This window comes from Zingiber officinale, chromosome 9A (genome assembly GCF_018446385.1).
Source record: "Zingiber officinale cultivar Zhangliang chromosome 9A, Zo_v1.1, whole genome shotgun sequence".
Classification (NCBI taxonomy): domain Eukaryota; kingdom Viridiplantae; phylum Streptophyta; class Magnoliopsida; order Zingiberales; family Zingiberaceae; genus Zingiber; species Zingiber officinale.
In genome coordinates, this window is record NC_056002.1 from 25,851,919 (window position 1) to 25,996,097 (window position 144,179).

At 37.6% G+C, this 144,179-nt stretch overlaps 5 protein-coding genes, 1 long non-coding RNA gene and 1 pseudogene across 8 annotated transcripts; 3 read left to right on the top strand and 4 right to left on the bottom strand.

The window, feature by feature from the left end:
* Nucleotides 1-33,511: 33,511 nt before the first annotated feature.
* LOC122020682 (DNA-(apurinic or apyrimidinic site) endonuclease) lies at nucleotides 33,512-62,124 on the top strand. Its single transcript, XM_042578691.1, has 9 exons — nucleotides 33,512-33,885; nucleotides 44,118-44,210; nucleotides 46,573-46,717; nucleotides 48,749-48,947; nucleotides 50,163-50,241; nucleotides 52,742-52,803; nucleotides 60,412-60,498; nucleotides 61,209-61,312; nucleotides 61,906-62,124. The coding sequence occupies exons 1-9, from the start codon at nucleotides 33,637-33,639 to the stop codon at nucleotides 61,968-61,970; spliced, it is 1,083 nt and encodes a 360-aa protein (XP_042434625.1). The 5' UTR covers nucleotides 33,512-33,636; the 3' UTR covers nucleotides 61,971-62,124.
* A 671-nt stretch (nucleotides 62,125-62,795) lies between these two features.
* On the top strand, nucleotides 62,796-84,784 carry LOC122018932 (telomere length regulation protein TEL2 homolog). Of its 2 annotated transcripts, none has more exons than XM_042576407.1 (13): nucleotides 62,796-63,265; nucleotides 63,394-63,419; nucleotides 66,076-66,178; nucleotides 66,482-66,638; nucleotides 70,068-70,262; nucleotides 70,515-70,675; nucleotides 76,144-76,420; nucleotides 81,275-81,489; nucleotides 81,564-81,662; nucleotides 82,286-82,794; nucleotides 82,913-83,673; nucleotides 83,768-83,966; nucleotides 84,568-84,784. In XM_042576407.1, the coding sequence occupies exons 1-13, from the start codon at nucleotides 63,103-63,105 to the stop codon at nucleotides 84,709-84,711; spliced, it is 3,009 nt and encodes a 1,002-aa protein (XP_042432341.1). In that variant the 5' UTR covers nucleotides 62,796-63,102; the 3' UTR covers nucleotides 84,712-84,784. The 2 variants fall into 2 exon arrangements, with proteins under 2 accessions (XP_042432341.1, XP_042432342.1); XM_042576408.1 differs by lacking the exons at nucleotides 62,796-63,265; nucleotides 63,394-63,419 and adding exons at nucleotides 65,623-65,704; nucleotides 65,771-65,879.
* Nucleotides 84,785-87,326: 2,542 nt separating this feature from the next.
* Nucleotides 87,327-89,822, bottom strand: LOC122018544 (ycf20-like protein). Of its 2 annotated transcripts, none has more exons than XR_006121812.1 (2): nucleotides 89,547-89,820; nucleotides 87,327-87,996 (listed from the first exon to the last, which is right to left on the bottom strand). XR_006121812.1 is itself a non-coding variant. In XM_042575890.1 (2 exons), the coding sequence occupies exons 1-2, from the start codon at nucleotides 89,790-89,792 to the stop codon at nucleotides 87,527-87,529; spliced, it is 618 nt and encodes a 205-aa protein (XP_042431824.1). In that variant the 5' UTR covers nucleotides 89,793-89,822; the 3' UTR covers nucleotides 87,327-87,526. The 2 variants fall into 2 exon arrangements, 1 of the variants encoding a protein (XP_042431824.1); XM_042575890.1 differs by having other exon boundaries at nucleotides 89,645-89,822.
* Nucleotides 89,823-110,154: 20,332 nt separating this feature from the next.
* On the bottom strand, nucleotides 110,155-116,552 carry LOC122019828 (inositol transporter 1-like). Its single transcript, XM_042577374.1, has 6 exons — nucleotides 115,959-116,552; nucleotides 115,580-115,650; nucleotides 115,172-115,507; nucleotides 114,594-114,701; nucleotides 114,326-114,508; nucleotides 110,155-111,147 (listed from the first exon to the last, which is right to left on the bottom strand). The coding sequence occupies exons 1-6, from the start codon at nucleotides 116,098-116,100 to the stop codon at nucleotides 110,473-110,475; spliced, it is 1,515 nt and encodes a 504-aa protein (XP_042433308.1). The 5' UTR covers nucleotides 116,101-116,552; the 3' UTR covers nucleotides 110,155-110,472.
* Nucleotides 116,553-121,388: 4,836 nt separating this feature from the next.
* On the top strand, nucleotides 121,389-121,985 carry LOC122021901. The gene is made up of 3 exons (XR_006122687.1): nucleotides 121,389-121,400; nucleotides 121,606-121,800; nucleotides 121,944-121,985. It is a non-coding gene; the product is annotated as an uncharacterized LOC122021901 (long non-coding RNA).
* A 6,245-nt stretch (nucleotides 121,986-128,230) lies between these two features.
* LOC122021872 lies at nucleotides 128,231-129,055 on the bottom strand. Its single transcript, XM_042580046.1, has 3 exons — nucleotides 128,882-129,055; nucleotides 128,688-128,777; nucleotides 128,231-128,595 (listed from the first exon to the last, which is right to left on the bottom strand). Exons 1-3 carry the CDS (start codon nucleotides 128,972-128,974, stop codon nucleotides 128,305-128,307), a joined length of 474 nt encoding a protein of 157 aa, XP_042435980.1. The 5' UTR covers nucleotides 128,975-129,055; the 3' UTR covers nucleotides 128,231-128,304.
* A 1,933-nt stretch (nucleotides 129,056-130,988) lies between these two features.
* On the bottom strand, nucleotides 130,989-131,979 carry LOC122019098 (annotated as a pseudogene).
* Between the last annotated feature and the right edge of the window lie 12,200 nt (nucleotides 131,980-144,179).

The following is a 144,179-nucleotide window of genomic DNA, read 5'->3' on the forward strand; positions in this document are numbered from 1 at the left end:
CTAATCTGACCTGAAACAACTGTCGAGGCATTTGCTACATCCTCTCTGGTGAGTGAGTAGATCTTCGCATTGGTCGTAGCTGGAGGGGCTTCTAATCTGCCCTGGCTGATGTGTGGACCATCTAAAGTGGCCTGCATTTGATGTAACTGAGCTGGCTGGCCTCCGTACTGAATCGACTGGGGTTGAGGAAGACTAATCTTGTTTGGGCACTGCTTAGCCATATGCCCTTCCTGTCCACATTCAAAGTATCCTCGTGTTCCCTTGTGACAAACTCCTGGGTGAAATTTCCCACAAGTAGCACATTTGGGATAACTAGGCTGTTTGCTAGCTGGTCCTCCTTTTGGGTAACTCCCTGGTTTGCGCTTGTTGCTGGAGTTCCCTTTCTAGTTAGAGCTGTGGCCCTATTGTTTCCGAGTACCTGAGCTTCCTTGCCCTTTGGACTCTGAGAGGACTTGCTTCTGCTGCTTGATATTGTTCTGGTAGTGCTCGGTGGTCAGAGCACTGCTGACTAGTTCTTCGATGGTTTGCGGCCTATGAACGCCGCCAGCCACGTTCATTGCTATTTCCGGCCTCAGCATCTTGAGCATCAACCGGACTCGTTCTTTTTCTGTGCTGACTAGTTCAGGGCATAGACGAGCCAATCTATTGAATTTCTTCATGGCTTCCTCAACTGATAGGTTGCCCTGACGAAACTCCGTGAACTCCTCGTAGTGGCGGTTTGTGACCCGCATGTGAAAGAACTCCTCAAAGAATTCCTTCTCGAAGTCAGCCCATGTCATCTGGTTCACTGGGCGCTTCGTTCTAATTCTCTCCCACCACATATGTGCATCTCCTATCAAGCAGAAGGAGGCGCACTTCACCTTTTCATGCTCTGGCCAGTCCAGAAGCTCCATCGTGCTCTCCAGTGTTTTGAACCAGGCTTGAGCATCCCATGGTTCACTGGTGCTTGAGAAGTTCTCGGGCTTCACTCTCTACCACTAGATCAGATAGGCTTCTCTCTTTGCCTCTGCTGCTGGGGCTACTAGTGCTATAGGTTGGACTGGTGGAACCTCTAAGACGACTGGCGTTGCTAAGTTTGGTTCCGGGGTGACTGTGGGAGTATTCTGCTGATTAGCCTTTAAGGTGGCTATCTCCTGTTGTTGTTCAGCTAGCTGCTACTGTAACTGAGCCACTAATGTTGTAAGGTCTGGAGGAGGCACTGAACTGCCTGCCTCATGCTGGGGCTCAGTAGCTGGTGCTCTTCTAGCTGGGCGTCCTCGTGCCATTTCTAAAGGAACAAAGGACATACATAACTAAATTATCACGTTCACATAGCTAATACTATCATGTTAGTTACTATCACAGATAAGCATACTTTGGTTATCTACAAACATGAAAGCAATAACATACAAAGTGAGAGGTATTCTTACTTGGAAGCTACAGGTTCAATGCTGATGTGTGTGAAGGAAGTATGGAAACTTTTGCTCTGATACCACTCTCGAACGACCCGCCTTCTACTAACTAAGCTGTAAGGCCGGACCGTCACATTATGCTGTGCTAAACTATTCCATGACCATTACTAAATCTAGGTGCGGAAGCTGTACTAATTAAAATTTTGCTAAACTATTATCATTTCTTTCTTCTATATGTGCTAAGGGGTGTAATCTAAAGTATACCTAGCATATACTACATCCCCTATAGTCAAGGAACTGAAATAAACGTTTTCCAGCTGTTATCAGACCTCCCAATCGATCCACAGATCGATTGGAATGGTCTAATCGATCCAAAGATCGATTCAGCATGCTACTGCGCCCGGGGGTCCCGTCGGATCGATCCACCGATCGATCCAGCACGCTACTGTGTTCGGGGCAATATTCTGGATCGATCGGCTGATCGATCCAGACTAACCAATCGATCCAGTGATCGATTCAGGAGCTCTCTGTTCGCGATGAAACTAGGCTGGATCGATCGCCTGATCGATCCAGACGCAGTCTGTTCGCGGAACAAGCTGCCAATCGATCCATTGATCGATTGAGGACCCCCAATCGATCCATTGATCGATTGAGGACCCCCAATCGATCCATTGATCGATTGAGGACCCCCAATCGATCCACTGATCGATTGGGGTTTCTGATTTTGCAGCTAAGCTCTGATTTCAGCACTTGTTCGTGCCAAAATTTCTTATAACAGTTCTGAACTAAATGCAAAACATTCTAACATCACACAAATAGTGTTCTAAGCATGATAGGGTGCATGATTAACTAATTCATAGCAATTAACAAACTAAGGTGCAAAATAATAAAATGCAAAAAGGTTTTAGTGCTTAAAACAAGCTTGCTGAGATTTCCTAAGATCTTTATTTCAAATTCCATCCACACACATCTTCATCACATTGCCCTCCAGCCTCCGCTAGTCCATCTTTCCTTTACCTTTATCTGCAGTATAAGGAAAAAGTATTTGTAAGCTCGAGAGCTTAGTAAGAAACCATCTACCTCACAAAACATGCATTCGATGCAATATGCTTTTCAAACATGCTATTTGAATATGTACTGATTAAACTAAAACATGGCATGCTATCATACAATACATGGAAACCAAAAGCTAGTCATGGCATACTATCATCTAAAGCATGTGTAACAAAAGCTGAACATAGAGCTATCATACATAATCATAAGAGTGAACTGAACTGAAGCATGAACTGAGCTAATTCTAGCAAATGCTAAAGCTATACTGATTTCACCTGACTATTTTTTGAGAGTTTAAAACTACATATATAATAGATGAAAATACTAATCATGCTGCTGTTTGGGCCCGACAACTGTACATGCTATGCGCGCATCCCTAACTAGACCTGGGTTTGCAAGTCCCGAATTTAGTAGGGTTACTAGGTTATCTTAACCTAGGGACGACTGTGGGAGCCCAACCCAATGGATATCTAATCCAGTACAGTGCCACTGAGAAAGTAAAATACTGAACATAAGCTAATAAATTCTTGTCTTGCTTTTACTAGGTTGTCTAAACCCAGAACTAGGTTATCTAAACCTAGAGGCGACTGAGGGAGCCCACCCATTGGACATCTAGTCCTGTAAAAGCTGTAGCAAGACTATATGAGCTGTGAAATGCTTCTATTGCATTTAACTAAGCTATTAAAATGCCTACGTTGCATTTTAACTGTGCTGGTAATTTAATCGAACACTTGGTATGCGCTAATTCGCATCCTTTGTACCGAAAAGCTATATACTACTAACTAAAACATGGAATTCACACGAAAGCTACTTATACTGCAGGTGAGGGGTTTCTTACCTCCTGTTCGGATTTTCTTACGATTCTAATCGCTAGATTTCCGGAGGAGACGATCCTTTCGACGATCTTCTCGCATCTATGCGTTCCTCTCGCGGAGGGGAGCGTCCTCATGTCGGAGTCGTCGCCGGAAAGTACCCCTATGGCCCTAGGGACGGAACCCTAGGTGTGTTTGTGGTTGGCGCCGAGAGAAGAAGAGGAGAGGGAGGGGGCGGCGTGAGGTTAGGGTGAGGAGGAGAAGAGTCACGATCAAAATAACTCTTCACTAAATTATTTCCCTATTTATATTAAGGAATTAATTCACCCAATTCTAACTTAAATAAAATTGTTTCCCATTCCTTTCAGCACGACCCTGCTGGGTTCTCCTGGTTACTAGAGTTCACCTTTAAGTCGTAGGACCCAATAGGTCTCGGGTTCAATTCCCGCGTAGGCTATTTTCGTTTTCTATTTATTTTTGCTACTCCCGCTATTCTAAAAATTCCATAAAAATATCCTAAAATTCCAGAAAAATACTAGGATATTTCTAATAATTATTTTGAGAATTTTCGGGCGTTACAATCCCGCTATTTTTGTTTTGATCTCACTTGGTTACTAGGATTCATAATCTCTAATACTTAAGCCTGGAGGTTTAGAGTTCGAATCTTGGGGGAGGCAAAAATCCACTGACCAGGGGTGGAAAGTCCTAGTGAGTAACGGCATGGCCAAGGGTCGTTGGTCGACGACATTAGAGGTCGCCAAATGGGCCGACGACATAAGGGCCGACGGTCGACGACATGAGAGGTCGCCAAATGGGCCGCCAAATAGGTCGGGTCGTTACAATAAAAGACGCCTTTTTATTGTAACGACCCGGCCCTTTGGCCTCTTGGGCGACCCTTGTGGCGGCCTAGTGGATTTTTGCCTCCCCCAGGATTCGAACTCTAAACCTCCAGGCTTAAGTATTAGAATTTATGAATCCTGGTAACCAAGTGAGATGATAAATCCTGGTAACCAAGTGAGATCATCTCACTTGGTTACCAGGATTCATAAATTCTAATACTTAAGCCTGGAGGTTTAGAGTTCGAATCCTGGGGGAGGCAAAAATCCACTGCCAGGGGTGGAAAGTCCTAGTGAGTAACGGCACGGCCAAGGGTCGTCGGTCGACGACATGAGAGGTCGCCAAATGGGCCAACGACATAAGGGCCGCCACAAGGGTCGCCCAAGAGGCCAAAGGGCCGGGTCGTTACACAGACGGTCCTGCTCAATACACACATAGTGTACTAGTGTAATTTTATAGTCAAGATAGACTAATACCAAATTACACTGCAACCATTCCAATGGTTTGTCCAAATCCATCTTGGTTGTGAGCTAGTATTTATAACTTATAAGGAACCGATTACATGATCTTTTGTGTGGCACCACACACCATGTTATCTATAATATAAATTAAATGGACAACTACATTGACATATATAGAAATATAAAATGCAGACATTTGACCAAAGTGATTCTCATTTCAAAATATTTCAAAACAGATGTTCATACAAAAGCTAGGCTTATAATATACATCCCAACAGAGGTACTACTCAGTTCGTTGTGACCATCAGTGATTGGTGGGATCATAGTTTACCATTGTATCCTGGGAAACCGATGACCCAAGAAAGCCTCGAAGCACAGTCGGAGGTGGGTCGAATATGTTTTAAGGAAACTACGTTCATCGTAGGTCTCGGTTAACTCAGTTCACTCGTCAGGTCGCTTTCTAGGCTTCGCCCGGCAGATCACTTCACTCTTATGCTTGCTCGCCCGGTCACTTGGCAGCAACTCGCTCAACAGAAATCTTCGATTCGCTCAGTCGGTGCTATTTCGCTCGGTCGGTAGCTAATTCGCTCGGTCGGCAGCCAATTCGCTCGGCAGCTAGCTCACTCGGTTAGTTATTCTACTCGGTCTGACTTACCTCCAGAGTCCGCTCTGCCTCTTCACTCAGTCGACCTTAAGCTTCACTCGGTCGGCCTAAGCCTATACTTTCGATTGGATTTAGCCTCTTCGCTCGGTCAGCTATAGCCTTCCCTTTTGATCGGCCACTATGAAACCTGCGTTCGGCACTTAGTAGACACCAGCTCCTGCTAGCAGCTTGAGATTATTAGCTCATCTCATTTCAACAGATAAGTGAATTTAAATTCTGTGTCATTTTAAATTCTACGTCCCCAAAAATCTCTGGCAATAGATTGTTTTTGTCTAATAATCTTGAAACAAATTCAATTCTATTGAGGTGGCCACAGAACAGAATGTTGAGGTGCAACATACTCAACATGTGTAGGCTCCCTCTGCCCCAATTGGAACTGTGCCAATCAACCATGGGAAAAAGCCAGAGAAGTTCAGTGGACTGAACTTCAAGAGGTGGCAGCAGAAGATGCTCTTCAACCCGACCACACATAATCTGGCTCGGTTCTTGATCGAAGACCCTCACAAGTGTGATGAGGATGCAGATGCACAAACCATCAATGCAGTAGAGGCATAGACTCATTCTGAGTTCCTTTGTCGAAACTATGTCCTCAACTGCCTTACCGACTCGCTGTACGCTGTGTATAGCATGAAGAGAACGACTAAGGAGCTGTGGGAGTCCCTGGACAAGAAATACAAGACGGAGGATGCAGGGGCCAAGAAGTTCATCGTGGGTGAATTCCTAGACTACAATATGGTTGACTCCAAGACGGTGATCAACCAAGTCCAGGAGCTTCAGGTGATCTTGAATGAGATTCACTCAGAAGGGATGGTTCTGAGTGAGACCTTCCAGGTGGCTGCTATCATTGAGAAGTTGCCTCCAGCCTGGAAGGACTTCAAAAACTACCTGAAGTACATGTGGAAGGAGATGAATGTGGAGGAACTCATTGTTAGACTTCGCATCGAAGAAGACAACAAGAGTTCAGAGAGAAAGTTGTTCTCTTAGGCTACTATGAAAGCCAACGTGGTCGAGCACGGTCAAAGTTCGAACCGAAAGAACTCCAAGATTTTCAAAATGGACCTAAAGGAGACATCGACAAAAAGAAATTCTCTGGGAAGTGCTTCAATTATGACCGAGTGGGTCACAAATCTTCGGAGTGTAGAAAGCTGAAGAAGAAGAAGCAAGAGGCTAACTTGAATGAGGGACCAAAAATGGACAACTTCTGCATTGTGGTTTCTGAGTTGAACTTGGTGGGTTCAAACTCGCGACAATGGTGGAACGATACTAGAGCCACTAGACATGTGTGCTGAAACAAGGAGCTGCTCCACAACTTCGAAGAAGTCACTTGAGACAAGCTGTTCATGGGGAACTCAGCAACCTCGGACATTATGGGCCAAGGAAAAGTGGTGTTGAAGATGACCTCGGGCAAGGACCTTACTCTAAACAATGTGTTGTATGTTCTGAAGATTCGAAAGAATCTAGTACCCGAATCATTGTTAAGGAAGCATGACTTTCACATTATTTTTGATTCGGACAATGTTATATTGTCTAAAACTAGAATGTTTGTAGAAAGGGGTTATGTATCTGATGAGCTGTTTAAGCTCAATGTAATGACAATTAGGCCTAAGATAAATAAAAATGAAAGCTCTTCTACTTATATGCTTGAGTCTTAGTGTTTATGTTATGGTAGACTAGGACATATTAAATACGATGTGTTGCGTAGATTAATAAATATGCAAAGTATACCTACATTCCACCTTGACCCAAAACACAAGTGTGAGATTTGTGTTGAAGTAAAAATGACAATGTCATCCTTTCAACATGTTGAAAGAAGCAATGAACCACTCGGGCTAATCGACACTAACGTGTGTGACCTTAAAGGTACACCAACACATTGTGGGAATAAATACTTCATCACTTTTGTAGCTGATAACACAAAATACTGTTATGTGTATCTTCTCAAAAGTAAGGATAAAGATATGGAGAAATTTGCTCTCTATAAGAATGAGGTTGAAAACCAACTTAATAAAAAGATTAATGTGGTTCGAAGTGACCGAGGCGGTAAATACGTATCACCATTTGCTGAGTTGTGTGCTGAACATGGGATCAAATATGAGACATCAGCTCCTTATACTCAGCAAAATAGAGTTGCTGAGTGAAAGAATCAAACTCTAAAGGATATGATGGATGCTCTTCTATTGAGCTTTGGATTGCCAAAGTCTATGTGGGGGAAAACTGTGTTAACAACTAATTACCTTTAAAATAAGGTGCCCCGGAAGAAAATAGATAAGAACCCTTATGAGTTGTGGAATGGAAGACAATTGTCCTACAAATATTTATGAATGTGGAGGTGTCTTGCCAAAGTTTTGGTACTTGATCCGAAAAGGATTAAGATAGGATCAAAGACTGTTGATTGCATATTCATTGGATATGCACAGAACAACAATACATATCGATTTGTTGTGTATTAATCATAAATATCAGAGATACATAAGAACTCGATAATTATGGCTGTAAATGAACCAAGCGTTCATGAACAAGCTTGATGTTCAGCTTGGTAAGAGTTTGTTTATGTTCGTTCAATATATACAAGATTAGTTAAATAAACAAGCTTGAACAACTCCTTAAACTAAACAAACAAGCTTGAACACATATGTGCTCAGCTCGTTAACGTTCGTGAACAATGTTCACGAACCATATTCATTAATAAAACTCTTTTCAATATTCTAAATAAATAATAAAATAAAATAAACAAATAATTTTAAAATATCAAGCTCAATAATCAATCAAACAATTAAAGTTTTCAAACAATCAAACAAGCTTGAATTGAGAGCTCGATAACATCTAAACAAACCAAAATTGAACCAAGCTCAAGCCAAGCTCGAACCAAGCTTAAGCTAAGCTTGAATTGAGAGCTCGATAACATCTAAACAAGTCAAGCTCAAGCCAAGCTTCAAACAAGCTCAATCTCATAAAAAATAAACCAAGCCAAGCTTGAACAATCATTTCAAAAGCTTGGTTCATTTTAAGGTCGGCTTGGCTTGGCTCAGTTACCTTATCAAACAAGTTTGAACATCCCAAAACTTAGCTCGGCTCAGCTCGTTTATAGCCCTATCGATAATCAAGAAATGTCTCGTTATTTGAGCATGTATTTCCGTATAAGACCTGAGAGGATGCTAGCTCCTCAAAGAAGACATATGAAACACAAGGTGAAAAAAATGATGATGAACCAGTCGAGGTTGAGCTTAGATGGAGCAAAAGAGCTCGGGTAGAAAAATCCTACGGTTCAGATTTTATCACTTTTATTTTGGAAAGTGAGCTCCGAAACTACTCAGAAGCAGTAAGCTCTTCTAATGGTCCTCACTAAAGAGAGACAATTACATCTGAGATAGACTCTATCTTGCAAAATCACACTTTGCAAACGAGCGCTATTCACCCCCCCTCTAACGCATCTTGATTCTACAATTAGTATCAGAGTGAGGCCGCTTTGAATTGGTGAAACCACTAATTGAGCAGAGGGGGTTCTTTTTGAAAGAAAATTATATATCATTTTTATTTTAAAAATATTCTTACATCTTTCATTTTTTTCCTCCAAAACTATTTTTGAAAAATTCATTTTCATTTTTCACTAGTGGCCAGTGCTGACAAAATATTGCGTTGAACAAAACTAATAACAATTTTTTTTCTAATATTTTATTAATATTTTTTTTCTAAAAATTAGTGAATTACTATTTTTATTTTTCTTCCACACTACTAATCCAAGACCAAGTCTTGGAACATTGATTTTTATTTTTTTTTGTGCCAGATTTCTGTTTAGCAATGGTCCACCAAGGAGGCTATAGCACAACAAGTCCACCTCTTTTCTCCGGCGAGGATTTTGGTTACTAGAAGGGGAGAATGGAATACCACCTCAAGACACAAATCGAGATGTGGATGATCATTCAAACCGACCTCGCACCCCCACTTGACGACGTCGGAAAACCAGTATCATGAGAGAACTTGGACGCAAGCTTGATGAAGAAGATCGAAGTCGACACCAAAGCAACATGCACTCTTTAATGCGGCTTAACCAAAGAAGAATTGAACTGAGTCGGCCCATTCTCAAGCGCTAAAGATCTGTGGGAAAAGCTAATCGAGCTGCACAAAGGGATCTTCGATACTAAGGTAAGCAAAAATGATTTAATTTTAAATAAACTATATAACATAAAAATTTAGGATGGAGAATCGACAAGCCAGCTTCATGCTCGGATCCAGGACCTTCTCAACGGTCTTCACGCAATCGGTCAAAAGGTGGAGAATCACGACATCATCAAGTATGCACTAAATGTATTTCCAAGAAACACTTTGTGGGCATCCATGGTAGATGCTTACAAAGTCTCTAGGAACCTTTCCTCAATTAGGCTTGATGAATTATTTTCAGAATTTGAATTACATGAACAGATTAATACACCTTTGATCGAGAAAAGTATTGCTCTTATTGTAGGTACAAACAAGACAACGGAACCAAAAGTCAAGCGTCGAACCGAACTTGAGCCCGAAGACGAATCAGACTCAGAGGACAACGACGAGATCACCGCTGAACTCATCAACCTTGTACGAAAGCTATGCAAGAAAAAGAAGGGTTTCACAAAATGGGAGATAAAAAAGGTGATCCAACCAAGCCCAAGCTTTAAAGCAAAGGTTGAAGTCACCTGCTATGGCTGCAATAAAAAAGGACACATCAAGGCGAATTGTCCAAATAAGAAGGAAGTGAAGAAGCACCGAAGAAAGAAAGTGCTACAAGCAACATGGGATGAATCATCATCGGAGGACTCCGATGAAGACCAAGAGCAAACAAGTTTCTTCACACTTCCGGCCTGAGAGCAAGTCGTCGAATTCGAGTCTAAGATAGAATTGGTAGCTGAGTCTGAGCCAAGCCACGGATCCGTATCCAGTTCAGAAGGTTCCCAAACCAATGTAAGTATCTCTTTAATTAGATTGCATAACTTGATTTCTTACCTGTCAAGAAAGTTAGCCAAGTCCAACCTTCGGGTCAAGTCGCTCCAAGAGGAGGTCAAAGCCCTCGAGGAAGTGACTATCCCAAGCTTCTTGATAGAATCAATTCAGACTGGAACTTCAACTCAAGTCCAAAAACTTGAGGAAGAAAATTCCAATATGAAAAGTCAAGTCAAGGAACTGAAGGATACATTGGAACAGTTCACTATGAGTTCCAAGAATCTTGATTTAATTCTTGGAAAATAAAGAGTTGTATACAATCAATCCGGACTCGGACACAAGGCTAAGAAAAAAATTTAAATCATATTTATCACTTGTAAATAGAACAAATAGAAAAATAGTCTAAGCATGGGTCCCCGAGTCTTACTTGATTAATCAAGTTGGAGTTGGTCAATATTGGATCCCCAAGGATTAAATCCATTACCTTGATAGGCCCTATCGAGGCTATGATCCAGGGGGAGCCAATAGAAAAACCATATTCGTTAGATAAACTTGCTTGATGTATGTCTTTACTACTTTCTATTATTCATACTTAGATTAGGGTAGATAATAACTTAGGCTTGATTCACACTTGACTAGTTAGACCTAGGATTTTCAAAAAGGAAATTAAATATTTAATTTCTTTAAAAGACTTTGTCTAGAAGTGGTGGATGATCTCATACCCAAGAAGGTCTAGTGCCTCGCCACAGCCTGGAAGTCAATTATTAAAATGGATATTTAATTACCTAACTGTTAACTCTTAGTCTAACTCAAATGTGAATAAATCCTTAGATTTTAATCTAAAGTAAAGATAAATTAACCATCTCATAAAACAAATAAAGTTTCCTAATTGATAATTTAGAAAAAAAAAAGGTGAGATGGATCTAGATTTAAACTAGTTGACAACTTAATTTAAACTTAATTAATCTTACTTAAAATTAAACCAAACTAAACTTAATTAAATTAAACATAAATTAAACACACTTAAACCAAATTAAACTTAATTAAATTAAACAAACTTAAACCAAATTAAACCTAATTAAACAAACTTAAACCAAATTAAACTTAATTAAATTAAACCAAATTAAACTTAAATTAAACAAACTTAAACCAAATTAAACTTAATTAAAATGAAACCAAATTAAACTTAAATTAAACAAACTTAAACCAAATTAAACTTAATTAAATTAAACAAACTTAAACTAAATTAAACCTAATTAAACAAACTTAAACCAAATTAAACTTAATTAAATTAAACCAAATTAAACTTAAATTAAACAAACTTAAACCAAATTAAACTTAATTAAACAAACTTAAATCAAATTAAACTTAATTACATTAAATAAACTTAAACCAAATTAAACTTAAATTAAACAAACTTAAACCAAATTAAACTTAATTAAATTAAACAAACTTAAACCAAACTTAATTAAATTAAACAAACTTAAACTAAATTAAACTTAATTAAAACTTACTTAAACTTAATTAAACAAACTCTTACTAAATTAAAATTAAACCTAAATTCAAATCAAATCAAACCATCTCACAATCACCTATAGGTATACCATATTTTACAATCTAGACTGGGTGAGATGGAAAGTTAAGGTATTGAACTCAATCAAACTATCTTTTAATTCATCAAATTAGATCCAAATCAAATACTTTATGTGTAGGAACATAATAATTTGGATCAATGGATGTTGGATAGTGGATGTTCTAGACATATGACTCGAGACATATTGAACTTCACTAAGCTGAAACTCAGGAACTTAGGGTCAGTTGCGTTCGACAACGACGAAAAACTTAAGGTAATCAGAACAGGTAATATCGAACTGAGTTCCGATTTTATTATTCGAAAAGTACTATTAGTTGATAAATTTAATTTTAACCTACTTAGCATAAGTCAACTATGTGACTCTGGTTATTTAGTTACATTTTCCAATTCTGAGTGTATAATTAAAAATGTTGAATATCCTGATATTACACTTAAGGGAATTAGGAAAAATAATATTTACACAATTGACTTACCAACCTCCTCACTAAAGTTACTCCTGACATAACAAAAGGAAACTAAGTTGTGGCACAGAAGACTAGGTCACAGTCACATAAGACTCATTTAAAAAATAAGTCAAAATGGTCTAGTTAGAGGTTTACCCAAATTAGAAAATTTAGAAAATACAATTTGTAATGCTTACCAACAAAGTAAATAAACTAAGTCAACACACAAATTAACAAACCTAAATCGAACCGACTCAATATTTGAGCTCCTATATTTAGACCTATTTGATTCACATAGAGCCAAGTCACTAAGCAGAAACCATTACTGCTTAATTATAATTAATGATTACTCAAGATTTACTTGGGTAAATTTCTAAAAACTAAAGATGAAACTTTTAAAATCTTTAAGAATTTTTATAAATTAATAGAAAATGAAAAATATACCAAAATTAAAAGAATTAGAAGTAATCATAGAGGGGAATTTGAAAATCATAAATTTACTGAATTTTATAAAATTAATGGATATAATCATGAGTTTTCATGCCTTAGAACTCCCCAACAAAATGGTCTAGTAGAACTAAAGAATAGAACATTACAAGAAGTTGTTAGAACTATATTGAACGAATATAATCTTAATAGTTAATTTTAGCTGAAGCAATAAATACAGCAAGTTATATCTAAAATAAAATATTAATAAATAAATTTTACAACAAAACCCCTTATGAAATGTATTACAATAAAATACCCAGCCTGATTTACCTAAAAGTTTTTGGATGCAAAGTACACATTAAATACTAAAGACTATTTAGGCTAATTTATATCAAAATATACAACTGACATATTTTTAGGGTACTTCACAACCAGTAGGGCCTATAGAGTCTTTAACAAAAATACTCAAAAAATTGAAGAGACAACTAATATAATTTTTGATGAAGAAAATAACTTACCTAGTTTAATCAATGAAAATAATTATCGAAATATAAGAAAATAGATGATGAAGAAGATAATCAACTTAGACCTAAAACTAGTTAATCAGAAGAACCAAGTCTTGACCCTATCACAAGACAATATAGGATAAGATCCAACCACCCATCTAAACAAATTTTGGGTGACCCAACCCTAAGAATACGAACTAGATCATCCTATAGAAATCTAAGTCAAATAGCTCTAATTTCTAAAATAGAACACAAAGTAATAGAAGAAGCCTTATCTGACCCAAATTGGATAATCGTAATGCAAGAGGAATTAGCACAATTTGAAAGAAATCAGGTCTGGGAACTTGTACCTAAACCCACAAATAAATCTATAATTGACACTAAGTGGGTATTCAGAAATAAACTAGATGATAAAGGTGAAATAGTAAGGAATAAGGCTAGACTAGTAGCTAAAGGGTTCAGTTAAATAGAAGAATTAAATTATGATGAAACCTATGCACCTGTGACTAGACTTGAATCCATCAGGATGCTGCTAGCCTATGCAGCACATAAAGGATTCAAATTATACCAAATGGATGTAAAATCTGTATTCCTAAATAGGTTCATTAAAGCAGAAGTTTATGTAAATCAACTCCCAGGATTTGAAGACTTAGACCACCCAAATCATGTCTTTAGGTTAAAGAAAGCCTTATATGGATTAAAACAAGCACCTCGGGCATGGTATGAGCGACTTTCAATATACCTAATATCTAAGGGATTTAACCAAGGCCAAATAGACCAAACTCTATTTGTTAAAACCTTAGAAAAAGATATCTTTATAGCTCAAATTTATGTAGATGACATCATCTTTGGCTCAACAAATACAAAATTTTTAAAAGAATTTACTAAAGTTATGGAAAATGAATTTGAAATGAGCTTAGTAGGAGAACTTAATTTTTTCTTAGTTTTACAGATAAAACAAACAAAAGAAGGAATTCATATTTTTCAAACTAAATATGCTAAGAAATTAATTAAAAAGTTTGGAATGGAAAACTCTAAAAATATAAATACCTCAATGACAACTAATATTAAAATTGACTCTGACTTAGAAGGAAAACCTGTAGATTTGAAATATTATAGGAGTGCAATAGGAAGTCTATTATACCTAACTGCAAGTTGACCTAATATTTTATCTGCAGTAGGTATATGTGTTAGGTACCAATCATGTGCAATAGAATCATACTTAACCAATATAAAAAGAATACTAAGATACATTAAGGGAACTCTAAATGTAGGACTTTGATACCCTAGGACTAGTAGGTTTGACCTAGTTAGGTATTTTGACTCAGACTATGCTGGGTACAAACTAGATAGAAAAAGTACAAGTGGTAGCTACCAACTTCTAGGTCAGTGACTAGTAAGTTGGTCTAGCAGAAAGCAACACTGTGTTGCCTTCTCCACCACTGAAGCAGAATACATAGCCATGGGTGAATGTGCATCTCAACTATTATGGATGATGCATACCTTAAAAGATTATCAACGAGAATATAAAAATCTCAATTAATAACATAAGTTCAATAAACTTAATAAAAAATTCAATACACCACTCAAGGACTAAACACATAGAAGTTAAGCATCACTTTGTAAGGGATCATGTAGCTAGGGGTGATATTTTGCTTGACTATGTTGAGTCCAAATCAAAGTTAATAGATATTTTCACAAAACCCTTACCTGAACTTGAGTTCAGCACATTTAGAAGACAATTAGGTATGTGCACAGTAGAATAGATTTTTAAGTTTTTCAAAATTACTCCTTTTATTAAGTTTTTTTAAATCATGTTTTAAAATTCAAGGAAAATTATTTTCAAAATTCTCAGTTTTACTAGTATTTTCAAAGTTTGGAAATAGTTTAAGACTTTTCCCCTAGAAAACATGTACTCTCAGGTTTCAACCAGAGCATCTCACAAGCACACTAGGATTACCTTGCTTGTGTATGAAAAACACTTAGAATGATGTGAAATGAATAGGGTACTGCCTGGACTTTAGAATACTTATGTTTGTGTATCGACATAAGTCTGAGCAATAAATACTAAAATTAAATTAATCAACTTAAGTTATCCATTTTAGTCAAACTAACTGGAACACTTGCTTAATTTGACTAACCAAATGGAAGCTACTACCTCATAGTAAACAACTATTAGCTAAAGGTTAGATATTTATTTAAAGAAAAGAAGATGTTTATGTTGAAGTTTTTTTTAACACTCATGCTTGGACTCTAGGACACTAAAATTTTTCGGCATTAATCCAGGGAAGAGAAAATTTAAATTTTTTATGTTAAAACTCTTTTCTTTGAAAAGTTAAAGTTTTTTTTTAAAGTTAAAGTTTTTTCAAGTTAAAGTTTTTTTAAGGTTAAGAGTTTTTTAAATTTTCAAAATTCAAACTCCTAATTGAAAATTGAAATCTTTTCTCTTTGGAAAGTTCAAATTAAAACTCTTTTTTAAAAGTTAAGTCTTTTCTCTTTGAAAAGTTAAAAAGTTAAACTCCTTTTTTTTAAAAAAATAAAGTTCTTTCATCTAAGCTTCTCCATCTTTTTAAAGCTAAGTACTTAACTAAGCTTTTATCAAATTTTTTTTAAGCTAAGTGTTATAAAGCTTAATATAGACTAAGTGTTTTATTCTTCACAACTCAGTGTTTTTCAAAACTTTCAAAACCTTAGTCTATTTAAAAGTATTTTCAAACTTTCTTGAAAGTATTTTTGATATATGTCAAAGGGGGAGAGAAGCTAAAGTTTAAAAAAAAAAGAGAAAATTTAGGGGGAGCTAAGAGCAAATTAAGGAGAAACTTAAGGGGAGCTAACAAATAAGCAAATTAAATAGCTCTTAACTTGTTCCATATGTTGCATCTCCTTATTATTAACTTGTTCCATATGTTGCATCTCCTTATTATTTCATTTTCACTTATAATTATTGTTATATGTTTTACTTAACTTTGAATTTTGTTGTCATAATCAAAAAGGGGGAGATTGTTGGTGTGGGCAACATCAGACAATCGAACATGTTTTTGATAATAACAAAGGTTCAAAGTTAAGGTTATTTGTTGTCTAACAAGTCTGAATGAGCTTATAGGTAAGTGTTAAGTGTTCTTAGGCAAAAGTCCTAGCTGCATATAGGTAGATGGAAACCCCTAGGGGGAGGTAACCCTAGTTGGAAAGTCTTGGCGGGTCGAGCACTTTGGGTGAAACCCTAGAGTCTGAGACTCTAGGTGAAAATCCTGGTGGTCGCAAACTAGGTGGAAGACTGGATGGGTAGGGGATCGGACGTCCAACCGAAAAGTGTTGAAGACTCGGATGTTGAGCAAAAGTCTAGTCGGTCTGCAGGACTGGTTTGACAACAGGTAAACTCTCCTGAGAGAAGTAGGTGAGGACACGTTCCTCGAAAAGGGAACAGTAGGCGTCGATTCGACCTAGAGTTTCAGCAAAACTCAAAGTCAGAATCGGACAGTCTGGAGATTGCCAAAATAATTTATTATTTTATATTTTATTGTGCTAACTCTATTTACAAGATATGTTTGGTATTTTGGATTAACGTATCTTGCAGGGAGCAAAAAAGGACTTAAAAGGCTCGGATGAACAGTGTCCGAGTTGTTTTCGGAGCTGTTGGAGGCAGCTCAGGTGCCTTAGTCAAAGGCTTTACGCAGCAAGGCGTGAAGGTGCCTTTAAGGAGCTTGAAGGCGCCTTGGATGTTGGATGGAAGGCGCCTTCCATGAAGCTTGAAGGCGCCTTCGAATGGATAAACAGCGCAGGCCATGGAAGCCATCGACTCCGACGCGGAAGGGATAAGTATCCTTGTTGGAGGCACCTTCCAATGGTGTTGAAGGTGCCTTCAACAGGCTATATAAGGTGGTATCAGCCAAAAGGTGGACAACAACATTCCAAGCAATTTTCTCTTCTTCGTGTTGCTGTAAAAACTTTTCCTCGATGCTCAAAATCTGTCCTAATGACCACCGTGCTGAAGATCTTTATTTCCGAGTCGTTGGTATTCTTTATGTCTTATAATTACTTGTAATCAATTATTGTACTTGTACTTGTACTTCTTGCCATTGGTTAGTGAGTATCCATCGAAAGTACTGTCATGTGCGGGCCTTGGAGTAGGAGTCATCACAGGATTCGAACCAAGTAACTCTTAATGTTTGCAATTGTTTTGCTATGTCTTTATTCCATTGTCTATCTCTGAGTTTAGTTATAAAATGAGCGTTATTCCCCCCCCCCCCCCCCCTCTAGCACATCTCGATCCTACACTATCTCCATTCATATGGGAGATTGTTGAATATGTGTGGATGAAGAAGAGGTGGAAGAGGATAGGAGCTCCATTGTGAATGAGACTTTAGTCCCACATTAGGAGTTTCTTGGCATATTGATTGGTTTATATTGATTCAAAAGCATTGAGGATGTGAACAAATACATGGGGAGGTGCTCTCTCTCACGCGTGGGTGCGTAGGGAGGGGGGGTGTAAATCCAGGGCCTGGATTGTACTGAACTATGTTGACTAGTGTGCGAGCACGACCTGCGCATGTCGAATGTCAGACCGATCGGGACAAAATTCGCCCAAGCGGACCAACCAACATTTTTCCACGTAAACTTTTTGCTGCTTGTGTAAAGGATGCATTAAAGTAAGATTAATGTAGTCGAGTGAAACGTTGGTGTTACACAGTTGGCAAATAATGATCATTAACGCTGCCCATTGGTCTGAGCTCCTATACAAGGAGGTTGTGACCACAAGCAAAAAGTTATACACACGAAAGGCTGAATCTCCGCCTACGTTCCCCTTCTCCTCTATCGTGCATTTCTTGCTCAGTGGAATGTTCGTGATAGCAGTCGGGTACCTCTTAGTTCGTCGTGACCATCAATGCTTGGTAAGAATCATGGTTCACTGTTGTATTTTGGGAAATAGATGACCCAAGAAAGCCTCAAAGCACAGCCAGAGGTGGGGTGAATCTGTTTCAAGGAAACTACGTTCATCACAGGCCTCGGTTCACTCAGTTCACTCATCCTGCCACTTTCTAGGCTTCACCCTACCGATCATATCGCTCTACTGTTCGTCCACCCGGTCACTCGACAACAACTCGTTCGGTAGAAGCTTTCGATTCGCACCGCAGCTATTTCGCTCAATCGACGCTATTTCACTCGATCGACAGCTAATTCGCTCGGCAGCTAATTTGCTCGATCGACAGCTATTTCGTTCGATTGGTAGCCAATTTGCTCGGCAGCTAGCTTGCTCGGTCAGCTATTCTGCTTGGTCTGACTTGCGTCCAGAGCTTGCTCGACCTCTTAGCTTGGTCGGCCATAAGCTTCGCTCGATCGACCTTAAGCTTCACTCGGTCAGCCTCTTTGCTCGGTCAATTTTAAGCTTCACTCGGTCGGCCTAAGCCTATACTTTCAGTCGACCTTAGCCTCTTCGCTCAGTTGGCCATAGCCTTCCCTTTCGGTCGGCCACTGTGAAACTTGCGTTCAGCACTTGGCAGACACCAGTCCTTGTTGGCAGCTTGAGATTATTAGCTCAGGTCATTTCAATAGATAAGTGAATTTAAATTCTGTGTAATTTTAAATTCGAAGTCCCCAAAAATCTCCAATAATAGATTGTTTTTGTCTAATAATCTTTAAATAGATTCAATTTTATTAAGATGACCACAGAACAGAATATTGAGGTGCAATATACTCAACATGTGCAGGTTCCCTCCGCCTCGATTAGAACCGTGTCAATCAACCATGGGGAAAAACCAAAGAAGTTCAGTGGACTGAACTTCAAGAGGTGGCAGCAGAAGATGCTCTTCTACTTGACCACACTCAATCTGGCTCAATTCTTGACCGAGGACCCTCCTAGGCGTGATGAGGATACTGATGTGCAGAACATTAGTGCAGTAGAGGCATAGACTCATTCTGAGTTCTTTTGTTGAAACTACATCCTCAACTATCTTGCCGACTCACTGTACATTGTGTATAGCATGAAGAGAACGACTAAGGAGTTATGGGAGTCCTTGGACAAGAAATACAAGACGGAGGATGCAGGGGCCAAGAAGTTCATCATGGGCTGATTCCTAGACTACAAGATGGTTGACTCCAAGGCAGTGATTAGCCAAGTCCAGGAGCTTTAGGTGATCTTGCACAAGATCCACTCAAAAGGGATGGTTCTGAGTGAGACCTTCCAGGTGGCTGCTATCATTGAGAAGTTGCCTCCAGTCTGGAAGGACTTCAAAAACTACCTGAAGCACAAGCGAAAGGAGATGAATGTGGAAGAACTCATTGTTAGACTTTGCATCGAAGAAGACAACAAGAGTTCAGAAAGAAAGTTGTTCTCTCATGCTACTGTGAAAGCCAACGTGGTCAAGCACGGTCAAAGCTCGAACTAGAATAACTCTAAGTCTTTCAAAATGGGACCTAGAGGAGACATCGACAAAAAGAAATTCTCTGGGAAGTACTTCAACTGTGACCGAATGGGTCACAAATCTTCAGAGTGTAGAAAGCTGAAGAAGAAGAAGCAAGAGGCTAACTTGAATGAGGGACCAGAAATGGACAACTTCTGCATTGTGGTTTTTGAGTTGAACTTGGTGGGTTCAAACTCGCGACAATGGTGGAACGATACTAGAGCCACTAGACATGTGTGCTGAAACAAGGAGCTGCTCCACAACTTCGAAGAAGTCACTTGAGACAAGCTGTTCATGGGGAACTCAGCAACCTCGGACATTATGGGTCAAGGAAAAGTGGTGTTGAAGATGACCTCGGGCAAGAACCTTACTCTGAACAATGTGTTGTATGTTCTGAAGATTTGAAAGAATCTAGTGCCTAGATCATTGTTAAGGAAGCATGACTTTCGCATTATTTTTGAGTTGGACAGAGTTATATTGTCTAAAACTAGAATGTTTGTAGAAAGGGGTTAGATATCTGATGAGTTGTTTAAGCTCAATATAATGACAATTAGGCCTAAGATAAATAAAAATGAAAGCTCTTCTACTTATATGCTTGAGTCTTCGTGTTTATGACATGATAGACTAGGACATATTAAATACTATGTGTTGCATAGATTAATAAACATGCAAAGTATACCTACATTCCACCTTGACCCAAAACACAAGTGTGAGATTTGTGTTGAAGTGAAAATGACAAGATCATCCTTTCAACATATTAAAAAAAGCAATGAACCACTCGGGCTAATCCAATTGACGTGTGCAACCTTAAAGGTACATCAACACGTGATGAGAATAAATACTTCATCATTTTTGTAGATGATAACATAAAATACTTATTGGTGCAATCGACCTCCAAGGTTTTAATGTCAGTATGTTTAAGTATGGAGCTTGATCTAGGGAAGTCCTAGTTGTAGGCTAGGCAAAGGAAGTCCTAGTTGGAGGCTAGGCAAGGGAAGTCCTAGTTGGAGACTAGGCAAAGAGAGAAATCTCGGTATATCGTGGAAGCCAGGTGGATAGGTCTGGAGGACTTGATCCCTCGGTAGCCGAATACTGAGATCAAGAACAGTTCTACTGTTCTTTTATTACTCATTCATTATTATGTTGTGTGCTAACATATATGTTATAGGAAGTTTTTGTTCTAACACTGTGCTGTAGGTCAGACTGGATCGGTCGACCGAACCAGCAGTTCAGTCGATCGAACAAAGCATAAAAGATAAAATCAGAAAGCAAACAGCTCAGACCAGATCAAAGTCAAAGTCCGATCAAAGCTTGATCGGTCGACCGAACAGTAAGATCGGTCGATCGATCCCTGGTGACTCAGCACAGACCAAGTTAACAAACATCGATCAGCAGAAAAGGGAAAAGGCTGATCGGTCGACCTAACCGGATGACCGGTCGACCGATCCAAACAAAATTAATTGCAGCATTAATTAGGATCTCGGCATATTTCAACGAATAGGGAACTAGATTGTTCGATCGACCGAAAAATGGGTTCGGTCAACCGAACCATTCATGAGCATTTACTGCGAATGATCGAGCCAGTTGCAATCTTCAGCGAGGAAGGAATGGAGTTGGTTCGGTTGACCGAAAAGAGGGATCGGTCGACTGAACCTCCAGTACTCTTATAAATTGAGGCTCGAAGTCAGAGGCAAAAAAAAAGAGAACTTTCTAATCAATTCTAGTGCTCTTCTGCAAGTTGCTCACGCCTACGATTCCAGCAAGCAACTTCATTCGTGCTGACCAAGCTTCGTCTTTCAAATCTTATTGTTGCTATACTTATTTTATATTGCACTTAATTTACATAAGATAGTAGGTGTGTTACTATCTTAACATTCTTGTATCTGTACGATTCGCTTCTTTTCGAGGATTTCGGAAAGAAGGATTTTAATGCTTTGCCCATCGGTGCGGTCAAGGACTGCGGGCCGTCGAGTAGGAGTCGAGCTAGACTCCGAACAAAGTAAAATACTTTGTCTCCTTTTTATTTCCACTGCACGACTTTGATTTGAAAGAAAAGAATAGTTTTAAAAAGCACGATATTCACCTCCCCCCTCTATCGCTCCAAACGATCTATCAATACTGTTATATATATCTTCTTAAAAGTAAGGATGTAGCTATAGAGAAATTTGCTCTCTATAAGAATGAGGTTGAAAACTAACTTAATAAAAAGATTAAGGTGGTTTGAAGTGATTATGGCGGTGAATATGTATGACTGTTTACTGAGTTGTGTGCTGAACAGAGATCAAACACGAGACAACAACTCTTTATACTCCTCAACAAAATGTAGTTACTGAGTGAAAAAATTGAACTCTAAAGGAGATGATGACTGCTCTTCTATTGAGCTTTGGATTGCTAGAGTCCATGTGGGGGAAGCCGTGTTAATAGCTAATTACTTTTTAAATAAGGTGCCCCAGAAGAAAATAGATAAGAGCCCTTATGAGTTGTGGAATGGAAGATAATCGTCCTACAAATATTTACGAATGTGGGGTGTCTTGCCAAAGTTTTGGTGCATGATCCAAAAAGGATTAAGATAGGACCAAAGACTGTTGATTGCATATTTATTGGATATGCATAAAACAACAGTGCGTATCAGTTAGTTGTGTATAAATCATAAATACCAGAGATACATAAGAACTCAATAATAATATTGAGAAATACCTCATTCTTCAAACATGTATTTCCATATAAGACCCGAGAGGATGCTAGCTCTTCAAAGTGGACATATGAAACACAAGGCGAAGAAGATGATGATGAACTAGGGGTGTAAATGAGCCAAGTCGCTCATGAGCTATTCGAAGCTCGATTCGATAAAAGCTCATTTGAGCTCGTTTAATGAGGCTCATTAAAATAAACAAACCAAGCTCAAGCTTCACAATATTTGGCTTGTTAGCTCGTGAACATGTTCGTTAAGCTCATGAATCAACTTTTAAATAAAATAATAATAATTTTGATATTGAATTTATAGATTTTACACTCTACTTATGAAAAATATAGATAAATATATTAAATTTATTTATTAGAATAAAATTATAAATTTTAACAAGAATATTATAATTTTTTAAAAATACATAATTTAATTTTTAATGAATATTTAAATTTACAATTTATATTTATTAAGCTCGTTTAGGCTCGATAAAAGCTTGAATAAGTTCGTGAGCCATGAATATATTCGTTAAATAAAGCTCGAGCTCGGCTCGATTATAAACGAATCAAACTCAAACATCTAAGAGTTCGGCTCGGCTCGGCTTGATTACACCCCTATGATGAACCAGTCGAGGTTGAGCTTAGAAGGAGCAAAAGAGCTTGGGTAGAAAATCTTACGATTCGAATTTTATCATTTTTATGTTGAAAAGTGAGCCCCGAAGCTACTCAGAAGCAGTAAGCTCTTCTGATTGACCTCACTAGAGAGAGGCAATTGTATCTGAGATAGACTTTATCTTGCAAAAATCACACTTGGGAACTTATGGATCTTCCTCCTGGAAGTAAACCAATAGATTGCAAGTGGATCTTCAAGAAGAAAATGAAGTCAGATGACACAATTGATAAGTATAAGACAGATTGATAATCAAAAGATACTAACAACATAAAGACTTCGATTGCTTTAATACGTATTGTCGAGAATAACTTCCATTTGAGTATTGTTGGCTATTGCCGCTCTATGGAATCTCGAAATACATCAAATGGATATAAAGACTGTCTTTCTAAATGGGGATTTAGAAGAGGAAATCTACATAGAGCAACCTGAGGGGTTTTTTGTGCCAAGATAGAAAAACAAGTTTTGTAGATTGGTGAAATCATTATATGGCTTGAAACAAGCATCAAAGCAGTGATATGAGAAATTTAATAATGTCATGAAAGAATGCAGATTCAAGATTAATGAATGTGATAAATGTGTCTACATGAAAGTTACAGCGAATAACTACATCATCTTGTGCCTATATGTAGATGACATACTTATCATTGGGAGTAATGATAAGATAACCAAATCCACTAAAGATATATTAAACTCAAGATTTGACATGAAAGGTATGAGCCAAGCTGATGTGATTCTAGGAATTAAAATTTTTAGAACAACAGAAGGACTTGTTCTTAGTTAGTCCTATTACGTGGACAAGATTCTTGAGAAATTCACCAAGGGTGATACTGCATTTTCATTAACGCTGATAGATACAAGTCAACATCTATCGAAAAATCAAGGTGAAAGTATCTCTCAGATACAGTACTCTCAAGTGATTGGAAGTCTGATGTATCTGATGAGTTATACACGACCAGACTTGGCCTACGCAGTAAGTAAACTAAGTAGATACACGAATAGTCTAGGTGTTGAGCACTAGAAAAGTATAACAAGAGTACTGAGGTACTTGAGATATACTCGTGAATATGGACTGCACTATACGAGATATCCTGTTGTGATCGAAGGATACAGCAATGTGAGTTGGATATCTAACATAAAAGACTTTAAGTTATGAGTGGATATGCATTCACTCTTGGAGGTGTAGCCATATCCTAGAAATATTCTAAGCAAACGGTAATAACCAGATCCAGATGAAATTTAAATTTGTAGCTCTTAACAGATATGGTGAAGAAGCTAAATGACTATGACAATTCTTAGAAGATATTCTATGATGACTGAAACCTGTATCAACAATTTGCATACATCGCAATAGTTAATCAGCAATTGGTTGGGCACAGAGCCATTTGTATAATGGCAAGTCTAGGCATATATGTCGTAGACATAATACCATTAGACAACTACTCTCAACGGGAGTTATCACAGTTGACTATGTGAAGTCAAAGGATAATCTAGCGGATCAACTAACCAAAGGATTAAATCGAGAGTTAGTTGCAAGCTCATCACGAGGAATGAGCTTGATGTCGTTATCAGCGATCAGTGCAGAGGACACCCAACCTATGTTGACTGAAGATCCCAAGAACTAGGTTCAAAGGGATAACTAATCTGCACTGATTAGACACACTATGGGGGATAGCCCAATGAAATAGTGACTAGATCAGGGTAAGCCGATGGATTTTTAATGATCAAGAAGAGTAGATGACAGATGACAACTCTTGAGGGATCACCTATGTGAGAAAGAAGTGGGGCCGCTTCGAAGAGAATTAGAGACACAATTCTTAGAGCTTCTCACAGAACCAGACATGTTCATAGCCAAGATAGAACACACTCATGAGAACTGAGTTATATCAGGGAGGGTCTTGGGTGAGATTTGTCACTGCTTACATAAACGACAATATAGTTCAAGGACATCATGTCTACTTTTAGCCAGTAAGCAACTAGATCTTCACAAGGAAAGGTTCAAAGGGTAAAACCTACCTATCCTATACTTGACTCAACTGTTGAATGCTATCACATTCCTTATCTCCATTCATGTGGGGGATTGTTGAATATGTATGAATGGAGAAGAGGTGGAAGAGGATACAAACTCCATTGTGAATGAGACTTTAGTCCCATATTGGGAGTTTCTTAGCATATTGATTGGTTTATATTGATTGACATGCATTGAGGATGTGAACAAATGTATGGGGAGAGACTCTCTCTTATGCATGGGTGCGCAGGGGGAGTGTAAATCCAGGGCTCGGATTGCACTGAACCATGTTGACTCGTGTGTTGGCATGACTTGCGTGCCGAATACCGGACCGGTCATGACAAAATTTGCCTAAGTGGAACAACAACATTTTACCACGTAAACCTTTTTGCTGCTTGTGTAACGGATGCATTGAAGTAAGATTAATGTAGCCGAGTGAAACATTGACATTATACAGCTGACAAATAATGATCATTAAACGATTATTAACGCTGCCCATTGGTCTAAGCTCCTATATAAGGAGGCTGCGACCACAGACAAAAGGTCACACATACGAAAGGCTGAATCTCCACCTACATTCCCCTTCTCCTCTATCATGCATTTCTTGCTCGGTGGAATATCCGTGATAGTAGTCGGGTACCTCTCAGTTCGCCGTGACCATTAGTGCTTGGTGGGAATTGTGATTCATCGTTGTATCCTGGGAAACAGACGACCCAAGAAAGTCTCGAAGCACAGCTGGAAGTGGGGTGAATCTATTTCAAGGAAACCGCGTTCGTCGCAGTCCTCTGTTCACTCAGTTCACTCGTCCTGCCGCTTTCTAGGCTTCGCCCGGTCAATCACTTCACTCTGCTGTTCGTCCGCCCAGTCACTCGGCAGTAACTCGCTCGGTAGGAGCCTTCGATTCACTCGGTAACTATTTTGCTCAGTCGGTAGCTAATTCACTTGGCAGTTAATTTGCTCGGTCAACAACTATTTTGCTCGGTCGACAGCCAATTCGCTTGGTAGCTAGCTCGCTCGGTCGGCTATTCTGCCCGGTCTGACTTACATCTAGAGCCTGCTCAACCTCTTCACTTAGTTAGCCTTAAGCTTCGCTCGGTCAGCCTTAAGCTTCGCTCGGTCGGCTTTAAGCTTCGCTAGGTCGGCCTTAAGCTTCACTCGATCGACATCTTCATTCGATCGGCCTTAAACTTCGCTCGGTCGGCCTAAACCTCTACTTTCGGTCGGCCTTAGCCTCTTCGCTCGGTCGGCCATAGCCTTCCCTTTCGATCAGTCACTATGAAGCCTACGTTCAGCACTTGACAGACACTATCTCCTGCTGGCAGTCTGAGATGATCAGCTCAGGTAATTTCAACGGATAAGTGAATTTAAATTCTGTGTAATTTAATTCTAAGTCCTAAAAAATCTCCGATAATAGATTGTTTTTGTCTAACACTTTCCTGGCATGGCTCCCCAGTCGAATCTCCTTTTGGAGATAACATTGTCAGAGAATCACTACAATCTGTCAGAGAATATTCCACTACTCTGACATGTACTCACAATGGAATCTTCCTCCACTTGGAGGAGAGATACTGTATGTACTCCAACACTTGACATACTTTGACACCAAACATTTTATATCATTTCATTGTGGAGGTTATTAGAGGTTGTATAAAAAGAGGTTCTCTCTATTGGTCAGGTATGCAAGGCTACACATGCACACACACATCAACATTATAGTTCTATTGTTCATCTTCTCCATTTCGCTCGGCTACTATTCTAACTTGAGCATCAGTGTACCTGCGCTAGTGACTCCCTCTCTAGTTATCACTCTAACGTTCTCGTTTACTCTCTTTGTAGCGTGCGTAAGTTTGTTTGCGTCGACAATGTCTAAGTCTTCCCACAGTCAACGGTGAAGCCACCCCACTAGTTCATCATCTTCTTCGCTTTCACATCACAATCTATAAAATCATTTGATTTTAACTTCAATCATAAACTCTTTTATAACAACTTTGGCATTTTTTTTTATTTTGAAACAAGAACCCATGTTTTTTGTAGCATTAATAAGGAATACTAGTCAATAGTTGTCACTCAGAAACCCTAGTAGTTTACTTGTAAGTAGTTTACTTGAAGGTCGAAGAAGAAGATAAAATGCATGAGGAGGAAGAAGACTGCATAGAAGACGGAGAAGATGGATTAGATGCAATATGTGGTGGAGAAGTTGGGATGGTGGTCGGTGGAGAGAGTAGAAATAGATTACTATGTAAATGAAGTAGATGGTGAAGGATAGGATGGTGATAGAGACAGCCCCGGTCCTTCAACTCAAGAGGCCTTGGGTGAAATAATAAAATGAGATCCCAAATAAATTTCTAATAATATATAATTTATCTACAATGACTTCTTCTAGCATTTCTATCTGCAAAATCTTCTATAATATTATCAGTTTCAAGATTTTCCAAAATGTCTTTCTCAATACATAAAATCGTCAATCCATTTAATTTTTCTTGAGACATTGATGATCTCATATATGTTTTTAATAATTTTAATTTTGAAAAACTCCTTTCAGCCAATGCTACTATAACAAGTATAGTTAACAAAATTCGATAAGCAATTGCAACATTTGGATAACAATCTACACCTTGAACAAATTCAAGAATATCAATTGTAGACATTATCATATTTGGTAAAGTCGTTTGTAATATTTTTAATTCAGTAAATAAATCATTTAACTCAACATCTGATGAGTTGTCATGAGTTAGAGTAGATTTTAAATTGACACAATATTTTCTTAATTCATCATCATTCAAAGTTCTTAATGTTTTTGAATCAAATAAAAAACCAAATATATTTTCAAAGGTTTTCATTTGCTCGAATCTACATTTTAAAGAAGCAATTGTCATGTCCACAATAACAATAAAATAATCAATTCTAAAAGACTCTTCTAATGATAGTGAAACTTCATTATCTTCTCTTTCATTAAATTACCTTTTCCTAAAAATACGATGGTTTGTTGTAAATATTGGATCTATATTCATATCTAATGCAAGACTCTTAGCAATAGTCAAACTTACAACATAACCATCATTCCTATACTTTTTGAAAAATGAGATTACACCTTCTAATCGTTTAATGACAGAGTCAATGCACATAGATTTTGATTGTAATTTCTTACTCACCATATTTATAGAAAATAAGATATCATACCAAATGACCATACCAAGTAAAAAATTCAAATTTTTTGATTGAATTAGCTAAACTTTCAGCTTTACTTATTGACTTTGCATCATCACAAATATTATTTAATTCAAGTAAAGCTACTCTCACTTCCACAATTTGAAATCTAATAGCTTGAACACTTTTAATATGACTTTCCCAACGAGTATTCGACAAAGATTTGACGGTTAATCCCTTCACATTATTAAGTAAAATTTTTCATCTCTTAGGAGAACTTGAAAATAATGTATATATGCGTTGCACTACTTCAAAAAAAGAAACAGCTTTAATACAAGAATGTGTCATATAACTAAGAGTTAGATTAAGACTATGACAAACACATGTCATATACAACGCTTTTGGATTTATTTCAAGTAACCTCTTTTGAACTCCTTAGTATTTTCCTTTCATATTGGAACCATTATCATAACCTTGACCTCTAATATTTTCAATACTAAGATCAAGTGATTTTAACACATTTTGTAATTCATTAAAAAGTCCTAAACCTGATGTATCATCTACTTTTAAAAACTCTAAAAAGTACTCCTCTATTTTCACTTTATTACCTGACATATTAATACATCGTACTATAAAAGTCATTTGTTCTTGATGACTTATATCTGGGGTACAATAAAGAATTATTGAAAAATATTTTACTTCTTTAATTTTATTAATGATAACACTTTTAACATTATTAGCTAAAATAGAAATCAACTCATTCTGAATTTTATGACCTAGGTAATGATAATGAATTTCATTACTTTGAATACATCTAATATGATCTTGCATCACATAATCAAATCCAACAATCATTTCAATCAACCCCCAAAAATTTCCATTATTGTCTTGATAAAGTTTTTCATTAGATCCTTGAAAAGCCAAACAACGTTTAGAAAAACATTTTACAGTTGCTATTATTCTTGTTATAACTTGTCTCCAACGCTCTTTTTCTTTAAAAATTTCTCGTTGTAGGTCTTCATCAATTGTTAGATTTTTATCTAATCGTATTTTTAATTCATTCCAAGTGTTCATGTTAGTTATATGCTCAATAGTATTTTCATGTTCTTTAAGTCGTTTACTAAGATGTTTCCAATATCTAAATTCATCCTTTGCTAGTGAACTTCTATTGTTTTCAGATTTAATCAACTTGCAACAAAAGCAATAAACTTTATCCACATATTTACTGTAAACCAACCACTTTCGGTCTCTTATTTCTCCATTACTTAAATGTCTAGAATAATAAGCATAAGAAAAATGCCTAGAAGTGTCGTCCAAAGGATATGCAATATTCATTTCTTTTATAGGCTCTTTTTCAATTAAAATATCACGTGTATTGTTATCAAGATTATCCCAATTTATTATATTATATATATCAAGTGGAGAAATAAATTGTTCATCAATGTCAATATTCTCATTATCTACCCTATTTAAAACATTTTCATGCTGACTCAAAATTTCCCTTTCTTCATTAACATCGTGAATTTCATTACACTCATCTACATCATTCACAATCATAGTTGAATTTTGTGGATTTCCATGAGAATTTTTAATAAAAAATTTATTAATAGCACCTCTTTGTGATTTAGTCAATTGTTCTAGTTTTTTTTCCTTTTCTCACATCCAGAAAAATATTTTTTAGGCAACATATTATAATGTATAAACCCACAAGAATTACAAAAAAAATAGATAATTCAAATTATTTCACTAGTAAAGGAATAATAGCACCTGGAATATGATAGTTTTCAATATTAATGGAAATGTCCTAGGTTGTTAAGTTAAACATCTCATCAGACAACACCTGTTAAAAGAAAATTAAATCATTATCAAATTAAAACTAATTAGTAAAATTATGATACTTAAAGAAACAACAATATTAATTATAACAACACAAGTTCAAGTGCATAAGTTCAAACAGAGTAAGCACTTTAGAGGTTTCTTGAACTAAGAGTATAAAAAACATTATGAATTTCTATTTCTCATAGAGTAAGTACTCAAGTGCTATAATCCTCTAAGATCTATAATCTAAGGGCTTCGATCATAAGTCCTTTGGCAATTTTCTTTTCTTATTTTTGTAGGATTATTGATAGTTTATTTGATATTGACTAAAGGGATAGCTCATTCATCTAATTTGAAATTTCTTACCAACACATTAATAAAGAAATGACTAATTATTTAGGGTGTGGATATGTGTTCGTATATCTCAACTATATCAATTATGCAATAAAAGTAAACATCAAAAGGAGGTGACTGTTAAGGTCTAGATTGACACTGTACTTTTGTTATGTATAAGCTATATAGAGAGAGAGGAAAAAAAATTCATTTTGCCCTTATAGTTTACTACTTTTTTTGAATGCCTCTATAGTTTTTGAATCATCATTTTATCCCATAGTTTCAATCTGTTGTCGAGATATCCCTATCCAGTTAAATCTTAGCCTATTGGCTATCTTTCCATGATCTCCGTGATGTAAGCAGATTTACAAATCAACTTGCGCCTTAAGACTTCAAACAATTTGGAGTTATAAATACATGCTACAACTTTGATGGAAGTCAGAAACCTAATAAAAAAAAGTCCATTTCATCTTAAATTTTTGTCACAAATCAACTGGCAACTACTTTGTGCTACTAAGGTCACAAGTTCTAAGGTCAACATACGATCAAAATTACAAGGGATAAACCATGATTCAAAAACTCTGCATCATTTAAAGAAAGGTGGCAGAGAGGTCTCTTCTACAACAATAATTTTTTTTCATAAAAATAACTCTTTTTGAGTCGGTTCCAAATCCATTATCAGTCTAAGAGAAGGGCATGCAACCTGTTTTTCTATTTAATTTTTTTTCACATATGAATAAATTCTCTCAAGACACAATCTTATATATCATTGACAAGGGCATGCACATATGCATTAAAAGAAGCCTGTGACAACGTAAAGACAAGAAAAGAAATTTATATACTAAAAATAAAAATAAAAAAGAGAAGAAAGGCTGAATTATGAGTTAAACACACATGCTACAACAAACAATTAAATTTTCCATAGATGACTAATTAAATCATTATCAAATTGAAACTAATTAGTAAAATTATTAAGAAATAGTAATTCTTCAAGTGAGTAACGAAAAATAGCACCTTAGCTAGCAAAAAACCACTAAGGCTTACAAAGTCACACACCAGCCACCAAACACTACTGAACGAACAAAATTCTCCTGCAAACAATCAAATCTAACAAAAAATTTGAGAGCAATTTTTCACAACGAATCAACGACAATAGACAACCAAAGCTCAAATTCACAATGAAAATTCTAATTCAATGGATTGTATTTATCATCTCTGTGGATACAAAAATAACGGTAAAAAAATCTTGAGAAGTGACAGAGATGCGAAAGAAGAAGAGATGCGACAGAATCACAAAAATAGTCGTTGAAGAGCCGAAAAAAGAAGAAGAGATGCGACAGGGACAGAAAATTTCAAATAGAAAGGGAGGAGAAGACATATCTTGAGTCATTCTCTTTCTCGTAGGCGCAAATGCAGGCGGGGGGCGACATTGCGACGGGCGCCGCAATGAGTTTTCCATCGCGCACAGGCGGCAGAAGTAATTTTTTACCCTAAATCTGTTTTCATTCCTGCACTATAACTATTAAACATAATATTAAAAAAAAAAATTTGAACCTCCTCAAAATCTAGGCCCAGGGCCATCGCCCAGAATTGCCCTCCACCAGGGCGATAGAGATGAGAAGGATAAAAATAAAAATAAAAAATAAAAAATAAAAAATAAAAATTAAAAGAGGTGTAAATGATTGATGGAGTAACGAATAATAGATGAATAGGATGATGATAAATCAAATGGAAAAAACAGAAGTATAATTTGGAATTGGAACGATCAAAACAGAACTAGTTTTTGTGTTTATAGCTGTAGCCAAAAAAATATACATCGGTGTGACTTGAATTCTAACTTATTTGAATTGAAGGATGTACAAAGGAAAAACAAGTCTAACTAAAAGTTCATAAGAAGTTATAATGGAGTACTCTATTATAATGAATATTATAAGGACACCTAATGATACAATTTACATGGGCAACCGATTAATAAAAAATAGTATTGTAAAAAATATATATATAATCAAAATTTGAGAGACATATAAGAGTGAGTCAAAAATAGATTTAATAATATGTTGATTTTTACACTCAACTCTATTATTTTATTTTGGAGCGGAAATACATGATAATCAATGATGTATATATTTGGAAGTAATTTCTTTTAGAGGAATGAACAATTTTAATAGAGATATCAAAATTGATTATGCACTGTATTTTAAAAGGTAACAAAAGTGATGTATGTCTCATCTTTAATTGCAACAAATATAATCAAAAAAATCTTATAGAATTATGAATAATCAACCACAAATATTTATGGTGAATTACAGATGTAATAATGAAGGATTTCATGAGTATAAATTCAAAATTTTCAATGTTTGAGAGTTTGATAATGCAAATGAGAGTTAATGGTTTTTAGACAATTAACAGGAAGTGAGAAATTACAAAAATACTTGTTCATCGACATTCAACGAACAACATGTGGTTGAGTATAAGTTAATTTTTTTTAGTGGCGGAGAGTTTCATAAATCAAATAAGAGTTTATGGCTGTTAGCCAATTTACAGGGATTTAAAAAATATCTATTGATCGACATGCAACAAACAACATGCTGTCAAGTTGATCAAGCTTCCGGTGCCTTTGGGCCAAGGGCAAGGGATTTCACGCTGCTTCGGAAACGGAATAACGACGGGATATTTGATAATGAAATTTATATATCTTTCTACTGATATAATATTATTTATTTTAGTCTAAACTCTTGTAAATTTAATTTATCTAATAATTTTTATACCAATATTTCTCCAAATAAGAGGTTTAATAAAAAATACTGAGTTTGTGTATTGTTCATCATATATGTTTCTTGATTTATTTTAGTGATCTGATGAAAATTTTTTATGACATAAATTGATGATGTTAAAATAATCAATGAGATTAATTAAGATTATCATTTAATTTTCAGAGCCAATGAGTCTCGATTAGTGTGACTTTTGCAGTTTCTATCAGTAATCTGCTCGCACTCGCACACGCACGCGACTGATGTGGATATGACGATCCCGATACTGATAGCGTGGTGATGGAAGAGAACCACCGATCCCGCTCCTCTCCTCGCTGGTAAATTTTGACCACTCGGGCCGGAGGCGGTCCCGGCGCCGATCAGTGTTTGTGGCGTCACGATCGCCGACGCCAAAAAAAAATTTTAATTAAAAAAATTATTTTATTTTTAATCGATATTTATCTTTCATAATTTTAGACCAGGCTCGACACACGGGCTTGGCCTGGGTCATATGGATCAACTCGCTGGGCCGAGTCGGGAGGGCAGCCCAATAGTAGTGATTGCATGTGAAAAGGTCTGAAGAAGAGTAAATTTTATGAAGTCATGAAACGAACGCTGTTGCTTCTCTGGTTGTACTCCTGTTGAGAAGCACTTCTTCCTTCCTGTAGCGAGGAGCGAGGAGCGAGGAGCGAGGAGCGAGGCGGGAGACGGCAACGGGGCGCACCGATGAAGCGTTTCTTCCAGCCGATCGTGAAGGAAGGTTCCTCCAAGAAGGCTGCGCTTTCTACCTCCGCCGACACTCCCCTTTGCCCCGCCGCAGACGGAGGAGACAAGAAGGAAGAGAAGAGGGGGTCGACGCCGCCACTGAAGTTCTTGACTTGGAATGCCAACAGTCTCCTTCTCCGCGCCAAGAACAACTGGCCCGAGTTCTCCCGCCTCGTCCAGTCTCTCGATCCCGATGTCATCTGCTTTCAGGTTGTTTCTCCTTTTTCATACTCTGCATTCCTCGCCCTATCCAAGGCTTTCGAGATGGTTCATTTTGAAGAGATTTTGTCCTACATTGCCTTTTTTTTTTTTTTTTTTGCGCTTCGTGGCTGGATAGTGCGATTCGTGTTCTACTTTTTTTCGCGCTATGGCGAACGAGTTAGGACTTCTTGTTTAAGTCGACGATTTACATTAGCTTTCTTTTACCGTTCTAATTTGTTGGGGTTATCCTGGATTGCAATGTAATGCACTGTAATTGGTTTTACAAGGACGCGTGTTCCTTATTCAGCCGAAGAAACGCGCTCCATTATGTACTCATCTTAATCAGAGCACACTATGGATATTTTCTATACCACCTAATCCTTGGACTGGCAAATATGCTTTATCTAGGGGTTCTGGCCCAATTGAAAGTCACTGTATTCAGTAGATTGTTGATAATTGATAACCTTATCAATATGTCCGATTGTGCAATGGATATAATAACACGAAAGGATACTATGCAGGTTCTCATTATTTTCAGTTTCTATGTGAATGGGTTCTCATGGGCAGTTTGTGTCGGTTTGAGATTAAGAACATTTTACTGAGCAATACAAAACTTATCAGTCAAAAATTTAAATGTTTTTTAAGAAAGGGAAGGAATGAATTCATTGAAAAATAAAGATTGGGTTTTTACTGTGGTATAGTCAAATTGTTTTAGGACTTAACATGTAAAGAGGGATATTGATGTTTAATCTGAAGAAACACATATCCTCTCAATCATGCATTCCTGCTGGAGTATTTCTGTCATTATTTGTGGGATTTCGTTTGTCAAAAAAAAATGCCCACTAATATTATGAGTTAGTTGAAAAGGTCTGTCTCACAAGAGAGAGAGCAACCTTAAAGGGTTTTTAGAGAATTTGTACCAAGGATACAAATATCAAGTAAATGTGAATGTGGCTAAATTTAGTAGCCCCAATCTTGTCAAATAGCAGTGTAGTTTTTTTCTTAAAAATTTATATTACCAAAGGTTTGATTGCCTCTCTCAAAGCTTAGCTACTTGCTCTCTCCTTTTTTTTTTCAAGCATTAGAGCAATATTGCTGGTCATGCATTTATTGTGATTACCTATTTACCATCTTTAGTGATATTTTAATCCTCTGATACTTATCCTGATTTCTGTTATTTAGTGTGCTGTATACCTAATCTTGAGTATCTTAGATATAAGATATATTGTTGACATTTTGAGCTTGTATGATAGTTGGATGCACGAGGAACTATCCAGGAATTCATCATATAGAAGAACAAGAGGATTCTCATTGAATTTTTCATAATATTGTATGTGCATTCTGTTGCTGAGGCATATAATTTGAGGGGGATTATTATGATAGTTTCTTTTGCCTAGAGGAATTGACACATAGCTAATTGTCCTACTTTTCTTAGGCTGTTTTTTATACTAGAGAGTTTTTTTTTGGTTTGAGGTATTGAGTTGCCATCTAACTGTCCTGCTTCTTCCGAGGCTGTTCTTTATGTTTGATTATTTTCTTCGTGCTCCTGAATTTTGTTCTTGTTGGCATATAACTTCTTGCGTTCCACCCCAAACCTCTAATAGATAGTCTTGCTTTCTTGTGTATATATATGCGCGCGCGCGCACACACACATATATATTTATCAAACTTTTCTCATTAATTTTCTTCTATGATTTGTTGCTCTATGCTAATATATAAGTTCACTTAAACAGATCCTTTTTGCCACACACCAGGCCAATGTTCCTGCGGATGGTCAACCAGTAATTCATATTCCTTGCTGAACCAATAGGAAAAATCTGGCCAACAAAATATCAATCCTGATAAAATACAACCAACCTATTTGGTACCCTAATTTTCTTCTCACTAGGAATACTGCTCTGGAATTGTATTCTGTTCAAATGGGGGCAAGTTCCACAAGTAAACTGCAAGTTTCATTACAGAAACTGAATGAAGAAATTTATTGTATGTAATGTTATACAATATGTAATAACTGTAAATTGTCCTAAAATCCGTAATAGCAAACTCAGCTTCCTCCTCAGTCCCTGCGTTAGAAAAAAATTATTTTTACTCCCTGCATGCAAACTTTTCTTGGCTTCAACTCCCTAATGCACACCGATTTACCTAATTGTCATTATTTTTTTAGATACAAAAAGTCCAAAATAATGTATAATTCCTTCTAAATGCAATACATTTAAATTAGAATCTAGTATATTTTCTATCAAATTGAGTTTTTTTTTTTCGCCTGACTAATCGATTGCTATACTTGATTCTAATTAAAGGGTGCTGAATTTAGAAGGAATTATATCTCATTTCGGACTTTTTTACCTATAAAAAATAATGAGGGATTCTGTTTTATAAAAATAATAGTATAATTCATCCTAAATTCAACATCATTTAATTATAATTAAGTATATCAATCGATTGGTCAGGCGGAAAAAGAGTCGTGCTCAATTTGATAGAAAATATACTAGATTCTAATTTAAATGTGCTGAATTTAGGAGGAATTGATCCTCATTTTGGACTTTTTGTACTTAAAAAAAATGAGGGCAATTAGGTAAATCGGTGTGCACTAGCGGTAGAAGAAAGAAAGGTTTGTATGCAGGGAGTGGGAACAAATTGTTTATGATGTAGGGACTAAGGAGGAAGTTGAGTTTGCATGCAGGGAGTTTAGTACAATTTACCCATGTAATAATTTTGTCATGTGATATGATCTAGATATGTGTTAGATGTTGGAATCTCATGAATGCAACTTTTATAAATATTCAGTCTAACTTAATGCAAATAAAACTAGCACTCTGGTTTTCTTTTGTTTCTCTACTGCATTTTGTTACTAAAGGGGGAAAATGCATCTTAACATGAGTCCAAAATCTTTCATTAAGTTTATCATTAAAATATAAATGACTAGAATTGTCAAAAAATATGTTATGCATCAAATTTCATTTGATATTGTGTCATGACTGTTGGTGCAACCTTAGGTCAAGGTTGACCTGGTTGACCCGACTCGAGTTGACTTGACTCGAGTTGAATTTTGATGTTTGACTTAGGAAGATTGTTGGTGCAACCTTAGGTCAAGGTTGACCTAGTTGAGTTGTATTTTGATGTTTGACACTCGTGGAAGAGTTGTATTCTTGATATGGGACAAGAATAAATGTTTGGGAGATTATTGGTGCAACCGTAGGTCAAGGTTGACCTGGTTGACCTGATTCGGGAAAGAGTCCAAGTATGGAGACTTGGCACTGGAAAAGCCCAAGTATGGAGACTTGGCACGGAGAAGTCCAAGCAGGGAGCTTGGCACGAGGGAAAGTCCTAACTGGGATGTTAGGCAGGTGGAAAGTCCTGGTGAGTGAAACCAGGCAGTGGGAAAGTCCTAACTGGGATGTTAGGCAGTGTGGAAAGTCCTGGTGAGTGAAAGCAGGGGAAAGTCCTAACTGGATGTTAGGCGGAAAGTCCCGTGAGTGAAGCCAGGGGAAAGTCTTAACTGGATGTTAGGTTGGAAAGTCCAGTGAGTGAAGCAAGGAGAAAGTCCTAACTGGATGTTAGGCGTGTGGAAATCCTGGTGAGTGAAGCCGGTGAAAGTCCTAGTGAGCAAAGGAAAATCCAGATGGATCGAGGATGATTGGACATCTGTGGGTCAAAGGGATCGACCGGACACTTGGTAGGGAAGTCTAGCAGTCGAGGGAGTGACCGGATGCTAGCATGAGATACCAATAGGTCAAGATGGATATCGCGGAAGGCGGAATGGTTCGACAAACCAAGCGGATCGATCGGTGGATCGATCTAGGTCATCCGATCGGCCCGAGACCGATCGAAAGCGATCGCGCTCACAGCCATCGACGGTGGGACCGATCAAGATGGCCCGATCGGTCCCCGGACCGATCGGCACGGATGGTCTGCGGAAAGTTAGGCACAATCTGGATCGGTCCGAGACCGATCAGATGGAGCGACGGCTCCACGACCGATCGAGACGCACCACCTCTCTAAGAGAGGTGGGATCGTCCGGGACCGACGATCGGGCCTGGACCGATCAGATAGTCTGCACCGATCGTGACGATGCGACGGCCGCCGAGAGACAACGGCCAGGCTATTTTCGCCCTGTGTTTCGCTTTTTGGCTCAGAGGTTCGCAGGTTATATAAGGGTTCGAGCGATTCTACAGAAATTCTTCCTTTCCGAACCTTCTTCTTTTTTCTGCTGCTGAGCTCTGCTGAGTTCTTGAAGCGTTGAAGCTTCGCGTGAGCTTCCCTTTGGCTGGGTCACCTGCTGTTGTAGGCGCTTGGAGCGTATTTCTTGCTGTGTTTTCCTTGTATTTCTGTACTCTCCTTACTTGCTGTTGCAAGAGTGTGTTGTGGCGAGGTTTCTCCACCCAGAAGGAGTTTGTATTAGCCGGTTCTCCGGGGACTCATCCACCGACGGATTGACTGGACTCGTCCACCTTACGGACACGCCGAGGAGTAGGAGCCTTAATCTCCGAACCTCGTTACATCCTTGTGTTAAGGTTTGGTTTTCTTCTTTTTCGTTTCTTTGTTGTATTTTCCGCTGCCCTAACTTTGATTTGTAGAAAGAAACGAGTAATTTGGGGTCGGCTATTCACACTCCCCTCTCTAGCCGTACGAAGAGATCCTAACAAGTGGTATCAGAGCGAGGTTTGCTCTTCATCGGATTAACACCCGGGGAGCACGAGCTAGAGGATGGATCTACTCGGAGAAGATGTCACAATTCCACCCTTCTACGAATGCGGTGACTTCGCGTATTGGAAGGTAAGGATGAAGTACTTTCTTATGACTAACATAATGAATTGGTTTTGTGTACAAGAAGGTTTTTCTCCTCCGGTGGATAGGGAAGGAAAACCTCTTGAGAAGAAGGAGTGGACCAGAGAACAAATTCACAAATCCGAAATCAACGAAGAGGTAACGAGAATAATTGAATTTTCATTGCCTACTAACATCTTGTGTAAGATAGGTTACAACAATGCCAAGGAATTATGGGATAACTTGGCCAAGTACCATGAGGAGAGCTCCACTTCAAATCATGAAGAGGAGACAAGTGAGTCATCAAGTAACTCACATCATGGAGGAGAGGAATTAGAAGTTGAGGGTTACTCAACATCTAAGGACGAAGGGGAGGAGAGTTCTTCTTCAAGTTCGGAGCAAGAAGAAGAAGCTTCTACCTCCGAAAGGGATGAAGAAGAGAGCTCGCATCCACCCTCAACCCTAGGTAACTCAAGCAATTTAAGTTCAATTAAATTACACATTATGTGCTTTGAGTGTAGGGAACATGGACATTACAAGAGTAAATGTCTGAAGAGGGTAAGAAAGACTCCACCGGCGCCAAAGGTCAAGGAAGCCGGAGTCCCGAAACGCAAGGGCAAGGAGCACATCGTGTGCTTCCAATGCAAGCAAAGGGGACACTATAGGAGCCATTGTCCGAGGGGGAGGCAACCTCACAAGGGCAAGAGACCGGGCACATCGATAGGGGGAGCTAAGGCAAACCCTAAGGTAACCTCTAAGGTTCATTTTTGCAATTCTAATAAAATGTATGCTAGGAATTTTATTGCACTTGTCGATAATAACAAGCATGATAACCTTAGGAATCAATACATGTGCTTAGGAGCTAAACATGTGAGTCTAGATAAGGATAATTCTAGAAAGGCTAACCCTAGGATCAACCCATCTAAGGCTAAGGATAACCTAGGTAGAAATCCCAAAACTACTCGACATATGCCTAGGAGTACCTCAAGGAACAATGACAAATTAAAACTTGAGGTATTAGAAAAGGAGAATCAAGTCTTGAGGTCAAGACTTGATACTTTGGAAAAGACTCTTAAGAACATGGAGAAGTCATCCCTAGGGTTTAAGGGTCAAAAACCAATGTCCAAGGACAAGAAAGGTATGGGTCACAAACCTAAGTCCCAAGTGGTCAAGCCCACCTATCATGATGTTCCATTCGATTATGGAACAAAACCTAGGGCTAGGAAGACCACCAAGGTCACAAGGGGAGTCACCCCTAGAGTTGATCTTGATGAGTCCCAAATGACCAAGGCTTTAAAGCCTAGGAGGGTCATTAGGAGGGTTGCTAGGGAAGTCATCCCTAGTGAATATTTAGTGAACCCAATGAGCTCACATAGATATTGGGTTCCTAGGAGCATCTTCTCTATCCCATAGATGGGTTAGAGAGTGTCAACTCCAATTAGAAGGGTAGTTAACCCAACTTTGAGGAAATTGACACTCAAGGAGCATTTTCAAGGTTTTGATAACCTTTGAAAATGAAAAAGAATTATTATTTACTCCTTGAAGAGTAAATTGTGCCATATTTGAAAAATATCGGTTTTAATCTTATCTGGCACAATTTAAGAAAACCTAGAGAAATACCATAATTGGGATTTTGGTTTTCTCTTAGGGATATATGGGCAATCTAGGGTTAGATTTTAAGTTAGCTAAGGCTAAGGATGCTTAGATAGGGAATTTAGGTATTTTATTTGTGCTAACTTGCCATGATTGGTTGTCATATGCCATGCCATGACATCATATTTATTTTATTATCATTTGAAATGTCATGATAATGCTTAGGTTATCTATATGTCATGTGTTAATTTAGTTTCAAAATTTATGCCATGTCATCATCTCTTGCATTAATAATCAATGAAATTGATTTAAGGATAAAAACACATTTTGATATTGAGATCAAAGTGTAGTTTAGAAAATGCATGAGAACTTAGCCTAAGATGACTTAAACCCATATCTCACATCAAAATTGACTTGGATGTATTTGATACACTTTAGATGTGTGTGAGATATTAGGATCATGAGTTAGGATCAAGGTGCATAGTTCTTGTACCTAGATGAGCCTAATTCAAGAAATTAGGGATCATAGGGAAAGCTTGTGTACAAGTCATGTACATTTAGCCCTAAGATTATGGCCCTAAATTAAAAGGTTTAAAATCATTTTAAAATTGATTTGAAAAACCTTGATGAAGCTTTCCTAGTGATAGCATCCATCATTGAACATTGTGATACAAAATTGACTTAACTTTGAACTATTTCAAAGTTTTTGAACTTTGTATCAAGATTGAAAAATGGAAACTATTTTCATAGAAAACTATTTTTCCATGATAATGTATGTTATGAGGAATGTATCCTCAAAATTTTACAATTTTTGAAATTTTCTGTGATTTTCTAGAGGATTCTGAATTTCGGGAGAAGAAATCAGAAATTTGATATCAGACTTGTGGACCGATTAGGAGGTTGCCTGATCGGTCCAGGGGATGCTGGATCGGTCACTGTGACCGATCCAGGGAATCCCTGATCGGTCTGGTGACCGATCAGGGCATGCCAAATGCTGATTTCAGTCTGTTGTCTGAAAGTTCAGCTAGAAGTTGGGTTTTGTGGATTTCTAAAAGTTTGGAACTCTCAAAGACATTGTTGGTGCAATGGTCAAGGGGAAGTGGACCTTTAGGGGGAGTTTTACCTAATTGTCACGAGGAGTTGACTTTTAGGGAGAGTTTTTACTCCTTAAGACTTTTGAGGATTAGTGATATGGGATTATCACTAAGTTGATTGTTGAAGTTAGTATCAAGGGGGAAAATTAAGAGTTTCAATGAAAGGTATGGGACTTTCATTAGGAGGGAACTCTTGACCTTGATTCACTCTTTTTGATGTGTGTCAAAAAGGGGGAGAATTATTGGGGAACCCAAGTTAGGTTATCGGGTTAACCTAAGTTTGGGGGAGAAACGTTCAAGGAAGAATATTGGAGTTTGGAAAGAATGTTCAAGGAAGAACATTGGAAAACCTGAGTTAGGTTATCGGTTTAAACGTTCAAGGAAGAATATTGGAGTTTGGAAAGAATGTTCAAGGAAGAACATTGGAAAACCTGAGTTAGGTTATCGGTTTAACCTAACTTGATTATGGTTTTGTCAAACATCAAAAAGGGGGAGATTGTTGGTGCAACCTTAGGTCAAGGTTGACCTGGTTGACCCGACTCGAGTTGACTTGACTCGAGTTGAATTTTGATGTTTGACTTAGGAAGATTGTTGGTGCAACCTTAGGTCAAGGTTGACCTAGTTGAGTTGTATTTTGATGTTTGACACTCGTGGAAGAGTTGTATTCTTGATATGGGACAAGAATAGATGTTTGGGAGATTATTGGTGCAACCGTAGGTCAAGGTTGACCTGGTTGACCTGATTCGGGAAAGAGTCCAAGTATGGAGACTTGCGAAAAGCCCAAGTATGGAGACTTGCACGAAGAAGAAGCAGGGAGCTTGGCACGAGGGAAAGTCCTAACTGGATGTTAGGCGGTGGAAAGTCCTGGTGAGTGAAACCAGTGAAAGTCCTAACTGGGATGTTAGGCGGTGTGGAAAGTCCTGTGAGCCAGCCAGTGGGAAAGTCCTAACTGGATGTTAGGCGGTGTGGAAAGTCCCAGTGAGTGACCTGAATGGGAAAGTCTTAACTGGATGTTAGGCAGTTGGAAAGTCCCGTGAGTGAAGCCAGACTGAGAAAGTCCTAACCGGATGTTAGGCAGAAATCTGGTGAGTGAAGCCGGTGAAAGTCCTAGTGAAGCCAGGCAAGGGAAAATCCAGATGGATCAAGGATGATCGGACATCTGGTGTTGGAAAGACCAAGTGGGTCAAAGGGATTGACCGGACACTTGGTAGGGAGTCTTAGCAGGTCAAGGGAGTGACCAGATGCTAAGCATGAGATACCAATAGGTCAAGATTGACCGGATATTGGTGTGGAAGGCGTGGGAATTGGTTTGGACAAAAACCAAGAGCTGGATCGATCCAGGTCATCTGATCGGTCTGGAGACCGATCAGAAAACGATCAGTGTGCCTCTGTGAGCTTACTGATCGGTCTGGGGACCGATCAGCATGAAGCCTGATCGGTCCCCGGGACCGATCAGGGTACGCACAGAAAGTTGGGCGCTTTTCTGTAGAACAGCTGGATCGGTCTGGAGACCGATCAGCATGGAGCCTGATCGGTCTCCACGACCGATCAGAGACGCAGCCACCTCTCTGTAAGAGAGGTGGGATCGGTCCGGGGACCGATCAGACTGGGCCTGATCGGTCTCTCGGACTGATCAGGATAGGTCCAGACCGATCAGGACGATGCCTGATCGGTCTGGCCCTAGCCGTTGAGAGACAACGGCTAGGCTATTTTTGGCTCCTGTGTTTCTGGCTTTTTGGCTTACAGGTTCGCAGGTTATATAAGGGTTCGAGCGATTCTACAGAAATTCTTCCTTTCCGAACCTTCTTCTTTTTTCTGCTGCTGAGCTCTGCTGAGTTCTTGAAGCGTTGAAGCTTCGCGTGAGCTTCCCTTTGGCTGGGTCACCTGCTGTTGTAGGCGCTTGGAGCTGCTGCTTCTTCCAGTCGAAGAGAAGGCAAGCTGTATTTCTTGCTGTCTTTCCTTGTATTTCTGTACTCTCCTTACTTGCTGTTGCAAGAGTGTGTTGTGGCGAGGTTTCTCCACCCAGAAGGAGTTTGTATTAGCCGGTTCTCCGGGGACTCATCCACCGACGGATTGACTGGACTCGTCCACCTTACGGACACGCCGAGGAGTAGGAGCCCTAATCTCCGAACCTCGTTACATCCTTGTGTTAAGGTTTGGTTTTCTTCTTTTTCGTTTCTTTGTTGTATTTTCCGCTGCCCTAACTTTGATTTGTAGAAAGAAATGAGTAATTTGGGGTCGGCTATTCACACCCCCCTCTCTAGCCGTACGAAGAGATCCTAACAATGACTTATTACATATTCAGTATCTTCTAATTAATGTTCTGATTCAAAGTTAATGGTATTGCCGAACTGCAAAAACACCTTGCTCTTGCTTCTATTTCTCAGCTTGAATTTGATGGGCGCATTAAACTGTCGATTATACCTAGTTATGGTAATTGCAATAGATTGACAATGTATCAATATATATATTATCATTGTTTTGCTGACAGAGATAAAGCTATGTGAAACAAAATGCAATTGAGTTTGAAGGTTAACAATTTTATTGAGTGGTTCATTTGAAGTATAAAATGGAAACTTTTCTATGAAGGTGCTTGCTAGTCATGTGATTTTTGATGCTTGAATTTCTTTTAGACAGAAACAGTCTCATTTTACTCCATACTCTGGTTATTTACAGAAATTTTAAGTTCATTGACTTTCAGAATCTGATTAGACTACATATAATGATCACATTCTTGAGAATCATGACTGTCAAATTATTGCTCTGATATATTATCCGTGTCTGCAGGAGGTACGCATGCCTGCAGCTGGATCTAAAGGTGCACCTAAAAATCCAAGTGAAATAAAAGATGACACAAGCTCTTCACGTGGGGAAAAGCAGGTAAGAAGGCAGTTCGTTGAGCTGGCTTCAAGTTCATTTCTTGCCCCCTAAAAATGCCATGTATTTTGTATATTTCTTTTAAACAAGTTTTTTAATCTTCATGCAAACTAATTATTTTTTAGTGTTCATTTAACTATTTAAGATGAAGAAAAAAGTGGCAAACAAGCTCATTTATTGTTGTTGAATATCTCTTGATGCATTGAAGAAAGAGTAGTTGACTTTGAAACAAATTGGGCTGAGGAGATTCCTAGACTTGTATGATCCTGTGAGCACTTTCAGTAAAGTACATGTATTTAAAATTGCATCTATGTGTAACCATAGCATGTTTATGACAGATTAATGGAAGGAAAAGATTTCGAACAAATTGAAAGAGATACAAAATTGTTCGATGTAAATTAGAACCTCAAATATTGCACCTTGATGAACTAAAAAAAGAGTGAGAGAGGTGAAGTGAGCCAAAGAGCCTTAAAAGGCAGACTTGAATTGAAAGGTTCTTAGTAAAAGGGCCAGCTTACCCTTGCTATTGATCCGTGGAAGGCAAAATCCATCTTCTTCTTCAGCTTCTCAGAAATCAACTGACCTCCACATATAAAATTTGGCAAGCACCACATCCAATATCATCACCAATATCTTCCACCTCATTGTTGCTTGTGGCTGAAAATTTCTTGTTGCCCTCAACTCCTCCCCAAAACTTGACCCTCTACAACTCAATGATCTAAGAGTCAAGCCTTCTCTTCTCCCATTTGAGGGTTTCTGCCATGATTTGTAATTTGTTGATTGGACAACATGGACATGGGTGGAGATCTTATCCATCTGGGACATGTTGGGGATGACACTACACCTATGTTCTAAAAGGCGCCGCCTAGGATTGCCTAGGTGGCACCTAGGCGCTGGGCAGCTGCCCACCACCCTGCCTTTTGCAAAGGCGACGCCTCTAGACGTCGCCGCATTAATCGGTCGCCTAGGGCTACCTAGGCTGGGGCGGCAGATTATTTTATTTTATTTTATTTTTTAAAAGAAAATTAAAAGATTACAAAATGGGAGAGAAGGTGTTGCTTCTTTTAGCCATCATTTGTAATTTTTATTGCTTGTTCTTGATTTTTCTTATTGTTATTGAAAGAGTTGATGTGCTACTTGCTAGTGAAGCAATTATGACACAAGGATCGATTGTTGATGGTAGAGATGAAGATGTTGAGACAAATATTGAAGATGTAAGAGAATTTTACAAAGAAGAATTTGTATCGGATGAAAAAGAGGAAAGTGCCATGGATTTTGAGTTTGAATCCAATACAAAGGAAGTGTTGGTGAAATAAGGAGATGAACTAGAAGAAGTATTATAGAATTATGAGTTATTTTGTGTACTTTTGCTATTTTCATTGTATGTTGAATAAACTATGCATATTTTAATTGATTATATATATTATAAAATATTTTATATATTTTTATAATTATTTAAAATATTAAAAAAAATCTGCCTAGGCACTAGGTGGCGGGTGGCCGTCCGTCTACTGCCTAGCGTTTTCATTGTATGTTGAATAAATTATGCATATTTTAATTAATTTTAGATATGATAAAGTATTTTATATATTTTTATAATTATTTAAAATATTTTAAAAAAAATCTGCCTAGGCGGCCACCTAGGCACTAGGCGACGAGTGGCCGCCCGCCTATCGCTTAGTGCATTTTAGAACACTCACTACACAATAGTGGAATCATTGGTATAGTATGTTTGAGAAGGATTAATGGAAGGAAAAGCAAGCAATTCAAACTAATTGAATGAAATGCAAAATGATTCTAGCAAAATTAGAACCTCAAATGAAGTTAAATAGTGAGAAAGACAACTTAAGCCTAAGGGTCATATAAGGTAGACTCAAATAGAAAGGTCCTGAGTTTTTACTAAGATGAAGAAGAGAAATGCAAAATAAACCTCTCCTTTGGGGTGAAGAGGGCGGAATAGACAATGCTTACTCAAAACAAACTGAGAGGTAAATAAAACATTGGAAGTTAAATAAAAGAGATTGAAGCTAAGCTATTTGAACTCAAGATCACTTTTTCGCTTTGCCCTTTTCAGTGTCCCTGATTTTCAAAAACTTCTCCTTTAGGGTGGGAGCAATGTCTTTGCTATCATTGGACTAAATAATACCGCCAACCTTCTCATCTTCTGTCATCTTTGCTATCCTTTATGTTAATCTGCCCTACCTGGATCACACCACCAATTCCAATTTCATTAGTTGTTGTCTCTGACTCTCTATAGTGTACTAAAGCTTGAAGCTGTAATTTTTTTTGTTTCATTTCTTAATGTTTTTGAGATTTGTAATTATCCTCTTTATGCATAATCATAATACATGGTTGTGTTGTCTAGGTACTGATGCGTGCTTTATCAAATCCTCCATTTCGAGAATACCATGTGTGGTGGTCTCTTTCAGATTCCAAGTATGGTGGAACCGCTTTGCTTTGCAAAAAGCAACTTGAGCCAAAGAAGGTTTATTTCTCACTAGACCGGTTAGGTAGATACCCTATGTTTATATTTCAATATAGTAGATTTGTTTTATCTACTTGAGTTTCTCTCCGTTAATCCTACTTTTCATGTCATTCATTTTCTATGATTACAAGTCTGTAGCTGTGCCATTTGTGCTTTGACATTTTTCACTTTTGTAATGAGTTAGAATAATAGCCTTGCTTGATCTTTATTCTTTTAACTCTTATGGATCTGCATTTATGAAACATAGGTTAATTATATTTACTAGCTTTAAAGACCTATGTGCCATGCAACATAGTCACTTAAGTTTTAAGGCAGTGTATTTTGTCAATTAACATCACCAAATAACATAACGGGCCATATCTCAATACAATCACGTCTCAAGTTCTTGGACATGCAGTCACAAGCATAGTAATATGATTTCTACACGATGAAGTACCTCTTGTAGGCCAATTTTAACTTCTGGAATCCAACATTGTGCACAATGTATAAAGGTTTTGTCAACTTTGTTTCATTGATGCAATTAATGGGGTAACTATTCTAGCTTATCCAACCTGGTGTAACTTCCTTTAATGTATATTATATTATTGAAATTTAAATACACCTTTCTATATTTACAATATGTCAAATAAGTCCTCAACGATCCTCAAGCTAGTTCGCAAACATTATAAATCACAATTTATTATAGATGTATTCAGTTACAAATTTATAAAGACTCTTAGTATCGCGTTTCCAAACTACTAACAAATCACTAGAACCTTGTAATGATTTTTAACCTTGTGTTCTCTCTGCAGTGGGCCTAGCTCATAGGGTTTGTCATTTTGATTTTCCAAAATATTATATTGCTCCCAAAAGTACATAATAGTATGAAGTGGTCAATGGAGAATTTATCCAATCTACATGTACAGTATAATTGGAAGATAGTCCTGCTCATGACACAAGATACCCTTTTTAAAGGGTATCTATTGCACACTCGTCATGGGTAGGATTCAGAATCATTGCCGGGGTTAGGGGGCAGAGGGTGGGAGAGTTTCAAGGAAGTGTTCAAGTACCTTTATGTTGTGTGGATGTCTATTACATAATCGTAGAGGAGGTATCTTAGAAGGTAGAACCACTAAAAGTGGAGGGACGACTAGAACTATAGGTGGAACCATAGAAGGTGGAGGGTTCATGTTGTGTTTGGAGATGATGATGCGGATAAAGCAGTGATAGAGGACCTCGTATACAACAACAACAACAACCAAGCCTTTTCCCACTAGGTGGGGTCGGCTGGATAGAGGACCTCGTATGAAGAGGAAAAATGTTGATGTGACATGGATGGGGCACGTGTGAGCTTGCAAATGATCAGTTTGGAGGTATTACATGAGGCTGAAGAGAGGTGACTTTGATACCCGAGGCCGTCTTCTCTACCTTTATATACCATCACCAATACAGTGCAGGATTTATTATGACAGAAGCTTTTGGTCATGGAGCTATATTGATTACAATCCAGAACAAAATTAGCATAATGTGCTGGCAAGAATGTTAGACCATAAAGAAACTATCATATCCATCCATCCATCCCTCCCTCCCTCCCATCCTCCAATGCCTTAACCTAAAACCTAATACCGAGTCTCCAATGTCTTAACCTAAAAACTAATAGCCTGACTCAGTATTCCTTAACCCATGAATCCATTAACTCATTAAATTTAACTCTGCATCAGTATCCCTATCCCTATCCCCTTCCCCTCTTGATCTAACTTTCTTCGCATGGGATTGTTCCAATCGTAGACCAATACCTTGGTTGGAATTTATTAAACTTTGCCTATATGTTATTATGCACATTGTTTTATTCAAAAAGTATAAATTCACCCTTGTAAATTTAGACTATGTCAAATAGGTCCTCAAGAAAGGAAACATAACAAGTACAGGTAATAGAAATTGTATTGTGATTGATTGAGAAATTTAGACTCACTAGCAGTGGTCATACCAATGATCATTGCTTTGTTAGATCTATGGCCTTGGTTTGTTACACTGTCAAATGCCAAACCTGATTCTCGATTCTTTGTTTATTTGGCAGGTACAAAACATGAACCAGATGGCCGGGTGATTTTACTTGAATTTGACTCATGTTTTTTGCTAAATACTTACTCACCTAATAATGGTTGGAAAGAGGAGGAAAACTCATTTATAAGAAGACGGAAGTGGGATAAAAGAATACTTGAATTTGTTCTACAAATTGAGAAGCCCTTGATCTGGTGTGGAGATCTAAATGTGAGGTAACTGTCTGATGTTTAGAACTCATCTGGTTCCCATTCTTTGTTTTAAATGCCTCTTCATTCAATTGCAAAATTTCATAATAGATCTTAGTGACTTCTAATTTTATTTTCTATATGATCGATTATTTGTGCATATACTTTGTCATGTTCTCAAGGTTGTAAAGTATTGGCGGTTCCATCCTATTTGCAAGGAATTACATTGTGGTGGTGTTAGTATATTCCAGATAGTATCTACTTGTTCCTTGTGGACTAAGTGTAGAGACCTTAGATACAGAACTGAAGGAAACACTTTTTATTTGAATGGATCTGAATGTTTTGTCAGGTGTTCATAAAAACAATTTGACTGGTATTGAACTAAAACAACATACCTTGGAGAGTATTTGTGTCTTGCAAACAGTAGAGAGGGAGGTTAATGGCAAGAAATATCCAACTACCAGCATTAACTGAGAGAGCCTGATGTGGGCTTCATTAAATGGAGAAGACAAAGAATATAGATAAGAAATCATTGACGCTGGCTTGACACCCTACCATTGGGCTAGGGATCCCTTGGGTAAGCAGTACTGCATACTAATATTCTCCTCTCCTCTACTGCTTACTCACTCTCCTCGCCCTCTTATTTCAATGCTCCTTTGCTACTGACTTGTATAGGTATAGCTTGATTGTCATAATTCTCTATAATTATCTAAGAATATGTTGAAAGTTGAAACAGATATGCATACTAATATTTTCTTCTCCTCTACTGCTAACTCACCCTCCTCTCCCTCCTATTTCTCTGCCCACCTGTGCTACTGAATTGTATAGGTATAGTTTGATATACTGCCAGTAATTACTGCTCTATAATTATCTAAGAATATATTGAAAGTTGAAACAGATATCAGCACATGACTAGATTATTTTTTCCCCCACCTTGCTACAAAGGGATCTTGTATAAGGAGCATTTTAACTGTTACAAACATAAATCATTTATTTTGTCCTCCTAAATGTACAGGTCTATTTTGATTCCAAAATTCATTTATGATGCTTTATAGAATTCTTAACTTAGCCATTCACACCTTACTTCATAGTTTTGACTTATCTTGTTGTTTATTGTCAATCATTGTTTTCCTGAAAGGTGTGAGCTCTCTGTAGTTGTTTTAATTTCAGTCTTTTATATCTAAAAAAATAGAACTTGAGGTCTTTATACTCAAATTCTGGTTATGCATATTATGTTTGCAGCCACCAAGAAATTGATGTTAGCCATCCTGAGTTCTTTAGTAATGCAAAGCTCAATGGGTACATTCCTCCAAATAAAGAGGCAAGTTGCCAACCTTCTGCACATGATTTTCTTATTGAAGATTGAATATTCATGCATGTTATTATTGGTATGCTTAAGTTGTGACCTTGTGTAAATGAGGAAACAAGTAATATGATTTCATGCAGTGTTCTGTGGATCAGTATCCTCAATATTCTGGAGAACATACAGTTCCTATTCATATCAAATGCAGCCGACATATTAGTGGTTTCCAACATAATTAACAATGTACTTATGATGATGTTTTTATTTTTGAAATTTTCCTTGCAAGAACCTTTTATCCAAGAACAAGGTGACAATAAGATTTTTCCACTGGCACTTTCCTTTTGATTATTTTGGCAGAAATAGAGGGAGGGAAAGAAAATATTGGAAAAAAAATCTTTCTAGTCTTTTCTAATTTTTCTTCCATCAAATTTAGACAGTAAAATCACTATGCATGTGCAATGGAGCTTAAATTTAACCTTAAAAAATTTGAATCTATTTTAAAAATCTAATTTTGATTTATATTTTTAAAAAGTTTGAAATTTGAAATTTCTGTATTTTCTTTCCTTCCATGGAAATGGTTAGGAGGAACACACTATTTCTTTCCTTTCTACTAAGGAAACAAAACTAGAGAAATATTTTTCATTCCATTAGTAGTGTTAGAATTATTAGGAGTGTAATAAATGAATTTGTATAGCTATAATTTCACATCAAGGGTCCACTTTTTAAGTCCTTATCTATTTTTGTTAGTACTAGATGAATTAACCTATCATCATTCTAGGTAAACTCTTTGGCGTACAATGTTTTAGAAGAAGATTTTATTAAAGAGTGCAATGTTTTAGAACAATATTTTATTCATTAGTGACTATGTAATTAAATTAAATTTTAATCTCAAGTTAGGAACAACTTTAAAAATATGGGATGTACATGGGTGTAGAATTTTTTTCTTGAATTTTCATTTAGTGAATTAGAAGGGAAGTCTTGGCGCAACGGTAAATTTGTTGTAGTGTGATCTTGTGGCCATGAGTTTGAGTCGTAGAAACCACCTTTTGTAATGTAAGATAAGGTTGCGTACAATAGACCCAATGTGGTCCGATTCTTCTTGCTACCTCGTATTGGTGGGAGCTTCGTGCAGTGGGTTGCTATTTTTTTCATTTAATGAGCTAAAAATTTAGGGAAACAAGAAATAAATTTTATTTTTCAAATCCAATAATGTACACGAGGGAGTGTACATATAGCTTACCCTATCTAAAAACATTTTTAGTAGATTAAATCAAAATCTTGTTTATGTAGTTGAAAATTATAAAATTTTATTCGGTTGGAGAGAAAAAATGATATTTCATTTACATATTCTTGATAAATACAAGCACTTAAAAATTGGAGAAAAAGTTATAAAAAGTATATGATGATTACTATTATCTTAAACGTTTTTTTTAAAATACTAAGCTAAAATTTAAACATTAAAAGTCTTTGATTTCTAAATAACAATCCTAAAAGATAAGTAATATACAAAATGTAATTTTTTAATAACAAGAAATTAATTCAAGAATATTAAGATGAATTGATGTAAAATTCTTATATGTGTTTTAGGTACATTAGATTTATTATTCAACAAGGAGATAATATTGTTAATGAAATAAGTAATGAATGGTCGAAATAAAGAGGAGCTTCTGGAGTGTTATGTGCTCATTTTATGCCTCTTAAATCTTATCTAAAAAAAATAAATAAAGGACTATAATAAGACCTACCATGTTTAGTAAAACAGAGTGTTGGAATGTTGCGCAATATGAATGATTAATTTCTAGAGACGAGAATTCTAAGATTGAGTTGTGGAGCTATTATTAAAATGGAAAACATATAAAAATATTAATTAATTATTGGAAAGGATGTAATTTGGAAAATATTAATTCACTAGAAAGCATAAAATAAGAGGAAAAAATACTATAATTGGAGATGTATTAGAGTAATTGGGTAGCTCTAAGAGAAAATAGTTGTAATGATATGAATATGGCCAAAGATTAGATTCCATAGTTACAAGAGTTGAATTAATTATAATGAAATGTGTAAGGGATTTCATGACACCAAACAAAAAACAATGTCATAGAAAATAATTACTTGGGTACTAATAATGATATAACCTTGCATATAGTTGAGTTATGTGAACAATCCCAAATAGTTGGTGGAACTCAACTTGATGGTAGCTTTCCATAGAGCTTAATGCATGGACATGATCCATGTATGCTGTTGGCATAAACATATTTGGCATAAGTAGTTGTGCTTTTAGCATCTATAGCATTGCTCTTATCCTACTTGGCTTAATTTTTAGTGTTTAGCCACCTCACTCAAATTTTGAATTTATGTTCTAGTTAATCCTCTCCCTTTGATCTATTAAGTTGTAGTTGTTTATAGAAACAAATGATTTTGTTTCATGTTTAGTAGTTTTGTAGGGACGTTATTGCTTTAATTTCTTTGGCACATTTTATGTGGTGAAAATTTGAGAGAAATTGATCTTTGTATGCAGGATTGTGGACAACCAGGATTTACCTTAGCAGAGAGGCATCGATTTGATAGCATACTAACTCAGTGAGTATCTACCCATTTCATTTTTCCTAATTTTATTTTGGTTGTATGCATGACCTAAAATCTTGTGCCTTGTTGAGCAACACAATCGTAAATCATAATATACATTTTTTGATAATTTATTGAAATTTGATATTGATCGACATGGGTTCTCTTGTATCATTTATGTGGATTGTGCTATCATACTTGACATTCTTCAACACGCATGTTCTTGTTTGAAAGTCGAAGAGATGGAAAGTCGGGGATGTGGCGCTCTCGTTGACCGCTTGTAGACTCCGCTCGGACTTGTAACACAAACTACGTCAGTGCCGAGCCAGGGAAGGGGTCCCCGGCGTTGGTCCTCCGACGCTCAAGTGAGTCACCGACGATGAAGTGGAAAGCGGAGCAACAAGAAGACTGTAGCGCAAACAGTGAATATCGCATACCTCCGCTGATGCTTGGACCATATAGAGCTCCGGTAGCGCACGTGTACGCTTCTGCAGGCGGGCATGCTTCTCAATACGATCTTCTGGTTGTCCATGCCCGATGTCGGCGACACCAACTCCCAAAAGGATGTCGATGGATATCAGTCGCTCGACCGGAGTTTTGCCGCTTTGGTGCCACTTCCGATCGACCAGAACCTTGCTACTCCCGTGTGTGTCCACTTGATCGAAGTTTCACTCTGCCACTGCTGAGACCTGCTGCCGGGCCTAGCAGGGTAGCCGCTCGGTCGAAGTTGAACTCTGTCGATGCTAAGCTCGACTGTCTGACTGAGCGGGGTAGCCACTCGGCCAAAGTTCGCCTGCCAATGCCAAATCCTGGTGCATTGCCAAGCGGGGAAGCCGCTCGGCCGAAGTTGAACTCTGTTGATGTCAGACTCGGCTGTCTGGCTGAGCAGGGTAGCCGCTTGGCCAAAGTTACATCTGCCAATGTCAAATCCTGGTGCCTTGCCAAGCTGCTCGGGCGACTTCTACACATTGTCTTCATTGAGCGTTGGTCGTCTGACTTTCCCTGTGTCGAAGGTAGCGGTGGATCGAAGCCTTCTCCTCGGTACAGGCATGCTTCTCCCGACCGGTCGATGCCATCTACGCGTTGACCGCCTTGACTTTAACCTCCACCGTGGCAGCGGAGTGGGGCCCCTCATTATCACCGCATCAACGCGTTAAGATGAATTTAAGTTATTATTATTATTATTATTATTATTATTAGAATAGTTATAGGGCTATTTTTGTCTTTTGTTGTAAATCTTCTTTCCTATATAAAGGCCTAACTCATGATTCTCAAGTGACGAGATTTTAGGTTTTGCTTTGAACATGGTATCAGAGCCAAGTTAAAACCCTAATTTCTTCTCCCGTCTGCTACGCCGTCACCCTCCGCTCAAACGACTTAAGCTCGCTGTCTCCGTCGCGCCCTTCTTCCTTGGCCTCGCCTCATGGTCCCCTTCCTCCTCCTCCATCACTGACAGCCTCAACCCGTTCTCAAGGGCGGTGCGAAGCCACCGCAAGGTCCTCCGAGACAACATCCAGGGCATCCGGCGCCTCTCGAGGAGGGGTGGCGTGAAGCGCGTCAGCGGCCTTATCTACGAGGAGATCTGCGGCGTACTGGAGATCTTCGAGAACGTCATCCGCGATGCCGTGACCTCCCCGCGCCGTCTGCTTCTTCCGCGAGGGTTTGCGGCGCATCTCTCTTCCGCGGATTCTCCGGTGGCAACGGGTTTGCGACGCATCTCTCTGCCCTAATCCGGACGCAGTGCCGCCACGGGAGGATGCACGGAGCAAGCTTCTACTGTTGTTGGTTCTTCTGCCCTAGCTTCTGTTCTTCGACGCTGTTGCACGGAGTTTCGCCTCTGCCGCTATTTTTTTTTTTTCTCTGTCACCAGCAGCAACAAGCCCGATGCCAACCCAAAAAAAAAAGGGGAATTTCCAGGGGGGCAAGCAACTGCAACCCCTCCCTTTTCTTCTTCTGTGGTTGGTTGCTAGGAATTCTCTTCCAGCATACGCAAGCTCAGTTCATCTATTCCAGTCCGGTTCACAGTTCTATTCATAGCTACATCTGACGCCCCAAAGCCAGATACCTCAATCTTTACCAACCATATCACTGCACCTCTTTCTTCCGAGCAGTTGGATGGTAAAAATTATATCTCTTGGGCATCTTACATTGAGCTTTGGCTTGTTGGACAGGGTTATGAGACACATCTCACTCAAACTGAAGAGGATGTTCAAGTCGCCGATCGTCCTCTGTGGAAGAAGGTTGACGCTCAGTTGTGTTGTATTATCCAAGCCACTATCCATTCATCTCTTAGGAATGTCTTCCGTACTCACAAAACCTGCAAAGCTGTTTGGACACAAGCTCAACAACTCTTTACAAACACCTCTCGGCGACTCTATCAAGTTTGTGAAGATCTCATGACCATCCTCAGAGCCCATCAGATTAAGGATTCAATGTCTTCAATGTCAACTTATCTGGGTTCAGTATCTAGCCTTCTTTGTGACTTCAATGAACTGCTCCCACCTGCGGCCAATCCTGTTGAAGAGCTTGAAAATCGGAAGAAATTTTTTATGTCTCTGGCTTTATATGGTCTGCTCCCAGATTATTCTCATGTCCGTGACCAGATCCTGGGTAGCCCCACAGAGACTACAATGGACAATACTTGGGCGACTCTTCTCCGTGTCCCGGCCAAAGTCTTGACGATGCCTTCTTTTGTTCCTGTCGACTCGTCAGCTTTGGTCTCTCGACACAAAGGACCTCCACCCCGTAAGGTGACAAAGGACGTCCTTGGTGTGATCACTGCCACCGACCGGGACACACGATTGATAAGTGCTGGAGTCTACATGGTCGTCCTCCTCGTGCTGCTCAGATCGTTCAGAGTTCTGTTCCTTCTTCAGCTTCCACTTTACAGTTAACATCGCCTCATTACTTCTGGTAATTTGCCAATGGTCACTATGGTCAATGGTTCCCAAACTCAATCCCAGGGTATTGGCATTGTTCATCCTTCTTCATCTCTTTCCATTCATAATGTTCTTTATGTTCCCGGCGCTCCCTTTAATTTATTATCGATAAGTCAACTTACTCGATCTCTTGATTGTACCATTTCTTTTACTAATACGTCTGTTTCCTTACAGGACCGGAGTACGGAGAGGATGATTGACTTCGGATGTGAATCTCATGGTCTATATCGGCTTCAACAACCTTCTTTTGTTGGTTCGGCGGCGACATCTCCACTACTTATTCATGCTCAGTTGGGACATCCAGGTCTTAATAAGTTAAAACAGTTACATCCTAGTCTTTCTCACTTAGAGTCTTTATCTTGTGAGTCCTGTCAATTAGGTAAGCATGTTCGTAGTTCTTTTTCTCCTCGTATTGAGAGTCGGGCTATGTCTCCTTTTGCTTTGGTTCATTCTGATGTTTGGGGTCCGAGTCGTGTTTCTTCTACAATGGAGTCAAGGTATTTTGTTACTTTTATAGACGATTTTTCCCGTTGTACATGGTTATATCTGATGAAGGATCGTTCAGAATTGTTTTCCATTTTTGAATCTTTTTTTCTAGAAATAAAAACTCAATTTGGTACTTCCCTTCGAACTTTGTAAAGTGATAATGCACGTGAGTATTTATCTACTCAATTTCGTACCTTCTTGACATCTCATGGTGTGTTGCATCGCATGTCTTGCCCTCATTCCCTTCAACAGAATGGGGTTGCAGAACGCAAGAATCGTCATCTCCTTGAGACCACTCGGACTCTTCTTCTCCATTCTCATGTACCTTATCAGTTTTGGGGTGATGCCGTACTTACTGCATGTTATCTCATCAATCGCATGCCTTCATCTACTCTCCAGGGTAAAATACCTCATCAGGTACTTTATCCGCATCAGCCTCTTCATCCTCTACCACCTCGGGTCTTTGGTTCTATATGTTTTGCTCATGCTCTTGATCTCGGCATTGACAAACTCTCTCCTCGGTCTTATAAGTGTGTCTTCCTTGGGTACCCATGGTCTCAGAAAGGGTACAAGTGTTATTCCCCTACTCTTCGTCGGTACTTCATCTCTGCTGATGTCACATTCTTTGAGTCGGTTTCTTTTTTTGGTCCTTTCGCTTCACAGGCCGAGGTTTCTCTCTCTCTCCACCTGCACCAGTAACTATCTTTTGTCCTCCAGAAGCGCCTCTATCATCTCCAGCCTCGTCTCCTCCTTTGCAGGTTTATCAGCGTCATCCTCGTTCTGCTTTGCCATCGACCAACACTGACACTGTCGTGGGCACATCTTTGGAGCCAAGTCCTTCGCCGTTTCCTCCGGTCCCATCTCCTGACTCTGATGTTCCTATTGCACTTCGGAAGGGTATGCGTTCCACTCGTAATCCTTCTCCTCACTATGTTTCTTTGAGCTATCATCGTCTTTCTCCATCCCATTATTATTGTCTGTCTTCCTTGTCGTCTGTTTCTCTTCCAAAGACTGCAGGTGATGCCTTTGCCCATCCAGGATGGAAACAGGCTATGCTTGATGAAATGAGTGCCTTACAAAGCAGTGGGACTTGGGACCTCGTTCCTCTACCTCCTAGGAAGTCAGTGGTTGGTTGTCGATGGGTGTTTACGGTGAAAGTTGGTGTAGACGACACGGTTGATCGGCTTAAGGCTCGTCTTGTCGCTGAAGACTATACTCAGGTATTTGGATTGGATTATGGAGACACCTTTTCTCCCGTTACCAAGATGTCTTCTGTGCGTCTTTTCCTGTCTATTGCTGCAATTTGCCATTGGCCCCTTCATCAATTAGACATCAAAAATGCATTCTTACATGGTGACCTGCTCGAGGAAGTCTACATGGAGCAACCTCCGTGTTTTGTTGCTCAGGGGAGTTACGGAAATCTTTATATGGTTTCAAGCATCACCCGAGCATGGTTCAGTAGATTTAGTACTGTAATTCAACAGTTTGGCATGACTCGAAGCGAGGCTGATCATTTTGTCTTTTATCGCCACTCATCTACTGGTTGCATCTATGTAGTGGTTTATGTTGATGATATTGTCATCACAGGTATGATCATCTTTGGATTTCACAAGTAAAACATCTTTTCAAACATTTCCAGACAAATGATCTTGGCAAACTCAAATATTTTCTAGGGATAGAAGTGACACAGTCTAAAGATGGGATCATTATATCCCAAAGGAAGTATGCAATGGATATTCTGGAAGAAACAGGAATGTTAAACTCAAAGACAGTTGACAATCCCATGGATCCTAATGTCAAGGTCTTGCCAAATCAGGGGGAGCCTCTTTCAGATCCTGAACAGTACAGGCGATTGGTAGGGAAACTAAACTACCTTACTGTCACTCATTCGGATATCTCATTTGCAGTAAGTGTAGTAAGTCAGTTTCTTAGCTCTCCGTGCAAAGAACATTGGGATGCCGTGACTCGCATTATTCGATATATCAGGGGTGCACCAGGAAAGGGTCTTCTATATGAAGACAAAGGGCATACTCAAGTCGTGGGGTATTCTGATGCAGATTGGGCAGAATCTCCCTCTGATAGAAGATCTACTTCTGGATTTTGTATATTTGTCAGAGGTAACCTTGTTTCTTGGAAAAGCAAAAAACAGAGTATTGTGGCAAGATCCAGTGCAGAAGCAGAATATCGAGTTATGACTATTGCCAGTCAAGAACTTATATGGTTAAAACAGTTACTTCAGGAACTAAGGTTTGGAGAGGTTACATAAATGTCACTCATATGTGACAACCAGGCCGCTATGCATATTGCCTCAAATCTAGTCTTCCATGAGAGGACAAAACATATTGAAGTTGACTGTCACTTTGTCAGAGAGAAAGTCATATCTGGAGAAATATCTATTAGTTTTGTTAACTCACATGATCAGCTAGCAGATATATTCACTAAGTCACTTAGTGGTCCCCGAATTGACTATATATGTAACAAGCTTGGAGCATATGATCTATATTCTCAAGCTTGAGGGGGAGTGTTAGAATAGTTATAGGGCTATTTTTGTCTTTTGTCGTATATCTTCTTTCCTATATAAAGGCCTAACTCGTGATTCTCAAGTGACGAGATTTTAGATTTTGCTTTGAACAATTATTATTATTACTTGGTTTTCTATAATTATTATTTGGTTATATAATTACTAGTCTTATATTTAAAAGAAAAAAATTAGTGGAAGAAGATTATAGTAGTAAAGTTTATATGGATTTATTTCAATATGTGTTGAAGTAAAAGAGGGTAATTTTTTTTAATTCAACTAAAGTGTGTCGACTATAATATTTTAATCTAATTGACTATCTAATTGCTATAGTTTCATTTTTAGAAGTAAACAAACGAAGTGAAAGTATATGAAAGATTAAAACTTATTTAAATTCATCTCAACACACTTCGATGCATGTTGAAACGCAATGTGTTAGCACAACTAGGTGCCGAAACCAACTGTTCTTACTAGGGATCGATACTCCAGCACAGAATGATATTTATAAGCAATATTTATTTTTAAGCTAACAATAAATCTCTAAAATGATACTAATGATTTTTGTTTTATCTTAGTAGCTGACTGAAAGACAGTTATTGATGGAGGGGATTGCTATCAATAACTTGTTCTTGAAAATCAATCTTTTCCTTTGAACATTCCCTTTGTCTCAGGATATTTAGAGTATATTTTGGGTTTTGATAACTCCTTTTTTATGCAACCATGATTCTGGAACCTTTACAAGTATACAGGACAAATGATGAACATTCTGTTGGTTTTATTGCGACATTGTCTTCACTGAATATGAAGCACCATTTCATATATTGTTTTTTTTATCATTATTAATATTTTTCTCGATGCAGAGCTTGTTATCTCCCTCTTCTATGCTGTTTCTCGGCTTTTGAGAATTTTACAGTTTCACAAACCATTTACATTCTGTCCATCAAAGTGAGATTGTGCGCAATGAGTAGATTTCAAGTTGTGTATGCAGTGTTTTTATATGACCAGACAAACCAAGGTGAAATCCATTGTTTTTTTTCAAAAAGCCAAGATAAAGTCCTTGGCACCTCAATATTATATGAGTGCCTTGGTAAGGTGCTGGGTGAGCAGGCGAGCACCTTGCAAAAATAACTGGATTAGAAATTAGAAGGTGAGGGTTTCTCTAGCTATGGCAACTGCATATGCAGTTGTGGATGGTGGGTTCTAGTATGCATGCCAGCACTAAGATCCCATCTGTATGAATCTATTGAATGTAGACATTGACACTCGTCTCTTTGAGTGGATCAGTCATGAGGTCTTACACAAGAAAGAGGTCGTTTCTCATGGGAGTTTCCTCCACTAGTAACCTCCTCTTGTTGGATATTTTACCTCCTAAGTCTGAACTTTACATCTATTTTTCATTTATAAGAATGCTTTACCCAAGAACTTGTTATATCAACTGTCATATCATTTCAGGAAAGCCAGAACTATGGAATTCCAATGTAAATCCAGGGTTGTGAATTTATCATCTTGTAGAGTTCATGATAAAATTTGATAAATTACATTTTTCTTGTAACTTAAATATTGTTATCCAGCTCTTTATTTCAGTACATTTTAGTTGTGAGTGCAAATATGAATCCATATCATGAATAATAGAGTCTAATATGACTATAATATCAGAGTAACAATTGGTATTCCTCGCAGAGGGAAGCTGATTGATGCTTATCGATTTCTCCACAAGGAGAAAGATATGGAAGGAGGCTTTTCATGGTCTGGCAATCCTGTTGGCAAGTAAGCGTCCTAGGTGCCTTATATGTGTTTTTTGCAATTATTCTTTTAAGATAAATGCTAGGCTTCATCATTATGTTGAGCTATGTGATTGACCCAACCATATGCCCTAGGTACCTGATATTTATATATATATATTGCAATTATTTTTTTGTGATAAATGCTAGGCAACATCATTATGTTGAGCTATGTGATTGACTCAACCATAAGCAATAATTGAAGAACATTTTATAGTTGTTTATGGAACGAATAGAGCCATTCTGTCATGTCACAGGAGCTTCATTGTAGTATATCAAAAGGAAATGCTTGAATCTTCATTGGTTTAATCTATTGCAAAGTGGAGTGGATTTGTGAAGGAAATTATTACCTGTTAAGATTCTATAAAAGAAATTTGGTTCACTCAAACATTTAGATTGTGTTCTTTTTTCTTGGAAACAACCTCTTGCAAAAAAGCAGAGTAAGGCTGCGTACAATGGATCCTTCCCCGGGATCCCGCATAGCGGGAATTTCGTGCACCGGACTGCGCTTTTTTTTTTAAAGGAAATTTAGATTGTTGGTGTCATAATTATTGTTGCTTACTGGGCATCTGCATTGTATTGATGTTATTGTGATATCTGATTGATAGAGATTAACTAATCTAAGTGGAACCTGCCTTCTACTAAATGGTTTTAGTGCATGTTTACTAACAAACTTTTTTTATTTCTTTTATTTAGATATCGAGGTAAAAGAATGAGGATTGACTATTTTATAGTCTCTGAGAAATTGAAGGATAAAATTGTTGCATGTCAGATGCATGGGCATGGGATCGAACTTGAAGGTAAGGTCTAGCTGCTAATAATGTAATGGTTTGAAAGTTACATTTCATAAGCTGAAGAATCCAGTTAGCTCTTTAAATAAATGCATCTGTATCGCTTTGCTCACTGATTTCTGTTAGTTCCCAGCAATGTGTTTTTCGTGCCATTTATTCCATGCTCTTAATTCATTTCTCTTGATCTCTTACATGTGGCTAACTGATTACATCTGGCATTACTTAATAAAATGAAATCTCCTAAGATTTCTACAACTGGGTTTTGTACCTTTTCATACGATCATCGCCTGCCTTATGAAATGTAATCACTACCGCGTTATTTAAGAAAATGTATCAGGTGAATCCTCTCCTAACTTGCTCTCGTCTTCCATGATTTCCTTGTGCTTTTGAACCATCGTACCGAATTCCATCAAATTCTTTATCATCAGAGAGATCTTTAATCAGTTATTCTTTGTGCCCTGTCAATATTTCGATGCAAATTGAACTACTTGCAATACTAGTATCAAAGACAGGATTGTTTCATCAATGGTTGCTGGCGTGATAGCTGATTGTTCTTTGGAGAAGTTTTATTGATCACGACCATTTCTTCTGTCGAATTGCAGGTTTCTGCGGAAGTGATCACTGTCCTGTTTCGCTCGTGCTTTCGGATGAAGCATGGCGATCTTAGTCATGTGTATTGGTCTGTACAGTAGGTGACACTGACAGCTGACAAATTTTGCGTTAGGAAGATTGCTCCCTGAGAACCATTTGGACAAATTGGTTGCAGTAGATTGTATCTAATTTGATAATGTCATTATAACTATTAACACTCCTTTCCGAAATCTCTGTTTCAACATTTGTTTGTGCAGTAGAACTTACTTGATTTTTTTTTTTTTTTGGATAATCGTATCCAATGGTAAGTTGATTGACAAATTAATTAGTATAGTTGATTTATAAATCAATTTGCATCTTATAAATCTATTTTAAAAAATAATTTTGGAGTAACAAATCCATAGCATGCTTTATCTTAAAGTAAAAAAACCTTAACTTGAAATTTGCCTATTAAATTAATTTGTATATTAGCTTGCTCTTTGAAATTCGACAATAATAGATTAAAACAGGCACAAGTCAACACATTAGGCTTTTTTTAAACTTCAATATTAATTAACATACATTTATGACTCTACAAAATTATTATAAGCTAATTTATAAACTAATTTAGGAATTTTAATTTTAATATAAATATTAATATGAGTTTGCAATTTTAAAAATATTTAAAAATTAAAACTTATAGGATGCAAACTGATTTGTAAATTATTTTGTACCCAATAAATAATCGAAAGATAATGATCAGGCATAACTTAACAGTGAGGAGTATTTCAAATTTCAACAACAAATAAAAAATTATAAAAGATAAAATTATGATTCAAAAACGACAAGGGGCACTTTGAAAATATAACAAGCTATAGAGGGCAAATACAAATATTCTCATTAATTGTAGGGCTCGATGAATGTTATTGTAAAGTTCAGGATCCGTATTCTGCAAAAAGCGTGGTCTCTCCTCTCGTTCCTCTCTTCGTCTCCCTCAGAGGCTAAAAATCTCACCTTTCCACCTCTTGTGATTTCTCTCCTTGCCCTAGACCTTCCTAGTCGTTTGTATCTTCTTTGCTTCTACAGGAGGTCTCATCCTCAGGGCACAATCGTAAGACATGGCGGCGACAGAACACACTAAGTGTATGTACTCGGAAAAGCCTGGCTTCTGATCCCGTTGTCACTATTTCGGTTCTTTCGTCGACGGAGAGTGCGAGTTTTGTTTCGGCATGGAGAACGGCGGTGGCGAAAACGCACACAAAACCCGAATCCTATACAAGGTAGGAGAGGTCTCCTCTGCGATTGACGCCGCGAAGCAGGTCGACGAAGTGATTTGCGCCCTCTACTCTCTTGCCGTCCTCCTCTTCCCCCTCGATGCCGCTGCCCTTTCCGGTTACGTTTATTCTTTGTTCTTATTGTAATTTGGCTTCAACAAAAGTTGGTGAATGCTACTTTATGCCTAAAAATTCCACCTTGCTGGCGTGGAAAACATCTCATGTCGATCTTTGGCTATTTTGCAGATGTTGATCCATCCTGCAGAAGCAAGGTACTATAAATCTATAATATTCAGCAATCTCCGTTGATACTTTCTCTTCCATTATATAGACTTGTGAGGTTGTTTTTCTCTCTGAAACTTTTTACTTACATGCAAATATAGGAAGATATCATTAGCGTTCATTAGTTAATATTGTGGAGAATACTTAGCCTCATTTAGATGCTTAATTGGCTAGAAGGGACAAGTTATCTTTATTTCCGCAATGGGATTGGCTTAGTGTGCATTAATTATATAAAGGCAGCATATTATCACTATAATACAAAGCATAAAAAATTCCTAATTTTTATATACTTTCATGAGATTACAGTTGAATGACATATCTTATTTTCCCTAACCAATTTCCTCTGCAAAAGTAGCTTGAGGACATCGCAACATGCCTCCTTCTAGATTCTTGTTCACCTTAAGCCCTTTCACCATCTACCCTATTAAGACATCAAGTGCTATGTCCAATAGATATTTGTTGATGACGCCCTGCAATGCTCCCGTATCTGACTTGTCTACCTCTTTCTCCAAGTACAAATCACCACCACTAATGGTGAACATAGCACCCCAAAGAAGTGAACGAAGTCAAAGAAATACTTTGGTCAAATATAAATACCTTTTAGCCTCTCTCTCTTTAATCTTCTTTCTCAAAATTTTCATTATTCTCTCTTTAAAGCCATTGCTCTATTTTTTATAGTTTTTTTAAAAAGACTATAAAAACTAAAAAAAGGAAGAGAGAAAATGAAGAAGGATATCGGAATGATAATCTCAATTCTAAGGTTTTCTAATCTGTATGCTATCAGATATGTGATTGATACACTGTGACACAAGTGGAATGCGAATACATATTCTGTGACATATGCAGTCCATAATAAAATATTACAAATTTTTTATATTGATGAAATTGCATATTGTATCTCTAAGAAAATATGTTTAAATCAATCTGCATAGTATATAATTTCATGAAGCAATAATAAGTCAACCTATACAGTTCATGTGGTGTAAAATTCATATTAGTCATGCGTGTCTGTTAACGCAACCATTTGATAGGCATATAAGGTTCAAATGGTCTAATAATTTATCCTCTTTCGAAACACATGGGAAGTTGTAAGCAACTTAAATCCTTTTTAAATATTCACATTAAAAAATATCATTGCCATTGTTGAAATGGAACAATGGTAACGTTCTTGAAAAAATTATGCTTCAGAACTATGCTGTAAAGTATCAAATCATACCATCTTAAATGTGCCTCTCGGAGTTTTTCTTAATAGGTGCAACTTGACTTTTTCATTATTTGTTTTGTGAATTAGAAAACTCAGCAACTTGTGCATTAGTTATGCCAAGTAGAAATCTTTCCGGATCTCCTGGGATGACAATTCCTAAATGTAACAAGTATGCCATGTATAGGAGGAGTATGATGATGAACATATGTTCATACTATGAAGGTAACCATTAGCAACTAAAGAAGTTTCTCTGATTGATGATACCTATCAAACATAGTATGTCAATCATGCAACTGAGAATTAGCTTCATTTGTCCAAGGTGTACTTTAATATTAATCATCCAGTACCTTGATTGAGATAGTGTAGTTCGTGGTTTGGTTCATGTGTTTGAGCTCGATTGATGCAACATAGCATTTTTTTTAAGATGATCCCATAATTCATTTGTGGTAGATGAATCTCCAAATTCCATGGCAATGGATGTTGTCATGCGTTGGAGATCAGTTGATGATTTTAGCTGTTGACATAAGAATTTGAATGCTGTTTCATGTCCCCCATAACAAGTGATTCAAAGCTATTCCTAAAGGAGACTCACTCTGAGACTTAGCAACACCATCTAGATCTTCTATATCTTCCTTTGTACCCCTTCTTCCTTTTCTAGAAAAAGCAACACAACAGCGCCACTGTAAGAAGATACTGATGTTAAGGAAATAAGATCACTGAGTTGTTACGGAATGATTGAACCAACAAATGCAATGAGAAGATTGAATCACGGCAACAACACCAATGATAGTTTCCTTTGTGCTTACCCTTCTTTTTGTTGCTCTTTCACTTTGCCCCGGGTTTGGTTGTTGATTGATACCCATTTTGTCGGCACATAGAACATTGATTGGCACCAGATTTATCTCGTTGCAATTAGGTATTGAAACCTCAGCATGAAATTAGTCTTCAAACCGTGGTTGATACTTTCTGATTTTTTTCAAGGCTTTCAAGTTGCTTTTCGTTGATGTCACTGCTGGGTTGTTTAACTTGATGTAACACACATCCAAATGTTCCACCCTACCTTTCATGAAGGTATCTTTGATTTAACTAAAAGGAAAATTGTTCTATCAAAATAACAGAGATGAATTTTATAATTAGATCACCTCGGCAAGCTCAAACTATTCAAGCAAGCTCAACACGTCTGCAACTTCAACCCAGCAGAATTCCATCTGTCTTAACATGCTCTAATCAACCTCCCAAGATTGAGGTCTTTTGCTATGTTCAGGGATCTGGTAGACTTTACTATTTATTGGGCTTTGATAATAGTAATAACAAACAAACCACATGCTATTATACTATTTTGATATGTAATTTTGAAAATTATTGTATTCAATTTGAAATCCCTTGCCATAATAGGAAATATATTACATGAGATACTTGATTTGAGAACCACTGTTTTTCAGGTCTGTGAGATTGATCTTCCCATTGATGCTGAAATGAGTAACTGGAAGCAGGCTTTCTACTCTGGAGCTGCATTTCCAACAATGGCTAGGAAATTACTTTATGGTAAGTACTGGTATTTGTTAGTTATTTTTTGTAAATTAAAATACTATGCCTCAAAAACTTGGAACAAAGGTTAACATGAACCTTAAAAATTATTCAAAAACTCTTTCAAATTATAGACACACACTTATATTTATTACATTTCATTTTTTTTAATGTTCTATTCACTATAGAAGTGTGTTGTCTAATGATAATAATCTTTTACAGTTTATTCAATCTTCTCTGGCAACAAGATAGATTTAAATTCCTGGATTCTTTTTCAGTAAATTATTTTAATAGCTGATAGCTTTTAAATTTAACATGCAGATGTTGCAAAAGATTGGCTCCCATGTTTTTCTCCATCTATAAGGAAGCAAATTTATGATTCCTTTTTTGTTCATGGACCTCCAAGTGAAATACTTCAGGTCCTGGTGTCTGCTTTAACACATGGTAGTGAGGATACTATCTACTCGAATATTGAGAGGTGCTTCTATACTCTAAGTTTGCCGATTTTTATCTAATAATTAATGTTATTGCTTTTTACTACAATAACATTCAACATGACTTACAATCATTGGTTAGAAATCTCATATCGTGCTGATACAATTTGAAATATACCGTGCTTGGTAAATTGGTTTTGATACTGATCAATATAGGGACTCTTTTTTGTAGTTATTGTGGAGATCATTCCAATGAGTATCAAACATGTCGACACTTGACATGCTTTGACACCCTACCTCACATGTAAAAAAATTGAGGTAGTAGTTTGTATTTTAGTTATTTTTCAATTCTAATTTAATTGTCTATCTAGTTGCTATAGTCTCATTTCTAAAAGTAAACAAGTTTAGTGGAATAAGATTATACGAGTAAAATTCATATAAATTTAGCTCGATACATATTGAAGTAAAAATGAGTATCTTTTCTTAATTCAATTATCTAATTGATATATTCTTGTTAATTAGAAAATCTAAATGAAATGAAGATAATTGAAGATGTAAGCTTACTTAGATTTATCTCAGTACACTTAATATATACTGAAGCATGTTAAGCATCAATATGATATAGTAGAATGAATTTCTTTATGGGAGCATTTCGATTGTTTGCTTGTCATGCCACGAGATTGTACTATTCCCCATAGAGATTGAAAATCTGATACTGCACAATATTTTAATCCTTTCATAGAATGTTAATTAATGCAACATGAGAGAAAATTAGAATTTTGATGTAGCATGATGGATAAACAATCTCATACTTCTCACACATAGAATACAAACTCATTAGGAGGAATTTTATTATGCAAAAGATGGTTAACATAGGAGATTGATACTTTTTTTTGAAAGAAATAATCAAGTTAGAAAATAATTCAATCAAATTAGAAAATAAACCAAAAATTACAAAATGAAAAAGAAATCATGTTAATTAATCTTTTACCAAATTTATCCTACACTCCGAATGAAACAATTGCAAATTAAAAAACATCGTAAATAACTTATCCTCCTAAATAATGGATATTATGAAATAAACTTTTAAAATTAAAAATCTTAATTTGCATTGTTAATCTCCTCCACCAAGTAGGAAAATTTAATTCTGTTAGCTTTTTTCTTAGGTAGTTGATTTCAAGTATATTAAAGTAACTAAACAATTTTATCACTAACTCTATTTGGAGTTTAACATGGGTTTTCATGATTTATCTTTAGCTTTAGTTGTCCCTTCCAATGAGTACGAAATTAATCTATTTTGTTTCTCCTTTTAGTTTTTGAAAAATTGAGTACAACAACAATCAAGCCTTATCTGCCTGAGTGAGATCAACTATATGGATCATTTTGTTATATTGGACTCTATACCCTACTATACCATTATTTATATTTAAATAAATCTTATCATAATCGTTGCTAATTAAGTCTTCTTTAGTCGTTATCTTTCTCGTTTAATGTGCATATTTGTCATACCTTCACATCGCCTAACTAGAGTAAATGCGTCTTTTGGAGTTTTCACCCGGCCTTTCTCTCTAATACTTTCATTTCTTATCCTGTTCAGCCTCATATGTTTGCACATTCATCTTGACATTGCACATTCATCTTGACATCCTCATCTTTGCAACTCTCATCTCTGGCCCATGTGCTCGAGTCATAGTCCAATATTTAACACATAGCAAATCTAATCATCGTTTTATAAAATCTTTTTTTAAGTTTTAGAGGTATTTTACGATCACAAATAAGACACTTTTTTCTATTTCAACCATCCTGTTTATCTTCTATAGAAAACATCTCTCAACACCTCCATTCTTTTGCAAAAACATTCTAAATACATAAAGCTCTCAATTATAGATAGCTCGTTATCCCCCATCTTAACAATTGTCTTACTATATCTAATGTTGTGAAACTAAAATTCCACATATTCTATCTTTACTCTACCAAACCTAAAATCTTTCACTTCTTTCCTTCAAGATTCAAATTTAACATTTACTTTTTCACGTCTCATTTATGAAAATAATATCATCTCCAAACAACATGCACCATGATAACGTATCTTGGATGTGTCTAGTGAGGTCATCCGTAATTAGTGTAAACAAATAGGGAGCTAGAGTTAATCCTTGATGTAACGCGAAATGTTTTGATTAATCCGCTTGGATATCCTGTTTTAATATACGCTACACTAACACAGTTGAAAATTTGAGTGTTAGAATTTGTTCTTTTTGTTTCTTGTCCAATGGATAAAAAAAATATTGCAATTGATTACAGGGTAAGAATGATGCTCATTTCTTCATAGTAATTATGTGGTTCAAAAATGAAAAACCTGAAAGTGTGATTGATAAAGTTAACATTTAAGGACAAAACTCAAATATCTTCCACTAAAATAGCAAATATAAAATTAATCTGTAAATGAGTTGATTAGTTAAATAAACATGCAAGCTTGTTGGATTTGCTAAGTTAAATTAATCTTGGACGTGTAACCCTGCTTACTGTCATGCCCTTATTAATACACCTATGTCTAAGGAAACTTCCAAGAAAGAATGGTCCTTTTACTTTTTTTTTTTGGTCAAAAAAGAAAAATTCAAGTATTGGCATTGTATTTTAAATAGACAAGTTAAATTTTGCCTTTGGTGCATGGAATAAAGTAGATAAGGAATCTAATAGCTATTCCTAGAAGATATAATAAACAAGAAATAGTATAGAAATAAATATTCCTTAGTTTGGTTTATGGAATGGAATAAACATGGATTAACTATTCTTATGTTTGATTTGCATGAATGTTATAGAAAATAGACAACGTATATGTTTCACAATGATAATGTTTTTGGCTGTTCACAATCTTCGTGGCCCAACCTGATAGGTTTGTCAGCTTAAGTGCTTGACCGGTGGATCCTGCAGACCTGATCAACCCACCATTCCGTATGGACCTGTTTGGTTGACTGAGCTGACCTGATTGAGTTACCATCTTGTTCATAAGGAGGGTTGAATTGATTTAAGAATAGCATTATTATTTGGAGTTTGGACAATGAAATAGATGAGAAATAACTATTTTGAGAATATTCCAGGTAGATATAGCTATTCCTTATGAATAGAGAGAATCACAATTCCATAATTCTATGAGAATCAACATTGTGAGATCATTTTTGCAATCAAACATAGGAATACTTGTTCGAAAGGAAAAAAAAAATCATAGAGAATAGAATAAATATTCCCATAAATTAAATTCGCCATAACAGGCTTAGTGATTTGGTGAAATTTGTTCACAAGTCAGCTGAGCTATTTTGTGATCTGAACTTACCATCATGGCATCACATTATTCTTCATTTTACTTCTTGTGGTTACCTTTGTATACCCAAGGTAACTTTTGTTTTTCCCTCCCCACATATCTGAACCCGAATAACTGGGACTTACGGCTTATTGATATCTATTGGTCTGTGCAGGTTGCTGGTAAAATGCTTGCTTACGAGGGAAGGAGTGAGACATATGGTTGAGGAATTTAGAATGCAATGTCAAGTTGGTGGGAATGGTTATGCCTGTAAGCCAGACATGCTAGCAGTCATATCTAGGGTTGCACAGCAATTGAGTTCAATTCCTGATAAGGCTAGATTGGGTGCCTTGTCTGTACTTTCATCACAGTATCCTTGTGGGACATATGTTTTGGATCTCTTTATCATTTTTTTGTTCCTTAAAGCATGATTGGATTGCATTTTGACTTATACGATAATGCCATATAATATGGTTTCTGAAACTGTTTATTGATTGATTCATCTCTTCTTGCTAGCTTTGGAGAAAATTTGCTGCTCCTTGTGTAGATACCTATAATTAACAAAACTCTGTCAGGCATACTTATCAAATACTATCGTTTATTTCCTTGACGGGATGCTTAGTTCGTTCTTCCAGAAAGTTGTCAACCAACTTTTGGTTGGGGCAGAAGATTGTGACTATCAAGTTTCAAACTATATAAATGCATCGGATGCAAATGATCTGGATGGCTCATTATTATTTGTAGGGGAAACATTCTCAAGGATTTGTAGACGTGGATCAACAGGTGAGAATTTTTTTCTATTGAAATGCTTTGGCTTGCATGTTATGCACACCAACAGGGATGAAATTGGCTTACATTTAATAAGTTGTTTGTAGATCAAGCATATAAGTATAGTTTTACTCCAGCATTCCAAATGAGCAATTAGTATGCATTTTTTTTTTTTTTCAATTTCATGTCATATCACCCAGTGACTTAGCCAGGATTTTAGACCAGGAGGGGCAATTTTCAAAAATTCCAAATATTAGTGTAGATTAGTTTTCACCATCCAAAAGCCTAAATTTTGAATTTAATGAAATAAAAATGAACTTAAATTTGAAAATTTTTTATTTTAACACTTGGTTCTAGTTGAAACAACGATCTGTCAATCTCCAGAGCTTATCTATGACTTAAAGTCAAAGAATCATTTGTGATAAATAAAGGGCAGCCCGGTGCACGAAGCTCCCGCCATGCGGGGTCCCGGAGAAGGATCCATTGTACGCAGCCTTATCCTGCTTTTTGCAAGAGGCTGTTTCCAGGATTCGAACCCGTGACCTTTTGGTCACATGGCAACAATTTTACCGTTGCGCCAAGGATCCCCTTCAATCATTTGTGATAAATAACCATAATATTTTAGCTTAGAATATTTAGCATATACTTCCATTCCCATCTAAATAACCATTCTAATTAGCAATCTAATAAAATAAAGTTTATAATAATCTCATTTTCATTCACATTATACTCGAGGATGTTCTTTTTTAGCTCAGAATCATTAGGATATTCATTCAGGTCAGCATTAAGAAGTGGTGGAGGAGGAGACAGAGGAGGAGGTGGTGCAGTGGGAGATGCCTTGTTTGAAGTAGGTTCATCTTATATTTTCTTAAAATACCTTAACATTATTATTTCACCTAATTTATTATTAGCATAATATTTTAGAAACCCTGGAAACAGCCTCTTGCAAAAAAACAAGGTAAGGTTCCATACAATGGATCCTTCATCAGGACCTCGCATGGCGAGAGCTTCATGCATTGGGCTGCTCTATAATATTTTAGAAACATAATCACCTAATTTAATGACTATCTTTTTCCAACAATTTAAAAATAAATAGCGAACAAAATTGATAGCAACCAAATAACATACTTAACTAGTAAAAAAACATGAATATATGAAAAATTAAAACTAATATTTTTCAAACACTTAATTCCGTAATTGAAAGAAATCAAGAAAGAAAACTTCACATGAATCAAAAGATGTTTACGGTGGAGTGTCGGTAAAGCGACGACGACGACGTTGGCAGTAATAGCTTGCGACAACAGCGATGTTGGTGGTAGCGATGTGCGATGAAAGATTTTGAGGATAAAACTTGGGTTAGAGAAAAAAAATTATAAGGGGATTAAAGGAGGGAGAATTATGTATAAAAAAACAGGAGGAAGAGAGGGAAAAGGAGAGAGAGTGATGGGAAAAAGAAAAATGGGAGAGAGAAAATAAAATACGGAAGAGGAGAAAAATTTTTAAAAAGGAGAGAGAGGGGGTAAAAACAAAATATGGGAGAGAATAAAAAAACACAATTGGATTTTTTTGTGAAAAAAGACTAGAAAGTTTTAAAATTTATAACTTGATCCTTTTAAAATTATTTTTCTTCATGTATGAAATTTTTTACGCTAAATTTAAAAGGTTTACAAGTCCAGCGTCTCCGGACAACATGAGGCTTAATTAATTTGACATCTCTGGTATAAAGAGAGTAAAATGCAAGTTATTTAAAATAATTACATTGGGCTTATCTTTATTTTTATTTTACATGTGATTGCCTTTTTCTAATAGATTTTGTTGAAGCTAAAGTTCTCAATTTTATTTTGAAGTGAAAATTACATTTTGCCCCTACAATTACCTCCACTTTCGAAATGCTCACAATGGAAATTGAAATTGTTGAAACATCCTCTAGATTTTTTAAATGTATCACTTTGTCCCGTAGCTATTAATATTGTTATTTCATCTAATGGAATAATGATGATGTTCTAAACCCAACTTTTATACCATTTTCATCCGTGAACAACCAAACCCTTGGGACCTTCTTCCCTAGGATGACAAAGTTGATCTTGAGGTGCCAATGTTAAGTGAAGATACAGAGTTAATTGTTGGTATATGATGATAAGAGATTAATAATCTAATACATTTTTCACAAATTTGAAACTTTGACAAACATTTTAAAAATGAGAGAAAATGTGTAGGGTGAAATGAAAATTTTTCTTACTTTGAATCAAAATTTGAAATATCATTCCAAGTATGTCATGTCAGGTGTGCCAATATATGGTGCCGAAGGAATTTGGAAGGAGGAGAGGGGGAGGAGAAGAAGAGAAAGATTGACCCTGCGAGTTGCCTCGTGGCCATGAGGTGGCTGTGAGTGCCTTGCGGCCGTGAGGTGGCCACGAGCAACCTTTGATGCCACTGTGAGGGTTTTGAATAAGGCCACGAAGGGAAGGAAAGTTTGTTTTGTCCGATTTTGGGTGGACAAAGCCAAAAAAAAGGGTCTGCAGATTGATGACTGAATCCGTCTGCCTGTCATTTTACAATGGGTAAATAGAGGAAAGGAATCCATCCTTTCCCTTGATTGCACCTCCAAGTAAATAGGGTATTAGAGTGAAGCCTTTGTTACCTTGGAAGTGCTGGTTAGTTTGTGTCATTCAGCACTAATACAGTTTTAGTTATTTAAAGTTCAGTCGAAATTTGAAAAGTTTAGGTTTAAGTTTTGTTATGGAGATAAAGGTTGTCAGCTTGTCTTAAGCCTGAGAACCACGACCTGTAGATATAGGTGCAATGCAAGCCCTAAAAGAAGTGAGGGCATAGTTAAGATAGAAGGAAAATAATTCAATTTATTTTGATATATCATCTAAATTGGAAGTTAATGGAGATATTGTTCAGAGATAAGCAACATGGTTGAACTTTAGTGGAGAGTTGTAGGATAGCTTTAAGTTCATTGCTTTTACCCTTGGACTAATGGGCAAAACAATAGTAAAATAGTTGCAGGTTGCAACACCAACCAACCATACTTGATATGTTGAAGTATTAACATATTTGGAAAAGGATAGGAGCAGAAATGGATGTAGGTGAGATCAGTGTCAATCCACAAGCATGGAGGGTTAAGTAGGTGAAATGAGAATGTAGATGGACATGTGCAGGGAGGGTTAATTGGAAAGACTAGAACAAGATTTAGGTGGGAAAATGTAATGTGGTAGAGGTATTAGAATTGTTAATGTGTAATGGAATCACAACAAGCTCCTGCTCATCTTCTTCAGTGAATCCCAACACTCATCCTAACACAAAGGGGTTCCCAATTCCTATTCACATGCAAGCTTCATTGTCTATCAACGTGAGCTCTACTGCAGGTCAGCGGAGTTGGTTCTGGCAAGGCGTTTCACATGGTCAACATCCATATGGCAAAAATTTCTGTTATCTGCTATCTACCTATTGATTTTTCTAGAGATGCTTCATCCTTGTCTGAATGGCGTTCGACTGTTTCTTCTGAGCCATTCCAACCGTGCCAATGACTTCGCATCTTTCTTGAAATTTCTTACTGGATTTAGTGCCATGCACATCTTCTTATCACATTTCTGTTTGCTGTTCCTTACCATATTTGTAGGAGGATCTTGTCCTCCCAGTAGCTCCTGTGCTGTGTAGGCTGTTCTGCCCTGATTACAACTTGGGCATCTTTCTTGTGCTTTTGCCTTTTTGTGATTTTTGAAGCTTTTTGCTTAACATGGAGGAGGCAAGCCAGAAGCTCTCAGCAATCTCCTTCTGTGTTCTTTTATGGAGGCTTCTTTGCTTGCTATTCCTCTTGCTAGGAGTCTAGTTCTGTGGTCCTTCATCGGATTGCTCTTCTTCTACCTTTGTCTCTTTTCTTTCTCTTGAAGATAGGAAGCTCCATGCTCATTGGTCTCACATGAACAAATGTGGTGATCATTATAAATACAAATTGGTGAATTTACTAAAAGTTTAAACTTTGGGATGAAACGGTTCATTATATCAATATAAATAGGTCTCTTTTCTAATAATTCATGATTTTGGGATAAGCCATTAATGAATTAACTTTAACACTTTCCTCATTTATCTCTCTTGAGTGGCAAACAACTCCCAGGTGGACATCTTGTTAGTGCTCTCACCTTCCTTCCTTTTCCTCCATGAGTTGCTGTAAGCCACAGCGTCACTTGACAGATCTACTCTTCTTCTTTGACATTCTCTTTTCTCACTCAACTTCTTCTCCCTTCTTCCAGTTTCCTTTTGGTTTCTTTCAGTTTCTAGAAGCCCTTCTTATTCCTCATCACATTTCAGATCTGTGGTTCTTTATTTCTTATGTCTCTTGTCTTGATACATTCTTAAGTTGTGTCCATCTCCTTCTGCTTGCATCTTCTTTCTCATCTTAGGATCCTTGCCGAGTGTTTCCCTTCTCTTTCATATGCTAGTTGTATGCTGCTGTATTTGCGATCACAGAAGAGGCCCATTCAAAAGGCTTATCTCACAGGATTTTAATTCATCATTGTAGGCATCTCTTGGACCATCATTGAGTGCTTTCCTTCTCACGTTTATTCACTCAATCATGTGCTATTCTATGCCTTGTTTGATGGAAAAGCCCACTTTAGACTTATTCTTGAGATCTCTTCATTCTCCAAATCAAGGAGCCAATGCTTGTGTATCAAAGTTTTTTTTCTCTGTGTGAGTATCCTTATTATTATAATTATTATTATTGTTTCTATCACGTGTTGATCTACCTTTTAATTTATGTAACAAGTTGACATAAGATAGTTTCTATGCTCCATCTGGAGAGGGAGCAATAGAGGTATTAGAGTTGAGATACGTGTAGTGTAGCATAGTGGATCTAGTCCCTCGTTAAGTGTATTAGATTACAGTTTGTGATGAGTCCTATAATGCTAACTAATATGTGTTCATCAATACATGCAACATGATATTTTCATTCCCCAAACTTAACATTAAGCATAGTGGTTATTGAGGATGGAATGAAGATAACCAATTGAGGATGATCTAACAAAATGACTGGATTACTGATGCAACAAAAAATAGATGAGAACTAAATAAAGTAAGAACAATAAATCTGATTAATAAAGCATGCTCCTAGTGATTGTCAGGTATGGAATCCATGGTCTGTTGATGTTTGTAGTGTTGCATTACTGATAATACATCCATAGTATGCCTTAAACAATCAACTGTAGCCGACAACTGGGTTTGCTTTGTTGGAAGTTTCCACTTTTTAGATTATGTTGGGTTGTACAAACATATTCAGGCTTTCCATGCTATCTTGGTATGATTTACAAGTTATGTCCCCTCACTTCTTGGATAGTACATTAATTATTATTTTTACATGTTGCCGAGATGCCTAAATGGAATTGATATCATGACATATCATCAATTTCTAGAATTTTAGATGCTTTGATTTTGCAATATACTTCCTAATTTTGCTTCACTAATTAGGAAATTATCTGCAGACATTCTTGTTGCTAAAATGATCCCTAGGGTTCTTGATTATACACGAGGCTGGTTGTCATCAAATATTGGTTCTATTGGTGATGGTATGATAAAACCTAGTTCACATTCCCACTTTTGGTTGTTAATTGTGGAAGCAATGAAAGATCAGTATGCCATTGAAAGATTGGCTGAGGAGTTACTGAGGCAATTGGCAACTCAGAATGCAAGTGATGTTGAAGCTTATTGGATTCTTTGGTTGTTGTTTCATCAAACTATCAGCCAAAAAGCTACCTTGAGGTGAGCTGGTATTGTCAATGACATCTATTTGTAAGTTTGTTGTTTGTATGTTGTCAATATTCCTCCTTCCAATTGTCATGCAGTTGAATATGCTCTAGAAATCTAAATATTTTCCAATGGTGCTTGGCAGGAAAAAACAATAGCAGAAACTGAAATATTAGGAATAAGGTGTTACTCAATAATTGATAAAAATAACATTAAGCTGTTGTAGAAACCCATGCTGCTGTTGCAGAAGATGTTCTATTACAGCAGCACACTGCCATAGGCTCATTGACATTGTATCAAAAGAATCTTGTTGTAACTACGTGCGGCAATAATTGTTGCAATTGGTGACAGAAAAAGTCAAAAGGCTAGGCAAATTAAAAACCTGTGACAGTTGCATCAACATCTTGTGATACCACATGATAGGTTCTGTAAAAATGGTTTTGGCGATAGCCAAGTTGTTGCAGGCTCATAGTTATTACAAAAGCCTTTGAAAGGAAATAATATAAAAATTCTAAATATTCATCAATAGATACAATGTCAATACATTCAGAAAAGTATTCTAATTAATACATCTAGAACTTTAATTTACTGCCCATAACCTTCCACAATATTCACAACCACACAATTTTCCATAACTAGACAATTTATAAAACAAATCTCAAAGCAGCCAGAGAATAAAGTAACATTATTAATAATAAAAAATATAATATACATTTGTAGCCAAATATTTGTACAAAATGAAAACAACAAAAAATTTAAACTATTTGTAGTAGGCATCTACATGAACCTAGCTACCAAAGGGGACAAAAAGCCTTCCCGTGCTAATAGAGTGATACTTCACTGAATCTAGTTATCGATGAGCTTAATGCCAAAATCTCTTCAATGCCAATAGAGAAATCATCATAAATCAAGTTATCCTTGAATATCAAAAAGCAAAGCAATGCCAAAGGACTGAAGGAGTCATTCATCACAATGCTAGTCATCCTTGAATACTGAAAGGCAAAAGCTCTCAATGCCCCAATATAGTGATCCATATGAAAACCATGTATCCTTCTTGAAAAGCCAAAGCATCACTGTTTGTAGATATAACTTTTGAACAATTTGTAGGGAATGTTTGAGGTATATATTCTACCTGACTAGGCTAAACAAATTGTTAGATAATTATGGTGGTACAAACCACATATAAATCTTATAATAAACAAATATCAGTATGAAAAGAAGTATTATATTTAGAAAACATGAATGTGGAACACAAATCTATAGATATCATTGTTAAGTGATTGCTTAAAAAAAATGATTGAAACTGTTAAGGTATTAGGTATAGTGGATTTAGTATTACATTAGTAGTTTTAGGATTAGGGCTTTATGATGAGATATATATGTTCATGCAAGCATCAACTAAATATGAAAAAAAAAAATTCTCATCCTCAGATACTGCATGATATCAGAGCTCTTTGTCAAGGGTTAGGGCTTAAAAGCGGTGTTCCCCTTAAAGGAGGTCACCATTGTCGGCCTTCCGTCTTCTTGTGATCCTTTCTTCCCTTCATCCTTCCAATCCTCCCTGCTCTGCCTCTCTTGCATCAAGTAATGCTGCTGGCATTGATGTAGTCTCTACCCTATCTTGACCAGTACGGACCACTGTATGTGTTCTTCAGTGAGCAACACACTTCCATCTCCTTCCCACTTGTATCTTCCTCTGTTGTCCTTGAATTGGCTGCATCTGTCATCTGTGAGTCACATGACCTCTGCTGCCATGTTTGGAAAGGGATCCTAGTGAAGGAGGGATCACCATCGAGATCTCTCCCCTATATATCTTCTTGAGCAAGGCCATGCAATGCCACTCTCTAGCCTTCTCCATGTCACATACCTGGCCTGGATGGGAGCAAGTCTTAATTTCTAATCTTCCTCTGTTGTCCTTGAATTGGCTGCATCTGTCATCTGTGAGTCACATGACCTCTGCTGCCATGTTTGGAAAGGGATCCTAGTGAAGGAGGGATCACATTCGAGATCTCTCCCCTCTATATCTTCTTGAGCAAGGCCATGCAATGCCATTCTCTAGCCTTCTCCATGTCACATACCTGGCCTGGATGGGAGCAAGTCTTAATTGCTAATCTGCCGCTAGATACCTTCCAAACCATTGCCTCAATGGAGGCTCGAACACTGGCACTTGGTTCTTCCCGCCTTTATGCTTTTTTTTTTTGACCTAAGCCAAATCCACCCTGTGGTATTCATTTTGGAAATAAACGAGCATGATTGTCATCCACCACCTGTGAACTACACAAGTCTGACCCACTGACAATACTTACCTGGAGGCTGAGGCCTTCCTCCAAGTTGTCTTCTGCTTGATGTGGAGTCATTGCAGAGGCCACCAGTAGCTAATCTGCACTAGACTCTGACCTAGCAGTGACAACTGTTGCTCTTATTTACCTGCAACTTAATCTGGTGATTACAAGGCTCTTGAGGTGTGCAACTGCAGTGATATCACCTCTATGGTGACCACCAGGTCCAGATTTCTGAAACCAGCTAGAATCCTTAATTCTTCAGCCTAGCATCCGTTCTGTTGATTCCATCATGGTGTTTTGCTTGTATTTTTTGCCAATTTTTCGGATTCTCAAGTTACAAGTGCTTCTTAGTAATCTTCTCATTGCTTGTTCTTCCTCACTAAATACAAAATCATATTTGGCTTCTTCTCTGTTTTTAGCAATCTATCTCTGTCTCCTGCTTGGTCTTTCATCCACCTTGCTTGTGTCTGTCTCATTGCTTTCTGAATACAATCAGGAAATAGAAGTTCTCTGCTTGATCTTTGTCTTCTTTTACTTCCTCAAATCTCATCCAATCCTTGTTTTTCTTTCTTCTTTCAGTATATCTGCCTATACTATGCTATTTGCATAGATGGTTGTTGCTCACAATTTTTTTCTCTTTTGGGCTCAACGTTTCCTCCTGCAGACTCACTGCATGATCTGCAACCTGCTACTTGATCTGATGATTGCAAGGGACTTCAGACATTGACTGAATGAATGACTTCACCTCATCTATGGCAAGCACTTGATTTCTCAAATTAAATAGAATCCTTAATTCTTCATCCTTAGTGTTCTTTTCTGCCAATTCCATCTTGGTTCTTATTTGTTGCATTTTTTTTGCTGATTTTGCTGATTGTCAGAATACAAATGGCAAGCTGTTCCTAGTGATCTGCTCATTACTTGTTCTTCCTCTCTGAATACAATTAGCATATTTTGTGTCTCTGTTTGCAACAACCTATCTCCATCTCTTGGTTGAGCTTTCATTCACCTTATTTGTGTCTCATTGCTCTCCGGATACAATCAAGCAATAGAAGTTCTCTGCTTGGGGTTTGCATTTTGTTATTGTGTTGCAAGGGGGACTTTTCTGGCCTTTATGTTTCTTTCCTTCCTCAAACCTCATCCACCACCCTTATTTTTCTTTCTTTTTTCATTATATCCTATTTTATGCTGCTTGAGTTACTAGTTAAGGCATGAACAAAGAAAACATCCCACTCTCCTTCAAGCTAAGGGTAGTGTTGTGTTTTCCATCTCCAGTGAAGATCTGAATGGAGAAAGCTGTGCTTTCCATCTCCACTAAAGACCTGAAAAACCTGAACAGATTTTTTTTTTTTCCTTCTAAGTCAAGGGGCGAGTAGTGCTATCCATCTTTTTCCAACTCTTGATTGTTTTTTTCCTAAGTCTCTTATATGCTATATATGTGCAACTGGCCATAATAGTTGCATTTCATCTTCTCTCTCTTTATCCTCTATGTTATTGATGTTGTTCTTGATTTGGAGGTCGAACTGATCATCCTTTGCATGATCCATCAACTATTTCACTTTTTTTATTTGAGGTTGAAAAGATAATTTGACTATGTGCCCTATTAAATCCTTTAACATTTTGGTTTGCACGTGTATGAACAGTATTTTCCATTCATTATTGTTGTTTCTAGTTTATATTCTGTTTATGATGAGAGGTTCTCTAGTTTATATAATAAGCTAGACATAGATAATATTTATGGTCCAGCTCAAGGGAAGTGGTAAAGGTAATGGACATAGTAAGCTTAAGTCCCACATTAGTAATAGTACGATTTTATCATGAGTTTATATCATATGATGCATTTCAACTCTAATTTGACAATTTAGGTTCAAGGGGACTCGATAATGCCGAATTTTCACAAGTCCTTGACAAATATCATCCTGAGATTTTGACCCACGACAAACATTCATTTGCGGCTTCACATTGTTTTTTCCCTTCATTTTCTTGATCATGATAGATGCACAGTCATGAATTGTCCCAAAATGATGAATCTTCATGGTTCAGGGGTTAATAGAAAAGAGATACTTGCTCAGTTCTTCGTCGATGTATGACCAATGACAATATGTTGACAACCATTTAGAGTATATGGTACTAGGTATTAATTAGTGTCATACCAAGATGACTACTTTATCTAATAACAATGGAACTGAATTTGAATCTACAAAGCAATCCAAACATTTAGAAATACTAACAATAAGCACATTTGTAAAAATTAAGTTATTATGCATTTCATGAAATCAATTAAGCTTATCTAACTATAAAAATCTACAACTTGTCTTAGTTTATTTTCTTGCATATTATCATTGTTGTTGAAAGATCATCTTTGCTCAAGAAACTGTTTAAAACTCATGGTGATGTCAATCTGGTAGATACTAAATTGCTGACCGACTGTAACTCTCATTTTAAAATATTGGTCTGAGAATTAATTTGCCATTTAGGATGCATGCATCTTTGATTTACAATTTGATTTTCAATATAATTAAAGATATTGCACTACAGGCTTATCGTATTGATTTACGGTATCTTCTGTCAAAAAATGTTTTTATTACAGATCTATGTTTGTCGATAAATTTCTCATCTGGAAAGTATTTCCTATACGGTGTTTGAGATGGATTCTACACTTATCTGTATTTGAATTCCCCCCGGACTCTAATTGTTTGCCATGTTCCCAAAAGACTTCATATTTCTTTGATGTGGTGGATCGACTGACCAGCATTTGGTCAAGGCATGGATTTGTTCAATCATCTTCTATGGAGCAGCAAGCTTGTATCCTTTTGAAGCTAATGGATTACTAGACGCTTCTTTTGATTTCTATTCTGTGCTTCCTTATGGAAACTAAGATATTACTGCTGCTGTTGGGTTATGTATTGAGAAAATGTCAAAGGATGAATTAGAAACAACCAAAAATGTCTTGCATGCTATTCTGCAAGGAGTCAGCTGTAATTTTCTTCCAATTCTTTATATCTTCTTGCATAGAGATTATTTTGCAACTTAGCACTCATTTTTTGTTCATCGCAGTCTCATACGTTGACTTTGTAGGTTTTAATGTTGTATATTGTCAAATCAAATTGACAGAAGTAGATGAGAACTTGACCGAGACTCTTAGTATCTTTTAATCACAAAATTGTTCTCTATCAAATTTATAGGTCAAAATTTTCCTCCCTCTCGTTTTTTTTCTCAGTTCTCTTCTTCCTCCCCTTCACCTTCTTCCTAGCTTAGAGTAGTTGTATTGTCCCTAAGTAGCATCACCACACTGGGCTTAGGATAGTAGCACAACAGGAGAAAGGAGACGGAGAACAGAGCAGAGAACGAAAGAGGAAAAAGGAGGGAAAAAATTGACTGAAAAAAATCTGATTAGAAAATGTTGTTTGGGTATTCTAATAAGCTTTTCATTGGCCTCCGAATTAATTTGATGGTACTGTTCAAAATTGAACACTTGTGAAAGCTTATGCAATTGCTTCACAGAATGTTAATGTACTGAATTGCAGCATACCCCATAGTTCATATATTAATCTCGGAACATTTGCCCATATTCCATAAACTTGATGTTGAAATTTTGTAGGTAGACTAGAGAGCCCAATTAATCTGGTTCGGAAGATGGCTCGAGCTGTTGCACTGGTATTTTCTAGAGTGGTTGATCCTAAAAACCCTGTCTATCTTGATGACGATTATTCTGAGAACATTGACTGGGACTTTGGGTTTACATCACAAAGGAAGGATGTGATGGATAATGGTGAGACTAGCCAAAGTGAAGCAACAGGTTCATTACCAAATGAGAGGGAGAGTGTAACTCATGGCCAAAGGCTGAAAGATACAAAGCATTATGCTGATAATGATGGTAAAATAATTTTGGCAAAGAGGGTAAACCCTTCCAAAGTCAGCAATCCTGCCATGCCAAGCAATGTACTTATCTCTGCAGAAGAAGAGGGCGATTGTAGCAAGAATTCTGATGCTTCAAGTGACTCACTAGAACCTTATGATCTTCCAGACGACAATGATGCTGACACAAACAAGTTCTCCCAGCTGGGTGACATTTCTGCAGCATTACGCAAACCAGATGATCCAGATGGTGTAAGTTCCTAACTTACTATGTAATCTCAATGCAAGGCTATTCTTTTGGAGATCCTTCACTTAATCAATGATTTGCTGTTATTGTACATTTTCTTTGTTATCTCAATGCTTTTCTCAGGTGGAAAGGGCACTAAACATTGTTGAAAAGCTTGTACGAGCATTACCTGATGAGCTTCCTCATCATTCTGGTGATCTTATCAGAGCATTAGTGCATGTTCGTTGCTCTTGCATTGCAGTTGAAGGAGAGGAAGATTCTGCTGAAGAAAAGAGGCATAAAGCACTGGTTGCATTGATTGTCACATGCCCATTTGAATCATTGGACGTGTTGACTAAATTACTCTATGCACCCAATGTGGATGTCAGCCAACGCATTCTGATACTTGATGTCATGACTGATGCAGCACAAGAGCTTTCAGAGAGTATAATCACTAGAACAAATTATCACCCAAGTAATCTGATATCAAGTGTCTCAGGTCAACCATGGTTTATCCCTAGTAGCCGAGGTTCACCTGGAGTTGGTCCTTGGAGAGAGGTCTCTGATCCTGGAACTTCTGTCAGCTGGTCCCACCGTTATGAAAGAGAAATTCCGTCTAGACCTGGTCATATGAAGTCAGGAAAATCACGAAAGTGGGGTCTTACAAAACCAAAAGAGACACAGTTGGAATCATCAAGAAACAGACTTACTCGTTATGCTGCTGCATTTATGCTTCCCGTAATGCAAGGTTTTGATAAAAGAAGCCATGGAGTAGATCTGCTTAATAGAGATTTCATCGTTCTCGGGAAGTTAATCTACATGCTTGGTGTTTGTATGAAATGCATTTCTATGCATCCTGAAGCACTGGTTTTGGCTCCTCTACTTCTTGATATGATAAGAACAAGGTACTATATATAATTTCAATAATAAGATAAATGCAGACTGAAGATTGATTGCCTGATGTGAAGTCCTTTGAGTTATTTGTTTTTAATTCTTCAGGGCGTTGTCACATCATGCCGAAGCATATGTCAGAAGATCTGTCCTTTTTGCTGCTTCATGCATCCTTGTTGCTTTACATCCATCACACATTGCATCTACGATGATTGAAGGCAATCAGGAAATATCCAATGGTCTTGAGTGGATCCGTGCATGGGCAGTTCGTATATCAGAATCTGATCCAGATGCTGAATGCTCAAGGGTATGTGTCGTATCACTCACTACATGCAATACCATAAGAAGATAAGATATACTTGCTGAATGTTTGCTTCATGTTTGGGATTATCTAATACTGAAGGAACTTTATATTCACATTTGCCCTTGTCTCGTCATGTTTGCTCCATTTTATTCTTGATTGAAGTAAATGTTACCCAAAATCATTGGTTGTTTTTTTGATTTTAAGGCGATATTGGTCTTGCTGATTAAATGTGGTAATTAATGATTCGAGCTATCATCATTAGGTTGTTTTTTTTTTCAAATGTGGTAATTAATGATTCGAGCTATCACCATTCTAAGGCCTGTCTTCTTTCTTTCTTAACAAACCTACAAAACTTGTTATGCGCCTTACATATCTTCATTGCAAATATTTAATCTAATGTTTCTTCTATGTCAAGTTGCTGTCTATTGTTTGCCGAAATAACAGAAACACGATTTGTTTTCTGTGTATCAATGCAGTCATATTTAGAACACTCACAAACTCATTTTACGACAACGTGTAGATGAACAACATAATGAGATGATGTATAGACTTCAATTGATAGATCTTATTGATATTGTTGATAACCATTTGTTTTAACTTGCAGATGGCTATGACATGCCTTCAGCTGCATGCCGAGATGGCTCTCCAAGCATCCCGTGCACTCGAATCAGTAGAGAGTCCGCAGGCACGCAGAACCTTGCCAACAAAGTTGGATAAAATCATAATTCCATTCTCAAACTTGGGATAGGAAACATGCACGATCTATTTCTGGATTTTGATAATGCATAGCTTCTCACCTCCCAATCGCTTGATTTGCTTTATGCTTCAAGTCTCTTGCACAGGTAACAAATTTAGTCTTCACATCCCCGAAAAAAGGAAAGAAATTGGATGCTCGCGGCTAGTCAAACCCTAAACAACTAAATGAATCTGAATCTCTAGAATGGGTGTCTTCTCATTCAAAAGAGTCATTCAAATTGAGAACCAAATCATGTGCACCATCAACATTGCACCATTTAACCCTCCATTTTGATGCCCGTCCTTCGTATCCCTCATTAGGAATCATTTCGTTGCAATTTGTGTTCATCATCACTCCATCTAGTTGACGCCCTTCTTCTCCAACCTACCAGAGGAACCCTGTGAGGAAATTTGCAGAGGTGTTTAGTGCTGCTATGGCAGTTCAAAGCCCGAGTGCCCACTCTGGCCCTGAAACTCCTTTTGGTTTCATTGAAATCTTGGCCTGACTACAACCCTTCATCTGAAATTCTAGTTTTTTTTTTATAAAGGTTAATAGGATTGATGTCCTCTATCAAGTTTCATTCGACTCGCCTAAGAAGCGGAATACATGTGTTTGGACCTTTCTAATCATTGCACATTGGGTACATCTCCTCGTATTGGCACCTATTTCAGCTACGCCACCTTTATACAAAATTCTAGTTTGGAGTTATTGAATTTTGTCTTCAGTATCGTGCGTAATTTAATGTTGTTTTTAGTAATGTTTTGATGTGATTTGGTTGAAGGTATCATCGCAAGATCGAGGATTGTGCACTTATAAATCTAAATGAGGTGTTTGTAGAATTCATTGTCGTAGATTCGATCAGTGTCTAAATTCATTTCGCATTTGGAATTTGGTTTACATTGATTTAATCGGAACCAAATTGAGATCAGATAGTCATTTAGAAATAGTTGATTGTAAATGTAAAATATTCAAAGAATTAATTTACAATATTTCAAACAATGGAAATGATTCCAATTTTCACATATATATTTTTTTATAATAACTGTGTTTAGAAACGAAAATTTGAATTTCTAAATAATTTCAAGAATTAATTTGTTCACCTCAAATTCTCTTGCGAGCCAAGGTGTGTAGGTATTTTTTTAAGTACAAGTAATTTGAATATTGAATTTGAATGTGTAAAAAAGTAAATTACTTTTCCCACCTCTTCTGACAGCACACTCTCCTCTCTTTCCCTTGTTAAATGACTTTTTTACTCCTTCCTTTAAAATAACAAGTTATTTTATTTTTTTTCCAATTTTATTTACTTTCTTTAGTTTACCGTTTATTTTTTTTAAATTTTATTTACTTTCTTAGTTTTATTTTTTAAAATAAATTTTATTTATTATTTTTTTCATCAATTTTTTAATATTTTTTATCCATATTTTACTTTCAAATTTTTTATAAATAATAACTCCTAAAATCTATTATTAAAAAAAAACAAAAATTATAATATATCGAATCCTATCTCAATATTACCTGTCCCCGTGTCCCACTCATTGCCCCACCCCATCGTCGGTGGCATCGCTGGCGGCCTTCGACCCCCATCTCGATTAAAACTATATCCTAGGGGGAAGATGAATATGGTCGCCATTGACGCGATCAATCCCGAAATTCGGCCGGATTTGAGTAAACTTTCGTTCATCGACGATATGAGTCTCTGCTTAAATTTGACTGAATTTCGACGTCGATCGCCCTGATAGCGACCCCCGGGTTCATCTTCCCCTAGGGTATAGTTCTGGTCGGGGCGACGACCAGAACCCGACGATAGTGGGCTTGAGGCGACGAGTAGGATAGGAGGACAGAGAAAATTGAGGACAAAAGATCCAATCTCATATTACGAATATAAAAAAAGCATGACTTTTTTACCGAGAAAATACTTAAAAAAAATAATATAAAGATAAATAATATGATGGGACTGGGAAGGGAGTGTGTGCGAAAATCTACGATTAAAAAATAAATAAAAAATTATAAATATATAATAAAAAATTAAAAAGAATTAAAATTATAAAAAAAAACTGATTAAAAAAAACAAAAATTAATAAAATAAAACAAAACGTGGAGGTGGGAAAAGCACTGCAACCCAACATATATTAATTTATAATTTTTATTTCTATCCATATTTTTATACTATTTAAACTTTTACAAATAATAATTCTTAAACCCTAACATAAAAAATAAAGAAAGATTAAAATAAATAATAAAATAATTATTAAAAAAACAAAACTGATAAAAAATAAAATTAGTTAAAAAAACAAAACTTAAAAAAATTAAAATAAAAAAAACGTGAATGAGGAATAAGGAAAAGGATAGAAAGGTAAATATAATTGAATTTTATGATGGGCCCGGGAGGGTGTCAACGAGGTGGGAAAAACAGCGCTCGTAAAAAATTACAAAAAATATCTTTTTACAGAATTTGGACTAATTCACATAGAAAATCATTGGAATGTCCACTACAGGAATATCTGATGTAAACTAATTAGAACCGCCTCTAAACTTCATTGCCCGCATGGGTTTGGTACTGATAAAGCACTCAGAAAAATAATAAGAGAACTAGAATTTGCTCTCAAATAGAACTAATATTCTAGAGGTTGATTTTTGACTGGGTATAAATTGTGTTATGTATTTTACCTAATAGACAAATCAAAAGGGTAGACCGTCTATTTCCAGAATTAATTGGACAAAACCTATACACCTAAATTGCTAAAATAATAATAAAAGTTTTTGGGCATCAAGGAAGCTCATATACAGAGAGCCCTAGTGCCACATCTTATAACAAAGGAATGTCATACTAACTAGCAAGCTTAAAAGCATCAATGAAAAGTCCATACGTGAACCCCATCTTAAAATTGTTTAGTAATGCAACAGGGAAGGTCACTCTGGGTCGGCTGTAGTAAAACCTTGTCACGAACTCTGTAAGGAGGACACATACCACTGCAGCAATTACATCATTCACTCCCAATGCACCAAATGATAGAGAGATCGTCTGTGCAACATAAAACCCACCCAACAATGAGATACCGCCAAAAAGTGCTCTCCTAGGACGGCTTTTGAAGTAGTTCCTTGAGATATCTGGGATGAGACGAATGATGTCGACTAGTCTTCGCGGACCCTCGTTTTCCTGTACTGCTCGAATAAGGAGCTTTCCAGGTGAATAACTCCATAATGGAACTCTGGATTTGTGAAGGAAGAGCTTTGTTTGTGATCCAAGACCAAGGTTCACTGGTTGAATACAAGATGAACCACATGCCATTTTGTAGACTGCAGATCAAATGAGATAGGGAATGTATAAAACAATCGTCAGACTCATTACTTTCTGTGTTCAAAATTTCTAATGCAAAACCAAAGACAGACTAAGATGAGGAAGAAAATAGGGGTGATTACTTAGGAGCAAGAAGACCATGAGTGATCCAATACATGCAAGGGTCAAGTTACGAGCTTTAGTTCTAAACAAACATACATTGCATAACAAGAATTGTCTTCAATATGAAAATACAAAAATAACTATAAGGTGAAATTGTGATTGCATGTCAAAATTAACCGGAGATCATGACAAACTAAAAGTGGTATGCGGTTTTCTGAATACAAATCTGAATTTGGGCTATGGACTAAGCAATCCTTTGCAATGATATATATATATATATATATATATATCCGAAAAATTTGTTCGATTTGATTTTTTTTTTTTTTTTTTTTTGCTTAATACTACGACCCAACCCGTAAAGGCAAAATCTGATTGGCATAACCGAGAGCTTATAAAAATAAAATAAAAATTAGGAATGCACTGTCACGGATGGCGGTCCGCAGCACGCCGTCAACAGCGTAACAGTGCAGTGTGTCATTTTCTAAAAAAAAAAGTAAAATCTGTCACCATGGTGATCCCCTATGATTGCCTCATACTATTGGGAGGGAGTAAATCAAAATCGAAGCAAGCCACCATGTGGGAGGGTATTTCCGCTGGCTTCGCTAAGAATCGACTCTTGCTCAATTCTACAAACTTATCATGTGGTGACCAGCTCGGCTATGACCTGGGGGATTTCATGTTAATAGTAAATGTAATTTCATATTAATTTCTTACAAGTCTAAGCCCTCAAACACTTGGCTCTATAGCTTAAAATAGTAAATGATAAAGAGGTCTGGAAAGAACAAGGCTTAAAATTATGCATGAGAATGTTAATATGAGTGCTCCATCATAAGTTTAACTTTCAGAAAATAAGCATTAAAATTAGATAATATGTTTGCAAGGCAAAATTCAAACCACATAATTCAGATGTGCATAAGACCTACACAATATATTCGCTAATTTGGACTGGACGACACCAAGACTTGTATGCTAACTAATTTTAATTAATTAACAGAGCTAATGATTATGATGCAGAATCTATAGTAATGTCTTACCATTAGAAGGGAAAAGTGAACAAGGACAACCACTGTGGTATGGTCGAAACCAAAGAGTGTAACAAGTGAAGAAAGAACTTCATCAGGAATTAAAGAGGAAAAATATAGTAAGCAGCCGAATCTAATCCAAAGAATTAACTTTTCACAAAGCTTCTTTGAAGCATTACAACCAACACCTAGAAGGCAGACTTAAGATCTAATAGATCGAAACAATCACAAGCAAATGCAGAAGGCAGACCTAAGCCTCCGCCAACCTAACAACTACCTCGCAAATTACTCATCTGATTTGGTCAAAATGATACTAATATATATAAGAAAATTCGAGCAACTACAGAAAACAAAGAATTCATCGACTGAGTTAAACAGATTCTAAGCGATTAAGATAAGTGATTAGAAACAGGTAAAAATCATACATCCGTCTCGATCGAGTTACGGCCTGGAGCAGATAAAGGAAGAAATAGAACACTATAGAAGCAGGTTTGAAATCCATTTGTGAGTTCTGCATGCTTACATCCTCGAGATCTGTAATCGATTGTAGTTCTTCGAGCAGAGGCGATGAAAGAAAGAAACGAAGAGAATCGGTGGAAGGCGATCCGAAGTCGGCAGACGGGAGGAGCGAGATGAGAGATGGATGAACGAGAGCAGGATTTCCAATCCATTTCAATTGGGCAGGAATGCCCTTACCAGGCTTCAATAATTGGGCCGTAATTCGGCTCCATAAAAATAACGTTTGGACGATATTTTCTAATATCTTATCAAAGACTCGAGCTCGAAACAACTCAACCTTACCCAGAAACATTATTTAACACAAACACGAACGCATATTCAATAATAAGAATGACATGTATTGAGAATTTAATTTTTCGCCGACCCATTTGCATTTCCTGATTTTCCAACCAAGAAATTTTTGTGAAACGAATTGATAACACCAATAATAACCAAGTCTTATCTCATTAGATGGGATCAACTATATGAATATTTTTACGTTATTGAGTTCTATCTCCAATGATATCATCATCTATATTTAAATTAAGTTTATCTTAGTTTATCGTGACTAACCAAGTCTTTTTTAGTCTTCATCTTTCTCGTTTGATGTGCGTGTTTGTCATAGTTTCATATCGCCTAACTGGAGTATTTATTGGTCGCCTAAGTATATATCTATACCATCTTAAACATGTCCCTCGGAGTTTTCTCTCAATAGATGCAACTCTGATTTTCTCTCTAATGTTCTTATTTCTTATTCTGTCGATTATCGTATGTCCACACATCCATCTTAATATCCTCATCTCTGCAACTCTCATCTTCTACTCATGTACTCGAGTTATAACCCAACACTCAGCTCCATATAACATAGCAGGTCTAACTGCGATTTTATAGAATTTTCCTTTAAGTTTTAGAGGTATTTTACAGTCACATAAAACACCCGATGCTCTCCTTCATTTCAACTATCCTGCTTGTATTCTATGTAAGACATCTCTTTCAATCTCTCCATCATTTTGTAAAAATGATCTTAAATATCTAAACCTCTCGGTTCCGGACAAGTCGTCATCTCCTATCTTAATAATTGTCTCATTATATCTAATATTGCTAAACTTAAATTCCATATATTCTGTCTTTAGTCTACTAAGCCTAAAACCTTTCCCTTCTAGTGTTTCCTATCAAGATTCTAGTTTAGCATTTACTCCTTCACGCGTTTCATCTACCAAAACAATGACATCAGCAAACAACATGCACCATGGTACTGTGTCTTGAATATGTGTAGTGAGTTCGTTCATAATTAGTATAAAAAAATAGGGATTTAGAGTTGATCCTTGATGTAACCCTATTTTTATTGGAAATGCTTCAGTTACTCCGTTTGAAGTGTTTACTCTAGTCTTTACATCCTTGTACATATCTTCAATTAATTCAATATATGTTACGCTAACACCTCTTTTCTTTAGAATTTTCCATATAATTTATTTTTGGACTTTATCAAAAGCTTTTTCTAAATTAATGAATACCATGTGTAGATCTTATTTTTTTCTCCTGACATTTTTTAATTAATTATCTAAGAAGATGTATAGCTTCTATTGTCGACCTTCCAAGAATGAATCCAAATTGATTTTCGATTACCATGGTCACCTTTCTTAATCTCTTTTCTATTACTTTTTTCTAAAGTTTCATAGTATGACTCATTAGTTTAATACCCCTATAGTTTGCACAATTTTGTATGTCTCCCTTATTTTTATATAAGGGAACTAGAGTACTTATTCTCCATTGATCCGACTTTTTTTTCATTTTCAATATCATGTTAAATAATTTTGTAAGTCAATTAATACCCTATTTCCCTAGGCACTTCCATACCTCTATCAAAATATCATCTGGTCCAACGAATTTTCCATTGTGCATCCCATTAAAGCTTGTTCTATTTCTGAAGTTTGAACTCTACAATAAAAATTTAAATTTCTATGCTTATTTGACCTATTTAAATTACCTAATTTAAGTTGATCGCCTAAACCTTCATTAAAAAGATGATGAAAATACCTCTTCCACCGTTCTTTTATTTCTCCCTCGTTTACTAGTACCCTTGTAACGCCCCGCCCCTCCTGCTAAGACGACGGGGGTTACTTACACATACATATACATACTTATTACAGCGGAAGTCTTATTTATAGAAGTTAAAAACTACTTTTCTTTTCCTTAAAATCAACATGACTAATCACCTGGACATATAACACCACATAGCATACTTAATATGATTTTTAATTCAAAATGTCCAAACACCAAATTAAATATCATGGAGTCATAAAGTAGTAACATAACTAGGCATAGTTCTTATTAAATAAAAGCAGGTCTTTCTCCTTTAGCCAAGGCACTACCACACACATCCTTCTAGCCCCTCCTGCTGCTCCCCTAGTTCATCCATTCCTTGCCTTTATCTGTGGTACAAGAAAGTAAGCTGTGAGCACTCATGGCTCAGTAAGTTCCTTTCCTACTCACAAAAATCGTATAACATATCAAAAATCACAAGATATAACACATGGAGGCAATTCATCATATCATGCAGCATATCATGACATATCGTAACATAAGCGTAAGGTATCATGGCATAACATAACATAATCATCAATTGCACCCTGACATATCATAACATCATCATAAATATCATGGCATAATCATAAGGTATATGCAAGGTGAATTCCTAAACATGTATCATGAAAACATATGCAATATGTCCTTTGAAAACTTATAATATACATACTTAAACATAATCTTAACATGATTAGGGCCCCGGCTTGTACCACATACATAAATGCGCGCGTCCTATGTAGGTCCAAGGTAGCAAGTCTTGAACCCTACAAGGCTTACATACTAGGCCCGTTTCTTAGTCCATCGACCTAGGGGCACTTAGGAGCACATCCCTAACGAGGCCCGTTTCTTAGTCCATCGACCCCGGGGCGCTTATGGAGCCCACCCTTGGTACAAGCCATACATAAAGTAAAATAGCATGTTTTTACATATCATGGTTCTTATCTTTTCTTGTACATCGTGTCACTTATCATATCATACCATATAGACTTTTGGGCACACAGCTCATCATAATGGTATGTAAAGATTTGGGCACACAGCACATCATATATTTTATGCATAAATTGGGCACACAGCACATCATATATTTCATGCATAAATTGGGCACACAGCTCATCACATATATCATGGATAGATTTGCACATAGCTTCATCATAAATAATACACACCATAGCATAAGAGTTTCCATCATGTATAAATCATGTGTGCATAATTAAACATAGAAGCATAGAAATCTCAAAATCATGGCATATAAGATACATGGAAAACATAATTCGATCTCTAACCCTAGTGTCTTTTAGTGGCCGAACCATATAGGTTGGGTTTTTGGTAAAACTTCATCCCAACATGTGAACCCTAAGTAAGCATCATTTCTTATACCATAAGAACTATCATGAGCAAGTTTAGGTAGAGTTCTAGGTTACTTAAACTTACAACTTATCATGGCCGAAACTTATCAAGCATACATTGGGTTAAAAACTATCATTCAAGCTTGTGAACCCTAAACAACTTTCATAGCAAACACATCAAGGAATAACATGAGCAAAGTTGAGTTAGGTTCTAAGTTCCCTAAGCCCTAAATCATGAAGTGGTCGAAACTTGTAGGGCTTAAAATTAGGGTTTAAGTGCCCTAAAAGCATGAGAACCTTAAACAACTTTCATAGTCAATATATCAAGGAATAACATGAGCATAGTTGAGTTAGATTCTAAGTTTCCTAAGTCCTTCATCATGTAATGGCCGAATGTTATAGGACTTAAAATTTAGGTTCAAGTGTCCTAAAAGCATGAGAACCTTAAGCAACTTTCATAGCAAATATATCAAGGAATAACATGAGCATGGTTTAGTTAGGTTTTAAGTTCCCTAAGTCCTTCATCATGTAATGGCCGAATATTATAGGACTTAAAATTTAGGTTCAAGTGTCCTAAAAGCATGAGAACCTTAAACAACTTCCATAGCAAATATATCAAGGAATAATATGAGCATGGTTGAGTTAGGTTTTAAGTTCCCTAATCCCTACATCATGAAGTGGCCGAATGATATAGAGCATGAATTTAATTTCCATACAACAATAAACATAAGTACATTGGATTAGCTACATAACATTTCATCAAGGAGATCATGAGCATCTTAGATTTGCTTTAAATTCTCCTAAGCTTTAAAAATCCAAACCTAACCGAACCTTCATGGACATGAAATAGAGTTTAACTTAACATATAATCATGGGCATATCATAATAATTTCATATCTTATCTTAAGGAGATCTTGGCATACTTAGTTTTAAATTAAAGCTCTCCTAGGCCCTTAGTTCTACCATGGACGAATACTCATGAATCTAAGTTCTACCAAACATTTTAACATAGATAAATCCTTACCATAAAATACATGTTACAAGAGAAATAACAAGCATATTAATTTTAGATCCTTTCATTCTCTAGGTCCTTCCTTTGGTCTTATCTTGTTTAGAATTTCTTCTTGATGTTTTCTTAACTTTTTCATATGACCGAATCTTCATAGAAAAATAAGAGCTATTGTACCACAGGTGAGGCGAACTTACATCCTTTCGCTTGTGGGTTTCCTTAGAGAGAAAAGTGTTCTAGGTGATTATAAGGAAGGTGGAAGCTTCTTCTTCTTGTACCTCCTTTTGTTTCCTTTGCTTGTAAGGGCTAGAACTTGAAGTTTTCTTCTCGGAAATTAGCTTTCTTGGAGAAGAACTTAACTTAGAAATTGGTATGAGGAGAGGAAAGGGGTTCCTTGGTTCGGTGAGAATGAAGAAGGGAGAAGGAGGAAGAAGAAAATGAATTAAATCCTTTGTTTTTCTTCTCTAACCCTTTTTATCCCTTTGCTAAATGAAACATGTCCCCATTCATTCCCTCAACTCCTCTTTTCCCTCACTCCTTTAATTCCCACGAAAATAGAGAGAGGGAGGGGAGTAGACAATCCCTCTTTTGCTTGCTCCCTTTTCTTAACCTAGAGGGAAAAGAAGGTAAGCAACTTGGTTTTCTCTTGTTCTTTTTGCTTAGTTTTCTTTTCTCCTTTAACTAAATTTTTCATTCCTTTCTATCCAATCATTTCTCCTTATCCTAGTGGTTATCATTCATCAATTTATCTCTCCATCAATTGTGGGAGGTTCAAGGTTCAATCCTTGACCTCACCTTTTCTTGTTCTAGATTTTCTTTTGTTTTTCATTTTCCTTTTTTTCTCTTATTCTTTTCATTTCAATGCTCCAAGGAAAATAATATTCATATACCTATCTTATAATTTCGTGGGTGTTACAGTACCCCATACCTCATAAAAAGTTCGTCCTCGAACTTAGAATAGCGATGTCAGGTTGTACCGGACTTCCGGCTGAGTGCATCGGCCACCTTGTTTCCTTTTCCTGGATGATAAAAGATTTCGCAATCGTAATCCTTGACTAGCTTGAGCCATCTGCGTTGTCTCATATTTAGGTATTTTTACGCGAAGAAATATTTCAGACTCTGGTGGTCTGTATAAATCCTGCACGGGGCTCCATATAAATAATGCCTCCATGTTTTCAGAGCGAAGACCACAGCTGCTAGTTCCAAATCGTGAATAGGGTAACTTCTTTCGTGCTCTTTGAGTTGTCTGGAGGCATAGGCGATGACTTTGCCGTCTTGCATGAGTACAACTCCCAATCCTAATAAGGAAGCATCGCTATACATATCAAAGCCTTTGTTGCTTTCTGGAAGAGTAAGGATCGGGGCACTGGTCAGCCTCCGTTTTAGTTCTGTAAAACTCTTCTCGCATTCATCCGTCCATTCATACTTTTTATTTTTCTTGGTGAGATTCGTCATGGGGGCTGCGATTTTGGAGAAATCCTCTACGAACTTCCTGTAGTAGCCTGCCAATCCCAGAAAACTTCTGATTTCGCTGGCATTCTTCGGTCTGTTCCAGTTACTTACGGCTTCAATCTTGCTTGGATATACCATGACTCCATCCTTGGAGATGACATGACCCAAGAATATTACTCGATCTAGCCAGAACTCGCACTTGGAAAACTTTGCATACAGTTGTTTCTCTCAGAGGATCCGCAGTACAATATTCAGATGTTCGGCATGTTCTTCTTGGGTTCTTGAATAGATGAGGATATCGTCAATGAAGACGAACACACATTTATCGAGATATGCCGAAAATACCCGATTCATCAAGTCCATGAACACAGCAGGGGCATTGGTCACTCCGAAGGGCATAACCACGAACTCATAGTGTCCGTATCTTGTTCGAAAGACTGTCTTTGGTATATCATCTTGTTTCACTTTCACTTGATGATAGCCGGACCTTATATCAATCTTTGAGAAGACAGTTGCTCCCTTCAATTGGTCGAACAGATCGTCGATCCGCGGAAGGGGGTATCTGTTTTTGATCGTCGCGTTGTTTAATGCTCGGTAATCTATACACATTCGCATAGTTCCATCTTTTTTTTTTCATAAACAGTACTGGAGCTCCCCACGGAGAGTGACTGGGGCGAATAAGTCCCTTGTCGAGCAACTCCCGTATCTGTTCTTGAAGTTCCTTCAACTCAGTGGGCGCTATCCGGTAAGGTGCTTTAGAAATCGGTTTAGTACCCGGAACCACTTCAATCATAAATTCTATTTCCCTGTCGGGTGCTAATCCCGGTAGTTCATCAGGAAATGCTTCCGGATAGTTGCATACTATCCTGACCTCTTCTAGCTTCTGGCTTCCGGTTTGTTTTGTATCAACTACGTGTGCTAGAAATCCAGTACATCCTTTGTCCAACATACTCTGTGCCTCTATAGATGATAAGAATCTTTCAGGTTCTTTCCCAGATTCCCCAATAAATTCAAACATCGGCTCAGCTTCAGGTCGGAAGACTACTTTCCTGTGACGACACTCGATTGAGGCGCCGTACTTGCCCAGGAAATCCATGCCCAGTATAATGTCATAATCCCGCATGTCAAGTATTATCAGATCGCAGTAGAGTTCTCTGTTTGCGATTCGGAGAGGTACGGCCCGCAGCATATGATCCGATGGCATAACTTCCCCGGATGGTAGGGTTGTTAAGAACGTGATATTTAATGTCTGGGGCGGTATGTCTAATCTCTTGGTAAATGATGCTGAGACGAACGAGTGTGTCACCCCCGTATCAAACAATACTAAAGCATACTGACTGAAAATAGGTAGCTGACCTGTAACGACAGTAGAGGCGCTTGCCACATCCTCCTTAGTAAGCGAGAAAACCCTGGCGTTCGTTGTAGTTGGTGGAGCTTCCAATCTCCCTTGGCTGATCAATGTTCCTTCCATAGTAGTTTGCATCTGATGTAGTTGTGAGGGGGTATTCCTGTTTTGGTTGTTCTGCTGGGGTGGTGCCTGGAACTGGTTGGTGCAGTCTCTGGCAAGATGTCCTTCTCTTCCGCAACTATAGCACCTTCTGGTACCCTTATGACATACTCCGGAATGCAGCTTTCTGCAAATAGTGTACTGGGGGTAATTCGGTTGCTTATTCACTGAGCCACCTTTTGCATTGTCCCATTGTTTCCTTTTTCCAGTGGAGGTCCCTTTCTAGCTTGTCTTATTACTTGAGGATTTCTGTCCTTCTGTTCGGACCTGACTCTTATTTCCGTTCATTACATTATGATAATGTTCTGTGATGAGGACACTGCTGACCAATTCCTCTGTAGTCTGAGGTCTATTAACTCCGCCGGCCACGTTCAGTGCTATTTCGGGTCGAAGCATCTTCAACATCAGTCTGACCCTTTCTCTTTCTGTGCGAACCAATTCTGGACATAGGTGTGCCAAATGGTTGAAACGTTTTATTGCTTCGTTTACTGATAGGTCACCTTGCCGAAACTCGGTGAACTCGTCATAGTGTCGGTTCGTCACTTGCATATGGAAGAACTCCTCGAAGAACTCTGTCTCGAAGTCCGTCCAGTTCATCAGATTAATCTGTCTCTTTGCTTTCACTCTTTCCCACCACATTCTCGCGTCTCCGGAAAAACAAAAAGATACACACTTGATCTTCTCCGATTCGGGCCAGTCCAGTAGTTCCACTATGCTTTCTACTGTCTTGAACCAGGCCTGGGCATCCCATGGCTCGCAAGTACCCGAGAAGTTTTCCGGCTTCAGCCTCAGCCACTGTATCAAGTAGGTTTCCTGTCGAGCTACTGGGGCAGGGGCAACCGGTGGTACTGGTGCAACTATTAGCACGACGGGCACCGCATTCTGATTTACTGGCGGGATAGTAGGAGTTCCTTGTTGACCCATTAGCGTAGTGATCAGCTGTTGTTGCTCCGTGATCTGACGCTGGAGATCGGTGACTACCTGGGTCAGATCTGGTGGAATCGGTGTCTCGTCTGCTCGAGTAGTACGTCTCCTAGCCATGCTTATCTTCATTAAATAACAATAAATTATCGTCACTCCTACTCGGTTGAAAAAAGGTTAGTACTATTCCAATCCATCATCATGCATACCTAAACTAAATAATGAACATAAATAAACATGCATAATATTAAAGCATCATCAACCAAACAACAACAAATTAAATTAAGCACATAGATTCTTACTTGGAGCGGCAGGATGGAGGCTTGACATGTGTGTAGTGAATTGGCTAAACCTGGCTCTGATACCAAACTGTAACGCCCCGCCCCTCCTGCTAAGACGACGAGGGTTACTTACACATATATATACATACTTATTACAGCGGAAGTCTTATTTATAGAAGTTAAAAACTACTTTTCTTTTCCTTAAAATCAACATGACTAATCACCTGGACATATAACACCACATAGTATACTTAATATGATTTTTAATTCAAAATGTCCAAACACCAAATTAAATATCATGGAGTCATAAAGTAGTAACATAACTAGGCATAGTTTTTATTAAACAAAAGCAGGTCTTTCTCCTTTAGCCAAGGCACTACCACACACATCCTTCTAGCCCCTCCTGCTGCTCCCCTAGTTCATCCATTCCTTGCCTTTATCTATGATACAAGAAAGTAAGCTGTGAGCATTCATGGCTCAGTAAGTTCCTTTTCTACTCACAAAAATCGTATAACATATCAAAAATCACAAGATATAACACATGGAGGCAATTTATCATATCATGCAGCATATCATGGCATATCGTAACATAAGCGTAAGGTATCATGGCATAACATAACATAATCATCAATTTCACCCTGACATATCATAACATCATCATAAATATCATGGCATAATCATAAGGTATATGCAAGGTGAATTCCTAAACATGTATCATGAAAACATATGCAATATGTCCTTTGAAAACTTATAATATACATACTTAAACATAATCTTAACATGATTAGGGCCCCGGCTTGTACCACATACATAAATGCGCGCGTCCTATGTAGGTCAAAGGTAGCAAGTCTTGAACCCTACAAGGCTTACATACTAGGCCCGTTTCTTAGTCCATCGACCTAGGGGCAATTAGGAGCACATCCCTAACGAGGCCCGTTTCTTAGTCCATCGACCCCGGGGCGCTTATGGAGCCCACCCTTGGTACAAGCCATACATAAAGTAAAATAGCATGTTTTTACATATCATGGTTCTTATCTTTTCTTGTACATCGTGTCACTTATCATATCATACCATATAGACTTTTGGGCACACAGCTCATCATAATGGTATGTAAAGATTTGGGCACACAGCACATCATATATTTTATGCATAAATTGGACACACAGCACATCATATATTTCATGCATAAATTGGGCACACAGCTCATCACATATATCATGGATAGATTTGCACATAGCTTCATCATAAATAATACACACCATAGCATAAGAGTTTCCATCATGTATAAATCATAAGTGTGCATAATTAAACATAGAAGCATAGAAATCTCAAAATCATGGCATATAAGATACATGGAAAACATAATTCGATCTCTAACCCTAGTGTCTTTTAGTGGCCGAACCATATAGGTTGGGTTTTTGGTAAAACTTCATCCCAACATGTGAACCCTAAGTAAGCATCATTTCTTATACCATAAGAACTATCATGAGCAAGTTTAGGTAGAGTTCTAGGTTACTTAAACTTACAACTTATCATGTATGAAACTTATCAAGCATACATTGGGTTAAAAACTATCATTCAAGCTTGTGAACCCTAAACAACTTTCATAGCAAACACATCAAGGAATAACATGAGCATAGTTGAGTTAGGTTCTAAGTTCCCTAAGCCCTAAATCATGAAGTGGCCGAAACTTGTAGGGCTTAAAATTAGGGTTTAAGTGCCCTAAAAGCATGAGAACCTTAAACAACTTTCATAGTCAATATATCAAGGAATAACATGAGCATAGTTGAGTTAGATTCTAAGTTTCCTAAGTCCTTCATCATGTAATGGCCGAATGTTATAGGACTTAAAATTTAGGTTCAAGTGTCCTAAAAGCATGAGAACCTTAAGCAACTTTCATAGCAAATATATCAAGGAATAACATGAGCATGGTTGAGTTAGGTTTTAAGTTCCCTAAGTCCTTCATCATGTAATGGCCGAATATTATAGGACTTAAAATTTAGGTTCAAGTGTCCTAAAAGCATGAGAACCTTAAGCAACTTCCATAGCAAATATATCAAGGAATAACATGAGCATGGTTGAGTTAGGTTTTAAGTTCCCTAATCCCTACATCATGAAGTGGCCGAATGATATAGAGCATGAATTTAATTTCCATACAACAATAAACATAAGTACATTTGATTAGCTACATAACATTTCATCAAGGAGATCATGAGCATCTTAGATTTGCTTTAAATTCTCCTAAGCTTTAAAAATCAAACCTAACCGAACCTTCATGGACATGAAATAGAGTTTAACTTAACATATAATCTTGGGCATATCATAATAATTTCATATCTTATCTTAAGGAGATTTTGGCATACTTAGTTTTAAATTAAAGCTCTCCTAGGCCCTTAGTTCTACCATGGACGAATACTCATGAATCTAAGTTCTACCAAACATTTTAACATAGATAAATCCTTACCATAAAATACATGCTACAAGAGAAATATCAAGCATATTAATTTTAGATCCTTTCATTCTCTAGGTCCTTCCTTTGGTCATATCTTGTTTAGAATTTCTTCTTGATGTTTTCTTAACTTTTTCATATGACCGAATCTTCATAGAGAAATAAGAGCTATTGTACCACAGGTGAGGCGAACTTACATCCTTTCGCTTGTGGGTTTCCTTAGAGAGAAAAGTGTTCTAGGTGATTATAAGGAAGGTGGAAGCTTCTTCTTCTTGTACCTCCTTTTGTTTCCTTTGCTTGTAAGGGCTAGAACTTGAAGTTTTCTTCTCGGAAATTAGCTTTCTTGGAGAAGAACTTAACTTAGAAATTGGTATGAGGAGAGGAAAGGGGTTCCTTGGTTCGGTGAGAATGAAGAAGGGAGAAGGAGGAAGAAGAAAATGAATTAAATCCTTTGTTTTTCTTCTCTAACCCTTTTTATCCCTTTGCTAAATGAAACATGTCCCCATTCATTCCCTCAACTCCTCTTTTCCCTCACTCCTTTAATTCCCACGAAAATAGAGAGAGGGAGGGGAGTAGACAATCCCTCTTTTGCTTGCTCCCTTTTCTTAACCTAGAGGGAAAAGAAGGTAAGCAACTTGGTTTTCTCTTGTTCTTTTTGCTTAGTTTTCTTTTCTCCTTTAACTAAATTTTTCATTCCTTTCTATCCAATCATTTCTCCTTATCCTAGTAGTTATCATTCACCAATTTATCTCTCCATCAATTGTGGGAGGTTCAAGGTTCAATCCTTGACCTCACCTTTTCTTGTTCTAGATTTTCTTTTGTTTTTCATTTTCCTTTTTTTCTCTTATTCTTTTCATTTGTATGCTCCAAGGAAAATAATATTCATATACCTATCTTATAATTTCGTCGGTGTTACAGTACCCCATACCTCATAAAAAGTTCGTCCTCGAACTTAGAATAGCGATGTCAGGTTGTACCGGACTTCCGGCTGAGTGCATCGACCACCTTGTTTGCTTTTCCGGGATGATAAAAGATTTCGCAATCGTAATCCTTGACTAGCTTGAGCCATCTGCGTTGTCTCATATTTAGGTATTTTTGCGTGAAGAAATATTTCAGACTCTGGTGGTCTGTATAAATCCTGCACGGGGCTCCATATAAATAATGCCTCCATTTTTTCAGAGCGAAGACCACAGCTGCTAGTTCCAGATCGTGAATAGGGTAACTTCTTTCGTGCTCTTTGAGTTGTCTGGAGGCATAGGCGATGACTTTGCCGTCTTGCATGAGTACAGCTCCCAATCCTAATAAGGAAGCATCGCTATACATATCAAAGCCTTTGTTGCTTTCTGGAAGAGTAAGGATCGGGGCACTGGTCAGCCTCCGTTTTAGTTCTGTAAAACTCTTCTCGCATTCATCCGTCCATTCATACTTTTTATTTTTCTTGGTGAGATTCGTCATGGGGGCTGCGATTTTGGAGAAATCCTCTACGAACTTCCTGTAGTAGCCTGCCAATCCCATAAAACTTCTGATTTCGCTGGCATTCTTCGGTCTGTTCCAGTTACTTACGGCTTCAATCTTGCTTGGATATACCATGACTCCATCCTTGGAGATGACATGACCCAAGAATATTACTCGATCTAGCCAGAACTCGCACTTGGAAAACTTTGCATACAGTTGTTTCTCTCAGAGGATCCGCAGTACAATATTCAGATGTTCGGCATGTTCTTCTTGGGTTCTTGAATAGATGAGGATATCGTCAATGAAGACGAACACACATTTATCGAGATATGCCGAAAATACCCGATTCATCAAGTCCATGAACACAGCAGGGGCATTGGTCACTCCGAAGGGCATAACCACGAACTCATAGTGTCCGTATCTTGTTCGAAAGACTGTCTTTGGTATATCATCTTGTTTCACTTTCACTTGATGATAGCCGGACCTTATATCAATCTTTGAGAAGACAGTTGCTCCCTTCAATTGGTCGAACAGATCGTCGATCCGCGGAAGGGGGTATCTGTTTTTGATCGTCGCGTTGTTTAATGCTCGGTAATCTATACACATTCGCATAGTTCCATCTTTTTTTTCACAAACAGTACTGGAGCTCCCCACGGAGAGTGATTGGAGCGAATAAGTCCCTTGTCGAGCAACTCCCGTATCTGTTCTTGAAGTTCCTTCAACTCAGTGGGCGTCATCCGGTAAGGTGCTTTAGAAATCGGTTTAGTACCCGGAACCACTTCAATCATAAATTCTATTTCCCTGTCGGGTGCTAATCCCGGTAGTTCATCAGGAAATACTTCCGGATAGTTGCATACTACCCTGACCTCTTCTAGCTTCTGGCTTCCGGTTTGTTTTGTATCAACTATGTGTGCTAGAAATCCAGTACATCCTTTGTCCAACATACTCTGTGCCTCTATAGATGATAAGAATCTTTCAGGTTCTTTCCCAGATTCCCCAATAAATTCAAACATCGGCTCAGCTTCAGGTCGGAAGACTACTTTCCTGTGACGACACTCGATTGAGGCGCCGTACTTGCCCAGGAAATCCATGCCCAGTATAATGTCATAATCCCGCATGTCAAGTATTATCAGATCGCAGTAGAGTTCTCTGTCTGCGATTCGGAGAGGTACGGCCCGCAGCATATGATCCGATGGCATAACTTCCCCGGATGGTAGGGTTGTTAAGAACGTGATATTTAATGTCTGAGGCGGTATGTCTAATCTCTTGGTAAATGATGCTGAGACGAACGAGTGTGTCACCCCCGTATCAAACAATACTAAAGCATACTGACTGAAAATAGGTAGCTGACCTGTAACGACAGTAGAGGCGCTTGCCACATCCTCCTTAGTAAGCGAGAAAACCCTGGCGTTCGTTGTAGTTGGTGGAGCTTCCAATCTCCCTTGGCTAATCAATGTTCCTTCAATAGTAGTTTGCATCTGATGTAGTTGTGAGGGGGTATTCCTGTTTTGGTTGTTCTGCTGGGGTGGTGCCTGGAACTGGTTGGTGCAGTCTCTGGCAAGATGTCCTTCTCCTCCGCAACTATATCACCTTCTGGTACCCTTATGACATACTCCGGAATGCAGCTTTCCGTAAATAGTGCACTGGGGGTACTTCGATTGCTTATTCACTGAGCAACCTTTTGCATTGTCCCATTGTTTCCTTTTTCCAGTGGAGGTCCCTTTCCAGCTTGTCTTATTATTTGAGGATTTCTGTCCTTTTGTTCGGACCTGACTCTTATTTCCGTTCATTACATTCTGATAATGTTCTGTGATGAGGGCACTGCTGACCAATTCCTCTGTAGTCTGAGGTCTATTAACTCCGCCGGCCACGTTCAGAGCTATTTCGGGTCGAAGTATCTTTAACATCAGTCTGACCCTTTCTCTTTCAGTGCGAACCAATTCTGGACATAGGCGTGCCAAACAGTTGAAACGTTTTACTGCTTCGTTTACTGATAGGTCACCTTGCCGAAACTCGGTGAACTCGTCATAGTGTCCGTTCGTCACTTGTATATGGAAGAACTCCTCGAAGAACTCTGTCTCGAAGTCCGTCCAGTTCATCAGATTAATCTGTCTCTTTGCTTTCACTCTTTCCCACCACATTCTCGCGTCTCCGGAAAAACAAAAAGATACACACTTGATCTTCTCCGATTCGGGCCAGTCCAGTAGTTCCACTATGCTTTCTACTGTCTTGAACCAGGCCTGGGCATCCCATGGCTCGCAAGTACCCGAGAAGTTTTCCGGCTTCAGCCTCAGCCACTGTATCAAATAGGTTTCCTGTCGAGCTACTGGGGCAGGGGCAACCGATGGTACTGGTGCAACTATTGGCACGACGGGCACCGCATTCTGATTTACTGGCGGGGTAGTAGGAGTTCCTTGTTGACCCATTAGCGTAGTGATCAGCTGTTGTTGCTCCGTGATCTGACGCTGGAGATCGGTGACTACCTGGGTCAGATCTGGTGGAATCGGTGTCTCGTCTGCTCGAGTAGTACGTCTCCTAGCCATGCTTATCTTCATTAAATAACAATAAATTATCGTCACTCCTACTCGGTTGAAAAAAGGTTAGTACTATTCCAATCCTACCATCATGCATACCTAAACTAAATAATGAACATAAATAAACATGCATAATATTAAAGCATCATCAACCAAACAACAACAAATTAAATTAAGCACATAGATTCTTACTTGGAGTGGCAGGATGGAGGCTTGACATGTGTGTAGTGAATTGGCTAAAACTGGCTCTGATACCAAACTGTAACGCCCCGCCCCTCCTGCTAAGACGACGGGGGTTATTTACACATACATATACATACTTATTACAGCGGAAGTCTTATTTATAGAAGTTAAAAACTACTTTTCTTTTCCTTAAAATCAACATGACTAATCACCTGGACATATAACACCACATAGCATACTTAATATGATTTTTAATTCAAAATGTCCAAACACCAAATTAAATATCATGGAGTCATAAAGTAGTAACATAACTAGGCATAGTTCTTATTAAACAAAAGCAGGTCTTTCTCCTTTAGCCAAGGCACTACCATACACATCCTTCTAGCCCCTCCTGCTGCTCCCCTAGTTCATCCATTCCTTGCCTTTATCTGTGGTACAAGAAAGTAAGCTGTGAGCACTCATGGCTCAGTAAGTTCCTTTCCTACTCACAAAAATCGTATAACATATCAAAAATCACAAGATATAACACATGGAGGCAATTCATCATATCATGCAGCATATCATGGCATATCGTAACATAAGCGTAAGGTATCATGGCATAACATAACATAATCATCAATTGCACCCTGACATATCATAACATCATCATAAATATCATGACATAATCATAAGGTATATGCAAGGTGAATTCCTAAACATGTATCATGAAAACATATGCAATATGTCCTTTGAAAACTTATAATATACATACTTAAACATAATCTTAACATGATTAGGGCCCCGGCTTGTACCACATACATAAATGCGCGCGTCCTATGTAGGTCCAAGGTAGCAAGTCTTGAACCCTACAAGACATACATACTAGGCCCATTTCTTAGTCCATCGACCTAGGGGCACTTAGGAGCACATCCCTAACGAGGCCCGTTTCTTAGTCCATCGACCCCGGGGCGCTTATGGAGCCCACCCTTGGTACAAGCCATACATAAAGTAAAATAGCATGTTTTTACATATCATGGTTCTTATCTTTTCTTGTACATCGTGTCACTTATCATATCATACCATATAGACTTTTGGGCACACAACTCATCATAATGGTATGTAAAGATTTGGGCACACAACACATCATATATTTTATGCATAAATTGGGCACACAGCACATCATATATTTCATGCATAAATTGGGCACACAGCTCATCACATATATCATGGATAGATTTGCACATAGCTTCATCATAAATAATACACACCATAGCATAAGGGTTTCCATCATGTATAAATCATAAGTGTGCATAATTAAACATAGAAGCATAGAAATCTCAAAATCATGGCATATAAGATACATGGAAAACATAATTCGATCTCTAACCCTAGTGTCTTTTAGTGGCCGAACCATATAGGTTGGGTTTTTGGTAAAACTTCATCCCAACATGTGAACCCTAAGTAAGCATCATTTCTTATACCATAAGAACTATCATGAGCAAGTTTAGGTAGAGTTCTAGGTTACTTAAACTTACAACTTATCATGGACGAAACTTATCAAGCATACATTGGGTTAAAAACTATCATTCAAGCTTGTGAAACCTAAACAACTTTCGTAGCAAACACATCAAGGAATAACATGAGCATAGTTGAGTTAGGTTCTAAGTTCCCTAAGCCCTAAATCATGAAGTGGCCGAAACTTGTAGGGCTTAAAATTAGGGTTTAAGTGCCCTAAAAGCATGAGAACCTTAAACAACTTTCATAGTCAATATATCAAGGAATAACATGAGCATAGTTGAGTTAGATTCTAAGTTTCCTAAGTCCTTCATCATGTAATGGTCGAATGTTATAGGACTTAAAATTTAGGTTCAAGTGTCCTAAAAGCATGAGAACCTTAAGCAACTTTCATAGCAAATATATCAAGGAATAACATGAGCATGGTTGAGTTAGGTTTTAAGTTCCCTAAGTCCTTCATCATGTAATGGCCGAATATTATAGGACTTAAAATTTAGGTTCAAGTGTCCTAAAAGCATGAGAACCTTAAGCAACTTCCATAGCAAATATATCAAGGAATAACATGAGCATGGTTGAGTTAGGTTTTAAGTTCCCTAATCCCTACATCATGAAGTGGCCGAATGATATAGAGCATGAATTTAATTTCCATACAACAATAAACATAAGTACATTGGATTAGCTACATAACATTTCATCAAGGAGATCATGAGCATCTTAGATTTGCTTTAAATTCTCCTAAGCTTTAAAAATCCAACCTAACCGAACCTTCATGGACATGAAATAGAGTTTAACTTAACATATAATCATGGGCATATCATAATAATTTCATATCTTATCTTAAGGAGATCTTGGCATACTTAGTTTTAAATTAAAGCTCTCCTAGGCCCTTAGTTCTACCATGGACGAATACTCATGAATATAAGTTCTACCAAATATTTTAACATAGATAAATCCTTACCATAAAATACATGTTACAAGAGAAATATCAAGCATATTAATTTTAGATCCTTTCATTCTCTAGGTCCTTCCTTTGGTCTTATCTTGTTTAGAATTTCTTCTTGATGTTTTCTTAACTTTTTCATATGACCGAATCTTCATAGAAAAATAAGAGTTATTGTACCACAGGTGAGGCGAACTTACATCCTTTCGCTTGTGGGTTTCCTTAGAGAGAAAAGTGTTCTAGGTGATTATAAGGAAGGTGGAAGCTTCTTCTTCTTGTACCTCCTTTTGTTTCCTTTGCTTGTAAGGGCTAGAACTTGAAGTTTTCTTCTCGGAAATTAGCTTTCTTGGAGAAGAACTTAACTTAGAAATTGGTATGAGGAGAGGAAAGGGGTTCCTTGGTTCGGTGAGAATGAAGAAGGGAGAAGGAGGAAGAAGAAAATGAATTAAATCCTTTGTTTTTCTTCTCTAACCCTTTTTATCCCTTTGCCAAATGAAACATGCCCTCATTCATTCCCTCAACTCCTCTTTTCCCTCACTCCTTTAATTCCCACGAAAATAGAGAGAGGGAGGGGAGTAGACAATCCCTCTTTTGCTTGCTCCCTTTTCTTAACCAAGAGGGAAAAGAAGATAAGCAACTTGGTTTTCTCTTGTTCTTTTTGCTTAGTTTTCTTTTCTTCTTTAACTAAATTTTTCATTCCTTTCTATCCAATCATTTCTCCTTATCCTAATGGTTATCATTCATCAATTTATCTCTCCATCAATTGTGGGAGGTTCAAGGTTCAATCCTTGACCTCACCTTTTCTTGTTCTAGATTTTCTTTTGTTTTTCATTTTCCTTTTTTTTCTCTTATTCTTTTCATTTGTATGCTCCAAGGAAAATAATATTCATATACCTATCTTATAATTTCGTGGGTGTTACAACCCTGTTACATTCATTTTTAATACATTTTATTTGGATAAGATCTCTTGTCTTCATTTCTCTCGCTTTAGGTATTCTGTAAATGTTTCTTTCCCCATCTTTTGTATTCAACTTTTGATATAATCATTCAAAAATTTCATTCTTTGCTTCATTCACTACTCTTTTAGCTTTTTTCTTAGCTATTATATATTTTTTTAGGGTTTCCTTGTTCTTACAAATATATAATTCCTTATAAGTTATTCGTTTTTCCTTCACTTTCTCTTGTACTTTCTCATTCCACCACCAAAATTCCTTACTTAATGGTGCATGCCCCTTTGACTCACCGAGTACACTTTTAGCTACTATTTTTAATTTTGATATCATTTTATCCCATGTTGTATTAGAATCACCATATATTTCACCTAATGCTTGTACTCCTACCTTCTTCTTAAATATATTTTGTTTCTCATCCTTTAACTTCCACCACTTAATTCTAGGAGTCATATATATGTTCTTTCTATTGATATTATGCTTGAGGCATATATCCAATACTACTTGCCTATGTTGGGTAGTTAAGCTTTCTTCAGGGATGACCTTGCAATCTTTATAAATCTTTCTATCCTTCTTCCTAACCATAAGAAAATCAATTTGCGATTTATTATTCCCACTTTTGAATGTGACTAAGTGTTCTTCTCGTTTTCTAAAAAAACGTATTAGCTAATATAAGGTCATATGCTATCACAAAATCTAATATAGTTTTCCCTTCTTCATTTCTTGTTCCAAACCCATAACCGCCATCTACCCTTTCATATTCCTCATTTTTCACTCCGACATGTTTATTCAGATCACCTCATATTAAAATTATTTCATTTGGCGGAATGTTTTGTAATATTTGATCCAAGTCACCCAAACCTTGATTTGGTTGCTTCATCTAATTTTACTTGTGGTGCATATACGCTAATTATGTTCATAGTCTCTTTTGTCACTATTATCTTAAGGACTATACTTCTATCCCCTTTTCTAACTACTCCTACAACCTCATTCTTTAACGGACTATTTAGAACAATACTCACTCCATTTCTTACTTTACTCTTTCCTGTGTACCATAACTTAAAATCCGAATTTTCTATCAGTTTTGTCTTCTCACTTACCCATTTTATCTCTTGTACATATAAAATACTAATTCTACTCCTAATCATTATATCTACTACTTACATTGATTTATTAGTAAATGTTCTTATGTTCCATGTTTCAAATTTTAGATTATTAGTTTTCCTATCATATTTGTTCTTATTCAATCTATGGTGTGAGAACTCTTGCCTATTTAACACTACATCCAAGTTCTCATGGAGATATAGCAGTCCTTGCCGATACATTACAATTGAATCCTGCAATGCGAACTCTTGCATATTTAACACTATGTTCGAATTTTGGAGATGTACCAGTCCTTGTTGAGACGTTACAGTCGAACCTTGCAACGTGTTTCTTCCGAGAAACAACTTAGCATTAACACAATAATTTATTGGATCAATTTATTGAATATTTACCATAATTTTTACGTCCACTGATAACCTAACGCAACCCTTCTTTTTTATCCGAATTTAAGACCAATCATGATTAGATTATCACAGGCGAAATTTTGAAACGAATCGATAACCTTTAAAAAGGTTATCGATGTTCTAGATACTTTTGAATATGCATAAATTGTACTTGAGATTTACTTAATAAATGAATTAGAAATAAAAAAATGATCCATATTTAAATTTTATCAAACAAAAACAGAAACATCTGGATTATAAAAAAAAAACAAATATTTTGATGAGTCCAATACATACTAATCATTGTTTTTTCTTCATGCTCAATTAATATTGAGCTTTTAACTATGCCATTGCCATGAAAGTTGCATGATGGAGTCAGAAGTTATGAAACGTTATTAGCTTGAATGAAGGCAGATGATTAATAGGTACCCGATCTGTAAGATTACTGTAAATTCTCCATTTTCTCTTTCACGGAACGAAAGGACACAAGCAATGGAACAGGTCTGTCTAAGCTCTGTTCTCAAGCAAAACCTTCCCCGGGACATAGTGATATCGAGGAAACAATGAGCTTTATCAATTTTTGCCAACAAAATGAAAAGGTTTGGCAGTTGCAGAACACTTCAAGATGTACCTTACAATGACTGATGGAGACTACCAGGAATCGCATCTGCCTAGCAAACTGTTCGATCCTATCACTTCCTTCACGGAGGTGTTGTACACTTGCATTGCAAATGCAAATCGATTCAGAGACCATGCCAGCTCAGGCTAGTAGGCGCCTCCGTGCATCTTCAGATCCCCATGCCCTCTCCTTCCAAAGGCTTTCCACCTCCTCAAAGCTCAGGCCTTTTGTTTCTGGAACATAAAGTGCCACAAACACAGATGCTGCCACTGCGATTCCAGCAATGATCAAGAAAGTCCCAGCTGTCCCCACAATTGCAACTATCGACAGGAATGTTTGCGAGACAATCAGGTTTGAAACCCAATTCACAGTAGCAGACATGCCTCCGCCCACCCCCCGGTAGGCCTCCGGGTAAATCTCTGAGTTGACTGCCCATGGAACAGGGCCCATCCCCGGAGAGAAAAAGCCAATGTATAGAACAAGCCCTAAAACAGCTACCCAGCCTAGGTTCCTGTCACAGGTGGTATGAAGGGCTTGCATCTCACATAAGTGAGACTTAATTCCTGATGATTGCAAAAAGAATGCCCCCGAAAGTATGAGAAGTGACATAACAACACCTGCTAGACTGCAGAGTGTTAATCGACGCCTGCCGCAGCGATCAATGAGGAAGATTCCTAAAATTGTACCAGCTGCATTCATCCCAGCAACAATCAGAGAGAGCAGCAGCGCAAGTTGGTTCGAAGTAAAACCAGCCATCTGGACGATCGTGGGGCTGTAGTACATAACTGTATTTATTCCAGTGAACTGCTGGAAAGCCTGCCACAAGCAAATTTACAAAGAATAAGTTATCAATGCATACATAACTGACAGTGCATAAAGAGTCCATAATGCAAGTTAAAAGCAAATATAAAAAAGAATTTACTATTCCACAATTTGCAATGGTAATCTGCCTAACTGATGTGCAAAACGTTTTCTAGAAAATTGATCCATTGAATCTAAAATTATACTTCACTGGAAAATCAAGCAATCTGGAGGTCATTCAACTAGCATACTAAATATTAGAAGTCATTGTGATCAACTACATTTAATACCTGAACCATTATGCAGGAGTTTATTTTCCCAAGGAACTAAAAAAAATCTAAATTGACAAATGCAACCCGATAGCAAGTGCCTTGGAGTTCATGAGAACCAAAGTCTAACATACAATCTAGCTTAATGGATAGTGTGACCTTGCAGATTGATGATCAGGATGCTGGATCAGGTATGATGTTGTATTTTACTGTCATTTAAAAAATATTTTGATGAAGGATATGTTGTTTTTACAAGGCTTAGCAGAACTGATTAATTCGAAAGATGTGAAATCAGATGGTAAGAAGAATGACACAGATTGACAAATGACTGACAAGCTAGATTATGTTATGATTAGTAGGTGGAAGCATCATAGCATTATTCACCATATGATATGCTTCAGTGCCAAATACTTGGAAGACTTGTTATGCTGAATAATTCAGCACCTGAAGTAAGTTGAATTTTGCTAGGGATAAAGACAACATTCTGATAGAATGAGGAGCATAATGGTTACACTACAGGTTCAAGAGATGAAACACTTACCAAAGGAGTAAAGCTAGAAAAGCCATGGACAATGATCAGTTAATCAGTAGGTCAAAAGAGTAAAGAAAAAGAAATATTTTGACTATGAAAACATGAACACTTTAAGAACTGTAGAAAATCAAAAGGGCAACAAAAAGCAGCAAAAGGTAGATGACTAGACTACTGCAACAGTTACTCTATCATCAAAGCATGAATTATCACTAATTTAGGATACGAGATTGGGTACACATCCTTAACACTTTGAGAAGAATTGTAGATAATCAAAAAAGAAACAAAAGGCAGATGATACAACAGTTGCTACATCATCAGATCTTTCTGATACGAAATGGATTGTGTACCTAGAAGCACCAATGTGCCATATCATTGTCTCTAAGAGAGGATATTTTATTACCTATAGAACAGGAAACTTGTGAAAATAGGCAACAGTAATATTAGCAAGATCTGGGAATAGGTGGTAGGAATACAAATTTAGACTAACACAAATTTTTTATGGTTTTGAGGAATGTTCATCGGATCTACACATAAATTCAATTTTACTAAATTTTCTGAATCTGGAGATTAACTGGAGGGTTACTCATGATTGCTAGAGGAAGTATTTGATGAACACAATACAAGACAAGAGTGCGGGTTTTGACCTTATAGTTGTATGCTATGTTGGATGATGGATCAATCAACATATAACACGAGTCTAGGACACATGATAGAGAGGCATTTGAACTTGTGGGCTACGCAATCTCTTATTACACTAACTAAGCATGTGAAGTCGAATCCTTATGATCATTGCTTGTTTGCAAAGTGGCATAGAGTCTCTTTTGGTACTGGAGCAGAGAGGAAAAGGAACAAGCTGGAGCTAATTCATTACGATGTTTGTGGTCTTATTAAGGTGGAGTTCTTAGGTGGTCGCAGGATCTTTGTCACTTCTATTGATGATACTTTGAAGAAGACTTGGGTTTATATGCTATAACAATTACATGTTATGGTTGAGAATGAGAGACAAAAAGGTTAAATGTCTTAGATGATAATGGAGAGTACACATCTACTGAGTTTAAGGGGTACTTAACCTAAGAATAGTATATGACATGGGTTTATACAACCTAAGAAACCTAAACACAATAGAGTTGTTGAGCAAATGAATAGGACCATTACGGAGTAAGTGAAGAGCATGATGAGAATAGCGTAGTTTATTTATTGAACAAGCCTCCATCAGTGCCTTTAGGTTCGATATCCTAGAGCGATCTTGGATAGAAAAATTCATCTTATGCTCATCTGAGGATATTTGTAGGCCTTTATGTCAAACTCAGTTGTCCAAGGGACCATGAGTTTGACCAAGGGACCAAGTGTCTTTTATCCCAAGTGAAAGCCTCCACAAACAGTATAGATCAATGAACTTGTTTTGCATCTGACTCATAGCCGATTGGAACTGAAATCTATTTTGCATGTACTTGTAAAGTGCAATTCACTTTCAGTAAGCTAAATATCAAAGATTTGGAATCTAATGTGACATTTTTTAATCTTTAAGGAAGATGATTGGCAGGTCTAATAAAGAAGAGATCTACTATGTCTCAAGAAGTGGTCCTCCCCTAAGACAATAGTCTCCAAATAAAATTTCTCTACCCTGAGCTGGTTGAACACTTTAGTGGGGGTGGTATTGTGGTCATTTCCTACTCCTCGTTTTCCCTTTCTCCTTTCCATCTCACAAGTAAACAAATTTCTTCCATCCTCTTCCCACCTCCTCACCCTCCCCCTATATTTCCTCCTCCCTCTCCAACTTCCCTCCTCTGAAATAAACTGGCTGTTAGTTCCTGAAAGTATATCATATTGGCACATGGATTTACTTGGAACATGAACCTAATCATGCAACTAGCAGAAACCGATTGGAAAAGAATCTAAAAGGCTTTGAGTAAGATACCTGAAATGAAATACTTAGACATCCACCAATCAGTTCTGCAGCCCAGCCAGACCAAATTGTTGTCATTCACATTGTTGTCACTACAATCTCAGTGTTTTTCCTAAATTGTTTTTGTAGGCAGTGGCATTGATGATTTGCGATTTATTTCATCCTAGTTCACGACTGCCAAAAATGCTTATAATTTCTCAGCATATCTTAAATTACTCTGCTATTTTACACCATGTATGTACATGCTTTGTGTGTGTGTGGCAGTGTAGGTGTGTATACAAATACAAAATTTGTGTAATCTACTCACAGAACCAATCTAACTACAAGAATAAATCAAAATATTTGCCCCTACACAGTGCTAGTTTGATTTTCCATCTTTTGGACTTAAACAAAATGCTTTTGTTATTTTGCCATATAAGTTAATATAACTGAGGTTTTATTGACTTGAGAAATTCAGAATCCTGAAAGGAACATTATCTCACTCACCTGAAGGCCAGCTCCTGCAAGAAATGCAAGTCGCATTTCTTTCGAATTAAGAACATCAAAGCATCCAACATTCTGTGAGTTCATGTCTTCCTCAGAAGCAACTGTCAGTTCATCTATCTCGTTCTCCAAGCGATGAGGATCATAGATCTTTGAGAGAACTGTTATGGCCTCAGTTTTATCTTTCTAGATATTGAGGAAGATTTAATATTTAACCACAAAAAAACTGGGAGCAGAACAAAATTTAAGAGACTGCAGTGAGTTAATTCACCTTCAGAAAAAGCCAGCGAGGTGATTCAGGGAGAAACAGCATTAGAACAAACTGTATCACTGCTGGCAGTGCAGCAACTCCAAGCATCCATCGCCAAGTGCCTGGAACCTATCACCGGACATGTTCAATTAATCAAATATCAAGGAACAAGAGTACTAGACTGACAATAATTCATAGCATTCCATAATTCATATCAAGGAACAAGACTACTGCTGGATGCACAACAGACACTAGAAATCAACTAGAAAGTAAATAATTAAGCTACAATTTATAATGAGTGCATTATTCCATGATTCATAATCAAAAGCACATAATAATGCTATTAGGACAAATCACTCTCTAGAAAAGAACATTAACCCAAATTAGTAAGTGAGAACAGAAAAAGACAGAAAATAGAGTGACTATGGAAAATACCTGACCAAAATAAGATCTATGTCCCTGACCTTGGGAGTTAGGATGTGATTTCTAGTTCTTGACTTGTGGTTGTCATATAAGTGTTTAAAAACATAGGGGCTCCAACATACATCCTAAAATCTTTATTGCCTACTGATATCATTAGGATATAAAAATGAATTTACCTGAGTAAAAGAAAGATTTACAAGGTAAGAAAGAAACTGTCCCCCTGTGATCATGAGTACATTCAGGCTAACTAGACCTCCCCTGATTTCTGAAGGTGATACTTCAGCAATATAAACGGGAGCTGTAACTGATGCTATTCCAATGCCCAAACCAACAAGAAGCCTTCCAAATATGAGAAGGTACGGATCTGGAGCAACGCACATCACAACAGATCCAATGGCAAAAATGATATCAGCAAGAAGAAAAGCTTTCTTCCTCCCATAGGCATCATTCACCCATCCACCACCTGCAGCTCCAATTATAGCTCCTGCTATTGCCATGCTGACAATTGTTTCCTACAAGCAGAACAATTCAATAGTTCAGCAATACGTTCACATAACATAAACACTGTCCTTATCCTAGTTTACCTGTAAAACATGGTTTTCAGCCACCACATCAAAATCGTCACGAATATAAAGAAGGGCACCAGATATAACACCTAAAGAACAAAATTGATTAGCCTTCTGCCACTTGCATGATTGATCGTCCTAACGACATTAGTAAAAGGATGCATATTTGTGAAAATATCAAATTCTAGTAACCAATGGAAAGTATCACATTAAACATTAGAATGATCGTTGACCACACCATCATGAAAAGTGCTAAAACGAACAGTTTCTGCAATAAAAAAATTTCCTTGTAGATACAGATCCTACTAACAGAGACACAGAAAAAATCCTTAACCCAAGTTACACAAAAAAACATAGATTTGGGGCTATAAAAACGAAGAAGTATAGATTTAGTCACCGGTATCGTATCCAAATAGAAAACCACCGATGCCGGCAGTGAGGGTGAGGCCGATCACGTAGAAATTGCTAAAGTAGTAGGTGCCCCTCTCCGCCGAGGCATCTATGAGGCCCGAGCTCCCAGGAGAAGACTGTATCGTCATCCTCCGTTGCAGCAAAGCCCAAACTATGCTCACAATCCACCAGCCAAAGGTTCAACTCGAACTACTAGAACCCCCACAAAATCAAATACTTCAGATAGTTCACCAGAAATAAGATTAACGAGGTTTTTGGTCGGATGGCCAATAAATCACTGAGAAAGCCTAATCCACGGCTTCTAAGTCTCAATCAAACACGAAGCCAAACAAAACCGATGTCTCTTCCCATTGCTCCGGCCGCTCGAAGATTCAGTACAGAACAGCTTCAGCAGAACCGAATCAAAGCAAGAAGCGATGGGACGCAACCTCCTACCGCCGATTGCGATCACCGAAGCATCACGATGAGACGAGCTTTCGTTTCACTATTGCCTTTCGGCATTTTGTTCCTACTGATAAACTGCATTGCTTCAATCAGCGAACAAGGTTCTTCTGCATTGTTGAACGAAAGGGTAGAACGGTTCACGCTCTAGTTTCCTGTTTGCTGTCTGACGAACACAAGCAAATCATTCCCATTTGCTACAAGGATGATATATCACGCCGTGTCCTCACGCCGATCGGACGAGGTATATCACATCTCAACGAGACTGGGTACATGTGGATATCGCACACATCTTGAAGATGTCCAGACCATCTAATTGACGAGGAGACAAGACGTGGAGATGCCATATCCTGGCTGTTTCTGGAAACCTCGTGTTGTTAAAGCCTAGAAATAGAATACGTGTACTATTATATTATCGGTAAATTTCGGTAAATTTGAATGGCTAAAATCTGATAGTTAAAAAATAAATATAAGATGTTTAATTAATATATATTATTTTAAAAATATAATTAATTATTAATATAGACAAATAATTTTTAAAAATTAAATATAAAAATCGATGAAAAATAATTGAGTTATAAAATATGATAGTACTTAATGTCTAATAATGATCTTAAAAATTAAGAAATTCTAATTGGTTAATACCGTCCAGTGTCATCGTGCACACGCGTTGCATGCGTAATATAATAATATATAAATTATTTGGGTCTTTGAAAATCTGAATTGTTTGAATTTTCTAGTATCATCCTTATAAACTAAGAATTAATTATTTGGGTATGATTCATCAGACCCATGTAATAATGACTACTGCAACGGGCTTCCCTATGAAAAAAATTATTTTAATTTAATATTATACTTGCCTTACTTTAAAAAAAAGCTAAGAAAAGTATATTTTTTAACATCGTCGGCCTAAAATATTTATAGAAGTTTTTTTGATCATAGTGTTGTCAATTCTAAAATATGAGACTAAAAAGAACTATTTTGTTTTTATATAAAACAACCAGAGAAAATTAATGATGAGAAAAATTTATAATAATAAGTTGTAGCTGAGTCTCGAACTCTAGATCACTGATTATTTCGCTTGTGGAATTACTAATAAATTTTGAAATTATTTTTAGTGTAAATAGAAAAAAGGACATTAACGTAAATACATTTTAGGCTTCATCAAAGTTAGTTAGTAAAGGAGGGAGATTTTTAATAAAATAGTAAGATATTATTCTAAATAGAGGATAAACTCTTTAAATTTTATATATTTATTAAATTTTGATATATTTTTTAAATATAGGTAAGGTGTAAACTCGATATATTGTTTCATGACATGTTTTTCTGACCCGTATACCTATTTTTCCATGATTCTTTATAAATTTGTAGATAAATATGAAAAATATTCTACATACGAAGGAATTTCTAAGTTCATAAAATGGTTAAATAGTATATATATTTGCAACGCTGTGTGTGACGGTGAACGACACGTAGATGTAACGCCCTTCTGTCTTCAATTCAAAATATTGCCAAGTGAATTTTCTCAAATTTTAAATATTCCTCGCCTCTCTCTCTCACTCCTTCCTTCTCCTTTACTGCCATTTTCCGTCGTAGATGACTAAAGCTCCCCAAACTGCGCATTGAACACAAAGGCAATGTTGGTGTAAAATCTCCCCTTTCTTCATTCTCGATCGTAAGGCTTTCCCCTTTACTGTCTATTTTTCAGCTCCGTACAATTTTTTTTTGCACTATATATATATATCCTACCAAGCACAAGCTCTAGCTACTATACTACCAATTTATTACTTATACAATTTGCAGGTAACTTGCTAAACATCAATTCTATCTGCATTTCATAATCAATGGTAATTTGTTTCATTGTAAGTTATAATTCTTGACCGTAATCCTAAAGGAATATTAGAAGAAAGGAAAGATTTATGCTACAACATGCAAGATCGATGCCTGCTACAAACACTTGTAGCCACTTGGACAACTAGATGCTATAAGTTGTAGTAGCTACTTCGACAGTTAACTACTACACCTTGTAGCAGCTAACTATCCATGTACTTGTTAAAAACGTGTAGCAGCCACTTGTTAACAAACTCTAGCTACTTTTGCTTATATGATTTGCAGGGAACTTGTCAAACATAAATTCTACCATTTCATAGCCAATGGTAATTTGTTTCATTTTAATTTGTTATTTCCCATTGTGATCCGAACATATATTAGAAGGATTAATGCTACAAGGTGCAAGGACGACGCTTGCTACAAATGCCTGTAAGCTGCAGCCACTTGGACAGTTAGTTGCTACACGTTGTAGCAGCTACTTCGACAGTTAACTGTCATATCTTGTAGCAGCTAATTGCCCAAGTGGCTGCTACAACGTGTAGCAACTAACTGTCCAAGTAGCTGCTCCAATGTTGTAGTAGCTACTTGGTAAGTCATTTCATTTTAAGTTATAATTTTCTCTCCTCTATTCTTATTATATACCATTTATCCGTGATTATCTTTATTGGACGTCTCGGATGCTAAACTATTAATTAATTCCACAGCTAGCTGCTACAACGTTGTAGCAGCTACTTGGAATAATAGCTGCTACAACTCTATAGTAGCTAACTCGACGATTAGCTGTTATAACATTGTAGCAACTACTTGGAATGATAACTGCTACAACGTTATAGCAGCTAACCGTCGAGTTAGCTGCTACAACGTTATAGTAATTACTTGGAATGTTAGCTGTTATAACGTTATAGTAACTACTTAGAATAATAGTTGCTACAACATTGTAGTAGCTACTTGGAATGATAGCTGCTACAACGCTGTAGCAGTTTCTTGGAATGTTAACTGCTATAATGTTGTAGCAGCTACTTGGAATGATAGCTGCTACAACATTTTAGCAGCTAATCGTCGAGTTAGCTGCTACAGCGTTTTAGTAATTATTTGAAATGTTAGCTACTACAACGTTATAACAGCTACTTGGAATGATAGCTGCTGCAACGTTGCAACAGCTAACTCGATTGTTAGCTGCCACAACGCTATAATAGCTATTTGGAATGTTAACTGCTACAACACTGTAGTAATTATTTGGAATGATAGCTGCTACAATGTTGTAGCAGCTAGCCATCGAGTTAGCTGCTACAGCGTTATAGCAATTTACATAGAATGTTAGCTGCTACAACGTTGTATAAGCTACTTGGAATGATAGCTGCTACAACGTTGTGTTGGACCCCATGGTTATTTTGATGTGATCAATCAAGTTAAGTTAGGTCCTGTTTTGATTTGATCCCGGTGCCTAAGTGTGCAGAAGTTTAGGAGCACAGGAAGTCGAGCGGAAGACACAGCTAGCGAGAAGGATGGTACTGGAAGGGAGCCGACGGGCTCAGTATATCAGAGGGACAAGGTACTGCGGAGAGTACACCGGTGGACGAGAAGAACGTACGCAACGTTCGAGGGACGAGAAATTGGAGCGGAAGTCTGCTCGAGGAGAAAGCTAAAAAATTAGGTTCGGGTGAGCCCTATTTTGGTTGGCCGCAATCACCCAGGCGATCAGAGCAGCAGAACAGCGAAAGGAGCTGGAGAATACTGCTGGAGGAGCCCTCAACACGAGTTGAAGGCGCCTTCGAGGCGCGTCAGCGCTTTCACCACTTTCAGGCAGAAGGCGCCTTCCATAAGCATAGAAGGCACCCTCCATAAGGATGGAAGGCACCCTCTATAGGCATGGAAGGCACCCTCCATGAGTTTGGAAGGCACCTTCGGCTAGTTAAAGTAGTCGTTCGCATGGGATAAAATGTTATCCACTGCGCCTCGCTGGAGGCGCCCTCCAAACCCTTTGGAGACACCCTCAAACTATGGATAAGATTTTCCAGGGGATATAAAAAGACCCCTGGACCTAGGAAATAGGTATCAACTCTAGCTTTCATTTCCTAGAACATTCCTGAGCTTTTTAAGAGTGTAATAAGTTTCTCCGCCTACACGAAGGAGATTTTTTAGCGCTTTCTTTTACCTTGGATTAACAACCACGTAGGTTATAACCAAGTAATTCCTTTGTGTCTTTTTGATTTATTAGTTACTTAATTTCATTTATATAAGTGTGTTACTAATCTGAGTTGAAGAACGAGGAAGGGTTTTATTTTTCTATTTCAGGCAATTCACCCCTCCCCTCTTGTCGGCCTCGCTGTGCCAACACGTTGTAGCAGCTAACTCGATGGTTAGCTATTACAATGCTATAGTAGCTACTTGGAATGTTAACTGCCACAACGCTGTAGCAGCTACTTGGAATGATAGCTGCTACAATTCACTATTACAAAATGAGCCTAAGGCATTACTTTGGAAGCAACACTTCAGTAAGTGTTATCCTATATCAATTTTTTTTAAAAAAATATGCAACACCTTCAAATAAGTGTTGCATTATAATTAAAATGCAACACATTTTCTAGGAGTGTTGCATTTGTTATTAAAAAAAACAAACTTTTTAGAAGTATTGTAATATAAATAGATAAGTTAAAATCAAAACCCTAAATTTGATTCTCCCCTCTCCCGATTTCTTTCCATTTCCCCATTCCTCTTCCTCTTTCCCAGATTCATCACCGCCGCCTCCCTCTCGCATCACCCTCTTGTCGCCGGCCGAGTGAGAACCGTCGCCACCCTATTTGTTCCACTTCACTCCATACCCTAGCCTCCCAATCCACCGGAGCCGATCACTCTCTCTCGCGGATCTGCTACCCCTCTTGTTCGAGTGTCTTTGTAATCGCAGCCACCACGAGCACGAAACATTGTCCTCATTTTACATATTAGGGCAGTGAAACCATTGCCTTGTAACTTGTGGCACATCCAATTCTTCAATGCATTTTGCATTATGCAATGGTATTGTTACTTAATGCACTATAGTATTGGCCAACTAAAACATTCCTTTATCTGTTCCTTTTCAGTTCAAGATCTTGTGCAAAACACAGATACCCTGGCAGAAGACTAGTACATAGTAATGGAGGCATGCGCACTTTGTGGGGTATGCTATTATTGGTTTAAACATTTTAGTTAAACTGTCCTCATTTTGTCTATGCACAGGACATGCATATCTATTTGGCTATCCTGGCACCATTTTTTTATATCATATTCTATTTATAATTTATGCTACCATTTTGGCCACAATATGTTCAGTAAGTCACTTCAGTAGCTATTAACATATTGTGACTGGTTGTATGATTTTGCAGATTTTGCCGTCTCTACAACCAATTATTGTTTACTTCTCAGACTGTTTCCAGTGGTTGTCACAGGCTGTTCCTAAGTCAAATCGAAAAGAGTTTATCAAGAAGGTGGAAGAAATGCTTCACCTAGTACCAGGCCCTGTTGTTTTCATCTGTGGTCAAAGCATAATGGAATCAGGGTCTAAGGAGAAAGAAAAGCTGGTATATTCAACTTGTGGGCATCAAGAGAACATTTTCTTCTGAAATTTATTATGATGATTATGTCTTTTGTTATTGTGAATATGTTAGGCATTCAACCTTCTTTTATATGTTCTCCCTGATGATATGCTTGGTAACTTGTGCAGGCGACAATGTTGCTCCCTGGTCTTGGTCGCATTGCTCAGTTGGTATATAACTCTTACATTGTGTTTGAAGTTAGAACTTTCTAATTCAAGTAGGCACATGGTTAACGTCTAACTTCATATAGGCAGGTTGGTCAATTATAGATGTCGTGTACCCCTATCTCTCTTTTTGAGTTGGTTTTGTACTATATTAAAAGCTTATGACACTTATTGCAGAACCATGATCCTTATATAATGTACACAATTCATGAGACCCCTTGTCATAACAAACCTTTTTTACATTTCAGATCTGTTAAGATTAGCTGAACTGATTGAACTGCAAAAAGTAGCTCTAGAAATAATTTATGAGCACTGCAAATATGAGAAAGTGGAGTTACAAGATTTTTTTTAGAGAATCTTGGATCAGATAGTTTAAAGAATTATGGGCTCCATGTATAATTATCATTAAGATAAATGTCAGGTTTTTCCATAGTTCTCTCTTTTTGTTGCTTAATCTTCCCCTTTTTTGATTTTGAGGCAAGCAAAGAGTTTGTGATCTAATTTCACTGTTGAAACTTTAGTAGCATAGGCATGCTTCTCCTCCCCTGCTCGTGCTTGCAAATTTATATGGTTTTGGCAATAATTAACTTGACAGTACTTTTGGAGATTCCTAGTTTTGCATAAGGCTGATAAATTTCAAATGACTTGCAGGAATGGTAACCTCAAAATTTGAAAAGTGTCATGCCTTGACAGCTTTTGATGTACTGAAAGAACTTTTTTTCTAGGTTGAGCTCCATGCAAGTTCTCCCTTTCGTTATTTAGTTAAAAGACTTTTCGTGTTCTTATAGTATTGAGTTGTTGATCTTTTTTTTTTTAAAAAAATTCTTAATAGCCTGTTATTGGTTTTAATATGTACAATACTAATGCCCGGTTTAATAATGATTTGCTTATCTTTCTAGCCTCTTATTGGACATGTAGCTAAAGACACTTCGGATGGTTTTATTATTTATCTGTAGTCTGTTCTATAGGTGTGGATGGTTAACCAAGCTTATCTATGGTTTTTTTATTTGTTTATGGGTTTCAATAATTTCTTCTCAAGATTAAACTAGTAACCATATTTATCAATTTATTTATGTGGTTCTCCTATTTTCTTTTTCAAGATTCAACTGATGACTAGAACTGATCGGCATGTGTAAATATGTTGTGTAGCTTTACTGATTAAAGATCTTTACTGAAACTGAACAAGTATATTTATTTTCATTGGCAGAACTAAATTATTTCTTTATATATTTTTTATGTTGTGTAGCTTTACTGATTAACGTGTGTTGTTTTTTGTTTTCATGCTGGCAGGACATCAGTAGATGTCTTTTTTGGTGGGCACGATCAATGTATGGACAAATGCCTTTTGGGGGATTAATGAAGTCGACCACACATTGTCATTTGTTGGCTTTTTGTAAATATATAGTTGCCTTTTCTGGGGGATTCATGAAGGTATTAATTGATGACTTTTGTATATTGCTTTAGTTGACTATATATTTTTCAGTTGTTAGGTTTTTGTAAAATTCTTAAGTAGAATTAGTGTGGTATAACTTTTGTAATACAATGATTATATTTTGAATAATCTATTTTATACAAATGTGTTTGAATGAATAATAAAATTGCATTATCAATAATATATTGGTGTAAAAATAAGTGTTGTTATTAATGGATAAAAGTGTTACATTTTAAAAATAAAACACAAACATAAGTGTTGCATATGTATCAATAAGTGATGCGTTTAAAAGGTGAAAAATTTAATAAAAAGTGATGCATTTAATGAAAAAAGTGTTGTATTATTGGGTTAAAAAATTATAAAAAGTGTTGCTATTAATAGTAAAAAGTGTTGAAATTGCTTAAGAGTAACAAAAAAATAAGTGTTGCTGTTGGAAGAAAAATGTGTTGCATATAGAGAAGCGTTGCCTTTGCTATATATCACGACAGTTCAAGAAAGTGTTGCATAAAATGACAAAAGTGTTGCATTATATCTAACATGACAGGACCTGATAAGATAGAATGAAAAGCGTTATCTTAGGTATAATGCAACATTTATATGGCCAAAAACAACACTTTAGAGGTGATTTCTTAGTCTTAATTTGTAGTAGTGATTGTAGCAGTTAACCGTCGAGTTAGCTGTTGCTACAACACTGTAACAGCTAACTCTATGGTTAGCTGTTACAATGTTGTAGTAGTTATTTGGAATGTTAACTATTATAACGTTATAGCAGCTACTTGGAATGATAGCTGCTACAACGTTGCATTAGTTAACTGTCGAGTTAGCTGCTACAGTGTTATAATAATTACTTAGAATGTTAGCTGCTACAATGTTGTAGCAGCTACTTGGAATGATAACTGCTACAAGGCTGTAGCAGCTAACTCGATGGTAACTAGAGATATTTGGAAATTATCTGAATTTAAATACATAAAATTAAATTCAACTTATCTATTGACATGACCTGAGCGGATAATCTTAAGCTGCCAGCAGGGGCTGGTTTCTGCTATGTGCTGCACATAGATTGCACAGTGGCTGAGAGAGCTAAGAGGTTGAGCGGGCTTCAGCCGGTCTAGCAAGCATAGAGGCCCAGCGAGATTTTGCCGGACGAACAAAGCGATCGGGCAGGCTAAGCGTTCGGGTTGGCGAAGCCTAGAAATCGGTCGGGCGAGTGCGCTGAGTGAACCGAGGAGCCTCTTTCTGTTGGATCGTGAATTTGATAGGGGGGTGAATATCGATTAAAAATTATAACGAAAGTACGCAGCAGAAAAATCGAAAGCAGAAAGAATGACACAAGTAGTTTTTACTTGGTTCGGAGCCTGTGTTAACTCCTACTCCAAGGCCCGCACTTATTGAGTGTTTTTCGTTGGGCAATCTCTAATAATTCGAAATATTGATTAAAAAATAAGTACAGGAATTACTAAAAAAACAACAGACAATAAGAAAAAGAACAAACAAATTAGCACTTTGTTGGAGAGGCGTCGCAAGAGCACGGGAGAGCAGATCGTTCGTTCTTATTCTGTGACTTCAGCCTTTACCCTCCTTATATAGGAGGTTCGCGGTGCCTGGATCCTTTCGGGCGCCCTGAATATGACGTAGCCAACCCAACCAGGGATCTCCACGTGGTGAAGTGACGTTGGGGATAAAATTTACCTCGGGGAGCCCAGACTTGTTCCAGGCGCTCGGACCTCCGGGCGCCTAGACCCTTGTTTTCCAGCTATTTCCTTCCTGCTAGAAAACGTTAGTCTGAGGCAAATATATATCCTACAAAATAGAGTATTAGCACAGTTTATCATCAAATAAAATATTAATTAGATTCCATCTCCTCGAGACCGAAATCTAGTCACGATCTCGACTTAGATATCTGAAATGGATCTAAGTCGGATCGACGCCTAATGTTCCCTTCCCGGGAACGTGTCCTCATAGTCACTCCCCTCCAGTGACTTACCTTCACTTACCTACCAAACTTCCGGTCAGCCCTTCGACCTGTCTGAGCTTCGTGCCAGCTCTCCGGTCAGCTCGTCGACCTAGCTGGACTTCGTGCCAAATATCCGGTCAGCCCATCGACCCGTTTGCACTTCATGCTAGCTATCCGATCGACCCGTCGACCTAGCTGGGCTTTGTGCCAGACATCAGGTCAGTCTGTCGACCTGTCTAGGCTTCTCCTGCACACTCGGTCAGAGTGTTAGATAACAATGAAACTAACTTAACCTATTTTGTCATTCATCAAAACTTGAGTTAGACCGTTAGTGCTAACCGTACCAACAATCTCCCCCTTTTTGATGCAATGACAACCTGGTTAAGTTAGTGAAAAATATGCAAGAAAAAAACAAGCATTTATAGGGTTGTTAAGTTAACTTTTGTTGTTTAACTAACTTAAACTACCTAACCCTCCCCCTTTGACATTTATCAAAAATGAACATAGAACAAATTAAAAAAATGCAAAGAAGTCTAAAACTGTAAGTCAGATTAGCTTGGGGGGAGTTTAAGCCAAAAATATAGAAAGATATGTTTTAAAAAAAAATAGTTAATTTTAAAAAGATGACTTAAAAATAATTAACTTTAAAATTTCTAATTTTAACTTTAATTTTTTCGAAAGAAAAAAATTGAAAACGTAATTTTCAAATACAACATTTTAACAAAGAGATTATTAGGGTTAAGTCTAATTTTCAAATCAAGTTTTCAAAACTAAATCTAACTAAGTGAATTTTGTTTTCAAACCTAAGTTTGTAAGTTTTGATAAAATAAATCTCCAAAAAAATATTTTTTAAACCCAAGTAGAATATAATTTTCAAAATGAAGGGTCTAAGTTGCAAACCCGGATAAAGTTTATTTTTCAAAACGAAGTTTTAAAAGGTATGACTTTCAAAATTAAGTTTGAAAAGTTTAAAGTTCGAAGATAAAAGTAACTTTTAAATCTAAGTTTAAACAATCCAATTAAGTAAGTCTAACTTTCGAAAACTAAGTTTGAAAAAATCCAAAAAAAAAAAGTAAAACACTTAGTTAGTGTAAATTGATTTAAAATAATATCTTTTTTAAAAAAATTAATTTTAAAATAAGTATAAAAATAATTAATCCTCCCCCTGAACCTAATATTACAAAAGTTGTCTAACCAGTTAGTTACTTACTGACTATTAGAGGATAGCAGCTTTCACTTAGTTTGTCAAGTTAAGTCTAATTGTAATCAGTTAGTGTTTGACTAAACTGAATGACTTAATCTGATTAATGTCTGTTTGGTATTTAACGCCTAGACTTATGTCGATGCACTGAAATAAGTATCTTAAGTCCAGACAATTTGTCTATGTATCTCACCCCTTTCTATGTTCGGCAATCACAAACAAGGGAATCCTAGGGTATTGGTGAGATGCTCAAGTACTAGCCCTAGGGGAACATGCTTTCTAAGGAATTGTTCTAGTCTAAGGCTAAAACTGATTTAACATTCTAGAAGTGGAAGATTTTAAAATAAAGATTTTATCCTAGAATTTGAAAACACTATTTTTGAAAACAAATTTTGCAATCCTAGTCTATTAAACAAATCAGAATAAATCATTGTCAAAGTCGAGATATACCTAAGTCAGAGTAGCCCAGAATAACATAAGTCAATGTCAAGGTCAAAATACAATGATCATAATAAATTATACATAGTGATGATGAAGTTTATCGAGATGAGGAGAGGGGGTGGTCCGGATCCCAAGGAACGTAACATCTTGATCAGCTCAGTGTGACGGGTCCGGGCATCCTCTCGGGAACTGGATAGATCACGTCGAAGGTCGGAGATATCCTGTCTCACGTCTCGTCTCAAGTCGGAGACCTCCTGACGAAGACTCATCATGGATAGCTCGAGTCTGGTAACTCAATCGTCTAGAGTGTGAGGAGCAGGACGAGGTGCTCGGCCTGGAGTTGGAGGTGGTACAGGGGCCGAAGCGTCCTCGCCGAATAGTGCGACCATAAGCTCATCCTACTCTGCCTCCTCCTAGGCATCTGAGTTTGGTTGGTGTTGTGCCCCCTCCGCCAAGATAGGACATCCTTATCATCTATATGGACACCTCCTAGAGAGAAGTTCCTAGGTCCAAAGACGTAGAACTCAGTCATGACTCGGATATCACCTCGGGTGGCGTTAATATGTAGGGAGGCGAAATATGCTGTCAAAAAATGACAAAACGACATATGAACTCGAGCGCTGGTGGAGACTCCAGCTGAGTGGATAATGGTCTGAAAGATATGTAAACTAATGTCTATCACTACAACAAAAATCACTTTTCGCAGTGCGCAAATTCACTTTTCGCAGTGCACATTGCATGCTGCGCAGTTAAAAGCTGTTGAAAGTCCTATACTATTCGCGGTGTGCATTGCGCGCTGCAGAAAATACTATCCGCGGCGCGCATTGCGCGCCGCGGAACAAGACTATCCGCAGCATGCAATACGCGCTGTGGATTGTATTTTTCATGAAATAAAAAATAATATCCGCAGCGTGCAATGCACGCCGCGGATAATAGTATCCGCGGCACGCAATGCACGCCGCGGAAAATAATATCCGCGGCACACAATGCATGCCGCGGATAGTAATTTCCGCGGCATGCATTGTGCGCTTCGGATACTATTTTCTGCAGCACGCAATGCGCGCCGCTGATAGTCTAATGAATGTAAAACAAAATAATTTCATTATGCTAAAACAATCAATAAACATTTCACAATAAATTAAATACAAATCCAATCCACACACAATTAATAAAAGTCATTTCATTATACCAAAAAACAATTTTAAGATCCAAGAGTAGCTATTACAAACTTCGATTAAACTAGTTATTACATATCAACAATTAAACTTACGATCCACACAAATTAGTATATTATGTATCAATCACACAATACTATAAATTTCGATAACCATGCAACCGTGCTTCCTATTGCATCATCAAGAAACTGCATTTCATCATTTGATCGAATTAGGTCCACCTTTTCCACCAAAACTTTATCAACCCAAACTTTCCAACATGATCCACCAAGAATAACGTGATGCACTTTTGTGTTTGGATCTGTGGATGCAATTCGACCTTCTGCAACAACTAATTCTTCAGCAGACCAATGAAGCAGCTTACATTTAGTATTAGCACAGATATCTCCATGACTCACATTTCTCAAATTTGACTGTAAATAAACAATACAAAGTTATTAATTCAATCACATATATTTTTGTAATAATTTTGTGATTCAGAAATACATAATTTTATGATAATCACCTGAAAAACACTTTTTTTGGCACCAATATTGATATCGCTATTGCTACCAAATTCATTCCCAATACCGCTACAAATGCCACCACTAGCAATCTAATTTTACAACCAAATCGTGTCAAGCAATGTCATCATGATAATTCAAAAGCATTTAAGTGTACATATCAAACTTATTTTATATATATTGTTTACTTACTAACCTGTTCTGGATGATTTTGTTGTCTCATACTTTGTAAAAACATAAACCTCATTTCTTGCATTTCTAGTTGATTTTGTTGCCTCATTTCTTGCATTTGTTGTTGAACATTTTGTACTATAGTTTGAAGTTGTTGAACCGTTCTATTTTGTTGCACAGAAGCTCCAACTTTCGATGTGTTACTCCAAAGCCCATTCCGCGCACTCTACCCTGAGCTTCTTTGCCAAACACAATGCTAATTGCATCATCAACAATATTAGTTGTGTTTTGAGATTCGGGTAGACATTCTAATATTTTTTTCTGCAACAAAAAAAAACTTTCAATATATTATCATTAATGTAATAAATGACTATACAGAACATCAACATATCATGCATGTAAATGAAATCAACATATAATAAAGAAATCAACTCATGTGAAAATTCTGAAATAGAATAAAGAAATGCACAGCTTCATATACCACGGGTGTTACAAAAATTATTATCAATGAACTATAAAAATTTCTTCATGTGAATAAATGAACTATACTGAACTTAGTTCAGTTCAAAAGTCAACTAAATTCAAAGGGTGTTACAAAAATTATTATCAAAACTAAGTTTAAACAATAAGGAATTTTAAAACTCACTTCATATACTAAGCAAGATTAAAAGAGATAGACAAACTTTAGAGACTTATGTTCACTGACCATATGAGAAAAAACCTCAGACTATTATCAGATACTGATTTAGTTCCAAAGACAGAGTAAATACAAAGGATGACACAAAAATTATTATCAAAACTGGTAAATAAATGAAAAAAACCTACAATAGCGAATTTGAATAACTAATAACTAGCAAAAATAAACCAAAGCAACAAAAACATAACACGGTACGAAGTCAGAAATGGCAAACACAACTACAATTGCATAGGCACATATTTCGAAAATTAAACACATTTTACATACATTCTTACGGATCTAAAACAGGTTACAAGCACTTGACAATTACAATGTTTCTGCTTCATAAATTGAGAGACTGCTGACAAGCTTAATGCCAGCAAAGATCACAGAGAAAACATAAAAAAATCAATGGAAGGTTTAGCTGCAGCATTGCATGAAAGGTTTACTGACTCCAAAGAAAATTAAGAAAAGCTTTTGTCATAGCAATCTGAAATTGAAGATTATAAGCTTCAGAGTGAGCGATTAAATTCAGAAATCAAAAACACAAGGAGATCTTAAGTATAAAAAGTCATTGATTTACAGTAGCACTCTTACAGCAACAGAGTAACAGATGATGAAATACCAGCAAGAGATGAATAAACTAAAATGGAGATCTTAAGTATAAATGCTTATGAAAAACCATATGAGTGGAATAAAATACCAAAGAAATCTAAAATGAGTGTGTCCAACCTTTTCTTCTTGCACAAAAAACATCCTTATATAAGTGATATGCCTCTCTACATTCATCCTCTTTTTGAACTACCTTCATCTTGAGATTGTGAGTTATAAGTTTCATCATGGAAAACCCAAATAGTGTAAGTAGGATCAAACCCCTTAATAATTAAGTGGTCGTACACTTGGTCAAATTTCATATACTTTTTATTTTTACAATGCTTGCAAGGACATAAGATTACTTTACGTGTTTTTGCATAGTTCCTAGCTTGTGCAATAAATTTTTTAACCCCTTCTTCATACTCGGGTACAAGCCTTGAAGGCAGATGCATCCATTTCTTATCCATCTTGTGAATAAACCTTTTTCATTTATATGAAATAATTATGAGATTTTATCAAAATATATGTATAAGAAAACATCACATAATAAATAAAAAACCTAAATATAAAAAATTGATTCCTACATCATAATATTTTGTAACGATCCAATTAATAATCATTGACCACAATCTAATATAAAACTAATTACATCTGATGTGAAAAATATAAAGAAGATGTTCATTATATAACTTAGATGACCACAATCTAATATAAAACTAATTAATTGCATCTGATGTGAAAAATATAAAGAAGATGTTCACTATATAACTTAGAATTGAGAAGTGGTCACTGATATAAAGAAGATGTTCACTATATAACTTAGAATTGAGAAGTGGTCACTGTTATATATGTATCCCTTTGCCTATAAATATACCACAAGCCATACAACTCCATTTGAAGAGGTTTCATCCACAGTTTTATTGGGAACAACTGAATCAGGGACCTCATGATGAGCATTCTCTCTAGGTGGAGAGTTATTAAGAAACTCTAAAAACTCATCCAGCAGTATTCCATCAAATTCAAGAAAATCATGGTTGGAAGATGTCTCAATGATAGCAGAGGTCATAGCTTGCTCAGTCATAGGATTGAACAAAGTAGTCTGACAATCTAAGGATTCTGGACCAAGAGGAAAAGAATCTTCAGTAGTTGTGTCATCATCATAATCCTCTTCGTTAAAAGGTGCACCATATTGCTCCCCAATTTTAGGACCTGAACCACTTTTCTAGAAGATTTTGCAGACAACATATGCATCCTAAAAGAATCTAGCATCAACCAGTTCCTTGCTTTCTAGTCTGTACTCATACATCATCCAATCAGTTCTAATGCCTTTTGGAAGCTTTCCTACATGAAAAACCAAAGATTTCCTCATCCCAATGGTAGAAGAGTTGTGAACAACATCTTTATCCTTTCCAGTAGCTTTCTAGTAGCCATTTCCAGTTGTGCAATTTTCTCTAGAGCCATTAGGATATTTTCTATCTCTAGCACAGAAGAAGTACCACTCAAGATCTTTGTTATGCAATTGAGATTTGCCTGGGAGATCCCAAGGGGCAAATTTGTACAATTCAATTTCAGTAAGAGCTTCAAAATGGAAAGGCTTTTAAACAACAAACAGGTTATTAAACAACTAATTCTCTTTCAGAACAACAAACAGGTTAAATAATATTGCTCTTTCTAAGACTAATAACAACAAACAAGTTATGAGCATAGAATTGTACCAGATTGTGTTCCTCGACAGCTCCCTTCTTCTCATTTGACTTCCTAGCTGTCAACATTTCCACAATGATTTCCTTCTTTTTCTTCAGTTCGGTGCGGGGCTTCGTCGGCTTTAGGTGGAGCGCCTGGAAGCCCACCATGGCTCTCAGCAACAACAGCATGCCCTCCACCCCTTTCCACTTGGCTCCATCACTCGCAACATGCTCGCCACTATCTCCATTGTGCTCACACAACCCCTAAGCATCAGCTCTGACTCGAACGTGCTCGGCCTCTCCACCAGTCGATCACATTTGCCTAGTGAAACCCTAACAACAAATCACTCGAGGAACGACGCGCTCGCCGCCACCATCTTCTTGGCTTACCTCCATGTGTCGTCGAACACAACGAGGTGGACGGAGGACAAGGGAACCCCCTCGGTGGAGAAGAGGGAGAGATCCCTGACGCCGAGGAAGAGGAAGACAATGAAGGGGTGAGGCCTCTTCCCCTACCTTTAACCCGACCGGCGCTGGCTCCACCATCGTAGCCTTCGTCCTCTACTCATAACGAGAAGGAGGAGGACAACGATAGCGGATGACGAGCGGCCTTTCTTCGACCTCGAGTTCGCTGTCGTTACAGATGACGAGGAAGAGGATGAGTCGGGAGAGAAGAGGGGAGGAGGTGGAGAGGGAATTTAACTTCACTGTGGGCACCGATGGAAGCTACAGTGCGCATCCTCTTCCTCGTAGTCAGTTGGCATTATGGGCAGAGAGGGATTGCGGCAGAGAGGGGTTGCAGAAAAATTCGGCGGAAAGAATTTGAGGAAGAAAGAATTTGGTTTTTTTTGGAAGGCAAAGGGTCTGTGGGCAGAAAGAATTCATAAAATCTTTAACAAATTATTTACAGCGTACAAGTAAGTTGCTATTTATATTTAATTTTAATAAATAATATTTATTTATCATGTGTATTTGTTTACGCCGTCATTTATATAATTATAATAATATTAACAGTGCACTCTGTATGATGTTAATATTAAGTTTTAACAACGCACTTTATATGCTGTAGAAAAGTTTATTGACAGTGTACTTTTTTTTGCACGCCGTTGTTTGTTTAAATATTATACTATTCGCAGCGCACATAATTAGGTGCGACGTAAAAACTATTATTAACGACATGCTCTAATTGCACGCCGTTAATGATGTGCTGCGGAAAGTCATATTTGTTGTAGTGTATGTCTAATCTATGACAAAGGGCATACAAGAGAAAGGAATGAAATGGATGCACCATCGCTATGTCGCGAGTGGACAATGGTGAGATGCAGAAGACTAAAACCCTATAGAGTATATAATCGTGAACTCGAAGGGATACTGACCTAAATATAGTCACAGTGGGTACTCGCTCTCCTCCAAAAAACTATGAGTAAATCGTATCCAGAGTAACATGTGAGTAAGGATCACCAAATGGTAGATCCCTAGAAGGATAATACTAAAAAGGGCACATAGATGATCGTAACTCTAAAAAGTCCTGGATAATGGTAGGAGATAATGTGATATCCTTACTATCTACCCTAGTAGTATAAGTTGTTGGTGCAATCGACCTCCAAGGTTTTAATGTCTTACAAATATGTTTAAGTATGTTAAGTATGGAGCTTGATCAAGGGAAGTCCTAGTTGGAGTCTAGGCAAGGGAAGTCCTAGTTGGAGGCTAGGCAAGGGAAATCTCGGTATATCATGAAAGTCAGGTGGATAGGTCTGGAGGACCTGATCCCTGGGTAGCCGAATACTAAGACAAGGGAAATCTCAGTATATCGTGGAAGCCAGGTGGATAGGTTTGGAAGACCTGATCCCTGGGTAGCCGAATACTGAGTTCTGGTAAGTGAAGCCAGGTGGAGAAAACTCTAGGGGGAGATAACCTTAGGTAACGAGAAGTTTTGGAGGAGTGAACTCCAAACAAGGTTGATCGAATGGTTTTCGGTCGACCGCGCGCGGTCGACCGGACCAGTGGATCTCGGTAAATCTAGGATTACGTTTACCATTATATTCTGTATTACTATTATTGTTGTTGGCTAATATAGTATTGCAGGAAAGGTCTTAATGGATCAGGTGATCAGACACTGAGCAGGCAAAGTCCAAACATGTCTGGAGGACCATGTTTGGTAGGTAAGTTGAGGTAAATAACTGGAGGAGCGACAGTGAGGTCGGGTTCCTGAAGGGAACAACCTAAGGTCGCTGATCCAACTGAAGAAACCGGGAAGGTTACCAAGTTGAGATCAAGACAGTTCTACTATCTTATATTACTCATGCATTATTATATTGTTGTGCTAACATCTATTTTGCAGGTTTAGTGTCTAACACTATTTTACAGGTTCGGCTGGATCAGTCGACCGAACCAGAGAATCGGTCGATCGAACAAGAAGAGATCAAAGCAGTGTTCATATCAGACCAGAACAGAGCGAGTCCGATCAAGCCATGATTGGTCGACCGAACCGTGGTGACTCAACACAAGACAGTTCATCAACATCGATAAGAAGGAAATGGAAAAAGGCCAGATCGGTCGACCGAACCATGGAACGGTCGACTGAACCAATCAACAATAAATGCAACATTAAAAGAAGATCTCGACAATCTGCGACGAACAAAGAAAGAATCTGTTCGGTCGATCGAAAAGCATGATCGGTCGATCGAACCCTTAAAGATCAGTAAATGCAAAAGATCGAGCCAGCGCTAGACTCCAACCAAGAAGGAAGGGAGCGGGTTCGGTCGACCGAACAGAGGGATCGGTCGACTGAACGACATTGACACTTATAAAAAGGAGCTCGAGGACTGAGGCTCTGTAATACTCTCTGATTGACTCAAGTTTTGTTCTGCAAGCAACCCATGCTATAAGTCTTCATTAGCTCAGCAAGCCACACCATTCAGGAGTGCCAACCAAAGCTTAAACTGCACTACTTGTCGGTATCTTTTATTTATAAGCTTACATTGTAATTTACTTAAAGTAAGATAGTAGGTTGTTACTATCTTGTTCATTTGTACGATCTGCTCTTTCCGAGGATTTCAAAAAGAAGGGTTATAGTGATTTGGCCATCGGTGCGATCAAGGATCGCGAACCTTCAAGTAGGAGTCGACCTAGACTTTGAACGAAGTAAACAAACTTGTCTCTTTTTATTTTCCGCTGCATAACTCCGTTTTTAAAAGGATAAAGAAAAAGTTTTTAAAGGACGCACGATTCACCCTCCCCTCTATCGCATCCATTCGATCTATCATAAGTAAGATCATCTACCCTAACTAAATTATTATAAAATTCGGCACATAAACTTATGTTTACTTAACTGGTATAGTAAACAAGGTTCTATAAGTTATAGTGCTTAATGACCTCTACAACTGGAATCCAAGAACGCAAGAAAAACTGTCTATCTAATAACTTAGTCCTAATAGGCATATAGATGATAGACTCAAACCTAATCCTAAGTTCGTTAGTAGGGAACCTAGGGTCAACACTAGCAGTAGAGGGTCCAACATCAGATCTATAACGTTTTCTACATTATATAAAAAAACTATACTAAGCATAGAAAATAAGTGAAATATTTAAAGAAAACTTAGGGGGGAAAAGAAATTTACCGAGGCATCGTAAATAATATTTTTAGAAATGACGACCTCGGTTAACTCGCAACCACGTAATGACCGAAGAAACGAGGAAAATTTTAATTAGCACTCCCTCTCTCGTTGAGGCTCGAAGAAAACCTTTACAAGAGATGAATAAGTACGGTGCAAGAGGAGGGGGGCGCCCTGCCCCCCCCCCTTTTATAGAGAGGTTCGGGCGCCTGGAATCACTCTAGGTGCTTGGAGTATAGTGGGGCGAGGAGCCCGGAAGGGTGCCCCCCTTTTATAGAGAGGTCCGGGCGCCCGGAATCACTCCGGGTCACCGGAGTCCATTACGAGCACCCCAGATTGCTATACCAGGGGCGCTCGCCCCTTGTTTTTGAGCCATTTTTTTTTAAAGAATTTGTTAAAAGAATTGTTAAAGTTTCTAAAATTTTTTTTAAAATAATTTTTAAAATGTTTTTAAAAGAATTTTTAAAGTTTTTTAAAAGAAAATTTAAAATAATTTTTAAAGTTTTTAAAAGAATTTTTAAAATGATTTTTAAAGTTTTTTTAAAAAAAATTAAAAGAATTTTTAACATGATTTTTAAAGTTTTAAAGGAATTTTTAAAATGATTTCTAAAGTTTTTTTTTTAAAAGAATTTTTTAAAGTTTTTAAAGTTTTTAAAGGAATTTTTAAAATTATTTTTAAAGTCTTTTTTAAAAATAATTTTTAAAGTTTTTAAAAGAATATATAAAATGTTTCTTAAAGTTTTTAAATGATTTTTTAAAAAAAATTTAAAAGAATTTTGAAATAATTTTTAAAGTTTTTAAAAGAATATATAAAATGTTTCTTAAAGTTTTTAAATGATTTTTTTAAAAGAATTTTGAAATAATTTTAAAAGTTTTTAAAATAATTTTTAAAGTTTTTAAAAGAATTTTTAAAATGTTTTTTAAAGTTTTTAGAAGAATTTTTAAAAGGATTTTTTAAAAGAATTTTTAAGGTTATTAAAAGAATTTTTAAAATGATTTTAAAGTTTTTAAAAGAATTTTTAACATGATTTTTAATGTTTTTAAAGAAATTTTTAAAATGATATTAAAAGTTTTTAAAAGAATTTTTAAAATAATTTTGAAAGTTTTTTAAAAAAACTTTCAAATTTTTTTTAATGTTTTTAAAATAATTTTTAAAATTTTTTGAAGAATTTTTAAAGTTTTTAAAAGAATTTTTAAAATGATTTGTAAAGTTTTTAAAAGAATTTTTAAAATAATTTTTTAATTTTAAAATAATTTTTAAAGTTCTTTTAAAAGAACTTCGTATCAGTATGCTTCCGCTTATCCTAAGTCCCGACCTGTATCCTTGGTTTGCACATCCCGACCTGTGTGCGCTGATCCATGTACTTTGAGCCGTAAGGCTATAAGTCCTGACCTGTATCCTTGGTTTGCACATCCTGACCTGTGTGCGCTGATCCATGTGTTTTGAGCCGTAAGGCTATAAGTCCTGACCTGTATCCTTGGTTAGCACATTCCGACCTCTGTGCGCTGATCCATGTGTTTTGAGCCGTAAGACAATAAGTCCTGACCTATATCCTTGGTTTGCACATCCCGACCTGTATGCGCTGATCTATGTGTTTTGAGCCGTAAGGTTATAAGTCATGATCTATATCCTTGGTTAGCACATTCCGACCTGTACGCTTCATTCCATGTGTCTTGAGCCGTAAGGTTATAAATCCTGACCTATGATCCTGGCTTCCGATTTCCTACTCGCTATATAGGCCTAGCCTTAGGACACCGCCTGCGCCCGACTCAGACCATTTTGCAACCAGGCCGTTCGAACTCCACGTAGGCCGAGCTTTTAACCTCCACATAGGCCTGACCTCTGACCGCCCTGTGGGTTTGACTTCTGACCGCCACATGGGCTTGACTTCTGACCGCCGCGTGAGCTTGACTTTTGACCATCCCCTGGGCTTGACTTTCGACCACGTCATCTCCCTGACCCCACAATCATACACCGTATCACAAGCCTCCCCCTCAAGTCTAGTCGAAGGAGGCTCTAGTCCGACTGACTAGACCCAAGTCCCTTTGTTACCTAACCTGGTTCTCGCATCTCTCGCTGACCTTTTTCTCACTATCTTCAGAATTCCTCGCCCTCCTAGAAGATAGGCGGGGCTTTACTGTATGCGAGCTGACTCTTCAATTTCCGATCATACCACTTTCTTATAAATGAGATACTGTTTCCAAACGTCGTCTCAGGTTCTGAGGCAACCCCTTCACCTTCTCTTCCCTTATAAAAGGGTCGTGTATACTTCCCCCTTCCTTTCTTCAAGCTACCCTCTTGTTAATAGAATCAATTATCTTCTCATACTCAGGCCTCCATGGAACATGCAATGGAATCTGGCGAACCCTCCTCTTTGCATCCACAGATCGCCCAACTGACTGAATTGCTGGCCCAAAAAGATGAAGCCTTACAAGAGATGACTGAAAGCAGAGATCTTCAAGTTTCTCTTACTCGTGAAATGGAAGGACACTGGCTGGTGGCCAAATCTCGAACTCGAGTCGAGATAGCTCTCAAACTTAAGGCATAATCATACTTTCAAAGCCAGGTTCATTATATTATTTACCATCGAACTTATCACGGAAGATCTAGCTCGTGCTCAGGCTCATCTAGCCAGGAAGGACCAAGCCTCTGGATCTGGATCTCGTAATGCGCAATGACAACGCAACCTGAACAAATGTTCTTTGACTTTTATTATATAATAACCCTTGCATTATCTTTTCTCACGGTTGTATTTTGACCTGAACAAGTCTAATTGACTATACCCAATCTTAGCTCCTTGTTCTTCCACCTTGTTGAACTAAATGCGGCACAGTCCTCTATGCCTTGCCTCTTAGGGTTCCTTACCCACTTAATTGCTCTATTAACCTGGGGAATTAGATCTCCTTAATTACAGTATCATTAACTCTCACTATTCCCCTCCTTTAAAAGATGCCAGATTAGCACTCCTTGATCATAGCCCCCTTCTGCCAATGCTATGAGTTCATCTTCTTCTAACGAGGTTAATCAGTCACATCTCCAATTTCAATTAAATAAGCTTACTCATCAACTTGCTCAAAAAGAAGCAGAGCTGATTGAGATGACTCAAGACAGGGATCTTCAAATAACACTTCGCTGGGATATTGAAGCTTTCTTGTCATCAGCCAAATCCCGAGTCAGGGTTGAAGTAGCCCTGAAATGGAAGGCTTACTCAGACCTGGAACGTCAAAAACATCTCCAAATTTATCTGGAAAATAAACATGCTGATTCGATATCTCTTCTCCAGGAGGAAATTCGTATCAAGGATGACACTATCGCCCAACATCGGAACTTCATTGCCCAACTGGTTGATGTGTGCCCAAAGATGGGGGCATGTTTATGATGTGTGCCAATAGGAGGAGAATGCATGGTTAAGTTAGGCCTTCAGTACCTAAAGGGGGAGTTTGCCCTCTAGAAAATGAGAACAATGAAGGGAACCATAATTCAGATATTGGCATGAAGGGAGTTAAGGCTATGAGATTAGCTTAATTTCCTAACTTAACATGTGGTATTATCAAACATCAAAAAGGGGGAGATTGTTGGTGCAATATCCTTTAGGTCAAGGTTGACCTGGTTGACCAAGCTTGAGTCTTGGTTTGAGTGTTGATGTTTGACAATATATTGGGTTTAGATGATATGGACAATGCAGGTGCAGTTGTTCATTTGGGGAGATTGTTGATACAATTCCTGGTTGGTCAAGGTTGACCAGTTGAGATGTAAAGAAGAGTCAAGTAGGTCAAGGTTGACTGGATACTTGACTGGAAAGTCCTGGTGAGTGAAGCCAGGCAGAAGGAAATCCTAGTGAGTGAAGCTAGGTGAAAGTCCTGGTGAGTGAAGCCAGACAGATGATCCTAGTGAGTGAAGCTAGGTGAAAGTCCTAGTGAGTGAAGCCAGGCAGATGAGAAGACATAGTGAGTGAAGCTAGGCAGGAGGAAAATCCTGGTGAGTGAAGCCAGGTGAAAGACCTAATGAGTGAAGCTAGGCAATTGAGAAAGTCCTGGTGAGTGAAGCCAGGCAAGGGAAATCCAGATTGGTCAAGGTTGACCAGACATCTTGTGAAAGTCCAAGTAGGTCAAAGGGATTGACCGGACACTTGGTGAGGGAGTCCTAGCAGGTCAAGGGAGACCAGATGCTAGGTGTGATGTACCAACAGGTCAAGGTTGACCGGATATTGGTTTGGGGGGTTTGAGACTTGGTTTTGGGCAGAAACCAGCAGCTGGATCGATCAGCCGATCGATTGGCTGGAGCCCAATCGATCGGCCGATCGATTGAGAGTCCTCGCGAGAAGCTTCGTCCCAATCGATCGGTGGATCGATTGGGAGGCAGTTGCGAACGCACAGAAGCCTGCTGGATCGATCAGTTGATCGATCCAGAGGTCCCAATCGATCAGTGGATCGATTGGGAAGCTGCGATTTATCGTGACAAGCCCTGGATCGATCAGCCGATCGATCCAGGCAAATTCCCAGAGCACAGAGGCGCTCTGGATCGATCAGTGAATCGATCCAAAGCCTCCCCGATAGATTGGGAGCAATCCAATCGATCAGGATCCGACTGTTGGCGTCGTTTATAGCTGCAAGCGTTCGATTCCATCAGAGAACTCTCGGCCACTTCATACGATTCATCCCAGCGATCACAGAGCTTCTCTACAGGGTTCTCACCGCCAGTTCTTGAAGCTCTTGGAGGTTCTTCCAAGTCAAGAGGCGGATCTACTGTAAGTAGAAGAAAGCTAGGGTTAAGGTTTTTCTATACTCATTATAAGCTTTTGCTTGTATTTGTGTATCCTTTCCCTTTCTTCTTGTAGTGTGAACTTGTAGGGCTTCTCCGCCTTTGGTAGTTACCATAAAGGAGAGTTTTCATAGTGGATGTGTGTGTGTGTGCGTGGATCCTTGGACTAATCACCACTTGTGAGGTGAATACCAAGTAAAATCCATTTGTTAGCGTTGTTGTAGTTGTTTCTTGTATATTTCCGCTGCACATCTTTAAAGAACCAAGCAATGCCAACCACGAGCACGCGACGAGCTATTCACCCCCCCTCTAGCTACATTTCGGTCCCAACATAAGTATGCGTAAATATGCTTAAGTATGGAAACTGATCAAGGGAAGTCCTAGTTGTAGGCTAGGCAAGGGGAGAAATCTCGATATATCGTGGAAGCCAGGTGGATAGGTCTGGAGGACTTGATCCCTGGGTAGCCGAATACTGAGTCTTGGTGAGTGAAGCCAAGTGGAGAAAATCCTAGGGGTGGTAACCTTAGGTCCTGGTGAGTGAAGCCAGGCTGAAAACCCTAGGGGTGGTAACCTTAAGTCCTGGTGAGTGAAGCCAGGTTGAGAAAATCCTAGGGGGTGGTACCTTAGGTCATGGTGAGTGAAGCCAGGTTGAGAAAATCCTAGGGGGTGATAACCTTAGGTAACGAGAAGTTTTAGAGGAGTGAACTCCAAGTAAGGTTGTTCGGATGCGGTCGACCAGACCAGCGCATCTCGGTAAATCTAGGTTTAGGTTTACCATTGTATTTTGTATTACTATTATTGCTGTTGGCTAATGTAGTATTGCAAGAAAAGTCTTAGTGGATCGGGCAATCAGACACTGCGCTGGCAAAAGTCCAAACAGGTCTAGAGGACCAATGTTTGGCAGGTAAGTTGAGGTATGCAACTGGAGGAGCGACAGTGAGGTCGGGTTCCTAAAGGAAACAACCTTAGGTCGTTGATCCAACTGAAGAAAACGGAAAGGTTTCCAAGTTGAGATCAAGACAGTTCTACTGTCTATATTACTCATGCATTATATTACTGTGCTAACATTTGTTTTGCATGAATATTGTTTAACTCTATTTTGCAGATTTGGCCTGATCGGTCGACCGAACAGGAGGATCGGTCGACCAAACCAGCTTGACTCAGACCAGAGATCAGTTCAGACCAAAGCGAAGCACAGTCTGATCGAAGCTTGATCGGTCGATCGAACCAGGGATCGATCGACTGATCCAATCAGTATTAATAGAACATTAAATGAAGATCTTAGCAGATTTCGACGAACAGGGAAGGAAGCTGTTCGGTCGATCAAAAAAGAGGTTTGGTCGACCGAACCCTTAAAGAACAATAAATGTAGAAGATCGAGCCAGTGTCAGACTCCAGCCAGGAAGGAAGGGAGCGGGTTCGGTCGACCGAACAGAGGGATCGGTCGACCGAACGACAGTGACACTTATAAAAGGGAGCTCGAGATCTGAGGCTTAACAGAATACTACTGATTATCAAAAGGCTCTTCTCTGTACAAGCTGCTCGTACTGCAAGATTCACTACAACTCTTCAAGCTACTTCGAAAGTACCAACCGAGCGTCCATTTCTACATCTTGTCGGTATAATTTTTATAGCTTGCATTGTAATTAATTTAAGCAAGATAGTAGGGTGTTACTATCTTGCTCATTTATACGATTTGCTTCTTTTCGAGAATCTCGGAAAGAAGGGTTATAGTGGATTGCCCATCAGTGCGATCAAGGATCGCGGACCTTCGAGTAGGAGTCAAGCTAGGCTCCGAACGAAGTAAAAGAACTTGTCTCTTTTCTTATTTTCCGTTGCACGATTCTAATTTACAAAGTAAAAGAAAAGTTTTAAAAGAAGCGATATTCATCCCCCCCTCTATCGCTCGCATCCGATCTATCACTTAATACAAACCTTGGTTTAACTAGTTAGGATCCATAAAGGGTAGCTTCGGTTAGCTCCACTTAGCCAAATATACCAGGTCGAAGCCATATCTTCCTAGACATGCACACATTAAGTTTTCCTAACGTACTATCATCCAAAACTTCACCAGTACCATAGGTCAAGTTAAACATGGTCCCTTTCTAATTAGTCCTAATTACCCTGTTGGGTAGGTTAGTTACGGTTACCCTATCGGGTAGATTATTTTTGGAGGTGCCAGCTATTCTGGAGCCTCTCCTGAATTATTGACCTTTATTTTTGAGTTTTAGTTTTTGGTTTATATCTGTTACTTTTATAATTATAATTGACTTGATGATATTCTAAATTTTGAGGGGTTTTAGGTTTTAAATTTGTTGGTTTATGTTTGTATTTTGGTTTTTTGATTTGATTTATTCGACTTTACATAATATATTTTTTCTTTGGGTATGTAATATTGGTTGAGTCCTACTTGTGTGGTTAAGCATGCTTTCGGAACCCAAGCTTTACTTGATTGTTTGTGTTGGGTTATTAACGATTTAAATGTTTTATTTGAACTTGACTTGTAGCCAAGTCCGATTTTGTTGTAAATTGTTTTTTAATTATTTAAAATTAAATCTAAATTCTTAGATCTTGTTGTAAATTTTTATAAGAGATCTTTTTATTTATTAATTTCTATTTTTAGTGATAAATTTTCTTCCTCAAGTGTTAGGTCTTGAGTTGGATTTGGATTTGTGATTTGTTCCTTGAGGTTTTGATTCTCCTCAAGGAGCAATTTGTTTTCATTTTCTATTGTAATTAATTTTCTATTTAGACATGCAATAATTTTAAAGAACTTTCTATCAAATTAAAGTTTACTTCATCGGGACCTTCGGAAACGAGTACGGACTCGTGGCTCGATTCGGGTTTGGACCTGTCTTCCGATTCGTCCTCCGACTCTGCTTCGAGGGCCATCAGCGCGAGGTGGCTCTGGTGCTTCTGATCTTTGGCCTTCGATTCTTCTGAAGAAGAGTCATCCCAGGTTGCTTTGAGAGCTTTCTTCTTGAATGTCTTCGTCTTGTTGCTCTTTAACCTCGAGCACTCGTTCTTATAGTGACCCTTCTTGTTGCATCCGAAGCAGGTCACATTCCTCGGTTCGGTTAGGAGGTTGATCTTTTGCAGGTCCTTCTTGCTAAAGTTCTTCTTCCTCCCGGTGAATATTTTCCTTACTAGGTTCACCAAGTATTCTTCATCTTTAGAGTCCTGATCAGACTCATCTTCAATCTCAGTCTTGCTCTTTGTTCTTTCTTTGGATGAACCTACAAACAAGGCTATGTAGGTGCAGCGGAGGCTGGCAAGAGGGGGGTGAATTGCTGAAAACAAAAATAAAATATACCCTCCTCGGATTTCAACTCAGAAATAGACAGCAATAAAATAATAGCAACTAAATTAAGGAAACAGAAAAAGAAATAGGAGCAGAAGAGACTCAGGAATTTAACCTGGTTATAACCAAGGAGGTTGTTAATCCAGGGCAGTAGAAAAAGCACAGTAAGAAAAATCTCCTTCTCTGAAGGCGGAGAAGCCTTTTATACTTTGGAAGCTCACTAGTTACTTAGGAATTGCTTACAGATTGATTGCTTGAGTTGTTGTTCAATTCCTAGCTCCAGGGGCCTTTTTATAGCTCATGGAAAATCTATCCCGAGGGTCCAAGGAGCCTCCAACAAAGTTCAAGGCACCTCCAGCTCGGTCAGCGGATAAAACTTTATCCGCAACGCAAACGGTCAAAAGTGACCTGTTGAAGGCGCCTTCAACAAGGTTGAAGGTACCTTCAAGTTGGAGGTGCCTCCAAGCCTGCTGGAGGTGCCTCCAAGCTGGCAGCTCAAGTTCCAGCTTGGTTTCTCCAGCTTCCGACTCTCCGTTCTTTTGGGTGATTGCGGCCAACCGGAATAGGGCTCACCCGAACCCAATTCCCGACCTTCTCCTCGAGCAGCCTTCCATCCCGGCTTAACATCCCTCGAACGCTGTGCACGCTCTTCACGCCCACCGGAGTACTCTTCTGCAACTCTCTCGTCCTT

Bases quoted from the DNA above. Each gene is read 5' to 3' on its own strand.
- LOC122020682 (XM_042578691.1), top strand. From the start codon at position 33,637: ATGAAGCGTTTCTTCCAGCCGATCGTGAAGGAAGGTTCCTCCAAGAAG. The intron at 44,211-46,572 runs GTAAGAAGGCAG...TGTGTTGTCTAG, and splicing joins CTTCACGTGGGGAAAAGCAG to GTACTGATGCGTGCTTTATC. The intron at 61,313-61,905 runs GTAAGGTCTAGC...GTCGAATTGCAG, and splicing joins GCATGGGATCGAACTTGAAG to GTTTCTGCGGAAGTGATCAC.
- LOC122018932 (XM_042576407.1), top strand. From the start codon at position 63,103: ATGGAGAACGGCGGTGGCGAAAACGCACACAAAACCCGAATCCTATAC. The intron at 63,420-66,075 runs GTACTATAAATC...ACTGTTTTTCAG, and splicing joins ATCCATCCTGCAGAAGCAAG to GTCTGTGAGATTGATCTTCC. The intron at 81,490-81,563 runs GTATCCTTTTGA...ATGGAAACTAAG, and splicing joins TTCTATGGAGCAGCAAGCTT to ATATTACTGCTGCTGTTGGG.
- LOC122018544 (XM_042575890.1), bottom strand. From the start codon at position 89,792: ATGGATTGGAAATCCTGCTCTCGTTCATCCATCTCTCATCTCGCTCCT. The intron at 87,997-89,644 runs GTAAGCATGCAG...TTTGATCTGCAG, and splicing joins CGATTACAGATCTCGAGGAT to TCTACAAAATGGCATGTGGT.
- LOC122019828 (XM_042577374.1), bottom strand. From the start codon at position 116,100: ATGACGATACAGTCTTCTCCTGGGAGCTCGGGCCTCATAGATGCCTCG. The intron at 115,651-115,958 runs GTGACTAAATCT...TTTGTTCTTTAG, and splicing joins TCTATTTGGATACGATACCG to GTGTTATATCTGGTGCCCTT. The intron at 115,508-115,579 runs GTAAACTAGGAT...TTCTGCTTGTAG, and splicing joins CTGAAAACCATGTTTTACAG to GAAACAATTGTCAGCATGGC.
- LOC122021872 (XM_042580046.1), bottom strand. From the start codon at position 128,974: ATGCAAGAAATGAGGCAACAAAATCAACTAGAAATGCAAGAAATGAGG. The intron at 128,778-128,881 runs GTTAGTAAGTAA...TTGTAAAATTAG, and splicing joins AACAAAATCATCCAGAACAG to ATTGCTAGTGGTGGCATTTG. The intron at 128,596-128,687 runs GTGATTATCATA...GTTTATTTACAG, and splicing joins CCAAAAAAAGTGTTTTTCAG to TCAAATTTGAGAAATGTGAG.